We start from the raw sequence: 109,563 nt of genomic DNA, 5'->3' as shown, positions 1-109,563 counted from the left end.
AAAGTTGGGATAGAAGGAACATACTTAAACATCATAAAAGCCATTTATGAAAAGCCCACAGCTAACATCATCCTCAACGGGGAAAAACTGAGAGCTTTTTCCCTGAGATCAGGAACACGACAGGGATGCCCACTCTCACCGCTGTTGTTTAACATAGTGCTGGAAGTTCTAGCATCAGCAATCAGACAACAAAAGGAAATCAAAGGCATCAAAATTGGCAAAGATGAAGTCAAGCTTTCACTTTTTGCAGATGACATGATACTATACATGGAAAATCCGATAGACTCCACCAAAAGTCTGCTAGAACTGATACATGAATTCAGCAAAGTTGCAGGATACAGAATCAATGTACAGAAATCAGTTGCATTCTTATACACTAACAATGAAGCAACAGAAAGACAAATAAAGAAACTGATCCCATTCACAATTGCACCAAGAAGCATAAAATGCCTAGGAATAAATCTAACCAAAGATGTAAAGGATCTGTATGCTGAAAACTATAGAAAGCTTATGAAGGTAATTGAACAAGATATAAAGAAATGGAAAGACATTCCCTGCTCATGGATTGGAAGAATAAATATTGTCAAAATGTCAATACTACCCAAAGCTATCTACACATTCAATGCAATCCCAATCCAAATTGCACCAGCATTCTTCTCGAAACTAGAACAAGCAATCCTAAAATTCATATGGAACCACAAAAGGCCCCGAATAGTGAAAGTAATTTTGAAGAAGAAGACCAAAGCAGGAGGCATCACAATCCCAGACTTTAGCCTCTACTACAAAGCTGTCATCATCAAGACAGCATGGTATGGGCACAAAAACAGACACATAGACCAATGGAATAGAATAGAAACCCCAGAACTAGACCCACAAACGTATGGCCAACTCATCTTTGACAAAGCAGGAAAGAACATCCAATGGAAAAAAGACAGTCTCTTTAACAAATGGTGCTGGGAGAACTGGACAGCAACATGCAGAAGGTTGAAACTAGACCACTTTCTCACACCATTCACAAAAATAAACTCAAAATGGATAAAGGACCTGAATGTGAGACAGGAAACCATCAAAACCCTAGAGGAGAAAGCAGGAAAAGACCTCTCTGACCTCAGCCATAGCAATTTCTTACTCGATACATCCCCAAAGGCAAGGGAATTAAAAGCAAAAATGAACTACTGGGACCTTATGAAGATAAAAAGCTTCTGCACAGCAAAGGAAACAACCAACAAAACTAAAAGGCAACCAACGGAATGGAAAAGATATTTGCAAAGGACATATCGGACAAAGGGCTAGTATCCAAAATCTATAAAGAGCTCACCAAACTCCACACCCAAAAAACAAATAACCCAGTGAAGAAATGGGCAGAAAACATGAATAGACACTTCTGTAAAGAAGACATCCGGATGGCCAACAGGCACATGAAAAGATGTTCAGCGTCACTCCTTATCAGGGAAATACAAATCAAAACCACACTCAGGTATCACCTCACGCCAGTCAGAGTGGCCAAAATGAACAAATCAGGAGACTATAGATGCTGGAGAGGATGTGGAGAAACGGGAACCCTCTTGCACTGTCGGTGGGCATGCAAATTGGTGCAGCCGCTCTGGAAAGCAGTGTGGAGGTTTCTCAGAAAATTAAAAATAGACCTACCCTATGACCCAGCAATAGCACTGCTAGGAATTTACCCAAGGGATACAGGAGTACTGATGCATAGGGGCACTTGTACCCCAATGTTTATAGCAGCACTCTCAACAATAGCCAAATTATGGAAAGAGCCTAAATGTCCATCAACTGATGAATGGATAAAGAAATTGTGGTTTATATACACAATGGAGTACTACAGGGCAATGAGAAAGAATGAAATATGGCCCTTTGTAGCAACGTGGATGGAACTGGAGAGCGTGATGCTAAGTGAAATAAGCCATACAGAGAAAGACAGATACCATATGGTTTCACTCTTATGTGGATCCTGAGAAACTTAACAGAAACCCATGGGGGAGGGGAAGGAAAAAAAAAAAGAGCTTAGAGTGGGAGAGAGCCAAAGCATAAGAGACTCTTAAAAACTGAGAACAAACTGAGGGTTGATGGAGGGTGGGAGAGAGGGGAGGGTGGGTGATGGGTACTGAGGAGGGCACCTTTTGGGATGAGCACCGGGTGTTGTATGGAAACCATTTTGACAATAACTTTCATTTATTGAAAAATAAAATAAAATAAAATAAAATAAAATAAAATAAAATCATAACCTTTCCCCTGAGTTCAAACTTAAATATTCAATTGATTACTAAATACATACCAACCTCGGTATGACCTATATTAACATGACCACAACTGAAATCAATATCACCACCTTCAAACCTGTTCCTCTCAGAAAGTTTTATAGTCATCTACTCCAGTATAAGTAATCAAAAACCTAGACATCATCCTTAAGCGCCTCTTTTCCCTTAACTCCATTTGCTTTATGTAGTCACAAAGTCACCAGATTCCAAGGAGAAATTCTTCTGATAATTTCTCAAATTTGGGGTGCCTGGCTGGCTCTGTTGGAAGAGTGTGCAGCTCTTGATTTCGGGGTTGTGAATTCAAGTCCCATATTCGGTATAGATATTACTTAATAAACAAATATTTAAGAAAACAGTTTCTCAAACTTACCTTTAATACATTCACCTCTCACCTACCAAGGTAATCATTTAGACTTGCATTGTTGACTGAATTCATTATTCTCCAGATGAAGTCCAAACCCTTTATCATGTGTTACAATGACCACTCCTTCTGTCATTTCAAAACTTGAACTTGATGTTGAAATAATATTGAGTGCACCTTCCCCAGGCTAAGTTCCTCCTTCTAAGTACAAATAATGGCAGCAATCTTGGGACATACTGTGTCACCAACACATATGCAAATTGGTTAGTCTGGGAATCTCCTAGAGCTATTGATTGCCCAGGGAAATTATACACATCCAATACTTGGCCACTGGGACTTGGCAATCCTTACTTCTTAATTCCTGGGATTACGGGGGGTATCATACAGGCTTTTACTAGATAAGGACAGGAAGGATGAGGTTATCTATCTTTATCTCATCCTGAAAAAGATGATATTTGGTGATTTCATTATAATCCCAGGAAGCTAATCTTTGTGAAAAGGACAGGCTAAATATTATGACTACATTTTCCAACCCATACAGAGAAGGGGATGGAGTGAAGGGAGGAGATGCAGATTGCTGATTTTGGGTAGGTCAGACATTTCCCCTAAAGATATGGGTTCCCATCATCAATCATTCCTGAGCATTGAGAAGATAAGGAGATTGTGGGCTGGGCAGTGAGGAAGGGGATATGATAAAAAACAATAAAGATAGCAATGAAAGTGTCAAAATGAACAATCTGCCAAATTTAAAATTTTTGGAAGCTGTCAATTAAATGATATTCCCTTAAACCTGGATAAATCCAGATTAAGAAAGACAAAGTTGTGCTATTTGATTAACAGATTGTGTTTCTCTACTAGCCCAAACATAAACTCTGGTGTCTTTCAGTGGATTGCAGGATATCACAGTATGTACACATTGGAGTGGGAATTTTAAGATGACTGCAAGAGAAGTACTTTGCCAGGGGCTGGAAGAGATGACAAGTGAAACGAAAGGGTGCACGGGTGTTGTAGGTATGTTTGAACCTTCTGCTGTCATTTACCAGCTATGTGGCTTTGGGGATTATCACTTAATCTCTCCAAGTCTTTGTTTTCTTCTCTGTAAAATGGGGAAAATAATAGTACCCGAATCAGGGGTGTCTGGGTGGCTCAGTTGGTTGAGAGTCTGACTCTTGGTTTCAGTTCAGGTCATGATCTCGCGGCTTCATGGGTTTGAGACCTGCATCAGGCTCTGCACTGGCAGTGCAGAGCCTGCTTGGGATTCTCTCTCTCTCTCTGCCCCTCCCTCACTTGCACTGTCTCTGTTTCTTCCAAAATAAATAAATAAACTTTCAGAACAACAACAAAAATAGTACCTGAATCAAAGGGTGACTATGAATTTTAAGTGGGATCAATATCTGTATTTTCTCGGTATAGAGCCTGACACTTGGCAAGAACTTGATAAGTGAGTGATATTCTAACTACTGCTGTTGCTGTTATTACTAAGTATTCTTAAGGAGAAGAATCTAGACTCTCTGAGGTCCTTTGCTTGCTTCTCCAACTCACTTGAAACTGCTACGAAGGTTTATCCTCCATCCCCGGGTTCGAAACAAAGCCCCCCCAGAGGCCCCAGAAACTGAGTCTGTGGTTCATCATTCAACAATGCCTCTCTCCCCTTTATTGTCTCCAAAGACAATCCCCATGGTCTTGATTTAAAAATGATTTTAGGGGGCACTTGGGTGGCTCAGTCGGTTAAGCGTCCGACTTCAGCTCAGGTCACGATCTCACAGTCTGTGAGTTCGAGCCCTATGTCAGGCTCTGTGCTGACAGTTCAGAGCCTGGAGCCTGCTCTGTGTCTCCCTCTCTCTCTGCCCCTCCCCTGCTCATGCTCTCTCTGTCTCAAAAATAAATAAAAACATTAAAAAATTTTTTAAAAATGATTTCATTACTTGATTCTAGGAACACTCAATATCCCCACAAACATGAGCCATGGGGAAGGGGACACTTCTTTGGAGGTGCCTACACTGTTCTCATATCTACGTTCTGAGGTCTGTAGATGCCACAGGACATACAAAATCCCTAGGCCAGTGTCTGGCATGTGGCAAATACTCAATAAATGGAGATTCCCCTCCTCTGATTATGCCTGCCCTGAGGTTTGGGGTGACTTGGGGAGGCCTCCAATGTCCCAACCACGTGCACATACCTCTCTGTATAGAGGCCGGTCCAGGGGTGAGATGGAGGGTCTTGACCTTTCATTTCCTTCCTAAGATCCAGGATTCTGCTGGACTCTGCCACTGTCTGTTTATCTGCCTATCTGTGGGAGTCATTATCAGTCCCCCTCCCTCCTCCCTTTCTCCTACTCTTCTAGTCTTCCATCATTTTTCTTCAGCAGTCTCTCTTATATGTTTATCAAGTGTTTTATTTCCTTTCTCCCTCCCTTCCTCCCTCCCTCCCTTCCTTCTCACCTCCCTTCCTCCCTTCCTCCCTCCCTTCCTTCCTTCTTTCTTTCCCTCTAATTCTCTTTCTTCCATCCCACCTTCCCTCCCTCCCTCCCTTTCTTTCTCAATTGCTTTCTTTTGCTGTTTTGCTTTTCTCTCTTATTTTTCTTTTTTCTCTGTTCCCCTCTCCTTCCCTCTCTTTCATTCCCTCCCTTTATTCTTTCAATATCTAACATGAGATTTTATGCTAGTAGCCAGGGAAAGACAAATATTGGATGTCTTGTCATAAGGAATCTCATTTACCCAGAAGAAGGCAGAAGGCCCAAAGGAAAATGGAAGTAAATAGAAGGGCAGGGCCCAAAAGGGTGTCCTTGCAGGTCTCACTGGGCCCCAGCTTGCCCAGAATTCTACCACTCCTGTTCTCGAAGCTTCTTCTGCTGGATTTTCCCTGTGACAGTTTTGGGCCTCTCCCTGTTGGGAGAGGTCAATCCAGTGTGGGCCATCTGTGACCCCAGTGGGGCTGAATTTTTCAGAAGAACTGCTCAGGGGAAGCTCTTGAGGCTGTAGGCTGTAGGTGAGTGAGGGCAGCCTCTAGAGAATAAGGAGCTTCAGAAAGTGTTCTGGGACAAGGACAAGAAGAGAATGACTGGAACAGTACATAAAGGTCTACTCCATGGTGTCTGACATACTCTAGAACAGGGGAGAGCAGCACAGCAAACACAACACTGCACAGTCAGACACCTGAGCTTTGACCTCACACTCTCTGGGCTGCAGTCTCTCCCCTACAACCCACCTGACTTTGGACAGGTCACTTGACTTTTCTGAGACAATTTCCCCACTGACTTAACTGGAGGATAGTGACAACTTTGTTGGGTTGTTGTGAGGATAAAATAAATTTACACAGGCTAAGTTCTTAGCATGAGTAAACACTAGAAATATCTTAGCTGTAGTTATTAGCTTGGACTAGAGACACTAGATATTTAAGAGTTACAAAACCCAACTTTGAATTCCAGCTCAGCCATTTCTTGTTGGTGTGCCCTTGGCAGAACTATAAAATCTCTCCAATTTCATTTTTCTTACCTGTAGGGGAAAACATGTTTGATGTCGGGACCCTTCCATCTCTAACATTCCTGAATCCTAGGACAGGGGTGATGAAGACAGTTCACAGAGACTTCCTGTTACAAGGCTTAGCTTTGCCAGGGCTTTGGTCTTAGAGTCAGATGGCCTTAGGTCTGATAAATAACAACAGGGATACTGATATGGAAAAAGTTACCTTCTTAACAGCTGATGTGGGAAATTTCCAGAGGCAAGACTGACTTTGTGGATGAAGGAGTGTGTTAAAATCACAATGGGATGGCGCAGAGATTGGCAAACTATAGCCTGTGGGCAAAATCCAGCCCTCCTCCTGTGTTTGTAAATAAAGTTTTATTGAAACACAGCTATACCCATTCATTTCCAATGGTCTCTGGTGGCTTTAGCACTACAAGGGCTGAGTTGAGTTCCTAAAATATTTACTAGTTGGCCCCTGGGGTGTAGATAGAGGGTAGAGAGTAGCCTCACAGGAGACCCAGGGAGTGTTTGGTCCCTGGAAGGAGGGAAGAGGTAGAAAGAATGCTGCCCAAACATTCTAGAGGAGAGACTTGTAAAAACACACATCTATTGAGTAATATGACTGTGGATCCGCTGGATCCCCCAAAATATTCATTTACAACTCAACATTCGTAATATATTGGGTATGATTGGATTTTTAGTTTCCTTTTAAAATACTTATTCAGGCTTAGTATGTGCTAGTCTTCTAAGTGCCTTATGCCTTACAAATATTAGCTCTTCTTCTTAACAACCTGTGAAGGAGTAACATCATTACCCCCATTTCACAGATAAGGGAGCTGAGGCACAGTGAGATTGTTAAGTAGGAGATGGGGATGAATTTTGGAGGCAAATGTCTAATTCCAGAGGCTGTGCTAGGACTGACTGCCTCACAATGAATTTGAGGCTGAAAGTCTGTGGTGGGCTCTTTGATGTGCTGCCCACTCCTACCCCCCCCCCCCGTAAGAATGATTTAACCCTCCCACCCCACTGCCAGACCTCTTAGGGGAGTGCTGCAGCCAAAGAAAGCTTCCTCTCCCAGGGCCATATTCCCATCCCAGTGCAGCCTGCAACCATGCCTGATCTACATAAGGCTATAAAGCACCCTCCCAACCTTGCCTGCAGCTCAGAAAACTCTGAAAGGTCATCCTACCTGCAGAACTCCCCATGGGGGTGTTTGAGGTCCCCAGTGTGACTACATCACAGTGCACCTTCGCCTATTGCCCAATCCTGCCCCTTCCCTTCCTTTCATTTCCCTTGCCTTCCTTTCTCTTTCTTTCTTCAAGTGTTGATCCCAAAGCACTCCCTAATAAACCTCTTGCATGTTAATCTCCTTCCCAGAGTTGACTTCTCAGAAAATCCACATAGGACAATTAGCCTGTGGTGACAAAGCATCAGTGAGCTTCTGGATTACATACAGATTTCATTAGCTTTAGGCTTAACATAGCTCTCTCATCTCTACCCTAGACTCAAAAATACTTTTTTTTTTTCTTCTTTCCCTGGGGCAAACTCCTATCTTGTGCCCACTTCCAAAAACTGGGTCCCCCTTCAGTGTCAACCACCATGCTTTAGTTCCCTGCCCTAGAGTGAACACAGGTATATAGTGGATTCTGTGCTTTTTGCCTTTTCTGGTAAGAGCACCCCTGTTTTCCTGTGGAGAGCTATGCCTCTCTCCCTCAGTCCATATCATGGGTGTAAGTCTGTCTTTTCTCCATCTTTCCTGCACTTGCTTCAGAGGTGATCACATGACCCAGAACTAGCCAATCAGAGTGTTCCATCACCCTGCTTAAGGGATTGATTTAATGATGGGCCCATGACTTAAAATGGTCCAATGAGAATCAACCTGAAGACTTTTGCTGGTGTCTTTAGGGGAAAAGATGCTCTTGTATTATGTGATTTGCTAAACTGCTAAAAACCTATATTTGGAGCTGCTGGTAGCCATCACAAAGGGGGAACATATATACCTTGTGCTAATCCTGTTAGATACATGGCTCCAAACACTGAAGAGGTTAGGAGATCCCAAGTTATCTGAAACAAAAATGTCCCACCAAAGGTCACTTGACATCCAGTTTGCTAAGTCATGCTCCCTCTTGCCTCCCTTCCCAACTGTCTTTCTCGAAAACACCAGTGGTAGCCCATCCAAAGAGAAATGGATTTGAGCTCCGAAAAGTCTCAAGCCCTGATCATGTACCTCTGTAGAGAGGAAGGGCTTTTCTTACCCAGCATCCATCTTGGCCTTGATGCCCAGGCTTGAGTGGGAGTGTTCTGCCACCTTGGGAAGGCCACTAGTCCCACTGGTGAAGTAGATGGCAGCTGCTTCTTGGCTTCCAGTCTCAACACAGCAATGAGTGGTAGACGCTTCTCTGACAAAGACACAAACTGTCCAATTTTCAGTACTGCCCTGGACACCAGAGTTCCTGGAGACTCATCTCTTTCCACTTTCCTCCATGCTGGCAAGGGCAAGTCAAGCCAGCCCACTTCAAAAGGGGAGCTTATGAATGGTTAAGATCAAGAGATCCAGTCAGGCTTGGACTCAAAAACCACTCAGATTTGGCACTTTGTTAACTATGGGACTCTGGACTATTTATTTAACTTCTCTGAGTTCCATTTTCTGTATCTGTGAAATGGCATCGATAGTTCTCATAGAGTTAATGAAAAAAGGAAATTAATTGTAACACAAAGAAAGAACAAAGAAAATGAGCAACTTGCTCAGCACAAACTCAATAAACGTTAACCTGATTGTTGTTGGGAGCCCTTGCACAATACAAGGTAAACAATATGTGCTCACTTAGTATCAGTTCTTGCAGTACAGCCTCTTCTATTTTCCCTTGACTTCCCTCTCTCAAACATCTCGTGTAGTGTCTCGATTTCAAGTCTCTCAAAGCTGGTCACATGTTGTCTCTTTCTTTGACAGTTAGGAAACCCATAGGGAGAACAAAAGCTTTTGTCATGTCATGCTTGTGAAATTAGAAAAAGCTTTTGTTCTTCCTATGGGCATCCTAAGAGATGTGTCTCTAGTGGAGGGAGTCCAAACATGTGACAGGGAAACACATTCTTCCAACCAATCCTGCTATCCACTGTTGGAAGGACACATAGCATTAGAAGCCTTGCATAGAGATACAGAGGGTAGGGAGAAGACACTCAGTATATCAGCATCCTCTTGTATTTTACCTTATATGCTCTTGGCCTCACCTCTGATTCCTGCCAGGTTTGCAGTAACCAGCTCTGGGGATTTCAATCCAGTTGGTGCTGCTCTTGGTGTGGACCATGGGTGACTCCCTTTTGTGCCCAGGACTTCTCTGTTACCACCATGCCATGGGACTCTGAGCCTGCTCTGCATGCACGCGTGTGCAGCCCCCAAGTGTGGGGTATATGATGCCCTGCCCAGTACAGCCTTCCACCAATAGGAGTCAGATGGCTCAATGCTTGTCAGTCCTTGAGTGGACAATCCTGGGAGGCATTCTATGAGGTCCCTGCAGATCAAGCCCACTTACCCCATGCAGTGACCCAATAACAAACTCTTAAATTATCTTTTCCTTCTTCCCTGCTTCACAATCCCCAGTCTCACACTCTGCTCCCTGGACCTCCCAAATAAAGCACCTGCTCGTAAGTGCTTTGTTCAGTTTCCACTTTTGGCGAAAACACAGGATGAGACATGTAGATACTCACCGTAGCAGTGTCCTGAAATCCAGCTACCCATTCCAGCTTTTCTCAGATAGCAGTAGCTTCGTTTTCAGGAAAGGGCAGTCAGGGGTCACAGTGTCCACTGCCTGGGCCACTTTGTCGCCAGCCATGATGGCCCTGGCCTTAGACATCTGCGGCATACACAGAACGTCCTTGGCTTTCATTTGGATAGTCCCGGGCATGAAGATGAGGCCTGGAGAAGCCAGAAGTCTTAGAGAGAACTGGGAGTGAAGGTTATCTTCTCCCCTAGAGAAACGTGATGTAAACAGCCAGTAGGGAGCAAATGGGGGAGGAGGGGGTGAGGAAGGGATGGCCACTGGGGAATATCAGTAACAAGCCACTGAGGATCAGAGAGTGATTGTAACACAGATTTCCTGGTGGTGTTGAACTTCAAGAGGTGTACTGGGACTAAGGAGAGAAACTGATCTCACACCATGGACAGTCTAATCCTTCCTCCCCCCCACCCCCCGAACACACACATACACTGCCCCACAGGAGTTTCGTGTATCCAAAGACTCTCATATAGGGTCTAAACTAAGGAAAGGCATTTAGAATTTTTCTAGTCCTGCAACACAGGTCCTACTCTAGACCCTGGTGACTTCTCCCAAACCTGGGACACTGAATTTTCACAGGCGAGAGTGCTCTTAATTTTCTTCATTTTTGTTTTCTATCTTGATGAGACTCTCGTGATTTTGTTTATTCTTCTAAAGTTTCTTTATTGTGGAAGGAGAGGGAGACAGAGAGTGAGCAGGGGAGGGGCAGAGAGAGAGGAAGACACAGAATCTGAAGCAGGCACCAGGCTCTGAGCTGTCAGCACAAAGCCCAATGCAGGGCTTGAACTCACAAGCTGTGAGTGACCTGAGCTGAAGTTGGACGCATGACTGACTGAACCACCCAGGCGCCCCTGTTTATTCTTCTAGAGAATAACTAGACTTACAGTTCACCATTTACAAAGCTGATTTTGCACATTCCTCCTGATGAACAGCTTTTACCCCTGGCTCACTTTCTTCCCACTTGTAACCCTTCAGGATCCACACTGCAGACCTGTTAACCACATCCAGTGTGTTTCCACCATAATGGCCATGTTGAGTCAGGCCCACAGAAAAGCAGACACATCTCCCCCGCTGAGTTCTCCTTCCCTTCAGACCATAATCTCTCACTCTGTCACCTTCCTCCCATGGCCTGGAAGGGCCTCCATGCGACCCCAAGTTCCTACAATTGTTTCTACCTCCTCTGATTACTCCTGTGTTTTGACCACAATTACATCTTCCTCCTTATTGAGAGAATATCTGTTGCATGTGAGAGAGGCCAGGAAGGAGAGGGTGGGAACGAGGGAAGGTTGTGCAGGAGTTTCTGTGGCTCATTCTTACACCTCTCCATTTGTCATCTCTCATCTCTAAAGGTTGATGATTCTAGAATTTGTCTCCATCCCAGCTGTTGTGCCCTTCAATGCAATTTCTTCTCACTTCCAATCCCTTCTTTTCTTTTTCCCATACATATTTTTGATTGAGATATAATTGATATATAATACTGTACTATTTTTAGGTGTCCTACATAATAATTTGCTATATGGATATATTACGAAATGCTTACCACACAAGTTAACATCCATCACCACACATAATTACAAGTATTCTTTCTGGTGATAACAACTTCTAAGATCTACTCTCTTAGCGACTTTCAAATACACCAGACATTATCGTTAACTAGAGTCCCATGCTGTACGTCACATCCCCAGGACCTATTTATCTTTTTTTTTTTTTTTCAACGTTTATTTATTTTTGGGACAGAGAGAGACAGAGCATGAACGGGGGAGGGGCAGAGAGAGAGGGAGACACAGAATCGGAAACAGGCTCCAGGCTCTGAGCCATCAGCCCAGAGCCCGACGCGGGGCTCGAACTCCCGGACCGCGAGATCGTGACCTGGCTGAAGTCGGATGCTTAACTGACTGCGCCACCCAGGCGCCCCCCTATTTATCTTTTAATGGGAACTTCTCATCCCTTCTTGAACATCACATGAGCACCCCCAACACTTACCTAACTGAACCTGTCATCTTATCCCAACACCCCAATACCTGTTTCTCCCTATGGTCCTCACTGCAGGGAAAGCCTGTAGCATCCACCCAGCTGCCTGAGTGTCTGTGACTTCCCCATCTCCCTGGCTTTCTTCCACTACCATATGTCATTCATCAAAAAAGGGTGTTCTTGGGGTGCCTGGGAGGCTCAGTTGGTTAAGTGTCTGACTTGGCTCAGTTCATGATCTCATGGTTTGTATGTTCGAGCCTCGCATTGGGCTCTGTGCTGACAGCTGAGAGCCTGGAACCTGCTTTGGATTCTGTTTCTCCCTCTCTCTCTGCCCCTCCCCTGCTCACACTCTCTCACAAAAATAAATAAACATAAAAAAGGGTGTTCTCAACTTCCTCCTAATTGCCTCTTAAATCCACTTACTTGTCTCTGTCTCAACCACCCCATCCACGCTTGAAGCCACCATCATGCCTTGTCTCCTGTCTGGGTTTCCCACACCCACTCCTGCCCTCCTTCATCTCATCTCTATGCACCATCCAGCATGACCTTTTACAAACAGAATATGATCATGTCACTCAATCCATCCATGCTTTTCCATTCCTCACTGGATAAGGATGCAGAACCCTCCCCATGGTATCCAGGGTCCTGCCCATCTTTCCAGGCTCACTTGCCACTAGTTTCTCCTTGCTGTCTCCAAATACACAGACATCTTTTCAGTGTTTCCCATAATTTGCAAGCTTCTTTCCTGTCTGTTCTGTTCCTTCTGCTCGAGGCATCCCTCTCTGTCTCTTCTCCTGGCTGAATCCCACATATCCTTCAGATTCCAGCCCAAATATCACTCCACTGAGACTTCAGTGACCCTCTCAGATTAGTCAGTTCAGGTCTCCTTTTATAATAGGGAATGACAACATTTTTGTGCAAAGGGCCAAATAGTAAATATTTTCAGCCCTATGGGCCAGATGCTGTCTGTCCCAAATACTCAAGTCTGCCATTGTGGTGCAAAAGCAGCTACAGACTATATGTAAATAGGGCATGGCTATGTTCCAATAAAACTTTATTTACAAAAACAATCTGTGGACCAGATTTAGCCTATAGGTCATAGTTTGCCAACTTTTTTTTCATTAAGTTCTTATAAAATTCTCATGCCACTTATCAAAATTGTGATGAAATAATTATGTGTGCAATTAATAGTTGAATGGCCATCTTTCTCCAAAGATCTTTAAGTCCCATGAATGCACAGGCCATGTTTTGTTTACTCTGTATTAGCAACCTCTAGCATAGTGCTTGGTGCATAGCTTGCTTAAATAATTAGAAAAAAGGGTGGTATTTCCTTATGAGGAGAGACAGCATGCTATGTGGACGGGACATCTTTTGGGAGGGGCAGTTGAATTTCTCTGCCATCAGCTTCCTTCACAAGGGAGAGGGTGACCAGACCAGGTGGCCAATTACCAACCTCCTCGCATGCAGCCCAGGGTCACCAGCCACCTCTCAGGCACTTGGGGCAGCACCACAGCCACAAGGTCCCCATGCTGCTGGCTGCATGCACCCAAAAGGACATTGTCTGCCTGCTGGCTGAGTTCACTCAGTTCATTGAAGTTCATTATTTCATCCCCATCACTGCTCACTCACCACAGGGCTGGGTCTGTAGGTCGCTTGCCAGCCTGAAGAAAGAGACCAGCTTATTAGGGTGGGCCGGCACACATGCACAGAGAATAAATCCCCTGCCTCGCCTCGGAATTGTCACATCAATGCTTAGTAGACTTGTTGACCTCAACCCCCCTATACACTTCAATGAGCTTTTATTTCTATGGGTTCTATTTACTATACTAGAAATTAAAACTGAGAGATTTTATAAATATGTGTGCTTTTTTTTTTTTTAATATTTTTTTTCAACGTTTATTTATTTTTTGGGGGACAGAGAGAGACAGAGCATGAACAGGGGAGGGGCAGAGAGAGACGGAGACACAGAATCGGAAACAGGCTCCAGGCTCTGAGCCATCAGCCCAGAGCCTGACGCGGGGCTCGAACTCACGGACGGCGAGATCGTGACCTGGCTGAAGTCGGACGCTTAACCGACTGCGCCACCCAGGCGCCCCTGTGTGCTTTTAATAATAACAGTAACAAACCATTATATTTTACCACAAATAAGATATGTGTTAATACAGAGGTAAGTATACTTTGTAAAAAACAAAATAAAATTAAGAAAGAAAGAAAGAAAGAAAGAAAGAAAGAAAGAAAGAAAGAGGCTTCATTTTACAAAGAAAGAAAGAAAAAGAAAGAAAGAAAGAAAGAAAGAAAGAAAGAAAGAAAGGGGCTTCATTTTACATTTTTGCAAATCTCTTGAACACCATCCTTAACAGAAGACAGTTAGATTTTTATCTGTTTCTGTCACTTAGTTGCAGAGTCACCTGACATGTAGCCTCTGGAAATAACCACTGTATCCTTGTCAGAGCATGAGAGTGAAAAAGGAAAATGTTATCTTAGATTTGTTTACTTGTTTCCCTCTCTATTGATGTATTTTTTTCTTTTTTATTACAAATATATATACCATAAAATGTATTATTTTAACCATTTTTAAGTGTACAGTTCAATGGCATTAAGTGCTTTACGTTGTTATGCAGCTATCCCCACCATCCATCTCCAGAACGTTCTCATCTTTCTAGCCTGAAACTGTCCCCATTATGCAAGAACTCCCCAGTTCTCCCTCATCCCAGCACGTGGCAACCAGCTTCTACTTTCTGTCTCTATGAATCTGACTGCTCCAGAAACCTCACATAAATGGAAACACACAACCTTTGTCCTCCTGTGACTGGCTTATTTCACTTAACACACTATCTTCAAAGGTTCATCCTCGTTAGAGCATACAACAGAATTTCACTTTTTAAAAGGCTAAATAACATTCTATCATATGGATATACCATATTCTATTTATCCATTCATCCCCTGACCCTACCTTCTGGCTATTGTGAATAATCCTATCACAAACAAATATCTCTTCAAGACCCTGCTTTTCATTTTTATTTGTTTCCATGTATTTTATTTCTTCTTTTATTTCCTGATTGACCCATTCATTGTTTAGTAGCATGTTGTTTAACCTTCATGTATTTGTGGTCTTTCCAATTTTTTTCTTGTGGTTGACTTCTAGTTTCACAAGGGTGCGGTCGGAAAATATGCATGGTATGATCTCAATCTTTTTGAACCTGTTGAGGGCTGATTTGTGACCTAGCATGTGATCTATTCTGGAGAATCTCCCATGTGTATTTTGCTGCTTTAGGATGGAATGTTCTGAATATATCTGTTAAGTCCATCTGGTCCAGTGTGTCATTCAAAGTCATTGTTTCCTTGTTGATCTTCTGCTTAGATATCTTTCCATTGCTATAAGTGGGGTGTTAAAGTCCCCTACTAGTATTGTATTATTATCAATGAGTTCCTTTATCTTTGCTATTAATTGTTTTATATATTTTGGTGTCTCATGTTAGGAGCCTGAATATTTACAATTGTTAGATCTTACTGGAGAGTCCCCTATATTATGATAAAGTGCCCTTCTTTAGCTCTTGTTACAGTCTTTGGTTTAAAAATCTAGTTTGTCTTGGGGCGCCTGGGTGGCTCAGTCGGTTGGGCATCTGACTTCAGCTCAGGTCATGATCTCACGGTGTGTGGGTTTGAGCCCCACGTCAGGCTCTGTGCTGACAGCTCACAGCCTGGAGCCTGCTTCGAATTCTGTGTCTCCCTCTCTCTCTGCCCTTCCCTACTCATGCTCTGTCTCTCTGTGTCTCAAACATTGAAAAAAAATTTTTTAAATAATCTAGTTTGTCTGATACAAGTATGGCTACTCTGGCCCTCTTTTGTTATCCATTTGCATGACAAATGTTTCTACATCGCCTCACTTTCAATCTGCAGGTATCATTAAGTCCAAATTGAGTCTTTTGTAGGCAGCATATAGATGGGTCTTGGTTTTTTATCCATTCTGATGCACTATGTCTTTTGATTGGAGCATTTAGTCTATTCACATCCAGAGCAATTATCTATTGATATGTGTTTATTGCCATTTAAGTAGTTGTTTTGTCTTTGTTTCTGGAGATTTTCTGTTCCTATCTTGTCTTCTCATCTTTGGTCTTTCTGTTCCACTCAAAGAATCCCCTTTAATATTTCTTGCAGAGCTGGGTTAGTGGTCACGAAATCCTTTAGATTTTGTTCATCTGGGAAACTATTTCTCCTTCTAATCTGAATGACAGCCTTGCTGTATAGAGAATTCTTGGTTGCAGACATTTCCTATTAAGACATTGAACATATCATGCCACTCCCTTCTGGCTTGCCAAGTTTCTTTTGAGAGATCTGCAGCTAGCCTTATGGGTCTTCCCTTGTAAGTTAGGGACTTCTTTTGTCTTGCTGCTTCTAGGATTTTTCTTTATCACTATATTTTGCAATTTTAATTAAGTATGTCTCAGCTTTGGCTGCTTTTGTTTATTTTGATGGGAGTTAGTACCTCCTGGATTTGGATGTCTGTTTCTGTCCCCAGAACAGGGAAGTTTTCAGCTATGATTTCCTCAAACAAACTTTCTGCCCCCTTTTCTCTCTTCTTCTTCTGAGACTCCTATAATACAAATGTTATTATGTTTGATGGAGTCACTGAGTCTTCTCAGCAAGACCCTACTTTTTCATTCTTTGGGGTATATACCCAAGAGTGAAATTGCTAGTAATTCTATTCTATTTTATTTTATTTATTATTTTTTTTAGAGAGGGATAGAGTAAGTGCACAAGTTGGGGGAGGGGCAGAGGGAGAGGGAGAGGGAGAAAGAGAAGCTCATGTAGGCTCTATGCCCAGCACAGAGCTCAATGCAGGGCTTGATCTTACGAACTGGGAATCATGACCTGAGCTGATATCAAGACACTTAACTGACTGAGCCACCTGGGTGCCCCAAATACTAATTCTATTTTAAATATTTTTGAGGAGCCGCCATAGTGTTTTTCAGAGAAGCTGTACCTTTTTACATACCCACCAGTGATGCACAAGGATTCCCATTTGTCTTAGTTTTGTTTTGAAATAGTTTTGATTTCACGGATTACTCTGGAAGAGTCTCAGGTATCCTCAGGGGTTCCCATATCATAGTTTGAGATCAGTAACACAAAGACAAAGGAAAAATCCACTCCTGCTCCCTGATACTCTCCCTGCCTTATACATCTCTCTTCTGAAGTCTGGATTTGTGCTTTCTCCTGCACCTGTTACCCCCTCTTCCCTGTGCAAATACCCTCTGGTTCCTCAGCTCCAGTGTTAGGAACCTCTTTACCCATAACTATATAGTACAGCTATATACGAGCTATAGAAGCTCATGATTAAGGACGAAGGACCTGAAGTCTGCCTGGATTTGAATTTGGCTTCCACTGCTACTGCATTGTGTGCTCTTGAAGAAGTTGTTACTCTTTCCCCAAGTCTCAGTCTTATTTGAAAATGGGAGACAGTCTTAGAAAACCATTTAGACGAGTGAGGATTGAACTTGATAGTGCATATCAAGCACCCAGCCACAATAAAATGTTTAGAATACCTCTGGTAGGGACCACTAGAAACTGGTAACCTCAGTTGCTTCTGGAGAGGGGAGCTAGTTTGACTTTGAATTGGATCCAGTGGGCTTTTTTATTAACTTATTCAAATTAAAGTTTTATTTATTAAAAAGGACTTCAACCATCTCCAATTTGACCACAGTTTGTACTTTCTAACTGATTAAACTCTTTCCAGCTTACCTTTTAATTCGGACAAAAGACCCTGCGGGCAAAGCATCCTCTGCCAGAAATGAAACTACTCCCTCAAGCAAGAATAACTGCCCTGATTTAGCAAGACCCTGGGGGACTGACCAAGGCAAAGACCCACCTGACCTTTACTGCCCCTCTGCCCATACCCACCAACCTTTGTACCACATTTTCCTTACAAAAGCCTGGAAATACGTTCAACACTTTGGAGACAGTGTTTGAGATGCCAGTCTGCTGTCTTCCCGGTGTTGACCTCACTGAAATGCATTCCTTTCTTGTTCACCACCACCTGCCTGTTTGCCTTTGAATTTTGTCAGTGGTGAGTGGCCAAACCTGATCTGGTTGGGACCCCAGAGCCAGGTGCTCTTGCATTCCTTCACCCCAGCTACATTTCCTTTTTCAGAGTAAATAGGTAAATTGTTTTCTTAAAAAAAAAAAATGCATTCTCATACAACGAACAGTAAATTATAGCACGACTAGAACGGGAGACTTGGAGAACTGTCTTTGGACTCAAATTCACATACCCGCATGGACTGAGGGTCTGGGAGTCATGGCTCCTTCCTGTTGATCACCTGGATGCAGCAGATTTGGGGAATGAGGGTTGTGGTCCTGGAACAGCAATTGGGGCCTCCCAAATGGAAGGAAGTTCAAGAGAAAGTAATTCATCCTCCCCTTTTCTGGGAGAACCCCCAGACCTGTGTGGTCTGGACGTTCTGGAGCCAGGTTCCCCTAGATAAGCCATGGAATACCACCTTCCCTGGATATATCTGGTTTTGCCAAATAGTCAACAAATATTTACTGACTGCTTCTCTCAGATGGACACAAAGATGACTAAGACAGATCTCTCCCAGTTTGGAGTTGAGATAGCTAAAAGCATGGAAAATGATTAGGTTCATTTTAGATACTGGTGAGGGTTGTCAGAGGTCAAATCATGTCACACCTCTGCTCAGTGCCACGACTGAATCCCAATTTCATGTAAAAGGACTATCCAAGTGTTTACCACATTATCCAAGTTCCTGCATGGTCTTCACCCACATTTCCATCCTCTCTGGCTTGATGTCCTGCCCACTTACCACATACTCGCTGCCCATTCAGATCCACTGGCACACCCTGCCTCGGGACCAGTGACTTTGTGGTTTCTTCTCAGACCACTTTCCCCCATGTGTCTAGGGATAAGCCCCTCTCCTCCTTCAAATCTTTGCCAAAGACTTTTCTCACCTTCTCAGGGAAGCTTACCTTCACCACATACTCCAAATGGTAATCCACCTCAAAAATGGTTCTGCCTTCCATCCCCTCTATGAAGTACTCCATTTTCCTTAATACTCAATACTTTCTAACATATTATAGAATTTACTTATTCATAATTTTTTGCCTCTGTCTCCTTCCATTAGAATCTAAAGTGTATGAGGGAAGAGATCTTTGCCTGTTTTGGAGATGATTTACCTTGAGAACTTAGAACAGTATGTAGCACACAGTGGGTACTCAGTAAACATTACAGTGAATGAATGAGGTCTATGAAGGAAAACACAGACTGTGGAAGTAAGAAAAAAAAACACCACACACACCCTGGGTAAGGCTGGGCTGGGGAAGAGACGTAGCTCTAAGCTGGATTTAAGTTTAGATTTAGGTTGGACTAAGCATCTTAATGCCTGAAAATGAGGTGTGAAAAGGAATAAAAAGATAAGGAATCTGTCCCAGGGCATATAGTCTTTTGGGTGAGGCAGAGAGGATGGACATAGTGGGTCTGGATATCAGTAGCAGGAGGAAAAAATCTATAAATCTATTGTCTGACTATAGACCATCAAGCCCAGTCCACTCATTATCTCCATTATTTCTGCCACCGTATGGTTAGGGGGTGTCCTGGGATTCCCCCCAAAAGATCCTTAACATGGGCTCAGGGAAAGCTTTGCACAATAAATGACTTAAAAGCTGAGCCTCAGTATAGTTGAGCCCTCTGGCCAGGGATAGGCAAAGTGAGTGAACAAAGATACTACTTTCTTACACCATACACAAGAATAAATTCAAAATGGATTAACAACCTAAATGTGAGACCTGAAACCATAAAAAGCCTAGAAGAGAACACAGGCAGTAATCTCTTTGACATTGGCCACAGCAACTTTTTTCTAGATATGTGTCCAGAGGCAAAGGAAAGAAAAGCAAAAATCAACTATTGGGACTTCATCAAAATAAATAGCTTCTGGGGTGCCTGGGTGGCTCAGTCAGTTAAGCGTCTGACCTCAGCTCAGGTCATGATCTCATGATTCATGAGTTCAAGCTCTGTGTTGGGCTCTGTCCTGACAGCTGAGAGCCTGAAGCCTGCCTTGGATTCTGTGTGTGTGTAGCTCTCTGCTCCTCCCCCACTCATGCTATGTTTCCCTGTCAAAAATAAATAAACATTTATAAATAAATAAATAAATAAATAAATAAATAAAGCTTCTGCACAGTGAAGGCAACAATCAAAAAACTAAAAGGCAACCTATGGAATGAGAGAAGATATTTGCAAATGACCTATCAGATAAAGGGTTTATATCCAAAATATATAAAGAACTTATCAAACTCAACACTCAAAAAACAAATAATCTGATTAAAAATGGGCAGAAGACATGAACAGACATTTCTCCAAAGAAGACATCCAGATGGCCAACAGACACATGAAAAGATACTTATCATCAGGGAAATGCGAATCAAAACCACAATGAGGTATCACCTCACACCTGTCAGAATGATTAGAAACAACAACACAAGAAACAACAGGTATTAGTAAGGATGTGGAGAAAAAAGAACCCTAGTGCACTGTTGGTGGGAATGCACAGTGGAGCAGCCACTTTGAAAAACAATGTGGAGGTTCCCTTAAAAAAAATTAAAAATAGAACGACTCTAGGGGCACCTGGGTGGCTCAGTCGGCTGAGTATCTGATTTCAGCTCAGGTCATGATTTCACCATTCGTGGGTTCCAGCCCTGCGTCAGACTCTGTGCTGACAGCTTGGAACCTGGAGTCTGCTTCAGATTCATTCTCTCTCTCTCTCTCTCTCTCTCTCTCTCTCTGCCCTTCCCCTGTTCATGCTCTGTATCTCTCTGTCTCCATCTCTCTCTCTAAAACTGAATAAAACATTTAAAAATTTTTTAAAAAACCAAGAACTACTCAGCCATCAAAAATAATGAAATCTTGCCATTTGCAATGACATGGATGGAGCTAGAGAGTGTATTTCTAAGTGAAATAAGTCTGTCAGAGAAAGACAAATACCATGATTTCACTCATAAGTGGAATTTAAGGAACAAAACAAAGAAGCAAAGGAAAAAGAGAAAGAAATAAACCAAGAAACAGACTCTCACTATAGTGATCAAACTGGTGGTTACCAGAGGGGAGGGGGGTGGGGAGATGGGTGAAATAGGCGATGGGGATTAAGGGGTGCACTTGGCATGATGAGCAGTGGGTACTGTATGGAATTGTTGAATCACTAATATCGTATCCCTGAAACTAATACAACACTGTATGTTAACGAACTGGAATTAAAACAAAAACTAAAAGAAATAATAATAAGAAAAGGAACAGGGTGAAGAGTGTGAGGAGAAAGAGATGGGAACCTAGAAAAGGTGGGCAGGGGTCTTGGCAGAGAAAGGACAGAGGTGGAGACCCAGGGAGGGGCTGCTGTGCAAAATGTCCCCAGCTTCAGTCTTTCCATTTGTTAAATAGTGATTTTAATGCTCTCTTCTCAGGATTCGAGTGGGAAACTGCTTGGATCCGTTTTCCCCAAGATGGCTCTTGCAAGATGATTTTGCTTGAGCAGTGTTCACGTTCACTTTTTTTTTTTTTTTTTTTTTTTTTTTTTTTTTTGCTGCACAAATGCATTAGGAAAAAAATGAACAGGACTCCAGACTCATCCTCTAACATATATATATTGCTTAGGGTGAAGATACTTTTGTTTAAATGTGAGTTGATTTATAGCACAGATGATATGTGGAGACAGCCACATTTCTGAAGGTAACATGGGAGTGAGTGAAGGTGAGAAATAACAGAGTTAGAGGACTTTAGCAGAGCATCTAGCACAATGCCTGGCACAGAATAGTCAACAGAGGGATGGTAGCAGTTCTTGTTGTGGCTGTTGTGATTACAATGACTTCTAAGGCTGGGGCTGCTGGTGGGGAAGTGTGGGGTGCTGGTGCCTGGCTCCCAAGGGTGCAGCTGCAGTTGAGTTTTGCCTTTTTCGTTTTGGAGACAAGCTGGGCTGGGGCGACTGTGGGAGAAATGGCTGAAGGGGGGAGGGGCGGTCAAGGGTATCAGTTTGGGAGGATTCTTGGGGGAGGGTGAGTGGGCCTCCCCATGCCTCCACCCCTGCCCTTCATCATCCTTGGCTTATACTGACTGAAGTCTGGACAAAGGACCCTGGGTGGGGAGCTCTGATTACCGCTAGAGAACAGACTGGCTCAGCCAAGGGGCTTAGAGGAGAAGACTCCAGTTCCAAGTCCCTGGCTCTTAAGGAACTGACAATTTGCGGGGCTCATTAGGAATTCCAGCAGTGTCTTATACATGACTCCAAACCCCTGCTAAGAGCACTAATGGGGTTGCAAAGTCAGACCTGTTGGGTTGGGGTAAATCACCAAAGCCCTCTGAATTTCCACCTTTAAAATTAAGAGAATTAAAAAAAAAAAAATTAAATTAAATTACATTAAATTAAGAGAATTTGTCCGTGCCATAAAGGCAAAAGACTTAAAAACAAGTAAATCACTTTTGACAAGTTTTTTTTTTTTTTTTCTTTTTAAGAGCTAGTGAAACTTTAAGAGGATTATTTCATGCCATAAACCTTCAGGGGCTTCTTAGCACTCGTTGAAGACAAAATTCCTAACAAGCCATCCTGAACTCCAAATTGCATAACCTCTTTGTTCTACCTGTAAAATGCAGATATGTTATCAGTACCTATTCAACAAGATGGTTGAGAGTTAAGACATTTGGAACTGTGTCTGGACATAGCTGGTGCTGAGTGTGAGCTGTTCTTAGAAACACAAATCTATCTCTCCCACCTCAGGGCCTTTGCACATGCTATATTCTTTATTCAGAACACTGGGTCCCAATCTTTTTACTTAGTTTCCTTCCACCTTTCAATCTCACTTCACCAGGGACTTCCTTATGGAAGGCTGTCCTGATATCCTGAGTCCTCCCATAGATTGATCAGTCCCCTCAATCTATGTTTTAACTAAACTCTTTCCCTTGTGGCATTTATCACAGTTGTGCATTATGTGCCTTATTCTTTTGATGAATAACATCAATGTCCCCACTGGACTGTAAGGCTAGAGTCATGGGCTGAATTGTGTCCCCCAAATTCATATGCTAAAGTACTAATCCCCAATACCTCAAGTTGTATTTGGAGATGGGGCCTTTAACGTGGTGATTAGATTAAACTGGGGTCACCAGGCCCTCATCTAATCTGACTGGTGTTCTTATAAGAAGAGGATATTAGAACACAGACACATACAAAAGAGGGAGGAACATGTGAGGACATAGGAGAGGATGGCCATACAACCAAGGAGAAAAGTCTCAGAATTAAATTAACCCCACTGACACCTTGAACTTGGACTTCCAGCCTCCAGGACTGTGGAAATAAATTTCTGTTGTTAAAGCCACACAGTCTGTGGTACTTGTTATGAAAGCCCAAACAGACTCACATAGGTATCAACTGAGTTGGATTTTGCTTCCTTTTGTATTCCCAGAGCCCAGCACTGAGCAGGTGCTCCATAAATATTGACTGGTGGGTGAATGGAGGTGCTGGGGGTCAGGCAAACAGCACTAAAGATCACTTTGAGCTTTTATCTGCTTTGCTGCACATGGCTGGTCTCAGCTGCCCAGAACCACCTCTTTCTGTTTCTGGGCCTGGGACATGGCTTTGGGTCTTTATGTCTTTCCTGGGCACAATGTAATACACTAGCACTTGGGGGATGATGTGTTGGTCTGTGGAGGCAGATTGTGGCTTGGGGGAGTTGTTTCTTTAAAATAATTTTTTCTTTTTTTCTTTTTTTTTTTTTTTTTCAACGTTTATTTACTTTTTGGGACAGAGAGAGACAGAGCATGAACGGGGGAGGGGCAGATAGAGAGGGAGACACAGAATCGGAAACAGGCTCCAGGCTCTGAGCCATCAGCCCAGAGCCTGACGCGGGGCTCGAACTCACGGACCGCGAGATCGTGACCTGGCTGAAGTCGGACGCTTAACCGACTGCACCACCCAGGCGCCCCTAAAATAATTTTTTCATTAAAATAGTTAACACAGACTCACTGAGAAAGCCAGGAAAATAAAGAAACACACAGAAAGGAAAGAACTATCGTCCACTATTTTCAATCCCCAGGAATATTGCTCTTAGCACAAGTATTTCCTTTCAGGCATTTTTCCATAGTTTTCCCTTTCCCTTTCAAAGTTTTGGTTCTCCACTATACATATACTGTTTTTATTCTGATTTAAAATTAATTTAGCTCAAGTTTTCCCCAAGGCATATTTTTTAAAGCCTCAATATTTATTGAGTTAATCTATTACACTTGAGTTAATCATTGCCTTATTGGTTGGACATTGAATTTTTCAATTTTTTTCACAGTTTTAACACAATGCTCCAGAAATGTCCTTTGAATTCCTTCCTTTTTTTTCCTCCCTAAGTTTATTTATTTATTTTGAGACCGAATATGAGCAGGGGAGGGGCACAGAGAGAGAGAGACAGAGAGACAGAGAGAATCCCAAGCAGGCTCCGAGCTGTCAGCACAGAGCCCAGCGCGGGTCTCTATCTCATGAACCGTGAAATCATGACCTGAGCTGAAACCAAGATTTGGACGCTTCACCAACTGAGCTGCCCAGGCACCCCTGACTCCTTTCTTTTGTAATGACTGCTAAACAGAATTTCTGAGCTAAAGGATATGACCAATTTTTTATGACCCTGGATGTGATTACCAAATGGCTTTATCAAAAGGGTCGAGTGGTTATACTCCAACGGGCAGTGAATGAGATCACAGGTGCCCTGACTCTGTGATGACCTGTCCTTCAGAGAGCCGGCTGGAAGGAAGACCAGTAGGCAGCTGCTGAGGATGCCTCCAGACAGAGGAGGGGGAAGTCAAGCCACCAAACACCGCCACTAGACTGGTGGTGGATGTACACTCTGGGTTAGTGACGTTCTTCTGCTCTCTTCCTCCAGAGTCCTCCAGGTTCCTCCAATGATTCTGGAGATGCCCATTTGGAACTGAAAGCCTCTGATACTGTAAGGTGGAAGGGATGATGCTCCAAACAAGGACTAACCAGTGATTGCACCAGCTCCTCTTAGAAGCTTCTGAGGCCTATGGGGCCTTTCGTGGGCTGCCTCTCGTCTCCCCCCACTCTTGGCTTCTCAATTTACTCCTTTGGATCTTTCCAGAAACCGTCTTGGGCAGTTCTGAAACAAAGGTCACCTAGTGGCCATAAACAAAAAACATTTTGAAATCATCATTTCCCACAAAGACTTCTGTCTTGAGTCATTACCCTCTGCTGCTTCATTGGAAGACCTCTGTGATTCACAGATTGCTCCAAATGGCAAAGACCAAAATGGCTAGGGCCTGGGGCATATGATCTTGCCAGCAGCAATTCAGCACCATCCCCCTAAACCTGGTTTATGCCACTTTTTAGGGTCAGAACAAACTGTAGTTTGGGGTGGGCCCGATGGGGAAATAGGGAGAAAAGGCTGAAGCAGCAGGTAGAGTTATTTGTATCTTCATCCCCCCAGCACCTGACCCTGAGAGAGAATCCACCTAGTGTGTGCTTAGGTGATTTCCCAGCTCATCATGTCCTAGAACCCCCGACGTTTACCTTCCTGGGGTACTTGTATGGAGCAGTCACCCTCTTCACATGCTCCTGGAGCTCCCGAGTTAGTTTCTCTGGATCTTGAGAGGAGTAAGTTGGAGAAAGGACTATAAAAGCCTTCACCACCTGCCAGAAAAAAAAAATCCAAAAACAAAACCCCCCAAACCAGAAAGAATCAGGCCCTGTATAACAACTCTTTTCTCCTTAACCTAGCCTTGTAAATAAGTGCTTACACTTGCCAGCCCAGCACGAAAATCCTGCCAGCAGGATTCAGCCAGCGAAATGGACGACATCCTTTTTTTTGCCCTGTTGCCTCCTTTCCAGGAACAACTATTGGAAGCACTGGCTTTTATGGAATGATTCCAGGATCCTACCTGTTTCCCAAACTTCTCTCCTTTCCTGAAATGACACCATTAGCAGTCAATGGGCTTCTCTTCCACTGGAAATACTTTGGAGTAAAGAGCTTCACAAACTCCTTAGGGTCCATACCTTCCAGGTCTTCCTGACTAAAAGATAACTGGCAGTGCCCCAGATAGGCAGGATTCGGGAAAATGCAGACCACTCTCCCAAGGGGAGATGGGTCTTTCTGAGCCCGCATATATGAGTGTTTACAATCAGCAAACGTTTTGCTGCACAGCTTCCACGCCAGGCATCCTGAGGGACATTCTGCACCTTGGTAGTTTCTGCCCGAGTCTTTCTTTGCAGGCTGCCTCCTGCCATGGAGGAGGAGTCCTGAATTCAGGCACAACAGAACATGGTTTCTGATAGGAATGGAAGAGTTCAAAGGCCACTAGGTTGCTTATCCACCCCAGCATATAGCTCAGTCAACAACATCCTGTTAGGTGGTGGTTCACCATCCTTGCATACTTCCCAAAGGCGGGCATCTCACTACCATTCCAAGTTCAAACAGATCTGGTTATTAGGAAGGGCTTTCTCTGGCCGTCAAAACTACCAAACATTTATTGAGTACCTTCTACACGCCAGGCTCTGTTCTGAGTACTATAAGCAGATTAACTGTGCACACAGCCATTTGTCAAAACCCCAGTTAATTTGTGGCATACAAAACTAGCTGTACTTTTCCAGCTGTGATTTCTCCAACACAGACATGGGGTTCCCACCTCCCTTTTTCCAAATTAGTGGCCTCAAAGTTTTTTTTCATGTTAACTGATTTATTTTAAGATGGCAGGGAGGGGCAGAGAGTGATGGAGAGAGAGAATCTCAGACAGACTGTGCTGTTATGAACTGTGAGATCATGACCTGAGCTGATTCAAGAGTCAGATGCTTAACCAAATGAGCCACCCAGATGCCCGTGGCCTGAAAGTTTAATGGGCACCAGGATCACTTGGATAGGGGCTTCTGGTCAAAATGAAGATGCCTTGGGCTGCATCCCCAATCGCTCTGATTCAGCAAGACTGACTTCAGGTCTAGAAATCTGTAGTAAAAAAAATTTTTTTAAACGTTTATTTATTTTTGAGAGGGACAGAAAGACAGACCATGAGTGGGGGAGGGGCAGAGAGAGAGAGGGAGACACAGAATCTGAGGCAGGCTCCAGGCTCTGAGTTGTCAGTATAGAGCCTGACGTGGGGCTTGAACTTACCGCGAGATCATGATCTGAGCCAAAGCTGGACAGTTAACTGACTGAGCTACACAGACACCCCTACAAATTTTGTATTTTAAACAAAATGATGCAGCTGTGAGTAGTCCAGGGCCCAGATGAGAATCACTCTTGTGGCCCTGGTGCTTCTGAGAACAGAGGCCGATTTTGCACTAACTTTCATAAGGTAACTACACTGTAAGTAGGATTATGTTGCATTTACAGCCAGTGAAAAACACATAGGTCTGCCTATGGGCTTAATCGTCCCATTCTATCTATTCTTCTGGGACCCATGGGAAGAAATTTTCATTTCTCCTAAGAAAGGTCAACTTGTTAAACTTGGCCCATCCTTCCGCTATATCAAGGTCACTTTGGATACTTATTGTGTCTTCCCTCAAGTTGGATATTCCTCAGCAGTCATGTCTGGCATGCTTGCTATATCCTCACCTGCAAACGGGAAAGTACTCTTTATTGGCCAGGATGGATGACAGAGCCTGCGTTCACCAAGATTTCCTGCCCAACAGTCCACCTCTTTTGGACCCAGTTCTATGTTCACTTGACAGCAAAGTGTTGGTATCTTCTTATCATGTCCCTCTAGACAGTCTGTCTCTAAATACATGAGGGTAATGCTTAACCAAAAGGAATGTGTGCCTGATGGTGACACTCAGACTTTGTAATATCTGGAGTCAGGGGAAGATATGGGGGAGTTTCCATCTTACTCTGCTGGGTGCTAACAGGTACACAACCAGAAGGAAATATTCTTGGTTGGACTAGTTACCTCCCCTCTGATGGGGTCTGGACTGCTGACCACAGCAGCCTCCAGGACAGCTGGGTGCTCGGCAAGGGCACTTTCCACTTCAACAGGCCCAATCCGGTAGCTGGAAGAGAAAAGCAAATTCTTCTAAGTAAACTACCCGCCCCCACCAAGCTTCAAAAAGAGAAGGAAAGAGCAGACAGCTTGACCTTGAGGAATTGATCACATCGTCATTTCGTCCCATGAACCAAAAGTAGCCATCCTTGTCCTTGTGGGCTCGGTCCCCTGTGATGTAAAAGTCCCCTCGTTCTGATGCCTCTGTCTTCTCAGGATTGTCCTGGAAGACAAAAGAAGTCCATGAAGGGCCATCTCAGCACAGCCACTAAAGCCAGCTATGGCCCTAGCAGCCCCATGCAGGAGACCAGGGACCCCTAACAGGAAGTCCACAAGTTCCCAAAGACCAAGCTGGCCAGAACTTCACACTGAACAAGGAGCTATGAAATGTGTGCATTTTCTCTCTTTTAGATGGAAGGAAGTGTCAGGAAATGATTAAGGACAGCCCCTCGCTACCATTTTTAGAAGGGTCCAAGGAAACATAGTTGGAACACAGGAAGGTGGCCACAGGGCCACTGGCTCTGGGTTTTGTTTGTTTTGCTTTTGTTTTTTTGCATAAAAGAACACACTCTTTGTGCTCAGAAATCACTAAAGGTAGAAAGTGAGGGCTTGGCCACAAAGCAGGGGTAGAGGAAAGATGAAAAACTAAAAATCAAACTCTGACTCTTAAAGATTTAAAGAAGCTACTACCCAATAAGAAAAATAAACAAATTAATTACTGTTGTATGCAACTATCTGGATGCATGTCAAAAACATTATGCTGAGTGACAGAAACCAGACACATAAAAATGAGTACTCTGTGATTCCATTTATATAAAGTTCTTTAAAAAAAAAAAAAAAAAAAAAAAAGGCGAGGCACCTGGGTGGCTCAGTCAGTTAAGTGTCTGACTTCTGCTCAGGTTATGATCTCATGATTCGTGGGTTCTGGCCCCGCATTGGGCTCTGCGCTGACAGCTCAGGGCCTGGAGCCTGCTTCTGATTCTGTGTCTCCCTTTCTCTCTGCCCCTCACCTGGTCTCACTCTGTCTCTCTCAAAAGTAAATAAACATTAACAAAGAAAATTAAAAAAAAAATAGGCAAAATTTTTCTATAGCAACAACAAATAATTTAGCAATTGCCTATGGCTTGGGGATTGACTGCAAAGGGGCACAAGGGAACTTTCAGGGGAATAAAAATGTTCTATATCTTGATTCTGGTGGTAGTTACCTAAGTGCATACATTTGTCAAAAGTCATTGACCTGTACACGTAACATAGGTTACATACATTTTATTGTATGTAAATTATGCCTCAATTTAAAAACTGCATTCTGAGAAAAAAGAAAAAAGCTAAGCTGTCAATACCTAAAAATAAATTTCATACAAAACCTGAAAGAAGTATACAGAGAAAAAACTCTTTAGAACATTTAAGAAGATACATTTAAATGGAAAGCTAGAAAGACTGAATTTCATAAATATGTTAATTCTCTCCCAAACTGATCTAGAGATGTAGTGACACTCATTAGAATACTAACAAACATTTTCCATGGAATTTGACAAGTTGATTCTACAATGTATATGAGAGAGTAGAGAGCTAAGAGAAGGTAAAACATGTGTAAAGAAGCTGAGGAAGAAAGAGCTTTACTCTACTAAATATTAAAATTTGGGGGAATGTTTTCCTGGATAAGGCTCTATGGTATCAGCACCGGAATAAAACATATGGCCAATTAAATAGAAGAATCTGCCAAAACTTAGCTATCTATGGATATATTAAATGTCTATTTCTGACCAAGCTGACATGACAGATCACTTTTCTTTGAGATTTAATTTTTTTTCCTTAGTTGAAAAGGACTCAAGAAGAAAACTAACAGTTGGTGCTGCAAAGAAAAAGTTGAAACAAGATTCTTGTGCAGCAAGTAACTTTACCAATTACTTGACTCCCTCAATGGGCTGATCACAGACCCAGAAAGGTCCTGTATGTGAGCGCTGTGAGGACCAGGGTCATGTCTTCCCTGCCATTGCTGGATACTTAGCGGCATGAAGTAGCCACTCAATAAATAAGGAATGTATAAATTATTCAGAAAAGTCAAGGATTTGCTATTGCTTACAAAAATGATTAGAAGGAAATACATTAAAAATTTTATTTTTTTTAACTTTTTTTTTTTTTATTTATTTTTGAGACAGAGAGAGACAGAGCATGAACGGGGGAGGGGCAGAGAGAGAGGGAGACACAGAATCGGAAGCAGGCTCCAGGCTCTGAGCCATCAGCCCAGAGCCCGACGCGGGGCTCGAACTCACGGACTGCGAAATCGTGACCTGAGCCGAAGTCGGGCACTTAACCGACTGAGCCACCCAGGCGCCCCCAAAATTTTAAATTATCTCTGATTGGTGTATTACTGTTTTATTGTTGGGAGGCTTTTTTGGTTTTTTTTTTTTTTTTTGGTTTATTCTGGTAGGTAAGCTTCTGTGACTTTAAATGAAATACCATGCCATGAAAGACTATTTCTCTTGTAGTCACAGAAGCCACTAAAACACATATACACCACTCTAAAAACAAATGGACTGATTTTTATGTGTTCCTCCCGGTGTAGCAGACTGGCAGCTTCGCATACAGCCAGATAGAGTTCCTACTAAAGCCGTGGTTCTTAACCTTGGCTGCACATCTGAATCACCAGGGGAGCTGATCCATATCCTCAGAAAGGTTGATCTCATTCAGTGGGGCTTGAGTATCAGTAGTGTTTTGAAGCTTCCAAGGTGTTTCTAATGTGCAACCAGGGTTGAGAACCATGTCAATAGAGCTTTATAGAGGAGTCTCACAAAAAGAAAGCCCATCATAAACACCAACAAAAGTGGGCACAAGAGAGAGGTAATTACTGGGTTATCACAGAAACTTAGACTAGAATTCTTGGGCACAAGCCCTGCCAGTAAACCCCTCTTGCACACAAGACTCGAGACAAAAAGAATTCTGAAAATTAGGCTCTGACACAAATTGCAGTTTGACTTTTGTGAAGTCCCTTCCTTTCTCTGAACTGCAATTTTTCATCATTGAAATGATGGGGTCTCCCCTGTGTTTTAAATTTACACTCTCAGACATACCCATGCTCACATCCATGTCCTGTACATACTAGGTGCTTGACATTGGATAAGTCACTTTATCTTCCCAACTTCTTTATCAATAATAATACCAACTTACCTCATGCAGTTATCGCAAGGGTTAAACAAACAGGTGTTTATAAATCTAGGAACACAATGCTCGGCACACAGAAATCATTGTGAAAATGGCCATCCCCTGCCACTTACCAAATAGCAACTGAAGAAACAGAAGGGCCGGGCAGGCCTGACTCGGACAGCAACATTTCCCTCTTCTCCCGGAGACAGGATGTTGCCCTCATCATCCACAATCTGGCAGAGAGATCATAGGGCAGTGTCTGGATATCTGCACAGCCAGGCCACCCCCCAGCTAAGCCTGCTGTCGCTAACCCAGAACATGCATTGTGTTCTCTTTGAACCAAGCTTCAGCAGCAGTTAGGGGAGGCTGCCTACCTGCACATCGTAAGGCGGGGACGCTTTCCCCATGGATCCAGATTTGATTTTCATGCCTTTTGAATTGGCACAGATTACAACCTGGAGAGAAAGTAGTACCAACAAGGAGGAAGCTTATCCCCTTCGCTTCCTTCCTGGTGCCCATCTTTTCTCCCACTTTGCCTTCTAACTCTCCTCCCCTCCCTCCTCTCCTCCCCCCTCTTCCTTTCTGTCTCTTCCTCATCCCTTCCTTCCTTCTCTTCTTTCCATAGTCACCACACATTTACTGAATGCCTACTGGGCACTCAAACGTAAAGAATCAAATGTGTCACTAAGCTGAAAGACTCAGTTAACCACCAAATCTCTGCTGCCCAGATGGCTGTAGGGAATAGTGTCTAAGATCGTGAGTGCTGACCGGAGACAAAGGTAGGCTGTCCTAGTGGACACAAACAGCACCCTTGGCCATGAGAGTTGGTTTGCTGGCTGTGGTGTCATTGTGAAATCACTTCAAATTATCTTTAAACCAAAAGGGAAGAAAAGCTGATGGGATTTTGTTATCAGCTTCTCCCAGTGGGCAGGGCAGTCCCTGACAGGTGTCTGGAAGGCAGGAGGCTCGGTGGGTTGGCCATCTCCCCCTACTGGCCAAGAGCCCAGGTGGAGGTGACCTGTGGCAGGGACCCAGGCCCCAGCAGCACTCACTGTTTCAGACTGGCCATAGCCTTCATGCAGCTCCAGGCCCACTTGGCTCTTCCATTTCTCTCTCACATCAGGATTCAGGGCCTCTCCTCCGGTCAGACAGTGCCTCAGGCTCTGAAACTGGTACCTTTCTCAGTTGGAAAATAAGGCCACCTATGTCAGGAGTTCCCCATCCCCCACCTCACTCTCCAGTACTGCTGCTCAGGTCTAGACATCTAAACGCACTGGAGGGTAAAAGGCAGGCTTTATAATCTGTTCCAACTACCCTATCCTCTGGCTTTGCAGGCATGTTCCTCAGGGGCAGGTAATTTTTTAAAAACCAATCCTGTCTGATTCTGAAAAATCAGAACCTCATATAGTAGGTTTTGGCATAACAGTCAATTGGCCAAAATAACTTTGTTGAAAACAAACAGACAGTAAATTGCTTAGGACAGCCACCTGGTTATAAATCGATTACAAATTTAAACAGTAGAAAGTAGCCCTCTAGGAATATGAAAATTGTCAAGAATGGGCCAAAATTCCTATAGATATTAAATACATTGCAAATCTACCCTTCCATTTAACAAATTATGCAAAATGTGAACAACTGGTGGTTGCAAATACATTTTCAACCATTTGTCCCCCTTTGGATAAACTCGGTTTGCGTATTAATTAGTATTACCTAGTATCTTTCAACCAAATTGCTCTTGAAAAAAATCATTCAGAGTTTGCTTTCTGTTAAAACCATGATATAGAGGTATACACAACGGGTCAGTGAATGGGATGAATTCTTACATTAGGAAAGAATTCCCCAGGAGAGACATGCAAGAGCTCCCTTGGTGCTTCACGGACAGATACATGGGATGAGGGAAGATGTGGGGAGGGTGGGGACAACTCCCCACGACTTGGGAAAGAATAGAAGAGGCAGACATAGATCAGAGTCAGTAAGGACAACAGATGTTTCTCCACATACCCCAGCAACTAGACTTGTCCTGCTAGCAGATGTCGCTTTGGATTCACCCAGGATGGGAGCCATAGGCACACAGTGTCTTGTTGCCTTCTGTGGGATACCCAAGGCATTCACTCAGAGGGTAGCTGAATGGGCTTAATCTGGGGCTGAGGCATGGAACATCAATTGTGGTGGGCTTGCTAGTCCTTGGCCTTGGCCACAAATCCCATTCCACAGGAGGCTAACAGGTATCCAATAATTCCTCCAACCTCACAGAAGTAGCAGACATATTGATGAGGGAATGGCCTATGGGTATATGATGGAGACACAGCCCACCTCAAGTGCTAAGATTCCAGACTATCTTAAATCTATCCAATTCCATCTGGATGAAAATTCCTGGGTGTGGGAGGGGCAAGAATTTCATTTATGTGGGGCATCTGCAAAGGATATAGATGCCTATGTGCTTGAGTATGTGTGCATGAGAGAAACACAGATATATATAATATTCTAGATATATATTCTCTATATAGAGAATCACAGATGTATGTGTGTATATTATATATACGTATATATGTATACATATATATATATACATATGTATACACATATATATATATACATATACACAGAGAGAGAGAGAGAAAGAGAGGGAGAGAGATAGGAGAGGGACAGAGATGAGACAGAGACAGAGAGACAGAAACACAGACAGAGGTGGTATGACAGCATAGGTGTGCATGTGTACATATACTGTATGTATGTGTACTGTACATTCACATACTTAGGTCCCCAAAGCATCTAACAGTTGGGCTGTACCTGGTCAGATCCTCCTGTACAAGCAACCGGAAGATGGTGGGGACACAGCAGAGGGTGGTGATCGGGAAACTGGAGAGAGTCTAAACAAAAACAATTAGAGGTATTCGGGTGGGCCTTTGTGCAGATGGAGCAGGTGAACTGGGTCTTCATACTCTCATTACCAGAGCAGAGAAGTTGAAAACTACACGAGGCATCCAGCCTCCAAGGTGGCTCCAGATGACTTCACTTCCTGGTATTTTACCAAAACCAAGTTTGGTCTGTGTGACCAAGAACATTCGGCACAGGTGACAGATGCCACTTTCGAGATTAGATTGTACAAATACTACAGCTTCTGTCTGGGGTACCATCCCTCTCTCCCCCTATCTTAAGTCACTTGCTCTGGGGAAAACAGGCCACCATGTCATGAGTATACTCGAGTGTATATAGTCAGAAACTGAAACCTTTGGCCAATAGCCAGTAAGAAACTGAAGTCCTCTAAAAACCATGAGTGGGTTTTTAAAGAGATTCTCTAGTCCCAGTCAAGCCTTAAGGTAATTGCAGTCCTGGCAGATGTCTTTCTTTTATTATGGTAAAATACACATCACATAAAATTTATCATTTTAACCATTTTTAAATATACAGTCTAATGGCATTAAATACATTCACATTATTGTACAACCATCACCACCATCCATCTCCAGAACTTTAAAAATCTTCCCAAACTGAAACTCTGTACCCATTATAAAATATTGCCCCATTTCTCCTTTCCTCCAGCTCCTGACCATTTCACTTTCTGTCTCCATGATTTTAACTACTCTAGATACATCATATAGGTGAACCATACAGTATTTGTCCTTTTGTGGCTGGCTTATTATTTCACTTAACATAATGTCTTCAAGATTCATCCATGATATAGCACAGGTCAGTCCTTTTTTTTTTAACATTTATTTATTTTTGAGAGACAGCATGAGCAGGGGAGGAGCAGAGAGATAGGGAGACACAGCACAGGGCCTAACGCAGGGCTCCAACTCAGGAACCATGAGATCATGACCTGAGACGAAGTTGGAAGCTCAACTGATGGAGTTACCCAGGTGCCCTAAGTGTCATTCCTTCTTTTTAAAGACTGAATAATATTCCACTGTATGCATGTATCACATCTTGTTTATTCATTTATCTGCCAATGGGACTTGGTTGCTTCTACCTTTGGGCTATTAGGAATAATGCTGCTATGAACATGGATATACCTAGCTGACAGCTTGACTGCTACCTCATGAGAGGCCCTGATTGAGAACCACCTGTTAGACTGCTCCCAGACTCCTGACCACCAGAAACTGTGAGATACTAAATGTTGGCTTTAAGCTGCTAAGTTTAGGGGTAACTTACTACAATAGATAACTAATATACTAGGTAGGGGCTAGAGGCAGTAGAGGGACAAGGTACACACTGGCTGATCAAGCCCTAAGTGAAAAATGATGATGGTGAGCTTGGTAATGGCAATAATAGTCAAAACGTGTTAGCAGCCCACTCTGTGCCAGGCCCCATGCCTAGGATTGTTTCATTCTCCATAGGACTGTATTATCCCTTTCTTTCTTACAGATGAAGAAACTGAGGTTCAATTTTCTCATCTCAAGGAAAGAAGTTAGGTACCTTTCCCAAGGACACACAGCTAGCAAATGGAAGATGTAGGATCAGAGGTCAGGTCTGAATGACGGCATGGTCTATGCTATTAGCCACCAGGTGACACAGCTTACCTCAATGCAAAGAGCACGCACCCGCAGACTGCCCCTCAGATGTTTTAAGGAATGGTGGTTTAGGATGTAGAGGGGAGAAGGAAGGTGCCTTATGTCAATAATTATGGGGTCAATAATTATGACAAAACCCGGGGAAAGTGGGCAGGAGTCATCAGGATACTCCGGCTGGGTGAAATATTCACACTAGGCACCATGGATAGTAGCACATGGAATTGAGGAGTAGAGTATGGCTTTCCCCAAGGTTTGGAAAAGTAACTAGGGTTTTGACAGGAGCACAGGAAGAAATTGGTAGAGGGAGAGGCACCCAATGCAGAAAACATACAATATGAAAATGTTCAGAGATATTAAATGGTCTTGTCCAGGAATCTAGTTATAGGACAGGCAATAACTGAAGGTGGCCAGGTGGGCAGGAGTCAGATATGGATGGTCCTGGGAGCCATTTTGTTTAATATCAGCACCAAAGAGGCCTTGTGGTCACTTATGCCTCTGCTCCTGCAAATTCAAAACCTGTATTCCTTTTTTTTTTTTTTTAATTTTTTTTTCAACGTTTATTTATTTTTGGGACAGAGAGAGACAGAGCATGAACGGGGGAGGGGCAGAGAGAGAGGGAGACACAGAATCGGAAACAGGCTCCAGGCTCTGAGCCATCAGCCCAGAGCCTGATGCGGGGCTCGAACTCACAGACCACGAGATCGTGACCTGGCTGAAGTCGGACGCTTAACCGACTGCGCCACCCAGGCGCCCCTGTATTCCTTTTTTTAAAAAGCTTTATTTCTTTAAGTAATCTCAACCCCCAATGTGGTGCTTGAACTCACAACCCTGAGATCAAGAGCTGCATGCTCTACTGACTCAGCCAGCCAGGCATCCCCAATGCCTATACTCCACTCATTTCATTTACACCCAACACATAAGCCATATTTTTGTTTCTTACATTCAGGATAACCTTGGCATCAACTCGGGGCAGTTCATGCACAAAAATGCAAGATCCATTAGGCCAGGCAGAGAAGAGGGTCCAGGCTGCCTTCACCCAGCCCGTGTCTGAGGTGTTCCAGAAGATGTCTGATTTGGTCAAGTCCACCCAATGCCTGCCAAAAATTAGAGAAAGTCAGTACCTCCAGCAGTGCTTCTTCTTTTAAAAAGGATTACAGTATCAATGTTACCTTATTTGGAGCCTTGACCAAGGTTCACTTATAACTCACTTGTAGTTATCAAATTGGTACAAGAACCCTAAAGCCACTCTTTCTCTCAACAAGCATTTATGGAGCATATTCTGTGTATTTATGCCATAGGCGAAGGATACAGAATTAAACAGACAGATCCCATGCTTTCAAGAGTTGACAATCTAGTGGGAGTGATCTGTAAAGGAACACATAATCTCAGTACAATGTGATGAGGAAACTTCTTGATTCAGCCAAAGTTTATTCAGCACTTATTCTACACTTGGCATTAGAGTGTAGCAAAGAATGATCAGTCTTGCTTTGAGGAGCCTACAGTTTAGTAAGTTTAAACATCTAGGAAGACGCTGAAGAGCAAGCTTTCAAAGAGTTAAACACAGAGCCATTTTACAATTATGCAATTACGCAATTCTGGAGAATGGGCACCCAACCCAGAGACAGGATGGAGACGGATCTGAGAAATGGTTCCCCAGAGGAGGTGAGGGCTGAGTGAGATGTAAATGATGTGCAGGAACTACACAGGGGAGGCAGAGAAGGAAGGACATCCAAGGAAGGGTGCCTGTGAGCATAGAAAATACACAAGTGGTCATGTTCTGCACTTGGATTCTAGGACACACGGTCTTCCTGGTCCTCAACCTTGGCTGCTCCTTCTTGGTCTCCTTCTCCTAGTTCTCCTTGCTTACCACTTCATTGCAGAAATGCCTCAGGCATTCAGTGCCCAGGCCTCTTCTCTTCCCAGTGTCTTTTACTCTTTGCTGATCTCATCCAATTTCATGGCATTAAGTACCACCTTGCTGACAATTCCATCATGAATATTTCCCACTAACTCTACACATGTATCTCCAAATACCTCCCAATATCTCCTTTCTTAACTCAGGGTATGGAGATGTCTACTAAGCATCTCAAACTTAGGACGCTGAAAATGAACTCCTTGTGTTCCTCCCACCAAACCGCTCAACATAGTCTTCCCACTGCCAGTTAACGCTTCGAATTGTTCAGGCCATAAAACGAGGCATCACCCCTGACTCTTCTCGCTGTCTCTCACTTCACATCAAACCTGTCAGCAAATCTTATTAGGCCTATGTTCAAACTACATTCAGAATCTTGCCTCCTCTCACTTCCCCTGCGGAAGCCTCCCTCCACCTTTGCCTCTTAATGCACTGGCTTCTGAAGTGGGCCTCTGCTTCATCCTTTGCCCCCTACAGGTTATTCTCAACCCAAACTCCTGACAGATCCTTTAAAAAAGCAAATCACTCCTCTGCTCAAAATACTCCAATGTTCCTCAGAAAATTAAACATAGAATCACTGTATGATCCAGCAATTCCACTTCTGGATATATACACCCAAAAGAATTTGGGTTTGAATAGATGTTTATATACCCATGTTAATAGCACTAGTGATAACAGCCAAAAAGTGGAAGCAACCCAAGTGTCCATCCTTGGGTGACTGGATAAACAACACTGATAAGTTACATACGTTGCAATATTCATTAATGAGCCTTAAAAAGAAAGGAAATTCTGACACATGCTACAACATGGATGAAACCCGAGGACATTTTGCTAAGTGAAATGGGTTAGACATGAAGGGAAAAATACTGTATGATTCCACTTATAGGTGATTCCCAGAGTAGTCAAATTCATAGAGACAGGAAGTAGAATGGTGGGTGTCAGGGTTGAGGAGGGAGGAAATGGGGAATTAATGTATAAATGGGCATAGAGTTTCAGATTTACAAAATGGAAAAGTTCCAGAGATGGATGGTGGGGATGACTGTATAACAATGTGACCGTCCTTAATAACACTAATTCTACACTTAAAAAGGTTAAGATGGTAAATTTTATGTTATGTATCTCTTACCACAATTAAAAACAAAAACAAAAAATCTCCAATGGCTTCTCACCTTGCTCAAAGTAAAGCCCAGGCAAGGCCTTCTGATTCTACCTGAGTTCACACTTTGTTAGCTCTCTGACTTCATTCTTCTTTTTTTTTTAAGTTTATTTATTTTGAGAGAGAGAGAGAGAGAGAGAGAGAGAGAATGAGCAGAGGAGAGGCAGAGAGAGAGAGAATCCCAAGCAGGTTCTACACTGTCAGCTCAGAGCCCAATGCGGGACTCGATCTCACAAACTGTGGAGATCATGACCTGACCCGAAACCAAGAGTCAAACGCTCAACTGACTGAACCACCCAGGTGCCCCATGTTAGTTCTCTGACCTCACTCTTGACACTATGCCTCTTACGTTTCTCTGGCTCATTCCCTACTTTCTGTTACTTGACCTGCCAGATGAGCTGTCCCCTGGTACCTTCCACTGGCCACAAAACCCAGTCCATAGCTGGCCTGGGAGTGCTCAACCATCTTGGGGGCCCCAGTAGTGCCACTTGTGAAGTAGATGGCCAGTGGGTCTTGACTCTTGGTCCTCACACAGTTGTGTTCTGTGGATGCCTCGCTGTAAAATATAAAAATCCTAGGTGGTATTACAAGTAGTAAAAATAGTCATAATAACAATAATATTTACAACAACAATACTGGCTACCATCTTATTAAATACTACCTGTGAGGCACTGTGCTGGAAGCTCCAGTTGGCATTGTCTCTGAGCCCTACAATCACCTCATGGGGTAGGTACTATCATTATAACCCTTTGCAAATAAGGAAATTGAGGCTCAAAACTGGTGAAGCAACTCACTCAAAAGAGCCTGTGCTCCTCCACCTGGGCATGAGGACTCTCTGGTGGATAAGCACATTTCTGTGTCTATGCCTCTGCACAGCATAGCCCTCACCCCAATTCCAGGTAATTTAGGGCTGAAGGATTCCCTAAATTTGTGGGTTTGAGATCTGGGTAACTCCTAAAGTTCTGTGATCTGGCAAATCTTCTCACCCACTGGTTCTCAATCCTGGCTGGACCACAGGGGCATCTGGTGAGTTTTTAAAAGAAATCCCATTGCCCAGGCTCTACCCTAGAGAAAAATAGAAGCTTTGATGGTGGGCCTGGGGCACTAGGATTTTTTTTTTTTTTTTTTTTGTATATTTTGGTTTTTTTAAAAGCTCCTTGGGTAATTCTAATGACAGCCAAAATTGAGAATTCCTGGTCTAGGCCAACCCAGCAGCTCATCAATGTCATCTGGGCAGATCTCTTACAATACAGATTCCCAGGGCCTTTGCTCAGGTACATCTGGTTAAGCAAGTCAGATGTGGGAATCTGAATTTAAAACAGTACCCAAAGATAAATGGCCAAATAAATAAGTAAAACAAAATAAACAGAATTTTCCATAATTTTTAGTAGAAAGTTTGCATTCTAATATAGGCAAGAACAATCTAAAGATTATTTACCATGTCCTCAAACTTCTAAATATATCTTTTTTACTTTACTACCTACACGTGCTGAGTATTTTCTGTTCAAGTTTCTGCTGATAATCATTGCAATGAAATATAACATAATAATATATTATAAAAAGTGTCACATATTGGAAATATAATATTTTGGAAAATACAAGATAAATTACTTGCAATGCATGCTTGTGGGTCTTATAATCCTAAAAATCTGTAACACATTTAAGTGAATGTGGCACATAGTTCTTTTTCAAATAAAGCTACTGATAAGAGACAAATGTTGATATTAGTAAGAAAAGTAAAATAAAGTGAAACAACACCCAGGTGAATGGGTGGTAGTTGGTCTGTGGAATGTGCATGTGTGACTTCATGGTACAGGCCTCTGACAGGGCCCCTTTTTGTTTCTGCCTCTGATCAGGACAAAATCTCAAATGCCAAGGTAGGCTTCCACCAGGGTGTTGCTCAAAGGCAGATGGCTTTTGGTTCTGTCCCAACCATCATGTAACTACTTGTGAGCATCTTGCATAAGTCACTTTACTTTTCGAGTGTCAGTTTCCTTACCTGTAAAATTGGGTTAAAGGGTACTTCATAGGGTTTTTTTCCAAGTATTAAATAAGAGCACCAAACACAATGCTTACACAAAATAGATGTTCATTACATCTTTGGTGCATGAATGAATGTAGGTAAATGCTTACCGAGCACAATGCCTAGCATACACCAAGCACTCAATGCATGGCAGCTATTATTATATTACTAATTGACCACCCACTATGTCCTAAGTGCATCATATGGGTTATCTAGTTTACTCTGGCTACCAGTTCTGTAACCACTAGCACCATGACAGAAGCAAAAGACACCCAGAAAAGCTAATGACAATTCTAGTACTGAAAAGTGAGTGACTTTGAAGGATCTTAAGGCGGTCACTGGGATTAGGTCTCAGGTCCACGTGATCTCCACAGTTGAGTGCTCCTTTCTGGTTCACTCTCTTCGTGTACAATCAGCAATACACTCCATCCCCTATTACTTAAAGGGGGAAAACCTTGGCCTCATCTTTATGCTGTTCTCTGGAAAACCCCAACTTACCGGAGGAGTTCCCTGAAGTTCATCCAGCCTGGCCGACTGCTGTCTGACACCAGTAGCTTGGTCTGAAGGGAGGGGCAGTCAGCACTAATGGCGTCGACCCGCGGAGCCAGGGAGTCACTGGTGATAATGGACTTGGCCCTGGATGCCTGCAGCCTATATTTGAGGTCCTTCTCCGTCAGCTGAGAGACACCCGGAATCATGACAACCCCTGGCACCACACAGAGAGGGGATGTTGACTGGGCAGCAGGGAAAGAGCCCTGTGAAGAAGTCCAGACCCTAATAGTCCCATCAGATAAAGGAACAGGAAGGGACTGGACAGGGTTGGAATGCCTGAACTGGAAAAGGTAACAATAATGACAATAATGGAATCCAGAATATGTTTATGGAGCACTTATATGTGCTAAGAATTTACATGCATTATTTCATTTAATTCTCACAACCCTGATGAGTAGGTGCTATTTTTATACCCATTTTGCAGATTCAAACAACAACAACAACAAAAACAACAACTAAGACTTAGACCCTTATGCCTTAATTAAATGAAATAACTTGCCCAAGATCACACAGCTAACATGTGGTAGAACTGGGATTGTGAGTCTAAGAGGTGGTAAACCTAAGGGTCCAAGATCTCAAATACTGTTTTAGAAATGACCTAGCTCCTTGGTTTGCCATGCCTTCACACAAAAGGCTACAATAAATCCTAGTGTTGAGAGTGGATCTCTTGGGGTGGGTGGTGGGAGGGTAGGTACAGTAGGTGGGAGCTTGTATAACATCAACCAAAACCACTTCTGAATGCAGCTGAGTCCATCTCTTCCCAAGGGGAAGGGATGTGGAAGCATAAAACATGGACAAATTTTATCAGACACCTGAAAAGCCACCTGAGTATCTCAGAATGGAGGTTGTAAACACCCACTGAGCCCAGCACTCTCATTTCACAGATGAGAAGAAAGAGATCCTAAAAGAATGGGTCATCTTGCCATGGCCAGTGAGTGAGGACAGTAGACAGAGGAAGGGGCCAATCCCAAATGGTGTTGGAGCCAAACCAAAGTTCTCATTACACTTTGCTTTATCTCCTAAGCTTTTACAGGTTTTAAAACCCAGCATGAACACTTTGGGAGGTGAATGGTATCTCTTTACTTCATCCCTCTGCTTTAGCTATTTCCAGAAGTCTGTCCCACCTGGAGTTGTGTGTGCTGTTTTGGGGGCCCAAGCAGATGGTGGACAGCTAGGGATGTCAGCAAGAGAAATGAGTCTAACACCATAGACAAGAAGACCAGTAATAAGTGCATATCAGGAGAACATGGCAATGTGAGAATATAAGGACATCCAGCTTGGGGATCCTCTAAAATGTTGGAGATGATGTTGGACTTGACATGGTCATGTATGATGTAGTCTTGAACTATTTTATTTGGACATCAAAGAAATGGGTGAATCTGCACAATTGGGGGAACTGGAGACATTTAGATAACAGGAAAAATAATGAAAATAATACCCCAAAAAGAAGTTTTGATCATGCAAAGTGCCCAACACACTGCCAGGCACATAGTAGGTCCTCAAGAAAAACATAAGGGCTCCTTTACCTAGGCTCTCATTTAAATAAACCTTATATGCCATGGCAGGATACGGAGAACTCCCAAAACCTGTGGGCCTGTTTCTTTTCCTCAAGCTGGATGTACTATAATGGTGATTTTTATATTTTGTGCAAGAGTATATAAAAATAGAAGTAAAGTTCCTGCCTTTTTTTTTTTTTTTTTGACAATCCATTCACAAAATGGTTGACTAAACTTGTTTGTATAGAAAAGCTAATTCTCTGGTATGAGTTTGTATCCCCCTCTGTTTTGCAAACATTATTTGTAAAAACATCCATATTTCAGACAGTGTTCTATGGACAGGGTTGGAGGGCGTGGTCAACCTTTCAAGTAGTGGAAAGTTCCCAGTGGGTGGAGAAACCAGCTCTCCACCAAAAGTAGTTGTCTTGCTTTTGTAAAGTCAGCATAAGAACTCTAGCCCGTTCAATAAGAGCATCAGAGGGTCAGCAGAGGCCCTCTGAGTTCTATTTCCGCCTCTGCTCCTGTGCTGGAAGAATCACCCCAAGAAGATCAATGGTCCGTTGCCTTGGCCATTCATAACAGCAGGAGGAGGAATCCTCAAGGGCTAATCTTATGGCTTTGATTATTTTGTCCTTCTCTTTCTTCCCTTGGCAGCTGGTAGATGCTGTGGTGGTGAGAGCCATAAAGTCTAAGAGTGAAAGTAATGTAGATTGACTAGGAAGGTCTCTCATGCATACTTGCATTACTCTCCATACGCTCACAGCTCCCAAACCATGACCAGCAAAAAATATGTTTGGTTTGTTCCACTCAGATTTTTTCTAAAGTTTGTTTCATTCTCAACAGTTTTTCTTCCCCCATAAAAATCCAGAGTTTTCTATTACAAAGTCAGAAGTGCTGGAAACACTGGCCCTCATTCACACACGGAAACATCGGGCTGGAGTTGAGAAGCAGTTGCCCCCTTTTGATGAGCCATGTGAGCTGCACTATCCGGCAGTCACTAGTGCTCCCTACCGCCCCACACCGACCTGCTTTCCTCAATTACATTACTACCTGGCCCCCCGTCCTCAATCAAGTTTGTGACTGTTCGGCAAAGGGGAAGTAAACAAAACTCCACGTAAAGTTCACTTTGCTCCATCTCCCAAACCATGTGGACTCTGCAAAACTCTGGCAGGTGTGTTGGCCCCAAGTGGTAGCCTCAGCCCTGCTCACTGACCTGTCCGTATACATGCCACGCTGACCAGCCACCATTCAGGGAGCCGCGGGAGCACCAGCATCATCCTGTCCCCAGGCTGAAGGCTACACGTGTCCCTTAGCACATTCGCCGCCCTCCTGGACTGCTGCCCCAGCTGCTCAAAGTTCCACTTGACTTCTGCTCCCGTGCCATTGACCCACCAGAATGCAGGGATCGGGGGCCTGTGTCCAGCCTAGATGGCAGTGTAGGCAGAAAAGAAAAGGAAAACATTTGTTGAGGACTTTTGTTTGCTTGTTACTGTTTTATTTGATTTTGTTGCAATAGTGTTTAAATTCAACACAGTGTTCAACAGTGTTCAAATTCAAAACAATATGGAAAGATGCATTGAGAGGCTTCCTCCCATCCTTATGCCCATCTATGTTGCTCCTCACTTCACCTGCCTCAATGAGTAACCAGTATTATTAGTTTCTTGCATATCTGTTCAGTGTTTCTTTAGGTAAACATTAAGTATATTCTGTTTTCCATACCACTTTTTTTAATGCAAAAGACAGCATATGATTCCTACTGTTTTGGGTCCCCTTTTTTTGAGATATAATTCTCATACCATAAACTTCACTATTCTGAAGTGCACAATTCAGTGGTTTTTAGTATATTCCCAAAGTGCTGTGATCATTGCCACTATCTAATTCCAGAACGTTTTCATCATCCCAAAAAGAAACACTGTACAGATTAGCAGTCACTTCCCATTCTCCCCTCTCCCCAGCCCTTGGCAACCACTCATCTACTCTGTCTCTATGGATTTGCCTGTTTTGGATATTTCATATGGATGGAATCATAATATGTGCCAGCACCACTAGTTGGAAAGATTATTCTTTCCCCACTGAATTTTCTTGGCACTTGTGTTGAAAATCAACTGACCATAGATTTATGGGTTTATTTCTGGACTCTCAATTCTATTCCATCCATCCATCCAGATCTATCCCTATACCAGTGTTACACTGTCTTTTTTTTTTCTCACACAGGAAAAAAAAATACAGTTATTACTATAACTCTGTAGCAGGTTTGAGTCCTCCAGGGTTGTATTTCTTTTTCAAGGCTGCTGAGGTTATTAAGGGTCCCTTGCGTTTCCACATCAATTTTTGGAGAAGATTTCAGCAAAGAAGTCCCGTGGGATTTTGATAAATATTACATTGAGTATCTATATTAATTAGAGATGTGTTATCATTTTTTTGAAACATTATACTTTCTGCTTCAAGGGCAATCAAGTTTAAAAAACGTACAATTCAACTTTAAAAAGTCAGACTTCAGGTAATCTGCTAAGTGCATATATAACGTAGAGGGTAACATTTTCTGGCAGTCCTTGTTTCCCTAAAGTTGGAGTTCATCAGATGTGTTTTAAAATTTTCCCAAAATTGTCACGAGGCATACGTTATTTTTACATAATGAAGTAATATCTCAGGGGAATTCTTACGGAGATTTATCCGAATCTTTAATGAGTGTTTCTTTAAGAAACGCTCCCTGATCTATTCCAGCCTTTGGTAAGTCTCCAGAATTTTAAAAAGTAGATTCTGACAATTTTTCCAAGGTTTTTCATTGCTGTTGCTTTTATAGAGGATAAAATTATAGCAAATCCTGATTCCACCATTTTTGCTGATGTAACCCTGTTTGTATTTATCATTGAGAGAAATCTTCTAAGGACAATGCCAGGTTGGAAAAAGAGCTCAGACTTTGTAGACAGGAACAGGCCCTGGCTCCATCTTCTACATATGCTTCCCAGGTGGCAGATGGTATGACTCCCATTTGATACATGCGAAAACTAAAGATGAAAAAATATGGGTGAAAAAAATCCAAAGAGCTTGGTGCATTTATCCAAGGTCACACTTCAAGTGGATGAACCATGTCTATCTAACTGCAACCACCTTCATACTTTACTATACCCATGAAAAGTATACTTTTAGTGAATCCACTAATGGTGTTAGTTCCCTCATTGTTTTTCTTTAAACAAGCTCTTCTTAAAGTTAACATAAACAAATTGCTTTGAGATAGTTTATATTCTCCTGCTCTAAATACAAAGTTAGCACCTTTAACATAAATAAAAAGCGAACTATAACATGCAGAGGCACAACAGACACATAAGGAAGGGAAAATAAAGAAGGAAGCATATGAACGCAAACACAAAAAGAAATCCAGACAATCAGTTCCTAAAACAGTTTAAATTTTAGGACTTGCAAAACTCCTAGGTCAAAATGTCCACCTATCTTGTAGCTCTGAGTCACAGTGGGGTTCCAGAGGGCAGACTTTGATGCCCAAGCTGGACACTAGGACACGGTGTGCCTCACCTTTTCTAGCTGGCTCCACATGTCCAGTACATCGTGAGCAAAGTTGAAGTACTCAGGCACTGGCTGCCTCCCCAGGCTGATTGCTTCCCAGGTGGCCACAATGTCCTGAGGGTCAAGTAGAGGTGGTGGTTGCCCATGAGGCCCACAGAATCCCCGCGCACTTCTCAGCACCTTGAGGACTCGTCCTCTTAGCCATGGCATCATGTTATTGCCTCTGGTCTGTCACCAAAGAGAAGAGATAGAGCATCATGCTGAATTCTGGGCTTTGTGGACAGACTGAGCTTGAGAAGAAACCTGTGGTCAGCCCTGATGGTGACTACAGTGCACACCGACCTGTAAACAGAGTCTTGGAACTCAGTCTTAGTACCACCATGTGATTTTGGTCATTTTTTTCTGAGTCTGAGGTCCGTGTCTTCCACCTCTCGCTGCCTGTGGACCTCTGGGGGTCTGAGGTCAGTAACTCAGAACCCACTTCCCAAGGCTTCCCAAGCCCACTTTCCCAAGATAAACCCTGAACTAGCTGACAAAGACAAGAAAAGCTTTAGAGCAACACTGCACAATAGAAATATATTGTGAGCTACACCTGTAATGTACAATTTTCTAGTAGCTTCATTCCAAAACATAAAAAGAAAGGGGTGAAATGAATTACAATAATATTTTATTTAATCCATGTGAAAGGTGAAATAAGATGGGGTCATTATGTCAAGGGGTTTTAAAATGAGTCTGGAGGCCATTCAGGAGGCGGGCCTTAACGTTCACACCTCACCAGTGGAACCATGAACTTTTGAACTGGGCCAAACCACAAATATTCCAAGGACTCAGCCTGAATACGTGTTACAGTAAGAGACTTTGTTTAGCCTTAGCAATCAATTATATTCAGTCAAGATCAGTTTTCTTCCGCCAACATCAATCAAAATTCGTTGTAAGCAATATATAGAAGCATTCCCTTTTGTCTTTAAAAATCCTTGCCTGTTGCTCCCTGGAGTGGGGGTGGGGCACTATTTGGGTTCCAGCCCTAATCTGTGTTCTCTGAATTGTAATTCTGAGACACCAAAATAAACTTTTTTTTTTTAGCTTTGCTCTTTTTTTTGGTCAACACCAGCTGTATCCTATAATTTCAACATGTAATCAATGTAAAAAGAAATTACTAAAGAGATAATTTACATTTTTGGGGGGTGGAGGTAGAGGATTGTAAATCCTCACAATCCAGTATGTATTTTACACTTACAAACACACCTCACTTTGGACAAGCCACATTTCAAGGGCTCAACAGCTGCAAGTGGCTGTGGCTACCATATTGGACAGGGCAATTTTCAGTGTCTTGCTACTCAAGGTCCGTCTATGGGACAGCAGCATCAGCACTCCTGGGAGCTTGGGACAACTGCAGAACCACAGACCGCACGCTAGACATGTGGAATTAGACTCTGCACTTAAAGGGAGCCCGAGTGAGGTGTGTGCACTTGGAAGTTTAAGAAGCAGTGGCTTAGAGGCTGCATCCCCAGATGCAGTTTTTTTCCACCAAATTCCTTTTGGTCATTATAATAGTAACAGAATATGGTAATGTAACTGCCAGAGACTAAAAGTTTGAGCTTCCCACCCCCAGATTCTTTTATTAAGTTCTAACCCCCAATGTGATGGTAGCAGGAGGTGGGGGGGGGCCTTTGGGAGGTGATTAGGTCCTGAGACCCCAGAGACCTGGCTTGCCCCTTCTGCTTGTTGAGGAGAATGCAGACCCACTTTGCCAGACCTGCTTTGTCAGACCTGCCTGGTCTGTGAACCAGGAAGGGGGCTCTCACCACACTTGGAATCTGACTGCTGCACTTTGATCTTGGACTTCCCAGTCCCCAGAACCATGAGAAATAAATGTTGTTTGAACCACAGCTGCCAAACAGACTAAGACAATAACCAACAATAATAATGTATCACAATACCAAGAAGAATGATTATAATTGCCATCTACAGAAGACTTACTGTGTACCAAGCAAGCATTTGGAAGGCGCTTTGTAGATGTTATTTCCTTAAATCCTTACAACTCTAGGATCTAACTGTTCTTTTCTCTGTTTTACAGATAAAGAAAGCGAGGCTTAGAGATGACAGACAAGTGACTTGCAGGTCTCAACTCCCAGAGATGCCCAGGCCCCAGCCTCTGTTGTGGCCGCCAGCCCTGGGGCCTCAGACTCCCCCCCTCTGACCCTCTCCCCCCATTCCTCAGCTCTCCTGAACTCTGCCCCAAGCCTTTTCCTCTGCCTCCCACACCTGGATTCCTCCACCCCTTGACAGCTGATAATTACAGTCCCCAGGCCTCCTTTCCCAGGGCACAAGGCCATTTCAGGCAGGCCTCTTCTGATACCTGTCCTTGAAAGATTTCTCTCTATAGTACCTTGCTCTTGAACCCAAGAAATGCAAAAGGGCTTCGGTGTTCTGCTTCAGCTGAATACAGGCTTTAATGCCTATAAACATTCAGGTTCCTCCAGGACTGCTGGAGAAGGCAATCTGCTGACTCAGCCTCCCACAGGGAAGTTTGGCCCCAGATGCAGCCAAGAGAGAGCAGAGCCTGAAGCCAGCAGAGGACAAGGTAACTTCAACTGGCCAGCAAGCTTGAAGCCTGTGAGTGTGGCTCCACCAACAAGTTTTTCTCAGAGCTCACAGGGCTGGGAGATTAAACTCCAGCTCTGGTGGAACATCTTCCCTGAAAATTCAGTTCACCACGTCATCTGAAAAGAGAACAGGAACTTTATTATGTTTTAGCAGAAAGAATACAATAGTGACAATAATATAAGTCAAACCATGTTCCTTTTCGGCTCCAAACCCTCCAAAGCACAGAGACAAGAAAGTACATCAGTAGTTGCCTGGGGCTGGGTATGTGAACAGGGAATGACTGCAAATGGACACAAGGGATGTCTTTGAGGTGATAGAAATTTTTTATATCGGAATGTGATCACGGCTGCACAAATCTGTAAATGACTAAAAATAATAGCAATAGTAACAATGGCATACTTGAATGAATTTTATGGTATGTAAAATTAAATCTAAAAAAAAGAAAAAAAAAGCTTTTTTTGTTTTGTTTTGTTTTGAAACCTCCTATGTCTCCCTGTCTGACTCAAAGTCCAGGTCAAAGTCCTGCCAGCAGCTGCAAGGCCCCACATGATTTCCTGGCTCTCCCCTCCGGCCCCCTGCTAGCTCTGTTCCACCCACACTGGCCTGCCTGCCCTTTGTTCTCCCTGCTGCTGGTTAACTGGATCTCTGAGAACAAGAGCAAAAAACATCTTGTCTCATAGTGTTTGCCAATATCTGTGGTTAAATATTCCCACCATGGCCAATTTCAATCAACCAAAGTTTTAAAAACCGGCTTGCAAAGTTCCTGATTATTAACTGTCTCTGGCACACCCCTGTGAGCTGGCTCCAGCCCTGCTTCATTCCTTGTGCTCACTGGCTTCTCTGCCACAAATTTCCTTTCACAGGGTTCACTCACTGTCTCACCACTCACACACAGGCCCCTGCTCAGCATGCCTTCTGCCACGGCCCTAACCCCAACTGGAACCTTCTCCCATCTGACACTTCCCACCTTCCTTCTCTGCTTGATTTTCCTTCTTAGTGTTTATCACTTTCTTTTTTAAATGTTTTTTTTTAATGTTTATTTATTTCTGAGAGAGAGCAAGCGCGCGTGCAAATGGGGAAGGGGCAGGAGGGAGGCACAGAATCCCAAGCAGACTCCAGGTTCAAAGCTGTTAGCACAGAGCCGGACATGGGGCTCAAACCCGTGAACCATGAGATCATGACCTGAGCTGAAGTTGGCCACTCAACTGACCAAACCACCCAGGTGCCCCAGTGTTTATCACTTTCTAACATTCAATGTATTTTATAAAAAACATTTTTTTCCAGTTTTAATACGAAATGATTGACAGATAAAATTCTATATATTTAAGGTATGTGGCATATGCATTACATAAATGGTTACTACAGTTAAGCTAATTAATACAGCCATCACTTCACCTACCTGCCATTCAATATTTTCTACTCATTCACTTTTGCCGTCTGTCCCCTCCCCCAACCCACACATGCACACTAGAATATCAACTCCACCAGAACATGGATTTTAGATGTTCAGCCGTTTCCTCAGGACTTGTAACAGTGCCCTGCCACACTTTAAGAGTTTAATAAATACTTGTTGAGTCAATGAAGAGTAAATGAGAATTAACATTTAGTGAACATCTTTTGTCTGCCAGCCATTGCTATGTGCAGCAAGTACAAATTGACCTCTGATGTTCTCTGACCTCAGATCACCTTTCTTCCTTAGCACTAGAAGTGGTTCAAAGTCCTTCCGATGGAAAAGGGGCTATGAGTGCCTCCTGGAGAGGATGCTTAGGCATCAGCTGCCTTGCTTTACAGTGGTTAGCATCACACTGGGTGTTCATCCTCCACTGTGTTTTGTTCCCTGAGGTTCTGGCTTATTTCCTGGCCAGGCTGCTGTTACCCCTTCCCATGGAGGCAGCTCCTCTTCCTCCCTGCCAAGCATGGCCATAGCAAATCATCTCTTTGACCTTCAAATTCCACTTCCTCAGTGCCTAGGCCTCTAATGGGTCCCAGGCAACTGCTCTTATCTGCAAATCTGCAGCCAGATCTAAAGATACATTCTCTAGTCTCAGGAAGGTGGATGGTCAGATGACCTGCTTTTCAGAGGACCTGAAGTCAATTTCACTGCTATCCATCAGTATTTGATAAGAATCCAGCCACACAGAACTGGAGGCTACAAACTCTGACAATAATTCTGTTGCTACTGCTAATAATACAATAACTGCCTTTCATTTAGTCATTCAACAAACATCTTTAAGCACCTATTAGCTGCTAGGCAAAGTAAAGTATAAGGAATTTAAAAGGTGATTGCTACTGTGATGAAAACTAAAGCCTAGAAAGAGACAGAAAGTACCTAAGAGGATTGGGGAGGTTAACGGTTTTAAACAAAGTGACGGGGAAAAGGCCCAGGCTGAGAAAGTGATGTTTGAGCAAAGACTTACAGGAGATAAGACAGTAAACCTGGGTGAAGAGCCGACTATAGAAGAAACTGATATGGGAAACAAAGACAGAAGGAAATGGCAGATAAAATTGAATTTCCTTATATCCTGCAGCCTGTTGACAAATACTTAAGGCAGGCAGAGTAAAAGTTTCTCAGGGAACTCCCTGCTGTCTTAATGCTAATGCTTTGCTGGAGGGAAAAACAACCTTAGGGTGACAGTCGTTAGGCCTCCAGTATCCTGGGAGTCTTCTTTAGCATATGAACTCCCAAGTATATAACCAGTCTATCCACAGGGTCCTGGGCAGCTCTTTCTGCCCAAGGGTTTTGTCCCCTGGCTTTAATACAATCACCTTTTTGCACCAAAGACATCTTCAAGAATTCTTTCCTGGCTGTCAGCTCCAAACTCCATGAACCCCCCTCATCACCCCAAAACCTCATCAGAAACCACGAGTGCCCCTGAGGTGGGAGAGTGACTGTCATATTGGAGGAGTGACAAGAAGGCCAGTGTGGCTGCAGCAGGGAGTGGGAGAGAGGCTAGGAGAGGAGACAAGGGCCAGCTTTCTGCCCTCCAGGTCCCTTGCAGCTCACTTTGGCCAGTCAGCTCCGTTAACCCTTCCAACAGCCCTGTGAGTTCTATGCCATTTTACACATGACAAAACTGAGCCTCAGAAAGGTTGAGCGACATGCCCAAGGCCACCCAGCTATTCAGAGACAGAGCTGGGATTCCAATTCCAATGTTTAGACACTTCTGTGCCACCCTGTGCCACTCTTGGCCGGGATGTATTTTGTTTCTGGTGTTCCCTGTGACCTCCAGCCCCACCCCTGTGCTTGGGCAAGCTCCTCTCAGCAAGGGCAGGGCCTTCTTACCCAACAATGGCCATTCTTCTCCAGGGTCACCCTGGTCTCCAGAACCCCAGAATGTGGAACACTGCTGCTCAGGCTGCTGTGGTTCCCGTGTGTCTGGGAAGGGTCTTCATTTCTGCCTCTGGATTTCTTTAGGAAACTCGGCGGCCTCCAGGTCCTACTCTGTCACAAAGGGAAACCAGGAGTCTGTTCTTCAGGCCACGACTTCCCTCCTCAAGTGCCCCGGAGTTTGCTGCCCCAGCTCGGCCCAGTGGGCCTGCGTGTAACCAGACTTCCTACAGGTATGGGCTTGAATGAAATGGCAATTCTGATGGATGGGCCCTGCCCTGGCCATATTCCTTCTGCCAGGGTGGTTAAAATTTAAGTGTGGTTTACTGCGAAGATGGCTACACATTAGTATCACCTAAAGAAACTCACCGCACCCCATACAGACCAATGAAATTACACCTAGTGTATTTGGGTTCAAACATCAGTATTTTCTTGAGGTTCCCCAAGAGATTCTAATGGGCGGCAATGGTTGAGAATCACTGAAATACACCGTGGGGTTTGTGTGAGAATTAAATTAGATAATTTGTTCATTCATTCATTAAAAAACATTCACTGAGTTCCAGATCTGGACAAGGCACTGTTCTAGGAGGTGGGAAAACAGCTGTGAACAAAGGCACTTACAGGAAAAAGTTTAGCAATATAAACTGTGGAGCCCCTGGATGGCTCAGTGGGTTAATCGTCCGACTTCAGCTCAAGTCATCACCTCACAGTTAGTGAGTTCAAGACCCATGTCGGGCTCTGTGCTGACAGCTCAGAGCCTGGAGCCTGCTTTGGAGTCTGTGTCTCCCTCTATCTCTCTCTGTCCCTCCCCTGCTCGTGCTCTGTCTCTGTCTCTCAAAAATGAATAAATGTTAAAAAAAAATTTTTTTAATAAAAAAATAAAGCATGTACACTCAGAAATAATAATACAGGATTTGAAGCAAATGGGGGTGATGTGGCCGAGAATGCTGGAGGCAAAGGTAGTGGGGAGACAGAGTGGCCTGGGAAGACCCCCCTCAGAGGAGCTGGTGTTAGGGACCTGAATGACCAAAAAAGGTTACAGATCAGGAAAAGGGTGTTCCAGGCAGAGGCAAAGGTCCCAAGCAGTGTCTGCCTTAGGAGAGGGAAGGAACCGGCCTGGCTGACATGCTGACATAGGAGGGAGAGCACAGGGCTGAGGTCACAGGAAACGGGATGATGGAGTCCTGAGACGCCACCATATTGTATGTGATGGCAGGCCCCTGGCTTCTCCATAAGACAGTGATGTGATCTAAGCTGTGTTTTAGAAGGAAATCTCTAAATTCTGTGTGATGAATGGATTGGGAGGAGAGCAAAAAGAATATAAGTAGAGAGGAGGCCACTGCTCCAGCTGGGCCAGAGACGATGCTGGCTGGGACAGGAGGCTCTGTGCTGGCGACCAGGGACATTTAGTGCTCAGAGCAGTGGTAACTGGTAGAAAGGTCCTCTGCATTAAATACTCTTATTCTTATTTATTCTTATTCATAAGAGTTTTCTATGATGGCACTCCTCCCTGTGTGGGGGTGGAGGGTAGAGGCTGGATCTAGGCTTGGAATTGGCTGTGGCTGGGGCTGAGGGTTCCCCAGAGGGACACAGAGGAGCCACCAGGATTATCAGGCCAGAGCAGTGGGTGCAGGGAGAACCGGGGTTCCGGACAGGAGCAGGGGTCTGGGTGGGGTTGAGGGTACAGTGTCAGGGGTTGAGTCACAATGGGGTCCAGAGTTTGAGGAGGAGCTCTGTGATGAATCAAGGCTGAGCTGTGGTCAGAGAGGGTCGCAGGAAAGAGTAAAGGGTGTGGTGTGGAAGGTGGAAGGTGGTGGAAGAGAAAGAGAAATGGGGCGGGGGGGAGACAGAGAGAGAGAGACACACACACACACACAACCTGCCCCCCTCCCACTCTTTTCCTGGAAATGTATACAGTTCACTTTTTTGCTCCCTTCAGTTGCTAAACAAAATTCAACTGAGTAAATTTTAAAGATCTTATTGGCTTTATTCAATGATTAATGAATCAGGCAGTATCCCATGTAGCAGAGGTTTGTTTGCTTTCATGTTTATTTATTTATTTTGAGAGAGAGAGAGCATTCATGAGCACAAGCGGCAGGAGGATTAGAGAGAGAGGGAGAGAGAGAATCCCAAATAGGCTCCCCTCTGTCAGCACAGAACCCAAATGGGGGCTCGATCCCATGAACCATGAGATCATGACCTGAGCTGAAATCAAAAGTCAGACACTTAATGGACTGAGTCACCCAGGCACCTCTTTGCTGGTTTCTTTTTTTTTTTTTTACAAGTATTCCTCAGCTTTGTTATTTGTATATTTGTTTATTCTTACTGAAATGTAATTAACCTACAGTATTATATTAGTGTCTGGTGTGCAATACGATTCAACATTTCTATGCATTACTCAGAGCTCATCACAATAAGTGTACCCTTAATCCCCTTCATCTGTTTCACCCATCCACTCACCCACCTCCCCTCTGGTAAACACCAGTTTGTTCTCTGTATTTAAGGTTCTGTTTTTTTGTTTGTCTCTTTTTTTTTTGTTTATTCATTTGTTTTGTTTCTTAAATTCCACATATGAATGAAATCATATGGTGTTTGTCTTTGTCTTACTTATTTCATTTAGCATTATACTCTCTAGGTGTATCCATTGCAAATGGCAAGATTTCATTCTTTTTTATGGCTGAATAATATTCTGTTATATGTATACACCACATCTTCTTTACCCATTCATCTATGGATGTACACGTAGGTTGCTTTCATCTCTTGGCCATTGTAAATAATGCTATAATAAACATAGCGTTACTTTATTTTTTCAGATTAGTGTTTTTGTTTTCTTTGGGTAAATATCCATCAGTGGCATTACTGGATCATATGGTAATTTCAGTTTTAATTTTTTGAGAAAACTCCACCCTGTTTTCCACACTGGCTGCAACACTTGTTATTTCCTGTCTTTTTGAGTCTAACCATTCTGACAGGTATGAGGTGGTATCTCATCATGGTTTTGATTTGCATTTCCTTGACAGTGAGTGATACTGAGCATCTTTTCACGTGTCTTCTGGCCATTAACATGCAGGAATACTCTTGTCAAAGGTCTTTGGGGGAGCCCACCATAGCCCTGATCAGCCTGGCCTGCACTCCGATGCTCTGCCATCCACTCAGGCCAAATGACTCGCTTTGGTTGATTTCATTTGACTGCGTGGTTCTCTCTCTTTTTTTTTTTTTAACGTTTATTTTTGAGAGAGAGTGTGTGAGCAGGGGAGGGGCAAAGAAAGAGAGGGAGACACAGAATCCAAAGCAGGCTCCAGGCTCCATACTGTCAGCACAGAGCCTGATGCAGGGCCCAAACCCACGAACCTCAGGATTATGACCTGATCCAAAGTCAGGCACTTAACCAACTGAGCCACCCAGATGCCCCGATCGCATGGTTCTCAACCTACAGACTGTAAGACAGAATTATCTGTGATTATCAATGGCAACACATGGATCTCATTTGGACCCCAATTCAATCAAACTTTAAATTATGAGATAACTGGGTTAATTTTCACACTGTTTGGATATTTGATAAGAAGTTATTGTTCATTCTGTTAAGTAGGATAATAGTATTGTGGTTATGTTTTATTTTTAAAAAAATATCTTTTAACTATTCATAATTCATTATTTATGGATGAAATAATGTTAAGATATGGGACTAGCTTCAAAACAGTTCAGAGCAGGAAGTGATAAGAATGTAAACAAGATTGGTAGAGACAGTAAACCTAGTTGAATGATGCTGGAGGCACACCAAGCAGTCTACTTTTGCATATATTCAAAATTTTCCAAATAGAAAGTTAAAAATAAAAGAATCATTTGTGGAGCTTTTAAAACATACAGCTCTCTGGGCACTACTCTAGTGATTCTGAATTAGTTGGTCTGGGTGGAGGCCTCACATAAGTACTGTTTAAACAGCTCCATGTGAATTTCAGGATAAGAAGTGCTAATGGAGCACAGGTTCTTTATCATATGCCCACAACTACCTTGGGAGGCAGGCACTACTCACTCATTCTACAGATGGAGATGCTAAGCTCTAACAGTGGACTTACAAATTTGAGGAGTCCAAGATCTAAGGTGTGAGTGAAGTGTAGGGGCATGGGCAGCATGGTGATTTAGACGCTAAGTTTGAGAACTTTTCAGGCAGAGAGGCAGATCATAAATACTTTTGGTGTCATTGGCCACATACAGTCTCTGTTGCAACTACTGAACTTGGCCATTATAGTTAAAGCAGCCAGACAATAGCAAAAGAATGGATGTGGCTGTGATCCAATAACACTGAATTTACAAGAACAGGCAGGGAGTCAGTTTGCTGAACGCTGGTTTACACCACAGGCATTGGGCTTAGAGGTACCTGAGCCCACGTGCTCCTTCATCTACCTGTTGGGTGGTTTTGTATGAGTCTCCACCTTGGTGAAGGGGGCATCATAACTGTACCTACCTCATAGACATGCTGTAAGGATTAACAAGATGGTGAAGGTAAAGTTCAAATACTAGCTTAATACATAATGACGTTACTTAGTATTATGGGCTGGCCTAGTACCGGGTACTGGGGCTGCAATGGTCAGCAAAGAATCAGGGTTGGGGTTTCACTGCAAAGGAGAAACAGGGTAGGGTCCCTGTGATACTGTGATTTGTAAGTGTTACACAAAATTCAGCCTAGGAAATTTGAAGATCTAATTGGTTTTATTAAGCAATTCATGACTCAGGCAGCATCCAATCTAGCAAGTAGAGAGATGCTCCCAGGGGTTGTACAAAAATGGAAGGTTTTTATAGGCAGGAGAATGGGGTAACATGTTATTAGCCAACAAATGAAAGGATTCAGGCCAGAGCATCTTTTGTTGGGAAGGTAAAAGCATGTTTTTTTGCTGTTTTTGTTGTTTTTGGTTTTTTTAATCATGCAGATTATCTTACTACTGCTGATCAGGAAATTTCAGGTTGACTTTTAAAAGGTCACATTCCTATGTATACAATGGAATATTACCCAGCCATCAAAAAGAATGAAATCTTGCCATTTGTAACTACTTGGACAGAGCTAGAGTGTATTATGCTAAGCAAAATAAGTCACTCACAGAAAGACAAATACCATATAATCTCACTCATATGTGGAATTTAAGAAACAAAACAGATGAACATGTGGGAAGGAGAAAAAAAGAGAGAGAAGGAAACAAACCGTGAGAGACTCTTAAAGATAGAGTACAAACTGGTTGTTGATGGAGGGAGGTGGGTGGGGGATGGGCTAGATGGGGGATAGGTACTAAGGAGGGCACTTGTTATGACGAGCACTGGGTGTTGTATGGAAGTGATGAATCACTGAATTCTGTTCTGAAACCAATGCTGCACTGTATGTTAACTGACTAGAATTCAAATAAAAATTTTAAAGAAAAAAATTACAAATAGAAGGTCACATTCCTGGGGTAGGTTGAAACTGCAATTAAGTCTTGCTTCCTATGGGGGGGGGTGCAAATTACTCTATTGGGGCTTGTTTTCTTTTCTTTTTTTTTTTTTTTTCAACGTTTATTTATTTTTGGGACAGAGAGAGACAGAGCATGAACGGGGGAGGGGCAGAGAGAGAGGGAGACACAGAATCGGAAACAGGCTCCAGGCTCTGAGCCATCAGCCCAGAGCCCGATGCGGGGCTCGAACTCACGGACCGCGAGATCGTGACCTGGCTGAAGTCGGACGCTTAACCGACTGCGCCACCCAGGCGCCCCTTGTTTTTCTTTTTTAACATAAATATATATATTTGGGCATTCAGATGACCAGATACATTCTGATATTTATTTGGTCTTCATCCATAGTTCCTGGACCAAAACCCTTGGAATTTCCTGAGCAATAAAAGCAAAGGAGCATCTTTTGTTACAACATTTGGTCTCTTGTCTTCAGTTCCTAAAAAAAATGCTTCAGAGCATAAACCACAGGGTACTCAGAACCCCTTTCTTTAAAAAACAAAACAAACCAAAAAAACCCATTCTTACAATTTGAGTCCTGACTTGCAAGTGCCTGGTCCCTGCTGTGAGTTTCAAAGGCCTGCTTTGCAACCCCAAATCAAAAATCTGGCTCTGTTCTCTGTTGCAACCTCAGCCCTCCCCTCCAAGGCAGGACTTGATTGAATGATGGAAGGTACAGGGTATCAGGGTGGGGGAGCCTCAGTTAATGTCTCAAAATATTGTCCACTGCACCCATTTTGCAGTGGGTCACTAGAGAGACAGTATATCATTGTGGTTAGGGGCATGGATTCTGTAGCTAGATTGCCTGGGTCTATGACCTATGAGCTGTGTGACCTTTCTGTGCCTTGTTTTATAGTCATTAAATGAGGATTATAATAATGCTATTCCTACCTCATAGGGTTGTCATAAGAGATGTGATGGCATGGAAGGCACTGGAACAGTGCCTGGCACATGACAAGTATGTTAAGTACCTTTTTACTCATAAAATTTAGAGCTAGAGTTGGTCACATTCTCTATATTTTAGGCCGAAAAATTACATTAGATCTATTTTTTAAAAGCCTTCAGATAGTCTGACAAACCTATTTCACAGGCAAAAGTCATTTATTCATTCTTTCATGTATTTATTCTCACCACTTGTCCATTTTCCTACCATAAATACCAGGTGCTAGGACTACAGCAGTCAACAAAGAAGTTAAAATACTTATAAATTTAATCCGAAGGTGTGACGTAGAATATACCTGCTATAGGTCATTTCCTTTTCTTTCTTTCTTTCTTTCTTTCTTTCTTTCTTTCTTTCTTTCTTTCTTTCTTTCAAGTTTATTTATTTTGAGAGAAGAGAGAGCGTGAGCAGAGGAGGACCAGAGACAGAGAATCTCAAGCAGGTTCTGTGCTGGCAGTGCTGAGTCCAACACAGGGCTCCATCCCACAAACCGTGATATAATGTCCTGAGCCAAAACCAAGAGCTGGACGTTTAACTGACTCAACCACCCAGGCACCCACTCCTACCTGCTATCGGTCTTCTTCTTCAAGACACTCAGGTAGTCCACGCTACACAGAGAAATAGCTCTATGCTTGAGGAGTACTTACAAAGATCTGAAGAGGTGATTCTATGCTCTAAATTGTTAGGGAAGACAGGAAGACATAATTAGGGAAAGTGAAACTTACAGAAAGGAAGCTTCTGATCCAGACCATTCTACCATTCTAACAATTAAAAAATGTAGAAAGAAAGAAAGAAAGAAAGAAAGAAAGAAAGGAAAGAAAATGAAAAGAAGAAAGGAAAGGAAAAGAAAAAAAGGAATGTACTTTTATAGGAAAGTACCTAGGATATATTTCACATTATGGAGTAAGAAAATCAGAACACTGAACAATATGCATAGCTGACTCCATTTATGTTTAAAATTCTACATTCAAGTGTGCATTTATATAGGAATTTTCAATATGTATAAGGATCCATTCCAAACTGTTAATAGTAGCCTTCTCAGAGGTGGGACTATGAGAGACATTTTTATTTTCTACTTAACATGTTTTTATTGTATTGCTTGGAATTTTTACAAGTGTGACCTACAATTATGACTTAAAAAAATGTTTGTTTATTTATTTATTTTGAGAGAGAGAGAGAGGGAGGCAGAGGGAGAAAGAGAATTCCAAGCTGACTCCATGCTGTCAGCACAGAGCCCAATGAGGGGCTCAATTCCTGGCACCTCATGACTTTTAAAAGGAATATTTACAGTTGAGAAAAATTGTTCAAAAATCAAATGGGATACATGAATGAGAAGCGAGGTCACGAGCTTCCCATTATAAGGGGCATTCAAGCAGGAGCTGGAGGAGTGTGAAGCAGAAGCTGTGATGGGGAATTTACCCCTTATTTCTGGGGTCCAGAGGCTCATCCCAGGACTCTGGAGTGGGACTCATCTCTACAGTAGTCTCACCTATTGCCTGGGAAGCCAGCGGGCTCAAATGCTGGCATGTGATTTGGCTTCGTGGAGCTCTGAGCAGGCCCCTGCTGCTCTGAACTATCCCTGCACAGTTTACGTAGGGGCTGAGGTTAAGCTAACACTTTGCATCTCTTCCAGTGCTACTGCCATGTGTGGGCACTGCTAGGGAGCAGTGGGCCATGGTCGGGCCGTGTTCTCCATAAACAAACTGGCTGGGCGGGGAAGGAGAGTCGGGGAGGGAATGATGACGTGGTGCCCTGCCACCTGTGTTGATAAGGGCTCCCGTTCCTCCTTGTGGCCCTACAAAATAGCCATGGAGCTGCTATGGATCTCCCTGCTGCTGGCTGCCTCTCGCGGCTCCACTGTCCAGGGCTTCCCAGAGGAGGACGTCAAGGAAGCCAGCATCAACATATCCCAGCCTTTGCATATTGTGGAGGAAGGCAACCTGCTGGTGCTAACACCTGCTGGCCTGACCCAGATGCTGAACCAGACCCGCTTCCTCATGGTGCTCTTCCGTGAGTGTCCCCCACTCCTGGGTGATGGGTGATGGGTAGGGTGAGATCTATCTCTTTGCTCCTGGAAGCCAGAGAAGTTTTATATATTGCTGAACAGATGAGAACACATATTATTAACATATTTAAAATTAATATGGATATACTATCATTCCCGATTTCCAGATGAGAATGCTGAGGTCCAGGGATGTTAAGCAATTTGCAAAATACTACGCTCGATTTAGTCTTGATTTGTATGTTGCTCCTCTGTACCACTGAAGGTAAAAAGCCAACTTTTACTCATCAGTGTCTTTATATTCTGAAATTCAACTTTCCCCTCTGTTACGAGGGCAGGAGCATCCCGACCATACTGGATTGTTGTAAAGATTAAATGAGATAATATGTTAAGTGGCTGGAACACAAGCAGAGGGCAATAAATGGTGGCAGCTATGGGCAAGCTCTTGAGCAAAGATTTGCAGACCATCACCTTTATCTGAACTCTGCCTGTCCACTTTTGTTCTTTGGACTGTTGTTCTTCATTTCAGTGGACATTTCTTCTTTTCCCTGGGGCACTGGGCACAGAGCTGTGCCCTTGGGAGGGATTTTCGTAACAGCTTTCACATAGCCAGTACTAACTGTGTGCTGGGCACTGTCCTTAGTGCCCCACAAAACGTTAAGTTAGTTGATCCTCACAACAACCCAGCATGGTGGCACCATTTGTCTCCCTATTTTATAGCTGAGGAAACAGAAGCTCAGAGAGGCCAAGCGATTTGCCCAAGGTCACAGAGCTCACAAGTGGGGATTACAAACCCTGTGCCACACCACTTCCCACGTGCAAGGATTGGGAGGATACAGAAAGTAGATGTCAACACTGGATTCCAGAATCCTGCTTCCAAAGCCACTCCTGGGAAATGTCTGGCTGTGTGTCAGTCCCCAAAGACCTGCTGCTGGTCTGTACCTGGCCTGACTAGCATCCAGATTCCCTGAAGCCTGGCAAGGACTCAGGTTCCAGAGCTGGGCAGTGAGGTACAAGTGCTGCCCCTTCTTGGTTTCTGCCCCCTTTCCATGCAGCCCCTCCCCCTACATTCTCTTCTCCTCTTGGTTGCTGCTGTGGCATAGCCCTTTCTCCCTTCTGTCAGTTTGCCTTCCACTAACCCTGATGCCTCACAGGTTTCCTTTTCTCTCCAGTGTGACCAGTGCATGTCCTGGGATGAAGTTCAGTGCTTAGAGGTTCACGGTCCTAGGCTCAAACACAGGACTCTGCCACTTACTGGTCAGATGACCTTGAGCAGGTGACCTGGATCACTCTGAGCCTCTCTTTACTTGGCTGTGAAATAGGGAATTTAGCAATAGGATATAATTCCTAGTGTGCTTCTCACAGTGCCTAGTGCATAATAAGAGCTTAAGAAATGTTTTGGCTGCCATTCTCTTTATCATTATTAGATTCCTCTGCACAAACATGCTAATAATGTCTCCCTTGCAGGTTGCTGTGGTGATGAAAATGGGTTCAAGTATGCAGTCATGAGTGCCTAGTGAGCACCCATTGGGCACAACTATTATTATTGCATTCTGATTCATCCTACTTTTACTCAGCTCTGCTCAGTGCCAGGCCTTGGGTGGGTCCGATGGGAGCCCCAGAGAAAAGAGGCCTTGGTTTCTGCTCTCCGAGACTTTGTAGTTGAATCCATACTCATGCCATTAGAATAGTCTGAACGGTATACACTGAGTGTCTCATGGAGAAGTGACAGCTTGGAATTGTCCTCAGAAATGGTTCTCCAAGCTGCAGACCAGCTGAGCAGCCTCCTCTGGCTTAACTCCTGCATCCTCGCATCCTAGAATGCGCTAGGGTCTCCAGTCCAATTCAAATGCATCTTGAAACTTGAAGGTTGGCCTGAAGTGAGAGAAATCTTCACTATTTGGCCTCCCAGTGATGCCCAGTGATGGGCAATCTTTAGCCAGAGCAGTGGAGTGAACGCTTTGGAATCTATTGTTACTGACATCAGTATTTACCAAAGACCACATGCCAAGCACTGGTAAATCCTAAAGTGTTTGTTGTTGTTGTTGTTGTTGTTGTTGTTGCTTTTTATAACTTGACTCACCCACACACTTTGTCTATAGATGACATCAAGGTTTGGAGTAAAGTACACAAGTTTGGGAGCCAGGCAAGCCTGAGTGTAAAGTTCACTGCCATGAACTAGATATGTGGCCTAAGGTATATTTCTTTGTGTCTCACCTTCTTTATCTGTGAAGTGGGAATAATGAAAGTGGTAGAGTCATTATAGGGATTGACTAAATATCTATGAAGGATCTGGCACATGGAAAATGCTCAGTAAATGAGTCTTCATCCTCCCTTGGCCCCAAACATATGATCAACTTTCTATCAGTTAAGACTGGGTTCAGCTTCAAGGAATAAAAAAAAAAAAATCTGCTAATGATGACTTAAATCCAAGATTTATCTCATATTCTCATATGTAGACCAGGGATAGGCAATCAATGGCTGTACTAGCAGCTTCACAGTATCAAGGACCCAGGCTCCTCCTATCTTCTTGCTCCATCACCCCTGATATATTGTATGTAGCTTGCGGTCACAAGATGGTTGTGGCACTTCTTGCATTGCACTGCACATTTTGCTAGGGAAAAAGAGGGACAGGCAAATAGCAAAAGGACAAAATACATGTCAGCCAAGTATGTTCCTTGAAAAAAACAAAAACAAAAAAAACTTTTTCAGAAGCTCCACCAGTGACTTTTATTATATCTTATTGGCTAGAACTGTGCCATGGCTATTCCCAAATGAGGAGTCTGAGATGGTGAATATTTTAGGTTTCTGCCCTCAATGGTTCAGGAAGCAAAGAGCTTGGGAATGGCTGATTCACAGTATTTGCCACAAGATCCAAGGTTGTAGGCTAATTTAAGTGTGCCAAACATTTTACTAGTTCTTTGTACATTGTGGCTCAATTTTTAATGCTAGATGAATGAAGTCCTTTAATGAAACGAATTCTAAAAATGATTGCCCACCTTTGTACCCAAACTCTTTCATTGTTCTGATTTTGATTAGATATTTTAAAGATCACTGTGTTCGGGAAAGCTAACTACTACAACAAACCCCAAATCTAGTTTTGTAAAGGTTGATTTCTTAAATCTTAGTCTCAGGCAGGTCTGCAGAGAAACTTTGCTCCATACAGTCATTCAAGTGCCCAGGGTCCTTCCATCTAGTGACCCAAGCATCCCTTAGGGCCTAGGGTACTCCACTGAATCCTCTGCCTCCAGCCAGGAAATGGATTGAGAGACACAGGACATGCTTCCGGGCCAGGCCAGCCCTGGAAATGGTGCACATCAGTGTTATTCAAAGTGTGGTCTATGGACCAGGAATGCCAGCATCACACAGGAGCTTGTTAGAATTGCAAAATACCAGGCCTTGCTCCAGACCTACTAAGTCAGAGTCCCAGGTGATTCACATTCATATTACAGGGTGAGAAGCACTGTTTAACACCACTTCTGCCTGCATTCCAATGGCCATAGCTCTGCAAGAGAGGCTGGGAAACAAATTCCAGCAGTATAAATGAAGAGGCAAAAGAAACAGGTTTTGGGGAACACGTGGCATTATCTGTCTTAATCACATTATGTAAAAGCCTTGAAACGGCTTTTGATCAAATGCAACCTGAAGCTGGGGTGGCTGAGAGGCAGCCGGGTGGTATAAGATCTTCTAGACATTGAACCACCAGGAATAGTTTTCTCTTCTGGGCAGGAATGTCAGCAACTGTTTCCTACGTAGGGTTGGCTTTATGGACTGTTTGGCTCAGGTTAAGTTTCCAAGGACAAGTCATTCCCAAATCCAATAGGCGCTTGCCAGTCCTCACCTTCCTTGACCTAGAGTACTCCAATCTGAGACCCAACCTGAGTCCCTTCGCTCCTTGGTGCCCATGAGCCCATTCCCTTCTGGTTCCCTTTGATCTCCCTGGCGCACTTCTCCGTTCTTTATGGCTCCTCTTCTTCCCTGTTATCCTAAAATCAAGGATGTAACAGGCAGCCCATAGACACAAGATGGCCAGCAGGTGGGTTATGTTTGGGCCACACAGTGTTTTAATTTTTTTTTAAATGTTTATATATTTTTGAGAGAGAGGCACAAGTGGGGTTGGGGCAGAGAGAGAGAGGGAGACACAAAATCCGAAGCAGGATCTAGGCTCTGAGCTGTCAGCACAGAGCCTGACACAGGGCTCAAACCCACAAACTGTGAGATCATGACCTGAGCTGAAGTCAGAACCTCAACCAACTGAGCCATCCAGGTGCCCCTAGGCCACACAATGTTTTAAAAATCGAGAGAGATTTCACAATTATAATTGAATTTACATCTGCTCTTAAAGAAATAGAAGATCTGGAGGCACAGGCCCACATTCTTGCAATGTGACAACTGGCTTAAGCTGAGTAGAGATTTTCCTTTTGGGTCAGAAAACATGCCTGTTAGTTCACCACATCTCTATCCAGCCAACCCCACACAGTCACACTCCCTGCCTCACCCCTGTAGCATTTGAGTCTGTGTCACCCCATATGAAATGCAGGTCCCAGTCTCTTCTTATTTGGTGCGGTCTGAGTGATGTTACTTGAATCAGGAAATTCGGGCATGTGACGGCATCAGCTGCCCTGGGTCCCAGAGCCTCCTCAGCTGGCTTGTGCAGCCACTTCATAGCACCGTGGAACAAAAACACTCTTTTTTGTGCCTTTAACCTTGATAGTTCCCAGAAGGGAAAATGTGATTGTGTCATTTTTGCTTCCATCCAATGTGGAGCATTCCTGATGTGTAAAATTCCATCAAAATAGTTCTGAGACTCTGATCTCCATCTAGCCCAGGCTGTTAATGGTTTCCTTCAACCTTGGTGCCAGGGTACATGCTGGGTTTTACTTCGAGCCCATGGAGTAAGATCTTGTAGGGGAGATCCAGTATGGGCTATTTGCACAAGCCTGCGAGCAGGGCAGGCATTTCCACTTTGTTGATTGACTCCTCCAGCCGGTTCCCCACATCTCTCATCCACCCCAGAATGTGGGCCAGCACTTACACATCTGTTTTATGGTTCCTTTCAGGGAAGAACTGAGAACCCTGCAGCTCTATTCCACCTGAAGTAGAACTGTAAGCTAATGGTTTGCACAGCTCAGACATCCAAGAAGAAGACCTCTGTCTTTTCTTTTTTGCAGCTGATCCTGGACTCTCAATGTTGAGCCATACACTTTGCATGACACAATACACATCTCAACACACATTTACCCTTCCAAAACTGGTGCAGCAGACACAAAAGAAAAGGAAACTGTCCTGCCCACATAAGAACACAAATCTCTGCCCAAGTGACTGCTCTGTTTTAGTCAGGCAGAAGGGGGAGTCCATGGTTCTTCGAGGCTTTAACTGACATCTTATAATTCAGGGATTGACACTGAACCTGGGGCTACAGACAGAGTCAATCAATTTTACATTCCTTAATGACATTTAATGACAACCAATTTGAATACTTTAGACTTAAAGCATTCCCATCAGCAGGTATTTCAAAGCAGTAAACACCAGCAGAGATGTTGTTATCCAAAAGAGACAGTCAAGCTCATTACATCTGAATATTTGACTCCTTCCAATACTCAGTTTAAGTCAAAATGAGTTTTCAAAACCTGGCAGGCCTTCTAAAGTGACCTTTGGAAAATCTAATCCCTTGGGGAAAGTATGATAAACAGTTTTTTCTAGGAATAAATAGGCTCTTTACAACAAAATATTTTTCCAATATTGTCCCAGGGACATACTATATAGTAAGTCTCAAATCCTTAGTTGTTGCTCACTTCTTCATCTCTCTGAGGACTCCAGGCTAAAGAGTCAATTGTCAGTAGGACCCTTGCTCTTGCATGTCCCTCACATGTCTCAAATGCCACATGTGTTCAAAACAGGCCTCAGCATCTTTGATTTGCTCCCTACAACTTGCTTTTTCTCATGCCCTGCCTTAACTGATAGCACCACTATCCACCCAATGTCAAAGTCATGAATCTCAAGGTCATTCTTGACTCTTCTCTTTTCTCACATCCAACCCATCACCCACCAGGTCCTGTTAATACCACCTCCTAAAGCCCTCTGCACTCTCCAGATTTCGCATCCCCCTGCCACTGCCTTAGTTCAGGTCACTGTGTTCCCCACCTAAAACACTGCAGTAGCCTTCTCAAGGGTCTCCCTGCCCCCTCCAGTGCTGTCCCTACAGCACACCCAGAGGTATTTTTTTTCTGAAATCCAAGTCTGATTGGGTCACTTCCTGATTAAAAACCCTCAGTGATTCTCTAAGACCTCAAACTCCTTAACATGGCTACAGTGTCCTCTGCTTGGTCTAGACTTGGCCAACTTCCCCACTTCATTTGAGAGCTATGCTCTAGTCCCTGAATAATTTGTGGTCCTCAGGTAGGCCACATTGGCTCAAGCTTCAGGGCCTTTGCATTTACAATTCCCTGTGCCCACAGTGTCCTTCTTATACTACCTCATCTGGATTGTGAGGTTTAAGTTCATGAAGCCACCTTCTCAGGAGGCTATGTCCACCCTTACTCCCACCTACACTGACTGGCAGGCCCTCCCATGCCGACACAATCCTGTGTACTCACCCTTTCATAGCATTTGCCACACTGTATTGAAACGGCTTTTAAACTTGTGGGCTCCATGGGGGGGGGGGGGGGGGGCCAAATCTCATTCATCTCTTGATTAGTAACATCTGGCATTGTGCATGGTAGGCCTGCATGAAATGTTGAATGAATGAGTGAATGAACTGAACTTGCCTTTGGCCATAATGTTCTGCATGAATGAGGCAAGGAGAGAAGGGTAGGCTACCTTTAGTGGGGAGAGGCCAAAATGAGATTCATCAGGAGCTGTGTCTAGGGTCATTTAGGAAGTGCCTCTAAAGCAGAGATGGCAAGAGTCCTGGGAACAGGTTAGACGATGATAATGATGATGATGAAGATGGCAATATGGATAAAGGATGGTGATGAAGATGAAGAAGATGATGATAATGGCCATTTATTGAGCATATGTATTCCAGGCACTGTACTTGGTCTCATCATCTCCATCTTACATTATGAGGTAAAGACTTCTTAGAAAGGCTGGAAAATTTGTTCAAAGTCATACAATTGATAAGTGGTACAGCCTGGATTTTAGACGAGGTCTGACACCAAATGTACAATCCATCTTATAAAACTGTGCTGTAACTGAAATATTTATTTAGCAACTTACTTACTTATTTTTCATTCATTCATTCATTCATTCATTCAATATTTATCAAATACCTGTTATGTGCCAGATAGACTTCTAGGCACAAAACAGATGGACATCCTTGCTTCGTGGCACTTAGGTCCTAAAGAGGGGAGACCCAAGATAAACAAATAAGTAAAAAATATAGTATGTCTTATAGTTAAAAGTGTTATGGAGAAAAACAGAAGAGCAACAGGAAGTGCAAAAAGTTAGTGGAAGTGACGCTGCAAGTTTATTTAGGGTGGTCTGGGAAGGTGAAAATTCAGCAAGGAACTGAAGGCAGGAAGGCAGCAACCCATGCAGATAGCTGGGAGGAGCGCATTTCAGGCAGAGGGAACAGCAAGTGTAAAGGCCCTGGGTGGGAATGTGCCAGGATGGCTAAAGCTGAGGTGCTAAAGAAAGTGGGAGATCAGATCAGAAAGGAAGTACAGTCCTTTAGGGCCTTAAAGGCCATTATGATGGTCAGAGGAATTTGTTGGCTGACCCTTGAGGAACTAAAAGGGACGGATTACCATCCCGAAGTTCCTATCATCTGTGAGCACTTCTATACACTATACTGGCCCTTTGGAATGGGAGAGGATTATTCTCAGAATACTTTTCCATGCTTGATCTAAAGTAGGGTTTCTCATATTCAGCACTACTGACACTTTGGCTGGATCATTCTTTGTTGTGTGTGCGTGGTGGGTGGGGGATGCACTGTAGGATGTTTAGTGGTATCCCTCACCTCTACCCACTGGATTCCAGCAGCACTCTAGTTGTAACAACCAGAAATGTCTCCAGATATGGCCAAATGTCCCCCATTGAGAACCACCATCTAAAGAAAGGCAGACTCCAGTTGCCTGTGCTGGGAGCTAATCTCCAGTCCCTACACTCACATTTCCCCATCCACCAGCCCCTCCCCTGATTCACACTGGCTTCTCAGAAAAAGGGAACCCATGGTTATCTACTAAAGACCCAGGCAAATATTGATCCTTGGTCCATTAGCCATTAACACATCTACACATCACACAGACATTCAGAGACCAATTCCCTATTCTAACATGACCCTGGGTCTCATTTCTAAAACCAATGTGAGAGCCACAGAATAGACCCAGGCTTATACTGGATGACTTGGTGCTAGTCACCCTTGTGTCTCTTTCCCCAAGAACCAGAAGATCTGCTGAGGATCCTGACATTTCTATAAGACTCCCCCTTCCCAGAGAGAACCTAGTCAGAGCAAGATCAAGGGTTCCCCCACCTATGTCATCAAAATGGTTAATGTTTTTCAGGCACTTTTGTGTCAGAGCTTTGAACACCTTGTCTTACTGTGTAGGATCATCTTAAGGTATAGGATCTATTAGTATCCCCATTCTGTAGATGAGGAAACACAGGCACAGAGATATTTAAAAAAACAACCTCCCTGAACTGCAGGTGCTATAAACCACCATAACTGTCTCTGTTTTATGAAACAACCTAATGAAGTTCAATGAGTGCCATATAGTAGTATGTGTCAGACAATGAACTCTCTCTAGGTAGAGCTTAGGACCCAAAGAAGCCTGTACTTGCAAGAAGTCTCAGCCTCCCAGCAGAGGGCTCCCTACACACCCACAGCCCACTGGGCTCCACTCTGCCCAAGCAACAATGTACATCTGAATTGTTACCATACCCCAGCCAAACTGGCATTTCCAGTTGGCCAGGGCAGGACATAGGCACCAAGACCTGAGGAGTGTACACATTGATTTCATCTTTACAAGCTTGGAATTCAAGGTCCCAGAACCACAGGGGTAAAACTGATTTGCAAATTTTAAAAAGAAACCAGAAGACAGGACTGTAAATCATAAAGAGTGGATTTGGCTCTACAGATACTCTCTGTTCTGATGGAAACCACCCAGAGCAGGGGAGATGGAAAATGCATCCCATCCCTCCCTCCAGGAAAAGAAATCTTTTTCAGATCAGCTAACCTATATGGTCAGTTAGAGCATGAATCTGGGAGTCATCCAGTCTTGGGGCTGAATCTCAGCCTAACTGTGTACCAGCCATAAGACCTCTGGATTTCTATCTCTTGTCTGTAACATTCCTCACCTGGAATGGTAGATAACTCAGAGGTTGTTATGAGGATTAACCAGGATAAAGCATGTAACATTTAGCAAAGTGATTGGCACAGTGAGTGCTCAATAACTTGTAGTTGTTGTTACCTTGTTATCATCACCATCATCACCATCATCACCATCACCATCACCACCACCACCATCATCATCATCAGTGGAGTCATCCTTGACCTCTTTTCTTCACTCACACTCCACATCCAATCTATCATCTCCTCCCATTTCTCTCATCTATCTCCAGTCACCTCCTCCTTCAAAATGTCTCCAGACTTTGACCAGTTCTTACCCCCTCCATTGCCATCACTCTGGCTCAAGCCATTATCACCTCTCACCTGGATTATTACAGAGACCTCCCACTGGTCTCCCTGGATCCACCCCTTTCCTCTTCAGTCTAATGTTCATATAACATTCAGTACAATCCAGTTAAAAATAAGTAGGATCATATCTAACTCTGCCCCAAACCTTCCAGTATCTTTCTACAACCCTCAGAGAAGGGGTTATTCAGGGGCCAACAAGGTCCTATGTTATCTGACCCTGACACCTGTCATTCTGCTCCAGGCCAGACTCCTTGTCATTCCTCAAACATGCTGCACATACTCCCACCTCAGGGCCTTTGCACTTATGGTTCCCCTGCCTGGAAGCTCTCTCTCTCCAGATATCCACATAGCCTGCTTCCTCACCTCCTTCAGTCTTTATTAAAATGTTGTTTCTCAGTGAGGTCTCCCTTAGCCTTCCTACTTAAACTTAATCCCCCTGACACTCCCAACGTCCAGCTGCGCTTTTTTTTTTCCACTTAGCACTTAGCATCTAATATAGCATATATTTTATTCCTTTACTTGTTTATTTTCTGTCTTCCCCAACAAGAGCAGGGATTTTTATCTATTGGTTGTTAAATCCCCAGTACCTAGAACAGTGTCTGACACATGGCAGATCCTAAAAAGGATTTGCCAAATGAATTGTGAATGACTGGATGAATGGACAGATGAATGGGTGGATGAATCTCCAAGGCTATTATTGTTAGATCCTGTCCAGCTAGCTTTCAGATCCCAGCATTCCAGCTATTACAGACTACTTCTCTCACTTCTTCCATTCCGGATACTCAAGAGCACTGGGCTGTGGGTGGAACTTCTAAAAGCTCCATCATTTGGACAATCATTCCATGTGTTTCCCTTGCCCTGAGCTGCTTCCCTTAGAGACTCAGATTTGGACAGGAAGTCAATCAGCAACCCTGAGCCAGGCAGGGCCAAATCCACAAGGAAGCCAGGGGAGAGGCCTGAGGGCCTGAGCAGCTGGCAACAGGCCAGGACCTGCTGGTGGTGATGGATTGGGGGCAGTGGGTATCAAAGGCAATGACGGTGACAGAGCAGGCAGTGGAGAGGCGAAAAGTCCCACTTCCTGTTCACTGATTGGGAATTTAATGAAAACCATCATTCACTTTCGGGTTCCATCGCAGGAGCAGGTGTGCTGACTGATAGCGGGGCGTGTTCCAGTTGTCCTGAAGCAGGCTTTCTGGGTTTTGCTTTATAAAAGACCTCTCTGTTGGACTTGGAATTTGCCCAGGCAGTGGGGTCACTTACACTTTTTCCAAGTGCTCCAGATGGACAGGAGAGAGGTGTGGGGGCTGAAAAGGGGAATGTGTTCTGACTTGAAAGGGAATCAATGACCCCCCTGCCCTGGCTCAGTCCATCTGCCACAGACATCAGGGCACTGAGAGGCCTGCAATCTCAGTGTTATCAGGAAGAAGGAAGGCAAATATGAGTGCCTTTTCGTCCCCTCTCATTTAGGCCAGGAAGGCCTTCTTCTGCTAGGATCACATTCCGGCTCCCTGCCGCCATTTTCCAGAAAAGGGCTCCCTACTCCTAAACCCCCACCCCCACTGCCCAGCAATATGAGGGGCCAAAGAATCTTAATTGAGAGTGTGAGGTCTCTTTGACACCACCAACCCCAAAGGACAGGATCAGAAAGAGTAGGGGAGCATCATAACCTCTCCCCACCTCCATCTTTCTCACACCTGACCTTGCTTGCTTGAGAGTCCCCTGAAATATTACATGCAGCTATAGGGCAAATGGAGGGGCTCAATTTGGCCTGTAACTCCAGGATTTTCTACCAGATGGTGCGCATGTCCCCTCATTCTTTTCCCTAGAATTTCTGACCATAGAAACTGCTCAATAATAATGGTAGTAATAATAATGCATTAGGTCCTTACCATGTGCCAAGCATTGTGCTAAGGGTTTAACATGCCAATATTGGTTACAGAGCTGATTTAGTGGTTCCAAATCCTGGCTATATCTCACTGCCATGTGGCCCTGGGCAAGTAGGACATTTTGCTGCCAATCAGTTTCCTCATCTATAAAATTCATATAATAACCATACCTACCCCATAGGATTAGATGGCTCAATCCATGGAAATCTCTTAGAAATTAATAGGCAACATATAATTGATTGCTAAATAAGTCTTATTTGATTGACAACTCTATGGGGTAATCACAATTATTTTTTTCATTTTACCCATGAGGGAAGTGAGACTCACAGAGTTGGAATGAATTGCCCAAAGTTGTATTACTTCCAGTGTTGTTGAGCACACAGAACCCTGATGCACCTCCCAAATGACCAATTTCACAAAATATGTCTCCCATCCTGTCACGTTTCTGAAAATTTACCTATTACAGCACAGCATGAGGAAAGCCCAGGAGCTAAGCAAGTGAAACCGAGCCTCCTCCCTGAGAGATGGGGAGTAAGAGAGGCTCTAGCAACTTCTGACTTATACTGGCTTTTTCAGATAACCCATCATCCAAGCAATCCAGGAGCCTGGCTGAGGAGCTGGGCAAAGCGGTGGAGATCATGGGCAAAGGCAAGAATGGGCTCGGCTTTGGCAAAGCGGACATCACAGTCGAGAAGGAACTTCAAACGGAGTTTAACGTTAAGGAGGCCCCAGAGTTGAAGCTGTTTTTTGAGGGCAACAGGTCAGAACCCATCAGTTGCAAAGGTAATAGTGGTTGCGTGTCAATCAAGGCAATGTTAGCTGTGGAAACACAAACACCAGCATTTCAGTGGTGTGAAAGAATTACAAGTTTACTCCTTGCTCATGTAGAGCCCAGTTGGCAGTCAGAGGGTGGAGGTGGGGGAGTTCTGCTCCCCAAGTCTTTCAAGGACCAAGGTTCCTTCCAGCTTGTGGCTCTGCCCTCCCTTAGGGCCCCTGAGGCCTCCACCATTTTCTCTCTATCTAATAGTTGGGGCAAGGAGCCAGAGGGTTGCCAATGGTAGTGTTGGTGACCCAAGCTTGGAAGTGGCAAACATCATATCTCTTTCCATTGACCAAAATTCTATTACATGGTCCCAGTCAACTGAAAGGCTGGGCAATATGGCCCTGATCTGTGTCCATAAGGAAAATAAGTTTTGGTGAATCCATAGCTGCCTCCACCACAGTTGTATCTCAGCTGGTGGGTTCTAGAAGTACCATGAGGTGGGATAGTGAGATGCATAGCTCATAAACTCCCAGAGACCAGAGAGTGAGTTCCTAACTCCACTACCTACCTACTATCCCAATCTTCTACTTTAGAATGATTTTGACAGGGTCCCAGGACAAGGAAGCACTGGTTGACCAAAAGGGTGACTGGGAGATCATGAAATAAGACAGATTTGGGACAGAGTGACTACCAACCACTTTAGTTTCTATCATCATCGACTTTGTTCATTAACTTGTTCATTCACATAAACAATGATCTTACTGAGAAACTACCATGTGTTAAGACCTATATTGGTGTTAAGGATGCCTGAAGATTTATATGTCTCAGTGTGGTACATGGTAAGTCCTAATTTTTTTAATGCTAAATATATAAATGCATAAATGTGTGCAAAATTGATGGATGGATGGATGGATGGATGGATGGATGGATGGATGGAATGAAACTGACGAATGCCAATGTGCCCAAGACAGCCTGTACTATGTTGGGAGAATGCTCCCCTTATATGTATGAATGACTGAGTCAGGAAACTGAGATAGTCTTTTGCAGGGTCTGACATTTAGCAGGTCTGCAATAAGCCTGTTTCAGTTTTGTTGACAAAAACCAAAAGGGCCCAGAGAGTGCCATCACCTCCAGGAGCTGCAGGATACCTTGTGGTTCTCAGAGTGGACACAAGGAGGAATGAGACACAGACTAGACTTTCAGGGGAAGGTGCAGCAAAAGCACCTACCTCAGGGCAGATTAGAAATAAGACCCAACAAGACCCAGCAGTGTAGTGGCTCATAGCCGGCCTATGGGATAATGAAGAGGCAGGGGGAGGGCAGAGAAGAGATGGAGAGAGTAGACAGGAGCAGTGAGAGAAGAAACACGGTGACTGCTGCTTCCTAGGGATATACTGAGTGACAACTGTCAACAATGGTGACTCAATGATCCCAAGACAGGAATCTTTTGTGATGTGTTGGCTTTGGGGAAGGTGGTGAAGAAATGAGAGACACTGGTTATTTTGTTGAAGTCTATATCTGCTTATGGAGTGGCTTAGGTTCTGGGGTGCCCTCACCTCCTAAAGGCCAGGTGAGGTCTGACTTCTTTTTGAGGCAATAAAGGTGACAATGTGGCAACTTCCAGACTGTCGGAGCCCCTTTTGCTAGAAGCCAGTGCCTGGGACCTCCTCTGCCATACAGGAAGCTGCATCACCACCTCCCCCAGGAAGTCTCCTTTGACTGCCCAGGTCAGGGTGCCTGCCCTCCTCTGGGCTCCCACAGCACCTGTGCTTCCTCCTTCAAGGCCCTTACTTCACAGAACTGTATTTGTACTTAGTTGTCTGGTGAGAGCACAGGGTCAGGAGCTGACCTCACTTCCTTTCCCAGGTCCTCTGAAGAGGCTGCCAGAACTGGCACACACCAGCTGGCTTTAAATCCTTACTACATGCCTGAAGAACAATCACTTCCTCTTGTCAAATTTTAATTTCCTCATCTGTAAAATGGGGATGGTGCAAGTATCTACATCCAGGGGTTGCTGGTTAGATGAAACAAGTTTATAAGGCACAAGCCCTGACACATATCTGAACCATTAACTGTGTTCCACCACTGTTCTGGCCCCCTTTTCATATGTCACAGCCCAGTGTAGGGGCTGGGGAATCCGAGGCTTAGAGAAGTGGAACAACAACTTTCTCAACAATCCCCAGCTAATAAGCACTGCAGAAAACAAATGTTTTCTGTGAGGGGCCAGACAATCTCTTTCACAACTACTTAACTCTGCTGATGCAGTGGAAAAGCAGTTCCACAATAATAAATGGGTGTGGCTGTGTTCCAATAAAACTTTATTTATAAAGGCAACTGGCAGGTCAGATTTGGCCCATGGGCTGCGGTTGACCAACCCCTGCTGTGCACTGTGCTGCACTCTAAAGTAAATGGCAGATGTGGTCCTTATTATTATCAAACCATTAGTTTCCTGACCCTTGTGCAGTGCCCAGGGACACTTAGGTTCTTCATGAATAGTTTTTGAGTTTGAATGGGAAAGAATTGCAATTGCCCCACTGCAGGCAGACTTGGGACAAGGAGCCAGCCCGTATTTCTACTAGGTTTGTCCATCACTCTTCTTCTTCAGTATTACCCCCAACCAGGGAAAGAGGCAGTGGGATACTGGGAGGGAACCAGGGCCTAGACTTAGGACAAACACTAGTTATGAGAATTTGAGCCAGCCTTCCAATTCCTCATTTCCTAAATAGGATGAATACTGTCAGTTCTGCCAACTTGACAGGGCTTCCCTGAGCTAAGACAGGCAACAGAGCTCTGCTAGTCTCCTGCCCCAACTTTTATGAAAACTTCCCCATGTAGGGGTTAGTCCTTATTGGGTCAAAGCTATAGTTCTGGTTCTCTTCTAGTCTCCTAAGGATTAATGGTGGGAGACTTGGCCATGGCCTCCTCACTAGCGGGAGGGAAACTCAGGTTGGCTTCAGGGCCTCAGTTAATGATGCATTCATAGCTTGTGCTTCGAAATATGCAGTGGAACGACAGCTCCAGTCAATCATTAACATAACATTCACACCTCAGTTGTTACCATGTCCTCTGGCTCAGAGTCAAGAGTCAGGGGAGACACATGGCCAGCGGGGCAGTGACTGATCTGCAGACACTCAGGAACAAACTATTTATCAAGTTAAGAGCTACCTCAATCCCATGGGATCCAGAGGGGCAAAGAAAACTCAGACATCCCAGAGAAGATGATCTGAGATCAAATTCCTTTAAGCCAGCTTATCTTATAATTCATTCACCTCATTCATCCATTCTGTAATTATTTCTTGAGCACCTAGTATGAGCCAGATGGTTACAGGAGCTAGCGAGCAAGCTAGACAAAAATTGTAGTTTCAGAAAAAGGTAGAAAGTTTCAGAAAATGTAATAGATCATAAAATAGAAAATGATATGATGGGGAGGAGGGTGGTGGTAAGAAAAGTCCAAACCTAGGACTAATAAGCCAGAGGAGATGCCCTGATTGCTGAGGAAAAGGCAGCACAGGTGGAGGGACTGGTGGGTGCCAAGGCCCAGTGTGCCGGGGGAAGAGGGCATGGCTGCCGTACCGACAGCAGGAGACAGTGGCACATGAGATCGGCACTATGGTTCTGATGACCTGAAATTCAAATGGACTCGGAGGGCTTTTTGTTCACCTTTTTTGGTATTTTCGGGACTTTGAAACCAGTTCCTTTCAGAGCACTTACAACATTTTTTTTTTTTTTCAGACAAATGCCTGTAAGAGAAACTATTTCCACAATTTGTGCCTGCTTCTTTCTGAAAGATGGCTTAGAACATAGAATAGTCTACATGAATGTGAAAATAGAAACTCAGCCTTGGGGCTGAATCCAGGAAGAGAGGGGGACTGCCACAGGGTGGAGTGCCGTGGTCTGAGGCTGGCATGAAGCCTCCCCCATCTCTCTCTGTCCCTTGAAGCCAGCACATCGTCCTTCTATGAACTTCTATAGGCCTGACTCATTGTGGCTTTTAAAATGGCCTAATTGGTATCTACTAAAGCTGAATGCAGCATCCCCTATGACCAGAAATTCTACTCCTGGGCATGTACCCAACAGAAGTGCATACAACGTGCCCCCAGAGACATGCATGAAAATTAATTAACAGCCCCAAATTTGGAAACAACCCAAAGGCTTACCAACAGAGGATGGATAAATTATAGAATATTCACAAAACACAATGCTACACAGCCCGTGCAACAGCCCATGAATCTCACAAATGTAACAAAGCCAGACCCCAAAACACACACTGTGATTCCATTTATATGAAGTTCAAGAGCAGGCAGACTAATGCATGCTGTTGGAAGTTAGCATGGTGGTTACCCTTAGGTAGGGGTGTGTCAGGGGCTAGGAGGGGGCCCAGTAGGGACTTGTGAGAGCCTGGCAATGATCTATCTCTTGATCTGGGTAGTACGCAGGTGTGTTCATTCTGCAAAAATTCATAAGACTATACATTATAATTTGTACACCTTTCTGTATGCAAATATACTCCACTGTAAGTTTTTTAAACTTATATTGTTTATATTTATATAAACATATATATTTATATGTAAGCAAGATGCTGAAAATAGAGTCCTTTCCAGTAGATTTACCACCTGACATGCATTCATCAAGCTGCATGCAGCAATTTGTCCTGCACAGACTGCTTGCTCTGCCTGGAAGCCTTTCCCTCTCCTTCCTTGTCCAATTTCCTTCTTATTGCTGCCTTCTTATTGACTCATTTGCATCCTTCAGTTTTCAGCTCATAAGTGATTTCCTCCAGGAAACCCTCCTTGAATACACAGTCTAGGTCATGTATCTTTGCTACAGGCTCATAGAACTTTGCTTTTGAATACCTACTTTGAGTGTGATTATATGCTTGTTTGTGTAATTATTTGACAATTGTCCTAGTCAACAGAACGAGAGCTGCAAAACAGTGTGATTGTGTTTGTTTCTGCTCACCATTATATCCCCAGGACCAAGCACAGCACTCAATAACATAATAGGTACTCAGCACATATCTGTCAAATGAACGAATGAGTGAAGGAATGAATGCTGAGTGAAGGAATATGGGCCTATAGATGTAGTCCAAAGCTACTTAAAACAAACACTGCTTTATCTCATAAACTCAATTTAAATGCTTCATTTTATTCTATAGTAATCTTTGATAGAAAATAGTATTTTATGTTATCTACCATCATGTGGAATTGATGATTCTAGCAAACATATGTCTATAGCTTCATGTACATTTTGGCACACTATTAAGTCTCCCCAGACATGGTATATGTGTCCCAATTTTAGAAGCTAAGATTTTGCTGTGCTTAGCACCTCCCATATGATAGCTGAGAAATGGAAGTCATGACCTATGACCTTCATGAGAAGGTCTCAATGAGAAGTTGGAGGCATAGGCAATAATGGAATTTTCCCAAAGTCACAAAGCTAGCTGGTATTTTTATTTACATTTCATTCATTTTTTTTTTTTTAATAAATCTATCTTCCTGTCACTTTGGAAGGTAGGTAAGAAAAGAAGAGAAGGCATGCTTCCTCTTGGGTTTGATTCCCAGGTGCACTAGTAGAATGGCCATTGGAAAGTCAAACCTCAGTTTTCTCTTTTGCAAAATGGGGAGGGTAAGAGTATCTATCCCATATGGTAGTGTTGTTTTGGGGATATAATATATGCAAATTGCTCAGCAGAGTGCCTTGTCCTTGGTAAGTGCTCAATGAAGTTTAGCTGCTGCTGTTAATGTTCATGCCTTGGTACTGGGATGGGGAGGAGTAGAAGGACTGACCTTGGCCTTTAATGTGTCGGAGTCCAAGACTGAGATGCTTCTGCTCATTAAACTTGGAAAAAACAAGTCTTGCTCCAGTTTAAGAGGAAACTGCTATGAGATCCACTTAACTGTCTCTGTTTCCAGGAGTGGTTGAATCTACTGCCTTGGTCGTTTGGTTGAGAAGACAAATTAGCCAAAAAGCATTTTTGTTCAATAACACCCAGCAGGTGTTAGATTTTGTGAAATCCAGGCCCTTGGTCATCATTGGCTTCTTCCAGGTACTGGGGTCAAGAGGTGGGAGGTGACTTTTCAACTGGTAAGGATCCTGTGTCTGGGAAGGGGGGGGGGTGAGGAGAGGTCTTCCACTTGGGTTAATTCTATGCCCGTTCTTCCTTTTCCAACAAGCTGTTTTTCCAGGGTTAAAATGAAGAAGGAAAGAATGGAAGGTGAAGTGGTAGGAGATGCTAACCAGAAAGGTGGACAGGAATGCAGAGAGAGGAGAGGAGACTGACACTTATTAAATTGGTTTTGATAGTATAACTGATCTTTTGGAGGCCCATTTAGAACATCACTGAATAATAAATAATTTGCAAATTGTTTTTCCTTGTGCAGAATGGTTTCTCATATGTCTCTACTCATGTCCTGTAACTCTGACGATTCTTTCCTTCCCCCAGTAGAAGTCAGAACTTTGGCATTATATTTTTACATAGGAAGAGTATGTGCCTCTTTCTGTCTCATTTCACTTTTCAGCCCCAAGTTTCTCATATTTGGTGATCCATGTGGCCAGATCAGTCGCCTCTTCTGAAAGCGATTAAGGAATAAATGTTTAAGTCTAAACCTGTGTGTTTAGAACAACCTTATTATAAATAATTGGAAAAAATCAAGTTTATCAATTCTCTTCATTAATCTCTGTGGAGTTGTCTATTTTGGGCTTAGTCATAGCCATATAAGTATTCTGAGTATGAAACATCCATGAAAAGGGATTTAGGGGACCCAGGAAAACCCCAGAACTTGGAAAGGTGAGGAGACAAATTGGTCACCATTTCTACCTTGACCTTAAATAAGCCAGGTATTTTGCTTTCTATCAAAGCCTTACCCAACATCCTTCCCCAAACAGGATTTAGAGGAAGAAGTAGCAGAGTTGTTCTATGATGTGATCAAAGACTTCCCAGAGCTAACGTTTGGAGTGATATCAATTAGCAATGCCATTGGGCGTTTCCACGTCACCCTTGACAGTCTTCTGGTGTTCAAAAAGGTAAGATTTTGATTCTATTGCTAGTGAAGTGTCTCCAGTTCAAAATAGTGTACAATGCATGTATCTATAGGCTTTGGGTACAAATTCTAGTTCTGCCACTTGTGAACTAAGTGGCATTGGACTAGGCAGCTGCTGTGAGATCACACAGTCTCCTGGAGTTTCTCTGGCCTTTCTAGACATTTTTTATTTTAAGCTCCTCCTCCTCTTCTGGATCAGTAAATGCCATTCATTAAGGCTCAGTCCTCTACCTTGTGTTTTCTTCTGGTCCATCCTCTCCCACCCAACCTCCAACAGCAAATATTGTTCATATAATCATGACTTACAAATCTCCATCTCCACCCAGACTTCTCTACCTCCAGACTTTCATATCCATCACCAACTGTCTCAATATGACCAAGCCTAACACAATCTCCCCTCCAAATCCTCTTACAGTGTTTTCTCCCCTCTCAATGAATGGTGTCACCATTTCTCCCATGTGAGGAAAGTCAGAATACCCAGGCATTATTCTAAAACCTCCCTCTCCTCCACCCTTCACAACCAGTCCATCACTCCAATCCTATTTATTTTAAGTCTAAAATACCCCTTGAATCTATCTATTTAGCTATATTACTACTATCCTAAGTCAAGTGACCATGATCTCCTATACCCTACTACAACATCTACCCAACTGGTCTACCACAATCTCTCTTGTACTGTAAAGAACAATCTTTCCAAAACTCCAACTGATGGCCACCTGCCTCCTTCCCACTGGAAAGCCTTTTAATGGCTTCCTATTATTCTTGGGATAAAGACTCAAGTCTCCAATAAGACCTACATGGCCTTTCACAGCCTAGCCTCTATTACACATCTTCCCCTTCTTCCTCTCTGGGATCTAGATCTGAGCTGCCCAATATGGCAGATACTTGTCACATATGACTGTTTACATTAAAATTAGTTAAATTAACATTCTAGTTCCCCAATCAAACTAGCTACATGTGGATAGTGGCTACTGTATTGGACAGCATAGATATACAGAGCATTTCCATCATCACAGAAAGTTCTATTGAACAGTGTTACTCTAAACACTGTAGTCTGGTTCCTGAAACATGCCTTACTCCCTCCCCACACAAAGCCAAATCCTTACAGTAATCATGTTATTTATAGATATGGCTCAGAGTGGTTAGTTTACTTGCCCAAGGCCACATAGGAGGTGGGTGAAGTGATACCCAGATCTGCTTAAGACTGTGAGCCACTACATTTTTACTTGGGCTCTTGGAAGTCATTAAAAAGTGTTAAGTCGGAGAATAAAATAACCTGATTTATGTATCTGAATGGGACAACATAGAGTCTAAAAATAGATCCAAATACATATGGAAATCTAGTATATAATAAAGGTGATATTTTAGATCATTAGGGAAAATATGTTATTCAATGATTAGTGTTGAGAGAATTGGGTAGCCATTTAGAAAAAAAAATAAAGCTAAATCTATATATTCTCCTTCCACCAAATTAAATTCCAGATTGATTTCTTATTGATTTAAAAATATAACGATGAAACCATGGAAACACTAGAAGATGTCATGGAGGATTTTGCTTCTAAACTTGTAGTGGGAAAGCCCTTTTATGAAGCATTGACAGAAACCCCAAAATCTATGAAAAGAAATACTGATAAATTTGGACCACATAAAAAAATTATTGACAGTTCCACAGAACAAACCTCATCACAATATCAAAAGCCAAAGAGCAAATTTGAAAAATTCAGTTAGGACAAAGTTGGTCTATTTTTATGGTTAAGAGCATGAGTTCTAGAGTCAGACAGCCTGGGGTGGAATCTTGGCTCTACCTCTCACTAGCTTAGCAACCCTGGGCAAGTCACTTCATTTTTCTGTACCTTGATTTCCTCAACTGTACAATGGAAGAAATAATGATTCACAGCTCAGTGAGATGTTATGAGGATTAAGAGTTCTTGCATATGGCATATTTAGAACTGTGTGACCGGTACAATATGAGCTCTTGATAAGTCTGATTAGTATTATCAGACTATTACTACGACCAGAAAAGGGTTTTGGTTCTGTCCAAAGGACAACAGGGGCTGTGCAGTATTTGAGCAAGAGAATGACATAAGTGCTTTTTAACCGCATCACTCTGGCTGAAGGTAGGGAATGGGATGGAGGGAAATAAGGGGAGAAATTGGAAGACCATTAGAAGGCTTTTGCAGGAGTCCAGGGAAGGGATTTGGACTAGAGCGTAGGATTGGTGGACGCAAAGAGAAGGAGATGGAGTAGAGAGAAACCAACGAAAAGAGCCACCTCTTTGTTCTCCTTCCCCTGCAGACTTTGATCCAGGGCTACAGGGAATTATTTCCTTCTCTATGCTAATTGCAGTCCTTCTGAGAAGCAGTCATCAAACAGGATTAGATATGCAAAAGATTGGGGAAAATGCCTATGAAGGGGAACAAAGGGAGCTGATGTGGGGGGAGGGGCAGGGAGAACTCATCAGGCCAGGATGTAGGTCTGACCCTTTGGAAGGAAAGAAGGTCCTTGACTGCAGTGGAGTTCTAAGAAAGTTGGCCAAAGTTGCCTACCAGAGAAGTCCTGCATCTCCCAGAAATGAGCTTGCCTTAGTATCCCTGAAACAGTGCATCGATTAGGAGCAGTGTGTAAGATACTGCTCAGCATCAGTACGACTACGTGGATGGGTTTCAAAGCACAGCAGCTGGTTACACCCCCTGCTTTGTAGATTGGAGATTTTCATGGCTGCCACAGACCCATGTTTCACCCACAGGCTGGCCATTCCTATTTATGAAGTAAAGATTATGGATTACACTTGTCATGATGGTATTCTCCTTTTGTCCAAGGGGAAAATTTTGCTATTTATATTTATTAAGTGTCTATATTACGGAAGCTACTGCCCTCTAATGTTTTTCTCCTTTTGTCCAAGGGAAAAATTGTGAATCGGGAGGAGCTTATTAATGACAGTACCAACAAACAGGTCCTCAATCAAGTCATAAAGCAGCACCTTACAGATTTTGTTATTGAATACAACACCGAGGTCAGTGAGCCAAAAGGTCCCTGGGAGAAGGGCAGCTGGGGCAGCTGTGTGCCTGGATGACCTATTTCCCTGGTAATTTCAGAGTAAGGATCTGATTTATGAATTGCACATCCTGAATCACATGCTGCTCTTCGCCTCTAAAAGATCCGAGTCATTTGGTATGATAATGCAGCATTACAAGTTGGCATCGAAGGAATTTACAAACAAGGTTTGTGGAAAGTGGTATTGCCCTTGTTGAATGGGGATCCAGAACCTGTAGACCCTAATGCTATTTGCCTGCCAGGCTGATTATAAATTAAGCCAGGGATAACTTGCATATTCATTTCCATACCAGCTTCCTTATTTACATATTGATACTACATATTATTTACTACTTAATTTTAAACCAGCCTCCTCCCTTCTTCCTGTCCAGTGTCTCTTCCTTTCTTGCTATACCTATGCTTCTTCTTGGTATGTGAGGTTTGGTTGCTTTTTCATGGACTATGCTCCAGCAAGGGTGAGTGGTTGCACTGTGGGTGGTTTTTGGCCTGCAGGTGAGGAGGAGGAGAGACCACCCCTGCCTGAGGTCAGGGAATAGGAACAGCCTGAAGGTGTGAAGCAGAAAGGCTTAAACTTTACACAACTTTTCTTCCTCTTACAAGGGATTTTTGTCACTGAGTTTCTAAGCCTCTCAGTGTCAATCACCTCATGTAAAATGGAGAACTGTGTGTAAGAATTAGAAGCATCGTATGTAGAGCAATGAGCAATGTACAGTGAACACTGTTATCATCATTGCTATCATCATCATTAGAAACAAATCTGTTTTTCTTAAGACCTATACCTGTATTTATGTAGTTACCACCACCTGGACTATGGAGGCAATTAGTTTCTTTTTTTCTCTTTATTTTTTTTATAAGAAGTATGGTAATGGCAGGCTTTTTTTTCCTTTTCAAGAAAATTACTCTAAAATTCAAGTGGGGGGCGCCTGGGTGGCGCAGTCGGTTAAGCGTCCGACTTCAGCCAGGTCACGATCTCGCGGTCCGTGAGTTCGAGCCCCGCGTCAGGCTCTGGGCTGATGGCTCAAGAGCCTGGAGCCTGTTTCCGATTCTGTGTCTCCCTCTCTCTCTGCCCCTCCCCCGTTCATGCTCTGTCTCTCTCTGTCCCAAAAATAAATAAACGTTGAAAAAAAAAATTTTTAAATTCAAGTGAAACAATTAAAAAGCTTAAACCCCAAGATAAATACAAGTAAAGCCACTAGGGCATGAACATATTTAATGTTTGTGCTACATCCCACCATATTCTCCAGGAAGTTTGTTCCAATTACAGAAATATCTCTGGTTAATATTTTTCCTGCTTTATTCAATTTTAAAATATAGATTTTTGATGTAATTCAGTTGATCACAATCTGATTGCTTCCCTCTATTTCTCTTATGTTATGATAGTCAGTACTTAGCCATATTTCTTCCAGATTATTTTTTTAAATTTAGCTCTTTAATCTGGGTGGAGTTTATTTTGGCATATATTGTTAGACAAGGTTCTTTTTTTTTTAATGTTTATTTATTTTTGAGAAAGACAGACAGGTAGAGTGCATGAGCAGGGGAGGGGCAGAGAGAGAGAGGGAGAGAGAAAATCCCAAGCAGGCTCTATGCTGTCAGCTCAGAGACCCACCTGGGGTTCCATCTCACTGTGAGTTCATAACCTGAGCCGAAATCAAGAGTTAGATGCTTAACCAGTTGACTGAGTCACCCAGGTGCCCCTGAGATAAGGTTCTAAATGCCCTTTACCCCAACTATCTAGGTTCCTGAATGCCATTTATTGACTGTGATCCATTTTAGAGCCAAAGACAATGGATGAATACTATTCAGACAGGTCATACCCCCATATCTTATCCTGTTCACATCTAGCCAATATTTGTTGAAAGTATACAAAGGATGGTTCTAATACGTTGCTCTGTTTTCACAGTCTCCCCAGCACCCGGAAGAGTGTCAGGCACATAACAGGGCCCTTAATATTTTGATAGATGAATGACCTGAGGGTATCAGTGTTTGCTGTGGCCTCTAAGTGGCCTCCCCACTTCCAATCTTACTGCTTCTCTGCAACCAGAGTCATTTTTCACAAATTATTGTAGCACTCTCTGGCTTATTATTCTTCAGTGGCCCTCTATCTTATTCAGATAAAACTCAATCTCCTTATTAGAGCTCTGATCTCATCTCTGACATGTCTCTAACCTTGTCCCCCGTGACTCTGTCCCTCATGATGCTGAAGCCACACCAGCCTTTCCTTTCTATTCAAGAACACTTTATGTTCCCTGACCCCAGGCTTTTGCATTAACAATTTCCACTGCCTGGTTCAGTGTTGTCCTGACTTGTTAACTCATCACCCATGTCCCTGCTAAGATGTCACCTCCTCAGATACTCTTCTTGACCTTCCTACCTAACACTGAGCTCTGACCTGACTTCACCTATATGGTCATGTTCTATCACAGTGCCCTTTTTACTGTCTAACTGGCACTCATTACTATATGAATTTATTAATTTATTCACTCCTTTGTTGTCTATTTTTTCCATTAGAACATAAACTCCATGAGGGCAGATCTTATGTCCCCAGTAGGTAGCAAAATGCCTAGTAGGCACTCCACTAATATTTGTTTAATGATGAGTAAATGAAGTCATGAATTCCCTTGACAGAAGAATAATTTAGAACAAAAAAAGCTGACATATGAGCATTTTCTACCTCCCAGTTATTGAACTAAGCCATTGTCCTGTTTAATTCTCTCAACAACCCTATAAGGTGGGTACTCTTATAATCTCTACAAGATAAGGAAATAGAAGCACAGAGAGGGTCAGTTATGGTTTTGCCCAAGGACCTGGATGAAAGTCCAGGACCTCCTGACTTCCTGTGGTTGTGTGGATGGTACCCTGCACAAGGATGGTGAAACCGGGCAGACGGACAACATCAGCCTGTGCCCTTGGGCACAGGGCTGCCCTGCCTGATGGAAAGGGGCCCTGTTCTATCTTTCAGAGGCACTCCATAGACCCTGCTATTTGCATTCCGTTAGTGATCTCCCATGGCTCTGGAGTTTCTTTCCCTCAGTAAGGGATTCCTTAGCCAGTTTTAATCTTTAACCTTCTCATGGCCTCCAATCCTAGAGGGACACAGGTTTTATTTGATTTGGCAGATCCTCTTCATCATTGTGGATGCAGATGAACCCAGAAATGGACATATATTCAAATACTTCAGGATTACAGAGGTTAATATCCCATGTGTCCAAATCCTAAACTTAAGCTCTGACGCGAGGTACAAAATGCCTTCTGAGGAGATAACCTACGAAAATCTCAAGAAATTTGGCCGCAGCTTTCTGAATAGAAGTGCCAAGGTAAGTTTGTTGTTGGACAAACTTTACCCTGAACCTCAAAATTTCATAATTTTGCTGGCTTTGGTCATCTGAACAGGGAGGCAGAATAAAGGTCAATCTCATGGTTCAAAATGGGGAAATACCCTTATCTCTCCACCTCCAAACTTTTCAACTTTTGACTTGTCCTGACACTATGAGTCCACCATTAATTCTTTATTCTGAAAGGCATTTCCTTTGCAGATACTCTCAACTGAAATGCAGGAGCTCCCAGGGCCAAAATCCTATGAAAGGAGACACTTTTCCTCCTTTTGGACTCTCCTGTGAAAGATTTAAGGATAGATGGATTTTGGGGGAGAGGGGGGTGGGGATGTATTAAGCCATCAGGATTTAGCCCTAAAGGTTTTAGGGACCCCTTGTCTGGGAGGTTAGAAATGAGCCTATTTTGCTATAAAAGGAAGGAGAAGGTACAGAAGGATCATACATAACACAACATCTCCTGCTGTTTATGTAGCACCTGTGAAGTCCTTCAGCCACCCTGCTGCATTAGGTGACCATATTTTTTATTTACCAAATGGAAACACTTTTGAGAATAATGGAGGTTGGGGGCATGCAATCTTTAAAAGTATTCTGAAACAGAATAAATTGGAACTTTCCAGGCAAACCAGAATATTTGGTCCCTTTCCCTCTGAGGGTTCCAATCACCTTCTGTCCATTCCCACACAGACACTCCTTCTCAAGTGAAAGCTGTTTTTTTTTTTGACTCCTATGCACATCATCATCACAGGCCAAGTAGTGAGGCTGGTGTCCTCCATGACATTTCCTCCTACCTTCAAAATGCCAGACCCCACGCATTTGGACTTTTAGATCACCTGCTCCTACCTTCCATTGCTGTCCTCTGATCATGTCCCTTTCACTCTCTGAGGACTTAAGCTCATTGCAGACTTGCTTTCCATCCCTTCTCTGCCATCACCTCCAGAAATGTCAGTATGCAAAACCCTGGTCTCTCTCTTCTCTAGTCACTGTTTACCATTCCAGCCACCTGCTCTTGTGGCCACATTTTAGAGATGGCAGCCCCTCTGAAAACCTGATTTCAAGCTTCCCATCCCTTTAGTTCCTTTTTCTAGTATCCATATTGTTGTAAATCCTTACCCTTCTCATGGCTTCCAGTCTCCTGATCCCATGTCACAGTCTCTCTACTGCCTTCATGAACTTGGATTCCATAGTTCATCGCTCTGGTGATGATTCCCTTAATTCCTCTATCCCTTTATTTCTTTATCTATCTTCTACTTCTTTACACCCTGTAGAATTTACAAGGCAAAATCACAACCCTGGTTGAACCCACTTCATGTCCCTACTGCTTCCAGGCCAATGCTAGAGAAACAGAACACCACCCTGAGGCAGGCTGGTTTCACTGAATCACAAACCTCCTGTGGGCTCTTTGAAATGTCTTGACATATCTATAGAAATTTCTCTTAGTGTGTTCATCTTCTTCATCTCTGAGTCTCTTTGTCCTCATATCCCCTTCCTTCTTCCAGTCTCAGCTGAGCACGAGACCATGTATCATTAAGACAAGGGCCCCTCATTTTCTGTCAACATATCTACAAACCTACCTGCAGCACTACCCTTTCTCTCTCTTCCCTCCAGTTGAACCTCAGGAGGTGTCTGTCTCCTTGTCAAGGGCCAATACATCCACCAAACTCTTGCAATAGAGATGAGCATGCTTCACATGACGTATGAGATGTCACATGCCTGGTCTGGCCCATTTCTAATTTCCATCTTTTTCACCATTTCCCACCTCCCATGTCCAGCCCCCACCCACTTTATGCTTCCTCAGAAAGAATCTTCAAGTCCCTTCCAGAGGCTGGGGTCGGGACGAGGGAAGTATTGTAGGAGCTGGCAAACTGGGTAAAGGCCAGACAGCTATGCATATTAAGGACTTGGTGTCCTGAGAGCAATAGAAAGGAAAATTTGCATGGTGAAGATAAAACCCCACTGGTAGAATAAAGGTATGGAGAAGACTAGGAGATACAGAAAGAACTCTGTGGGGCTACTGCAGTGATCTAGGTGAGAGATGAAGGCTACCTGGGTTGGGGAGCAGCAGTGCAGATGGAGAGAAGGGTGTGGATTCAAGAGACTGCAGGAAGCAATGGTTGTAGAGAAAAATATATGTTGTGAGATTTATACCACTTCCTTCAAAAAGAAGCAGAGCTAGGTTCATTCTTCAATGCATTCTCTCACAGAATATTTACTGAGGTCCTACGATGTATCAGGCTGTGCATACTCAGTGATGAAGACAGAAAAATCCCTTGTGACATTCTGTCTAGTGTAGTAGAGACACATGAATCAAATAACCAGAAAATAAAATAATGAGAAAAATAAGATATAAATGATAAACTTGAATAAGTGATACAAGGAAAAATATCAAATGTTATGAAAACTTACGGTAGCAGGATCTGACCTAGTTTGGGGAGAGTGAGGGAAGCCCTCCCTAGATATCATTTTGAAGGGTAAATCTGAGTTAACTGGATAAAGAAAGAAGAGCAAGAATGGGGAGTGGGGAAGGCCCTCCAGACACAGGAATGGCATCAACAAAGGCCTGAGGTGGAAGAAAGCTAGCCCTTTGGTTAAACAGAAGACCAGTGTGGTTGAAGAAAGCAAAGAAAGAATGGTAATGAGCTTGGTGAGGCTAATGGGAGCCAAAGGGTGATAAAGGTTTAACAGGTCATGTAAATTATCTTGGTTTTGATTCAGGAAGTAATTGGGAACAGATAAACTTTAGGGGGGAGTTCAGGACAAACTAGTTAAGATGTTAAAGACATGAACCCAACTCTCATCTGAGAACCTCACAAATTACATATTTGGAAGGCTAGAATTCATTCCAGCTTGAAGCCCTACCTCTTCCTTAGCCCTCTGATCTCAACTGGCCCTGAACAATTCAGGCTGAACATGAGCATTTCAAACTCTTTCCCAAGGCTCTTGTTAAGAACAAGAGAAAACTTCCCATTGTTTCCCATTGGGGCAGGGAGCCCCAACTGCCAACCCTTTTCTGGCGACTGTCAGATCTCTCAAATTTGCTTCCTAGAAACATCAATCCAGTGAAGAGATTCCAAAATATTGGGACCAGGGGCCAGTTAAGCAACTCGTTGGGAAGAACTTCAATGTGGTGGTCTTTGACAAGGAAAGGGATGTATTTGTGATGTTCTGTAAGTATCTCTGCAGAGGCCATAGAAAGCAGTGGCCCAGACATTACTTTTTCAAGTGTTGCTCCTGAATTCTTGGGCCCCCAAAACTCAAAAATCTATCAAAACACTATGTGAAGGATGGTTTTCTAACATCCAAAGAGTTTGGATTAAGATGCTATCACCCACAGTGCAACTCTTCCTGAAAATCTAATGCTTGGAACATGTGGAATACCGTCCATATAATTCAGGTCTATGGCTTTTACAACAATAATATGCTGATGGCTAACACTGATTCAATGCTATGGTATACCAGGCCTTCTGCTGAGCCATTCTATACTTTATCTCATTTAATCCTCACGACACACTTTTGAAAGTAGCTACTACTATTGCTCTCACTTTGCATATGACTAAACAGAGTCTCAGGTGGGTGAAGAAACTTTTCCAAAGTCAGGCAGTGACTAAGTACTGAGAATAGGGATTGGAGCCTAGGCAGCCTGACCTCAGTGCCTTGGCTGGTAACTGCTGTACAGAAGAGCAGCTCTGACTTTAAGTAACTTATCAAATGGCCTGTATTTAACCTACGTGAGTTGGTGTGGCCAAACTGGAGACTCAAATCCTGTAGGAAGAGAGCTTAGCAGTGTGTGGCATATTGCAAGCACTTGATAAATAACAGCTATTATTGCTGCTATTATTGTTGTTGTAATTATTTCCAGTGCTTGCCTAAGGACTATTGCCCTTTCTCTACTCTTTCTGATTTGCATGTGAGAGTCCAAACTGGGGACTTCACTCCTACTCTAAGATACAGAGAAGGGTGATAATGAAGTTACTTCAGACATCTCTCTTATTTACTATTTACTGAGAACTTACAATGAGCCCGACATGAGTTGGCTGTTCACACACCTGCTCTTTTTTCATCCTCAAAACAAGCCTCTTAGGAAGGTCCAGTGGATTTCTCCATGATACAGATCAGGGAATTTAGTCTCAGAAAGATTAATTACCTTACCCCAAGTCACACAGTAAATTCATTGCAAGGCAAAAAATTCAAATCAAGCTCTGATGCCATTACTTCCTGAGGGCTGGAATGCAATGTGCAGACCTTTAAAAATCTCATTGAAATGGACTCTCATCCACAGGGTGAGGTGTTTAAGGTCTGCGTGGTTGAATAACCATGATCTGTTCCCTTTACGTGAGAGGGTGGGCGGCTTTTCTATACTTACCTGACACTGGAGTTATGAGAATGCTCATTTGGCTCTGGTAAAAGGCAAGAGCAGCCTCATTTTCTTGGAAGCAGGCCTCTCAGATTGGCCCCCTGGGACTGTGACCATTATGCCCCCTCCTGTTCCAACCCAGGGCCCATTGGGCTCCAGGGGAGCTTCAGGGAGAGCAGATGGTCATGGAGGCACTTGGTTTGTAAATGGAGGGATGATCATCCAAATGTAGAGTGTCAGGGCCCTGAAAGCCACCCCTCCCACAGAGCCAGAAACTTTAATGCGACCACAAAGAGCAGGGAAGGTTCAGTTTCTTTCCATGCTAGAGCTGGTCCATGATTCTCTCCAGAGGGCTAGGTGCTTGGGCCAGACTCAAAGCTTAAAGGAACTGTCCCTAAGGAAGTCCCCTTTCCAGGGGTCATTGTACTTGTTACAACTTCCTGTTCAACCTCTTAGGTACATTCTCTACCATGGGACTAAAAGGCAGTGTACTATAATAGTCACAAGTCAAAGAAGCCTGACTTCAAATCCCACTTTCTGCTTAATTACCTGGGTGACCTTGGACTGTGAGCTTAACTTCTGTTGGAAAACTCTTGTGCTCTCTCTCTCTCTCTCTCTCATATTCATACACACACACAAACACACACACACACACACACACACACACACACACACACACGATTTCTGGAAGAACATGAGGAATCATCTAGCATAAATATTTTTCTTGTTTTTTTTTTTTTCTCTTCAACTGGAGTGGAAAGCTATGTCAAAGGAGAAACAAAGAATAGAAGAAAATGTTCCAGCATGCTTAAAGTGTTAGTGTCTGGGTGGAAGGGGACTATATCAGTTTTTTTCTAATTTATTTAATAATGACCAGGTGCTGTGATTGAAATGTAAAATAATGTAATACGGTGTTAAAAGAAAGAGTGCAATTTGCAAAGCAACAGAACCATTAGTAAAATATGGTGATGGTGTTTATGGGGGTAGTATTGACTTTCAGTTTTATTAGTGTGAACTTGAGCAATGGCCCTTCTCTTTCAGATGCACCCTGGTCAGAAAAGTGTAAGGAACTCTTCCCAGTGTTGCAGGAGTTGGGCAGAAAGTATCAAAACCACTCAACAGTCACCATTGCCAAGATTGACATTATGGCAAATGACATTCAGCTGATGTACTTGGACCGGTACCCCTTCTTCAGGCTCTTCCCCACCAACTCTCAACAAGTGAGGAGCTCTTGGGACCCACATACCTGGAAATGCCATTATGTCATTATCAGAGAACCAGTTTCTCCCTATCTCCAGCTCTGCCTTCTACCCAAACAGCTTCATCCTCAGCTCAAGCCCCTATTATCCTGTCATGTTCAGGTTGAAGAGTGTTTTCCATTAGCTTCCCCACAAGTCCCAAGACTTGCTGTAATTGGGTCCAGCTTGGGTTAGCTGCTCTTCCCTTACCCAGTCAGTGTAGTCAGGCTGATGTGAGTGTCTTGATTAGTCAGGCCCAGTTTCCTCTGGTACTGGGGCTGAGCTCTACCCAGACTATATGGAATAAGGTGGGGGAATTTCTACGTGAATATTGAGGGTGGGGTGCTATGAGAAGAAGGAAGATCACATGATAGAAAAGCAGTTAATGTCTTTTACACTTCAGTATTATAATCAGCAAGCATCATCAATGTCATGGAACATACTCTCCATGCTGCTCTGCTTTGGCACCTGGAGAAGGGTGTCCATCAAAACAAAGCAAGCCAAGATTCCTGCTCCCAAGAAGAGTATGACTGAGTGTGGGAGAGAAGTCATGATGTAGGCCCACCTCTACATGCAATTGGAATTGAAGGGGACAGATTCTGGAAGGCAAATATTTCATGGAGACATGAGATTTTGAAGAATGCTGAGGATTTAAATCAGATTAGAAGAGGGATGTGAACTACACATAGGAAGTATAATATGCACGAGGATGTGGGCAGAAGGGTGGCCATAGCACTCTGAAGGAGATGCCATCCTTCTGGTACAGAAGATGCATGTGGAGGAGTGGTACAAAATGAGGCTGAGTTGAGAGGGTGGAGGTATCTTAAGTCTTTAGTTATCTGAAAGGGAGTTTAGACAACCAGTGGGCAGTAAACAGCTTCATAATCTTCTTAAAGACTAAAAAAGGAAAGGGAACTAGTGTTGACTGAGCAATGATCATGGATCAGATGCTTTGTAAAATAAGAACTATTCTTATTCTTCTTGTTATGATAATAATGTCAACTATATGTAGTACTCACTATGAGTCAGGTACTGTTTTAAGTGCTTTTCATATAGTAATTCAATAAATTCTTATAACAACATATATGGTAGGTACTGTTGTTATCTTCACATTACAGATAGAAAAACTGAGTCATAGAGAGGTTAAACAGGGTTTGAACCTTGACAGTATGCTCCGAGGTCCGTGCTCTGAAGCACTACATTATAGCCCTATGGTGGAAGAGTTTTTATTATTCTTATGTTAGAGCCATGGTAATGGAGGCTCAGAGAGGTTAAAGAACCTACTCCCTGTACTCAGGTTGTTAGGGATTTGACCCTGGACTTATCTTACATAGCAATCCCTGAATATTTTGCAAGAAGAGGATACTGTCTTGACCTTGTTCCATTTTCTTCCTAGGCTGTATTGTATAAGGGAGAACATACCCTGAAGGGCTTTTCTGACTTCCTGGAAACTCAAATCAAGACCAGGATTGAGGATGAGGATGGGGTAAGGTGAAACAGCAGTACCTGGATTATTCTGTCTCACATAGAACATCAAGAACTCAAAGGACTAGGAGAGGGTGTGCCAAGAGTCCCATAATCTTGTACTCTGGAGATCATTGACGACTCGGTGAACAACTACCCATTTTGGATGACTTTATTTCAAGGGCACTTATTACAAGGAAGTAGAAATGGCAGACTTTAGAAATGAAGGGAAAGACAAAGGCTCTGAGGTCTCCTAAGGTTGCTTCCCTGGCCTCTGTTCCTGAGTCAGTAACCAGATGTCTTGACAGGATCCAGCTCTCTGGCATTATTTTCCTAATGGATGAGATGACAATCCCCATTCTCTCTGAATCGTGTTCCTGCCTCAGTGAGGCCATCTGCAGGAAGGTGCCATCTCTATTAGTTAGGACCCTTTCGTTTGCAAATATCAGAAACACGATTTCTTTCGTTTAGGCAACAATGGGAACTTAATCCATATAACTGCTAGAACATCAGGTAGATTCAGAAGCTCAAACTCATTTTCTGTCTCCCCATCTCTGTTTTACCTTTGTTGGCCTTATTCCCAAGCAGTCACTTCCCCACGGAGGGTCAAAGATTTCCCCACAGCTCTAAACTAATATCTTCCCAGCTTAAAAAGCAAGTGCCTAGGGGTGCCTGGGTGGCTCATTTGGTTGAGCATCTGACTTTGGCTCAGGTCATGATCTCATGGTTTGTGAGTTCAAGCCCCACATCAGGCTTTGTGCTGACAACTCAGAGCCTGGAGCCTGCTTTGGATTCTGGGTCTCAGTCTCTCTCTGCCCCTTGCCCACTTGTTCTTGTTCTCTCTCTCTCTCTCTCTCTCTCTCTCTCTCTCTCTCCATCAATCAAAAGTAATCATTAAAAATTTTTTTTAAAAAAAGAAAGAAAAGGGGTGCCTGGGTAGCTCAGTCGGTTAAGCACTTGACTTCAGCCCAGGTCATGATCTCACTGCTCGTGGGTTCAAGCCCCGTGTCGGGCTCTGTGCTGAAAGCTCAGATCCTGGAGCCTGCTTCCAGTTCTGTGTCTCTCTCTGCCCCTCTCCCACTCATGCTCTGTCTCTTCCTCTCAAAAATAAATAAACATTAAAAAAAATTAAAAAAAAAAAAAAAAGCAAGCAGGCACCTACTTCTTAGTAGTCCTAGGAAATGTCCTGGATAGGGATTCATGATAGGCCTGGGTCACATGCCCAGCCCTGGAGTTAGAGCTGGGGCAGCCACACGTGTGGCCTTAGAGTGGAGGAAGCAGGTTCCACAAGGGCTTTCTTTCCAGAGGGGCAAAACCACAGTTGGGCTCTGGCATCTATGAGGATGCTCCAAGTGCCTCTCTCTGGGCATTTCCAGAAAAAGAAGACTTGGTAATTATAATCACAATTACCACATATGTCTTGCCTCTTTATTTCTTTATCCTACTTCTTCCCTCCCTTCTTTTCTTGAATAGCTGTTGTCTACTGAGCAAAGTAAAGTGACAGAAGAGGAGGCATTAGCCGAGGAAAAGGAAGTACCTATTATCAAGAAAGAGTTACGTGACCAGAAGTTGCCTGGGATAGAGAATGTGACAAAGCTGGAAGAGCCAGCTGGGCAAAAGGAACCAGCCAAGGAGGAGGAGGAGAAAGTGGCTAAGCCAAAGGGACCTCCAAAAGAAGAGAAGAAACCAAAAGTGAAGGAAGAACTGTAGCTTCTCCAAAGCTAAGAGCCATTTTCCATGTCCTGGCATCATTTTCTAAGTGGATCTGCTCTAAAAAAAATGATATATCATTGCAGTGGGTGGAGGCTGGATAATTAAAAACTCCTGAAAGTCTTTGGCCCTGTTCTTTGCATTACCTCTTTTTCGTGGTTGGTGCTGCCTTAGAAAAGCTGTTTGGCCTGGAATTCAGGGTTGCAAGCGAAGCCATAACTGAAACATTTAATGAGTGTTTACAACATGCCACACAGTCATGTAATTCTCACATTACTTTCATTATCCCCATTTTACAGATGAGAGATCTGAGGCAAAGAGAGGTTAAGCAACCAGTCAGGACCACATAGCCAGAAAGCCCTTGAGATATGATCCCAGGCACTCTCACTCCAGAGACTACATTTAACCACTCTACCCACCACCTTCACTAGGTTGGAGTCCCCAGAGTTTGGCTAAAACTTACAAATGAAGTGGACTGATTTGTTTAGGCTGTATTTTAGCACAGTAAGAAAGAGATCCAGCCCCAAACATGTCCCCAGTCTACTATATTTCAGTAAGTGACCCACTATCTTAAGCAGCAAGGCGCTAGGATAATCCTCAAGCCCCTTTGTTTACTACCCTAAAAGTAACTCTACCAACACATGCGACTCCACCCACTTGCACTGATTCCATCCACTTCTGTCCACTGACACGTGCCACTTATCTCCATGTGACTCCACCCACTTCCCTCCACCTCCACCCACCATTCTCAGCCAAGGAAGTCTCTCCAATGGTGCTTCTATTGCCATTCTGTAGTTCCTTGCCCACCCCTCACCCCTATTCCATAAAGCTGCTGAAATTCTTTTAAAAAGCCATATTCTTGAAAGCTTGCAACACTACCTTGTTTTAACTCTGTAATGGCATCTTTATCCCTTTTGGAATAAGATTGGTCTGCTCACCATGTCTTCCAGGCCTAGAAATTTCTGGCCCCACAGATCTCTTCTGTTCCCCTCTCTCTCTCTGTCATTTTCTAGGCTCCAGTCATACTTCCTGTCTATTCTTGAACAGTTCAAGTGCTTTGTCTCCTTATGGCTGTTCCTTCTGCCTAAATGCACACATGATGCACTCCCATAGATCTTCATGCAGATGTCTTTTTTATCCTTCAAACCTCAGTTCAAATGCCACCACCTCAAAGAGGGCTTCCTAGATACCAACATTTGAAAGCACCTTGTTTTGCTGTGCACTAATATACTGCTTGATTCCCCCACTGTTGGGTAAGTCCCTGGAGAGCAGATATATCTATTCTCTTCCCCACTGTATTCCTAATGCCTAGAATGCTGCTTGGACACAGTAAGTGCTCAGGTAATAAATATCCATGGATCAAATAAAATTTGATTTCAGCCAGCACCCTGTCTCTGAGATACATGATTTCACTGTCATCCCAAAAGGGGCAGGTGCTGACACAGTGTTGCCTGGAGACCCAAATTAGATTCTATATTAGTTTCCTATTATTGCTCTGAAAAATTACCACAAATTTAGTGGCTCGAAAAGTACCAACTTACTCTCTTACAGCTCTGGAAGCCAGAAATCAGAAGTTAATTTCACTGAGCCAAAGTCAAGGTGTCATGAGGGTTAGTCCCCTCTGGAAGAATCCCTTGACTTGCCTTTTCTAGCTTCTGGGGGGCTGCCTGAATCCCTTAGCTCATGGGCCTGCCCAGATAACCTCATATCAAAGTCTTAAACTTAATGGTACTGCAAAGTCCCCTTTGCGATGTAAGGTAACATTCACAGATTCTGGGGACTAGGACACAGACATCTTGGGAAGTCATTATTCTGCTGACCACAGACTCATGCTGCTAATTTGTGTTAATCATTTTGGCCAAGTGGCAACAGAGCTCCTCTTGAAAAAGGGGGCATATTATTTTACCGACCAAAGTCTCTGCAAGCCATCTAGGCCTTTCTACTTGCCACCTATCATGTGAGAGAAAGGCTGTTTATACTTCTTCAGGCTCCTGAACCAGCTCCTATACCTCCTTCTCCCACCCCCAAACCTGGCGTGTCCACATCCAGACTAAGCAGGGAACAGCCTGGGGCCCTGGAATTCACCTGAGCCAGACTGCCCCAACAGGAGCAGGTGTTAGTATTCAGGACATGGTGTGAAACTCACCTGCCTCAGCCTTAAGGCTATGTGGCTGCCGGTCAAAGGAGGGGTTCATGGAGGCTGCTAGGAATAAATCACATGCAACAGAGTTCCTAACTGGCCACCAGCCAGAGAATGGATGTGCTACCTGCAAGTCCCCCACGTGTATTTGGGGCCTCATGAAGTGGGGGCTCAGATTGGGATAAGCAGTTATAGGTAAGGCTGGTGGTGACCCTCTCTTGGAAAGGCCTTCCCCCTTGACTCATTTTCTACCCCCTCCCAATACACAGCACTCTCACAAAAATCCTTTGTATTCTGTTTAATCAATTTTTCAAATTTCTTCACAATTTAGCTTCATTACCTGAAAAAAGGACCCAAAACCACCTACCTTTCATTGCTAAGCATGGAATGTTTTTTATCCCCAAGGAGTGCAATGCATCACAGGAGTAAATCTGAATAAGATATGCACTTTAGTATGGATTTAACACAGGCTAGCTGGGTAATCTCAGGGAAGCAACTTAATCTTTCTGACCTACAGTCTTATTGGTAATATGTGTTGTAACAATTATTGTATGACACAATAAACATAAAAGCATTCAGTACAGTGTCTGGCCCAAGAGAGGCACTTAGTAAGTGACAGCTGTCAAGATTATTAAGATCAAGTCTCCTACCCATGCTTAAAAGTTGAGAGAAGAGCATTCCAAGAAAATGGGAACTTCTGATAAATTGAGTAAGGTTTGTTCAAAAACAAATATTTTTGACTACTCTTCCGGAAGCAAGATAAAGAAAAAAAAAAAAAGTGATTGAATTTGGCAACATGGATGTGTTTGGTGATCTTGATGAGCAAAGTCAATGGAGCTGGCAGATCAGGAAGCATATCAGTGTGAATTTGAGTGGAAAGTGTGCAGATAAATCTTTTGTGAAGTTTGGCTATGAAAGGTTGGAAAATAGGATGGTGGCTGGAGGGAGTGTGGGGTCAAAGGAAGGTTTCTATAGAAGGGACTAGCAGATGAGAATACTCTCAAGTGACTCCAAGAAGAGGAAGTTACAGGAGGAAGGAGTAAGCGAAGGTGAGGAAAAAAGCTTATCAGTGCAGGAAGAAGGATGCTGCCTCATCATGACAGGAGAGGAGATGTGGAAGATGAGTCCACAGACAGGAAGACGGAGAAGATAAGGGAGGCATTGCTTACTGGCTCCCATGAGTACACTGTGATGTCATTAAATGTGTGGGGCTGAGAAAAGGTGGGAATTTTGAAGAAAGAGTGGAAAAACATCCAACTAGAGAAACACCACAGGACGATCCAGCTGCACTGAGTGCAGGTGATGCTTATTGTTTTAAAATGTAGGTTTTATTATTATTCAGGTATTGCAAGGCCAATAGATGAGAAAACAGATGCCATTGAAAACACAGTTTATTATATTCACAGATCCCAACAGGAGGGGGCACACAAGGTCAATCAGGAGGTCAAGGGAGAGGGGGGAAGATGAGCAAGAGCCTTTTTTGTGGTTTCCATGGGAAGGAAGAGGAGAGGCAGGGTAAGCAGGTTTAGGACTGGCTAGTTTGAATAAATTTCAAGTGGGCCCTGGGAAGTGGGAATTGGGAATCCTGGGAATCATCCCTGGTTGTCTGGTTCTGGCACTGGGGTGATTAGGGCAAGGGAATAGTGGCCCTGAAAGTGAGGGGTCCTGGCAAAGGAGGGTGTGGGGGTGGACTCTGGGTGATTGGTTTGCATATGAAAAGCAGATCTCAGGCCAGCCCATTGCTATCTGTAGAAATTAGTTAGCTTGGGAGGGGCAGTCCCTCCACGGTCAACAAAGCCCCAAGATGTAAAAGCATCAGAGAAACTAGAAAAATATGGTTATTGGACTTATGAATAGTCTCCAACACAAAGGTTCCGTCCGTGGCCTTTGCCCAAACAACTCCAGGAGCCACCCAGAGCCTCCATTTTAATCTTTTGGATATCTTTTAGATCTTTTAGATAATCTTTTAGATAATCTTAAAGATACCTGGATGTGGGTTTAGACAGGGCCTCATTTGCACCAACCAGAAATGATATTCCCAATCCAAAATGGAGAAAAAGATTATTTTCTTCTTAAGCAATAGGAGGAAAAAAAAAAAAAAGGAAAGGACACAAACAAACTGCCAGTTTAGAAAAGAATAAATAACCAACAAATGAAGAGACAATGACTTCTCCTTTCATTGAAGAATTGCAAAAGTAAATAATGAGATTTCTCACTTATTTTTTTGACAAAGATAGAAGAAAGTGTACAATGTTCAGGGTTGGTACTATGGTGGGACCATAAAATAATTTTTAAAAATCTCTCTGGGGTGCTGTTTGGGAAGAAGTATCAAAATTCGTAAAACTGCACCACTTCTTTGACCCAGAAATTTCACTCCTACAAAATTATCCTGTGGAGATGAGTACACAGTGCTGATGGTTACCCTTGCCACTAAATGAGACAGGATGAAAAAGATCCTGAAAAAGTACATGCAGTGGGTCATTGTTCATTTCCTACTCAGCCCAAGTTCACACATATTCAATTTTTCTCAGTGGGACTGACTCTTAAGACTGAACTGTCATCTACATGGGCCTGGGTCAGGAGTCATGGAGTCGAGCCCAGGCTCTCCCTTTTCCTACCCCTGTGACTGTCCATCAGCAAAGCAGCATTGGCAGTGACTTCCGCAGGTAGAATTGTTACTACATGTCTGTCGTTACATCTTCTCCTCTAATCACCATAACTACTCTAGGAGATGGGCACTTCCCCTTTACAGACAATAAAAATGACCTCAGAAAGATTAAGAAATGAGCCCTCTGGCACACTATAAATGGCTGATCAAGAGCCAGAACAACTGACTCAAAAGTCAGTATACCCAGTCATGAAGTTATCCACCTCCCAAGGGGCCTGTCCTCATGGGAACTCAGAATCTTTGTTTCACAGAGTGGGTCTGGCGCAGTGATGTCTGAATTATCTTCTGGCTCTGACCTTCAAGTATTTTCAGCTCCTCTCCTGCCATGCCTAGACCATCGAAGAGCTTGCTGAGCCCGTAAGGATGGAGTGTGCTTCTAAAGGGTGCCTTCTCCAGGGTAGGGAACCCAAATGGCCACAGGTACATGTCCTAATGGGGACAATAAACACCCCTTTTTTTGGTCTCCTGGGTCACTCAGTAGGTTGGGCATTTGACTCTTGATTTTGGCTCAGGTCATGAACCCAGGGTCGTGGGAACCAGCCCCATGTCGGGCTCTTGCTGAGCATGGAGCCTGCTTAGGATTTTCTCTCCCCAACCATCCACTCTCTGTCTTGCCTCCTCTCTCAAATAAACAAAAACAAAAACAAAAACAAAAACAAAAACAAAAACAAAAACACCTCTCTTCTTCCCAGGACAGCCTGGCTTGGGATACTGGCCTCTGCTTGGCTCCTTGAGTCCACCTTGTCCTTCTCATTGAGCAAGAAAAAGCCTAGTACCTTGGCACTGCTTTTGCAGTTAATTTCTAACTCAGGAATCTCTTTATGTCAAAAGGTGCAAAACAGAGGCCTTGTATTTGCAGGCACAAGTTTGACCCCCAATGTCAATCATTTAGGGTGTCTACATATTAGGAAAAAGAACAACAACCTGGCAACCTAGGAAAGGAAAACACTGTGCCCAAAGGGGAAAATATTCCACCCTCAAGAAAACAATCTCAAGAAACAGAACCAGAGGATAATTGGAGGAAAGACTGCCAGCCAGGGGTAGATGTATATATAGGAGGCACATACTTGTAAACAGATTAATTCTACCTTTCTGGCTTCAGGTAAGGCTATCTACAGCTCTCTCTTCTTCTAGCCACTTCTTCCCACCTAGCTGTCTTCTAATTCCCATTCTGCTTGGGAGAAGGGGGAAGAAAATCAAGAGACTGGACACTAGGGTCAGACCTAGAGTGAGTCCTTCCTCTGTTGATAATTGGCTTCATTATCTCTGGTTGGCCAGTCTCCCTCTCTTTGAGGCTGTGCTCTGTGCTTTTCTAATAACAATGACTACTATTTCTTCACTCATTCAATGCATGTTAATTAAGTGTCTACTATGTACCAGGCACTGGGAATATAGCAGTGAACAATAGCATTGGCTCTGTGCTAGGTCCTGCTTTGAATATATCATCTTAGTTAATACCCATGACAATATGCAGTCAGTTATTACCCACCACAGTGTTTTCAAAGTATAGATCACAAGCCATTAGTGGATCATGAAATAATTTGTGGATTATATCCAAAATCTTCTTTTAACTAAATACTATAGACAATGTCAACAAGCAATGTACACACTAACGAAAAGAATTTTTTTTTATAAAACTTCTAGTGTGTGTGTGTGTGTGTGTGTGTGTGTGTGTGTGCAGGCACATACACAAGCAACTGCACCAATTTAACTTTTTTTAACATTTTTTAAAATATATTTTTGTGAGACAGAGAGAGACAGAGTGTGAGCAGGGGAGGGACAGAGAGAGAAGGAGACACAGAATCTGAAGCAGGATCCAGGCTCTAAGCTGTCAGCACAGAGCCTGACACGGGGATCAAACTCATAAACCGTGAGATCATGACCTGAGCTGAAGTCAGATGCTTAACTGAGCCACCCAGGCGCCCCAACAACTGTACCAATTTATGGCAAAAAATATTTTCTTTATAGCAGATCCTAGTCATAAAGGCTTGGAAAATACCGCACTAGAACACAAGTTCTTTGATCACAGGGACTTCAGACTAAGCCTGGCACATCACAGGCACTCAGTTTGTGGAAGCAATGACCCATATTTCATAGATGAGAAAACTAATTCTTCCCGAAATGAAATACCTTGCCGAAAGTCACACTGTTAGTGGTTGGTAAAACAGGGATTTGGATCCCTGTTACAGGCTCCAAGTCCCGCACATTTAACCACCATGCTACCCTACTTTGCTACTGGAAAAATTAGGGTAGTATTAGTAGTACCCACCTAGGATTATTTCACCAATTGAGTGGAATAATAAGTGACTGCTCTGGAAACATTAAAATCCATTGTGAGGGTTAATCGCCTCTCAAGTTTTTATCTCAAGCTATTTCTTTGTGATATGTGAGTTGCATGAAGTCAGGGATCTTGCCTATCCTGTTCATTGTTTTCTTTGGTGTGTAGCTCCCTGTTTGGCACAAGGTAGCTACTCAATAAATGTTTGTTGAATAAATAAATGGATCTGGGCAAGCTGAAAGTTTCCCAGCAGGGATCAGCAGTTGGCTGTTAAAACCCAAAACTGCCTCCTATGATGGTGAGTCCAGAACATTCTACCCTATCTTGCTGCTTCCTGTTCCAAATGAGACTCAGTTCTTCCAGATGCGCTGAGACTTGGGGAGCAGAGGATGGCATGTGGGTGGGAGTAAGGGTGGGGTCACAGATGAGAAAACTACCAAAGCAGGGGCCACAGCACTGCACACTCTTTGTAGTTCATATAAATGGCATCTTCTGGAGCTGTGCAGTGCACAACCAAAGCACTCCTCCCAACTGTGGGGAGGGGAGTTAGATCATGCGTTTATCCCATCCATCTCTGTTCACAGGACTCCTCAGGCATCACAGACTGGGAGGAAAACCCAGGGGGTCAACATGTCCTTGTCTTCGGGCAGGTCTTCCCCAGATCAGAAGTAGCTGTGAAGAGCAGAAGGAATGGGGCGGCTTTCTTCTCTGACCCTGATGCGGATGGTAGTGGTGGTAACCTCTTGGGTCATAACAGCTGTCACCATTGAGACCTCAGAAGCAAGTAAGTGTGTGTGTGTGTGTGTGTGTGTGTGTGTGTGTGTAGGGAACAATGCCACTATTAGCAGAGGAGGTCATGCTCTCTCTCCTGTCATGCTTGGAATTTGATTTATTCTAAATACAGTTTGATACTTTAATGTATATAGGACTCAGATGGGAATTTCGCTAAAATGCAGGCTCTGATTCAGTGGGTCCTGGGTACGGCCTGAAATTCTGCATTTCTGACAAGCTCTCAGGTGATGCTAATGCTGTGGTTCTTAGATCGCAAGAGTCTAGAATACCACTAAGGTCCCCTGCCACTTTACTGGAAAGTCGGGAACATACTTAACCACACAGGAGGTTTAAAACACCTAAGTGGCTCCCAAATACCTCCCCTTGAATTCTAAAGAGGTCTTTCCATTGGGTCTTACATCACCCTCATGTAGCTTTCAGCTTCTCCATGCAAAAGGGAGCTGGGCACCTCCCATGAGCTGGAGTACTCGGGGGCACAGTAAATGCCATTTCAGTGTCCTGGTTAAGAGCATATACTCTGTGGTCCTGCCACTTGGGTTTGTGTCCCGGCTTTTACCAACAGAGCACATGGCTTAAACCCTCTGAACCTCAGTTTGCTCATCTTTAAAATAAGGGTAAACACAGAAGCAATCCCCTAGGGGCCATTGGGGAAGATTCAATGAGATAATGAGTGAAAAGCACACATCCCAATTTAAGTGCTTAATAAACAACAGCTCATTATCTTTATGGCTTTTATTGTCATGGAGGATGTCACACAAAGTGTGACTGCCCCTGTCAGGGAGAGTTGGGGAAGTCTTCAGGGAAGAGGCAGGGAAGATCTGAGCAAAAGGCATTAAATGTTCAAAAGTGGGGAAGGGGTGACAGGGTCACCTAAATCCTACCAAAGTGTCAAGAACTCAGTATTATTCCTCTGGATGTAGAAACATGGATATTTTAAAAGAAGACACAGTTTGAAAGCAATGCTTAACACAGAAGAATGCACAGTGCAATCATAAGGGGAGTTTTGTTTATTTGTTTTGGAGGGAGTCCTCCAGGGACCAAGTCTAAAGAACATGGTACCCAAAGGGATATAGGAGGACTCTCTTGGTGACCACTGGTCCAGCTGTCCCTACTCTGAGGCTGGGCTCTTCTGTCCGCAGGAAGCTGCTCTGAATGTCACAGCAATGCCACCTGCATGGAGGATGGGGTTGCCACAACCTGCTCCTGCCAGGTGGGTTTCACCGGCGATGGCCTTACGTGCGTGGACCTGGACGAATGTGCCATTTCTGGGGCACACAACTGCTCCGAGGACAGCATCTGTGTGAACATGCTGGGCTCCTACTTGTGCACCTGCCCTGACGGCTTCCGCCTGATGCCTGGGCTGGGTTGCACCGACGTGGACGAGTGTGCTGAGCCGGGACTCAGCCGCTGCCACGCCCTGGCCACCTGCGTCAACCACAAAGGCAACTACTCATGCGTGTGCCCCGCTGGCTACTGGGGTGATGGGTGGCACTGTGAGTGTTCCCCAGGCTCCTGCGGGCCAGGACTGGACTGCGTGCCTGAGGGCAACACGCTTGTGTGCGTGGACCCATGCCAGGCGCACCACATCCTGGATGAGTACTGGCGCAGCTCTGAGTACGGGGCAGGCTACACCTGTGACTCAGGCCTGAGCGGCTGGTACCGCTTTGTGGGGCAGGGCGGCGTGCGCCTGGCCGAGACCTGTGTGCCAGTCCTGAGCTGCAATACGGCTGCGCCCATGTGGCTCAATGGCACGCACCCGTCCAGTGATGAGGGCATCGTGAGCCGCACGACCTGCGCCCACTGGAGGGGCCACTGCTGCCTGTGGGACACACCTGTGCAAGTGAAGGCCTGTGCCGGCTACTACGTCTACAACCTGACCGCGCCCCCCGAGTGCTATCTGGCCTACTGCACAGGTGAGTGGGTGTCTTCCCCCCACCCCCACCTCCACTCCAGGCCTGGGTGGGCACCACAGGAGCCTGGGGAGCATCCCTGCTGACTGTCTGTGTCTGTGACTCTGCAGACCCAAGCTCTGTGTTGGGGACGTGTGAGGAGTGCAGTATAGACGAGGACTGCAAAATGGATGATGGCACATGGAGCTGCCAGTGCAAACAGGACTTCAACATCACTGGTGAGGCCAGTGGGAGGAGGCAAGGTGTTGAGAAATGTCAGCAACTGGGGGAGGGACATAGTCCTGTGTGATACATATCATCCAATTTGAGTGAAAAGAAGGTCCAGTGATATCTATTAAAACCAGCAGAAGCTCTCTAGGCTCCTGGTCTCATTTTAGTTGGCCCCAAAGCTCCCAGAGCTTGAGGGACTTCCTTATCCCCACCTTCTTTCTGAGGCTCCCACACCACAGCAGGACAGGGGAAGCTGCTACCTGTTGGCCAAAGACTACCTAAGCCATATTTCTGCAGCCCAAGAACACAGGACTGGTGACCAGCCTGCGGTTTCTTCCACTGACCCCTGGAAGACCCATAGCAGGGCTCTGGCCATCTCTGAGCCTCAGATTCCCCATATGTACAATGATTGAAGCAGGAAAGTATCTCCCAAACTTCAGTCATGATTTTAGTCACATCCAAGTTCCAATTTTACAATTTTTCTTTATGCAAGTACTAGCTTATACTGGGATTTTTATTAGTAACTTGTTTTTCTTTAAATTGATTGAATCGTTCTTCTTTGAAATAAACTTGGGACATTGATGGTCACTACTGCATCTATCTGTGGCACGTAACACCTTCGACAGAAGGTAACAGTAAAAATGAATACAAGAAAAGAAAATTATTAAATTCTAGCAGCTGTGTAATACTTCAATTTTAAAGTAAAAAAAAAAAATCCAGCTAGATGTTATTTTGTTCCCCAAACACTTAGCCTGATATCTGCATTCTGTTGTTTTGAAAGGGAAATTAGTAAGTGCAGAGCACTAAAAACATTAGTAACTAGTGAGGACTATCTCTTTGATATAGAAAGGATGGAAAGATACTACAATTAATGTGTTGTTTTGTTTTGTCTTACTGAGATTCAATGTATTTAATGCTGGGGGGTGAATGGATCAAAAATGTTTTCATTTGTATACAATCCACATAGAAAGTTAACAAGGGGCTGATGGATGGCCACTTGAATCCATCCAGTGATTCTCAGAGTCCAATCTTGTGTCTCAGTCCCTCTGATAGGGAAGACCACAGCAAGAACAGACAGAGGCTAATCTGAGTGCCCTCCAGGTGGTGGATAGCCCAACCAATTGGGCCCAGGGCCTGGAGATGTGGTGGACCCCGAATTGTGGTCACTGGCTTCCAATCCCACCTTCCCTGCCTATTTCAGATCTCTCCCACCTGGAGCGCAGGCTGGAGTGTGGGGCCAATGACATCAAGGTGTCCCTGAGCAAGTGCCAGCTGAAGAGCCTGGGCTTTGAGAAAGTTTTCATGTACTTGCGTGACAGCCAGTGCTCAGGCTTCATTGAGAGGGGAGACCGGGACTGGATATCTGTGGTGACCCCAGCCAGGGATGGCCCCTGTGGGACAGTGATGACGGTATGTGCTGGTCAGTGTGGGACAGGGTGAGAGCACTGCCTGGTTCAAGCCCTAGCTTTATCATTTTCCAGTTGTATGAGCCTGGCTGTGCCTCAGTTTCCTCAACTACAAAATGGGATAATAGTACCTACTTCATAGGATTTTTAAGAGGATTAAATGAGTTATTGTATGTGAAGTGATTAGGACAGTGACTGGCACAGTGTAAGTGCTTAATAAATGTTAGCTTCAAATAAAGAGAATGATCCTGATGACAGTTCCCCATTTTACAGATGGGAACAGAAGGGCCTACAGGAAAGTAATTCTTCTCAGCCAGTAGGTATTGGCACTGGGCTCAGAAGCAGGTCTGTCTATCTTGGGTGATCCTGGGAGGCAAGGTCTGCATCACTGGTGTCTAGAGAACCAGGACTTCACCTACAGAAACCTCCTCAAAAGGGACCCAGAGGTCAATGTTTGAGTGAACACTGCTTCCCCAACTCCCTCATCCCCCGGAAAGAAAAGGAAAGAAGACAAAAGAAAGGAAGAAGGAAGTTTTCATTTTCTGCATGTAGCGTTTAAAATTCCAGTATTAACAATGAGTCAGGACATGGTTTTTAGTCTTTTTAGTGTATGAGAGAGGAAACATGGCCTAAGTGGAAGAGCCCAGGCTCTTAGATCCCACGTCTTGTGGGCAAGTTACTCAGAGTTAGTCAGTTTCTATGAAGCCCCATCTCCTCATCATGAGGCAGGAGATAGTAGAGCTTAGGGTCATTGAAGGGGCCAATACAGTGATGCCGGAGGAACATTTCGCTCAGGACCTAGCAGGTGATGCATGCTCATAGATGGCTGCTGTTGTTATAACTTTTGATTATGACAGCTGGGAGGACAGCTCACAGGTAGCTAGAGAAACCCATTTGGTTTTGAGTCCTACTCAGATTCTCATGCCCCTTTCTCCCACTCCCACCCTCCAACACAGAGGAATGAAACCCATGCCACGTACAGCAACACCCTCTACCTGGCAGATGAGATCATCATCCGTGACCTCAACATCAACATCAACTTTGCGTGCTCCTACCCCCTGGACATGAAAGTCAGCTTGAAGACCTCCCTGCAGCCAATGGTCAGGTGTGGCCAGAGAGGGTCCCCGGTGTCCCTGGCTGGCTCTACCCCACGACCCCTTAACCACCAGGTCCTCAGTTTCCCTGTCAACTGCCAGCCATAAGGAGCTGGGTGGGGGTACTGGGAGCGAGCATTCCCAATGGAATACAGCCCAACTGGGAATACTGGAGCCCAGATTCAAATCCAGGCTCTGTCACATACTAACAAGATGGCTTTGGAAACTGATAGCCCCACCCTGGGTGATGGTCTTCAGTGAAAGGGACTTAGCAGTACTTTATTAGAAGCACAACAGTGCTTTGCATATGTAAATCAAATATTAGGGCCTCTAGCTTATCAGAGGGGCAGGGTGGTTGGACCAGACGGAAGGAGGGAGGGCTCCTGGTCCAGACCTGCTATTTATATGATACATAAATCATATGCCATATTTGAATCTCTGTTTCCTTCCTTCTCTGTAAAAAGAAGGAGTTGACTAAAGAGGGATTTAAAATTATGCCTCTTGGGGTTTCAGGGTCTTTAAGGAAGTGCCTTTGGGGATGCCTACAAGGTGAACCAGAGATGTTCCACCTATAATGGGTGCCACATGTGGTTTTATTATTTACAAAAATAATAAAAGGATCCTGTTGCCAAATAAAACTGAAAATCTCTGAGTAGGACGACTCACAAGCCAATGATGCTGATGCTGGAAAAATTACAGTTGTAATTAGAACAAGCATTTATGAAGAGCTGACTATATGTCAGGCATTGTGCTAACAGCTCTACAGGAAATCTCAGTGAAATCTTAGAGCACCTTAAGAGGTATAGGTATTACTATTATTATTATTCCCATTATACAGATGTGGAAATTGAGGCTCAGAGAAGGTTGAGGAACTTGTCCGAAAGTAGAGTTTAGTAAGTGACAGAGCTGGGATTCAAACCCAGGCCATCAGGCCCAGAGTCCCCACTCTACCATGGCCTTAATTGTGAAGCTCACCCATGGTTACATGCTCTTTGGGCCAACCAGACTTGGGGAAGGGCACTAGGCACTGATGAGGGTGCCTGGCTTACTTGGGGGAAGAAGGTTGCTCATTGTCTGCCTTTGGATGGGTCATCATCTGGTCAAGCAGTTCACTGAAGCAACATGGTGGCCATGTCTCAGCCTGACAGACTTCAGGGAGCAAAACATCTGTGTGCAGATGTGTCTCTGCTTTGAGCTGGGAATCTTGCCTTACTCCAAATCTGAGTCCAAGCCAACAACCCACTTCTCACTTATAACATGGACTTCTGCATTACTGCGCTTTTATCATACACCTTGTTTCTAGGGTATCAGTCTTACAATGTCCTTTATTGGCTCATCCTGTGAAGTCTACATCAGTGCAGCTATTTCCAGTGTGGTTTACTTGTAACCACAAATAAATTTACAAATTTACAAATTTACAAAACCCCTGTCTTCTGCTGTAGGTAGAACCAGAACTCTGACTTAGGCCTGTAGGACTCATAGTCTCCCTTTCAACGGTTCCAGGTTGAGACCAAAGAAGAAATGTAGGTGACTCCCTTGAGAATTTGTTTATTGCACTTCTTAAAGGCAAGGGCTACCATGTGAGGGAGGCAGACATGTGATCCATGGATCAGCAGCAACAGCAACACGTGGGAGCTTGTTAAAAATGTAGAACCTTAAGCCCGACCCAAACCTACCAAACCAGAACCTGCATTTCAACAAGATCCTCAGGTGACCCATGTCCGCTCATTGCAGTTTGCAACCATTGCGGTGGTGGTGGGTTCCAGTCCTACTGCTGGATAAAAATGCAGAGAGCTACCAAGGACGTCCCAGGACTGTAGACCAGAAAGGGTGGGCCATGTGTTGCTGTTCTCAGATCTGGTTTTCTCACCAGCCCCTCTCTCCCTGTAGCACCCTAAACATCAGCGTGGGTGGGACAGGCATGTTCACCGTGCGGATGGCACTCTTCCAGAGCCCTGCCTACACACAGCCCTACCAAGGCTCCTCCGTGACCCTGGCCACAGAGGCCTTTCTTTACGTGGGCACCATGCTGGATGGGGGTGACTTGTCCCGGTTTGCACTGCTGAT

At 43.7% G+C, this 109,563-nt stretch overlaps 3 protein-coding genes across 9 annotated transcripts in view; 2 read left to right on the top strand and 1 right to left on the bottom strand.

Moving 5' to 3' along the window:
• Nucleotides 1-9,954: 9,954 nt before the first annotated feature.
• ACSM5 (acyl-CoA synthetase medium chain family member 5) lies at nt 9,955-46,395 on the bottom strand. 7 transcript variants are annotated; one of them, XM_032591599.1, is made up of 14 exons: nt 46,183-46,395; nt 43,865-44,075; nt 41,102-41,309; nt 38,993-39,136; nt 36,453-36,606; nt 33,792-33,871; nt 32,054-32,177; nt 31,376-31,456; nt 31,133-31,234; nt 27,953-28,080; nt 27,768-27,867; nt 25,402-25,521; nt 24,859-25,007; nt 9,955-10,014 (listed from the first exon to the last, which is right to left on the bottom strand). In XM_032591599.1, the coding sequence occupies exons 1-13, from the start codon at nt 46,384-46,386 to the stop codon at nt 24,897-24,899; spliced, it is 1,767 nt and encodes a 588-aa protein (XP_032447490.1). In that variant the 5' UTR covers nt 46,387-46,395; the 3' UTR covers nt 9,955-10,014; nt 24,859-24,896. The 7 variants fall into 7 exon arrangements, with proteins under 7 accessions (XP_032447490.1, XP_032447489.1, XP_032447492.1 ...); XM_032591598.1 differs by having other exon boundaries at nt 10,007-10,067; XM_032591601.1 differs by lacking the exon at nt 9,955-10,014 and adding an exon at nt 12,186-13,506.
• A 13,935-nt stretch (nt 46,396-60,330) lies between these two features.
• PDILT (protein disulfide isomerase like, testis expressed) lies at nt 60,331-95,121 on the top strand. The gene is made up of 11 exons (XM_030301020.1): nt 60,331-60,532; nt 72,624-72,830; nt 78,722-78,855; nt 79,695-79,832; nt 82,752-82,862; nt 82,945-83,070; nt 86,020-86,217; nt 89,279-89,399; nt 91,628-91,806; nt 93,221-93,310; nt 94,762-95,121. The coding sequence occupies exons 1-11, from the start codon at nt 60,331-60,333 to the stop codon at nt 94,996-94,998; spliced, it is 1,743 nt and encodes a 580-aa protein (XP_030156880.1). The 3' UTR covers nt 94,999-95,121.
• Nucleotides 95,122-100,817: 5,696 nt separating this feature from the next.
• The window catches only part of UMOD (uromodulin), a 14,572-nt gene continuing 5,826 nt past the window's right edge, over nt 100,818-109,563 (top strand). The window contains exons 1-7 of the mRNA XM_030300952.1: nt 100,818-100,908; nt 102,669-102,868; nt 104,016-104,789; nt 104,897-105,004; nt 106,198-106,406; nt 107,359-107,507; nt 109,387-109,563. The exon at nt 109,387-109,563 is cut by the window's right edge and continues 69 nt beyond it. Coding sequence (XP_030156812.1) covers nt 102,775-102,868; nt 104,016-104,789; nt 104,897-105,004; nt 106,198-106,406; nt 107,359-107,507; nt 109,387-109,563 — 1,511 coding nt within the window. The 5' untranslated portion in view covers nt 100,818-100,908; nt 102,669-102,774. The remainder of the gene's footprint in view (nt 100,909-102,668; nt 102,869-104,015; nt 104,790-104,896; nt 105,005-106,197; nt 106,407-107,358; nt 107,508-109,386) is intronic.

This window comes from Lynx canadensis, chromosome E3 (genome assembly GCF_007474595.2).
Source record: "Lynx canadensis isolate LIC74 chromosome E3, mLynCan4.pri.v2, whole genome shotgun sequence".
Lineage (NCBI taxonomy): Eukaryota > Metazoa > Chordata > Mammalia > Carnivora > Felidae > Lynx > Lynx canadensis.
This window is presented reverse-complemented; position numbering and strand designations above follow the sequence as displayed.

Bases quoted from the DNA above. Each gene is read 5' to 3' on its own strand.
- ACSM5 (XM_032591599.1), bottom strand. From the start codon at position 46,386: ATGATGCCATGGCTAAGAGGACGAGTCCTCAAGGTGCTGAGAAGTGCG. The intron at 41,310-43,864 runs GTCAGTGAGCAG...GTGTGGTGCCAG, and splicing joins CGTGGCATGTATACGGACAG to GGGTTGTCATGATTCCGGGT. The intron at 31,457-32,053 runs GTGAGTGCTGCT...CTTTCTCTCCAG, and splicing joins GCTATGGCCAGTCTGAAACA to GTTGTAATCTGTGCCAATTC.
- PDILT (XM_030301020.1), top strand. From the start codon at position 60,331: ATGGAGCTGCTATGGATCTCCCTGCTGCTGGCTGCCTCTCGCGGCTCC. The intron at 78,856-79,694 runs GTACTGGGGTCA...TTCCCCAAACAG, and splicing joins TCATCATTGGCTTCTTCCAG to GATTTAGAGGAAGAAGTAGC. The intron at 91,807-93,220 runs GTGAGGAGCTCT...TTTTCTTCCTAG, and splicing joins TCCCCACCAACTCTCAACAA to GCTGTATTGTATAAGGGAGA.